The following is a 144,179-nucleotide window of genomic DNA, read 5'->3' as shown; positions in this document are numbered from 1 at the left end:
CCTCTTTAAAGGCCCCATCTCCAAATATGGTCACGTTCTGATGTACTGGGCCTTAGGGCTTCAACATAGGAAATTGCGGGGGGGGGCGGACATATTTCAACCTATAACACTAATTTCCTCCTGCATATAGGTCTGTATAATATATACTTATATTCTTATGTTTACCTATGTAGAAACCTTTATGAGTAGTCTGTGTGTCTTTAATTCTTAATGAGCATTCAAGTTACCATCTGCTATTACTGCTTCTCACCTGCAAACTTCTTTTAGTCTATCTTCTGAGGCAAGTATGCTAGTAATCAGTTCTCTAAGTCTTTACCTGTGAAGGCATTTACTTGGCCTCCTTGTTGGAAGAATAGTTTTGTTGGATATAGGGTTTTTGTTGGGTCTTTTTTCTCTCTTCCCGCACTTTGAATATGTCATCCCACTGTTTTCTAAACCCCATCACATCTGATCAAAAGTAAGCTGTTAATCATTTTGAGGTTCCTTTACTTGGTGGATCATTTTTCTCTTGCCAGTTTTAAAGACTGTCCCTTTATCTTTGGCTTTTAATAATCTTCCTATGATGTATCTAGATGTGAATGTCTTTATATTTGTTCTACTTGGACTTTCTTGAGCTTTTTGGATGTATAAGTTAGTTTTTTGTTGTTTGTTTTCCCATTGAATTTTGGACGTGTTCAGCCAATACAATTTCAAATTAAATTTGTGCTTTTTTTCTCTCTTTGCCTTCTACAACTCCCATTATATATCTTAGTAATAGTGGAATTCTATAGGTCTCTGAGACTCTGTTAATTTTCCTTATTCTTTATTCTTACTGTTCCTCAGCAAGAATAATAACTACTGACCTAGCTTCAGATTCACTGATTTATTCTTCCTTCAGGTCAAATCTATAGCCTAGTCATGCTAGTAAATTTTTCTTTTATTTTATAACTTCTAATTCCAGAGTTTCAGTTTCTTTCTTTTTTTAAAGGAAGTTTTCTCTCTTTATCAAAAGCCTTTTTTTTTTGTGGTGTTTTATTGTCATTATACTCTAATTTAAAAAATTTTTTTCTTATTTGAACGTATGTATAATAGCTGATTTTAAGTATTTTTTCACTAAGGCCAATATCTGGCCCTTTCCATTTATTTTCTTTATATTTATAGGCTATCCTTCCCTCTTTGTTTTTCTATCTAATAGATTTTTTGGTTGAAAAATTGGATGTTGTAGATCATTATAGTGTGAGAGATTTGAATTTTGATTTTTCCCTGCAGCTGTTGTTTCTGTTTTTTGTTTTATTATTATTATTAGTTTTTTGATTGAGGGGCTCAGAAAACTTTGTTTTTCATTTAGTGACTTACGGTAATAAATTTACAGAGTCTCTGTTCCCTGCAGGTGCAGCCACTAAAGCCTCTGCTCAGTTTTTGGTTTTTATTTTTTAATTCTTGTTTTCATTTTTAAGGCTGATTTCCTAAGGTTCAGCCCTGAGTCAGCATAGCTTAGTAGTCAACCACAAATTGTTCCGTTTTCTTTAAACAACTCAAGTCAACAAGACACAAACATCTTTCCCTAGGAGACCTGCGTGTGAGTTGCAATATGCATTCAAAGTGCATGCAGTTTACAATCAGCCCTGAGCAAATGGGTAACCAATGCCCTCTTCTGTCTTTCCTGGCCCTACTGCAGCCCTGCATATGCACAGCCTTCCAAATCCCCAGGAATACACCAAAGGTTTCCAGAGTTGTCTAGGACTATTTCATCTTTCCCATTTCCCTTACATTTTTGCTTCATCTCTCACCTGGTCCAGCAGTATGATCATTTTGGGTTGCTATGATGCTCTTTTTACCCCCATCATTTGCCATCAATCAATTACTATTGATTTTGAAAACATCCCTGATATGGGACTTCTATGCACAGCTGCAAATAAGTCAGCCCACTCCATCAGTGGCAAGGCTGCTGGTCTTCAGGTATGGGGCAGGACAGTAAGCAGCCCCTAGTCAGACAGCACAGACACTGTGCTTTTTTTTTAACCAACATTCAGTACTTTTTCTTGAGTAAATATTTTTCATATTTGTTGTACTCCTTTAATTAATTTCCAGAACTCTAAAATAGTTGTCTTTGATAATTTCATAGTTTCGTGAGTTTCATAGTTTTTTTGTTGGAGGAGAGAATTTTCTGAGTTCTTCATTCCATCCTTCCAGAAGTCCTATACCAACCTTTGAGTTTTTGGCAACTGAAGCTGCTCACTTAGCCCATCCCATTGGTGGATTTTTGTTTAAAAAAATGATGATCTCCTACATGCTAAGCATTTTGTTCACTTCTAGTGAATAATTGGGAATTCTGTCTACCTAAAAATAGACCCTGACTTTATGTGGGTATCCTGGTGCTATGGTCCTCTAATCATAATGGGTTCTGTGTAGTATTAGGGCTTCATGAATTACAGGTGCAAGTATTTGTCTTGCATCTTAATCAGATTCTCTTCCTATGGCTTAGCATCTTATCAGATTTCCGAGACACAGGGATAAGAAGTAAAAGAATGACTGATATGCAGAGCAATATGAAAATTCTAAAATAAATTATGAAGAATGAGAAAAAGGAATAGATACTGTGGACTCCAGTTTTATGAAGATGGAGATTAGGCAGAACTATAGAAATCTGATCAGTGATTTCCTGGGGGAGGGGAATGAGGGACCTTTCTGGGTGATGGTGTATTATATACCTGAAGGGTTGTGTGCTACATTGTACACACATGGTAATACTGATTGATTTTTACAGTGAAAATCTGCAGTCTATGACATGTAAATTATTTCTCAATAGAGCACTCTGAAATAATTAATATATTCAGGTGGTTACTACATCAAAGAAGAACCTGAATGTAATATGTCAGAAGTAGAAAAAAAATTGGGGGGGAAAATTGATGACTGAGAGACTTAGAATAGGTGTTTTGATGAATCCATTCACGTTTGACAGGAGAAGACCAGGTAGATCTCTAGAATATAATCAAGCCTTACTAAATGAGTTTCAAGGTAACACATTTATTCTAGGTGAGGGTGTCTGTCAGGTATAGGACCAGGAAGAAACATAATCACAGGACCCAAAAAGAGCAATGGTAGATAGAGTCTGCAGGTTGGAACAATGAGAGTATATCTCCACCATGGCCTTGCAGAAATGACGGAGGTGAGGGGTGTGAGATGCTCTGGATTTTGCTTATTTTTTATTTCATGTGTTTGACAACAGGAGATCACAGGGATAAAATATAGCACAGTACGTTAAAGTCATCTAAGCTCAAAAGCAAAGAGAAGTAGGTAAAAAGAAGGCAATCAGATTAAATAATCGTTGTTGGTCCTTCATGGAGTAAAGAAAGTAAGACTCCAGTTTTAGCTAGTGAAAATACAGCTAAACCCATTCAGCTAAACACATTCAGCTAAAACTTTCAGGTAAAACTTTCAGAAAGGTCAGAATTCAAACCAAGACAGGAAAGCAACCTAAATGTCCACTGACAGATGAATAGATAAAACAGATGTGGTATATATATACAATGGAATATTACTCAGCCATAAAAAGAATGAAATATTGCCATTTGCAGCAACATGAATAGACTTAGAGATTATCATCCTAAGTGAAGTCAGAAAGAGAAAGACAAATATATCACTTACATGTGGAATCTAAAGAATAATACAAATGAACTTATTTATAAAAGAGAAAGAGACACACAGACATAGCAAACAAATTTATAGTTACCAGAAGGGAAAGGGGGTGGGGGAGGGATAAGTTAGGAGTTTGGGAGTAACAGATACAAACTACTATATATAAAATAGACAACAAGGACCTACTGTATAGCACAGGGAACTCTACCCAGTATCTTGTAATAACCTATAAGGGAAAATAATCTGAAAAAGTGTGTGTGTGTGTGTGTGTGTGTGTGTGTGTGTGTGTGTGTAACTGAATCACTTTGACCAGAAACAACATTGTAAATCAACTGTACTTCAATACAAAATAAGTAAATGGATGAATGAATGAATGAATAAATAAATAAAATTACTCCAAAAAAAAAAAAGATTCCAAACTATGATGTATCCTCAAGGCAGAGACCATTGTGTGGGTACTTTGGGGAATTATATTCATCTGACTGGGAAATTTTTCATCATTGTCTCTTCCTGAGGGTAAATTTTCTTTAGGATTGATTATTGGCCAAGGGTAAATAAAATGATTTCCTGGAGGTAAATTACTGGACAAGAAATAAACACAAAGGTATTCAAATATGCCAGGAAAAGATATTATCTGGTTGTTGGACCTACTTTTTGCAAAACTGGACCTGTAGACAGAGTAAACTTCTTTGAACTTCCAAAACAGACGGCCGGATTTCTCTGCTCTTTCCACATTCTTTTTGTGCAAGAATTGATTCAATGCATAGCACCCTTATGAGTCTTAATGCCATTCACTAGGAGATCTGGTATGGCCTGAGGTTTTTTAGTGTCCAAATTGCAGGAATTACTTTTCAGGTTTGTTCAGATGATGGGGCTGTGTGCTTTCTTCTTCACGTCTACAACCTCTGACTTCAAGACCTTTGAGAACGTCTCTGGTCTGCATTGCTCCCATAGACTTCAGCATTGTTAGAGCTCATCTGTTCATGCTGCCCTCTTGTGTAAAACCAGTTTTCTCTGAACTATACAAATAAAAGGCTTCACTCTTTGCCAGTCTCTTTAAAACTCCACAAGTGGGAATTTTCAACTTTGCAGAAATACCATTAAATGATTTAAATTCCCTGCTCTAGCAATTTGTGGAAGTTAAAGCAGCTGACTTAGCACACGTGTGAACCCCATTGCCTAGCAACCTTGCACTTAGAATGTCGGCTTGTAACATTGTTTTGTTTTGAACATCTTTTCCTTTGTCTCTCAAGACTATCTTCATCATCTCTACATCTATAAATGCTACTATGACCTGTTAAATAGTTCAACACATTGTTTATGTCATTAATTAAGGAGTACCTGCCTCATACTATTATAACACATGCCAAATGTACTGCCTTTTCTCCTCATCAGAGGTTTGTTATATTTCAACTCATGTAGTCTCATCTATTCAAACTATTAATTTGGACCACCTTTTAACTCATGTAAGTTCTAGAACAGATAGACTACATTATGTACAGACCTCCCTCCCATGTATTATGTAATATGAGGAAGTTACTAAAAGGATAGTTCAAGATAATGATTTAAAAGGACAGTCATAATATTTGAGGGCAGAGAAATCAGGAATATTGTATGAGTATGGTGTTAGGTGGTGCCATTCAACAAATGCTACTGGCATAGTGAAGATCAACATAGGTCCTTTTTATTAAAATTTTACTAAATTTAAATCTAGATCTTCTGGATGGATACCATGATAAATGGACAGGGTTTTAGCGGTGTAATTCCCAAGTATGTTAGAGGGAAGCTATATTTTAACATTGTTAAATCTGAGGGAAGTACATTTATTTTTGGAAGATATATATCAAACTTCTAGGACTTTTCATATCAGCTACACATGTAAAGTTTATAAGTCATCACTCAGGTCCCTAGAAGAAAATGAACAAAATGAAAAAGATCAGCTTTTCTTAGATGCATTAGAGAAGTGAGGTCTAAGGGCAAACAGATTCATCAAATTCTGGAGGGACAGATGTGTACAGAGTCACAGAGGAGACTTGCCAAACTGAAGCACAAGCTTCTGGAGCCATCACAGGGTAGCTCAGACTAAGTAGTAATTTTGTCAAATTCTTGGAGGTGGAGTGTAGAGTTTGAGAAGGAAAACATCCTGGTAAAGTCAGGTGTCCACACATCTCATAGGTTGTGTCTCCAGGAACCTGGAGTATTTTATTGAAGTAGAGTTGATTTACGAAGTTATGTTAATTTCTGTTGTACAGCAGTGTGATTCAGATATATATTCTTTTTTTATATTCTTTTCCATTATGGTTTATCACAGGATATTGAATATTGTTCCCCGTGCTATATAGTAGAACCTTGTTGTTTATCCACCCTATATACAATAGTTTGCATCTGCTAATTCCAACCTCCCACTCCATCCCTCCCTGCTGCCCTCCCACTTGTCAACCACAAGTCTATTCTCTATGTCTGTGAGTCTGTTTCTGTTTCATAGATAGGTTCATTTGTGTCATATTTTAGATTCTACATATAAGTGATATCATATGGTATTTGTTTTTCTCTGTCTGACTTACTTCAGTTAGTTTGATAATCTCCAGGTCCATCTGTGTTGCTGCAAATGGCATTATTTCATTCTTTTTTTATGGCTGACTAGTAATTCCATTGTATACATGTACTACATCTTCTTTATCCATTCATCTCTCAGTGTACATTTATGTTGTTTCCATGTCTTGGCTATTGTGAATAGTGCTGCTGTGAACAATAGGGTCCATGTAACTTTCTGAATTATAGCTTTGTCTGGATATATGCCCAGAAGTGGGATTGCTGGGTCATATGGCAACTCTATTTTTAGTTTTATGAGGAAACTCTATACTGTTTTCCATAGTTGTTGCACAAACTTACATTCCCACCAACAGTATTAGAGGGTTCCCTTTTTTCCACACCTTCTCCAGCATTTGTTATTTGTAGGCTTTTTAATGATGGCCTTTCTAACCAGTGTGCAGTGGTACCTCATTGTAGTTTTGAAATGCATTTCTCTAATAATTAGGAATGTTGAGCATCTTTTCACATGCCTAGTGGCCATCTGTATATCTTCTTTGGAGAAATGTCTATTTAGGTCATTTCTCGATTGGGTTGTTCATTTGTTGTTGTTGTTGTTGAGTTGTATGAGCCATCTGTATATTTTGGAAATTAAGCCCTTGTAGGTTGCATTGTTTGCAAGTATTTTCTCCCATTCTGTAGATTGTCTTTTCATTTTGTTTTTGGTTTTCTTTGCTGTACGAAAACTTACAAGTTTGATTAGGTCCCATTTGTTTATTTTTATTTTCATTTCTATTGCCTTGGGAGACTGATCTAAGAAAACATTGGTACAGTTTACATCAGAGAATGTATTGCCTGTGATCTCTTCTAGGAGTTTTGTGGTGTCATGTCTTATATTTAAGTCTAAGCCATTTTGAGTTTATTTTTGTGTAAGGAGTGTTCTAACTTCATTGATTTACATGCAGCTGTCCGACTTTCCCAGCACCACTTGCTGAAGAGACAGTCTTTTTCCCATTGTATATTCTTGCCTCCTTTGTCGAAGATTAATTGACTGTAGGTGTATGGGTTTATTTGTGGACTCTATTCTGTTCCATTGGTCCATATTTCTGTTTTTGTGCCAATACCACACTGTTTTGATTAGTGTAGCTTTGTAGTATTGTCTGAAGTCTGGGAGGGTTATGCTTTCTGCTTTGTTCTTTTTCTTCAGGATTTCTTTGGCAATTCTGGGTGTTTTATGGTTCCATGTAAATTTTAGGATTACTTGTTCTAGTTCTGTGAAAAATGTCATGGATAATTGACAGGGATCACATTAAACTGTAAATTGCTTTAGGTAGTATGGCCATTTTAACAATATTAATTCTTCCAATCCAAGAGCATGGGATATTTTTCCATTTCTTTGAATCACCTTCAATTTCCTTTATTAATGTTTTATAGTTCTCAGCATATAAGTCTTTCACCTCCTTGGTCAAGTTTATTTTTAAGCATTTTATCTTTGGGGGTGTGACTTTAAAGATATTGGTTTCTTTACATTCTCTTTCTAATATTTCATTATTAGTATAAAGAAAGACAACCAATTGCCGTATGTTAATCTTGTATCCTTCTACCTTGCTGAATTTGTTGATCAGTTCTAGCAGTTTTTGTGTAGACTCTTTAGGGTTTTCTATATATAGTATCATGGCATAAGCATATAATGACAATTTTACATTTTGTTCTTCCCTTCCAATTTGGATAACTTTTATTTCTTTTTCTTGTCTGATTGCTGTGGCCAGGACTTCCAATACTCTTTTGAATTGATGTGGTGAGGGTGGGCATCCTTGTCTTGTTCCAGATTTTAGCAGGAAAGCTTTCAGCTTTTCACCACTGAGTATGTTATTGGCTGTCAGTTTGTCATAAATAGCTTTTATTACATTGAGATATGTTCCCTCTATGCCAACTTTGGTAAGAGTTTTTATCATGAATGGATATTGAATTTTATCAAATGCTTTTTCTACATCTATTGAGATGATCATGTGGTTTTTGTCTTTTATTTGTGTGACGTGTCACACTGATTGATTTGCATATGTTGAACCATCCTTGTAAACTTGGGATGAATCCTACTTAGTTGTAATGTATGATTTTTTTATGTGTTGTTGGGTTCAGTTTGCTAATATTTTGTTGAGAATTTTTGCATCTATGTTCATCAAAGATATTGGCCTGTAATTTTCTTTTTTGGTGGTGTCTTTGGTTTTGGTATCAGGGTGATGGTGGTTTCATAGAATGTCTTTGGGAGTGTTCCCTTCTCCTCAATTTTTTGGAAAAGTCTGTGAAGGATTGGTATAAGTTCTTCGTATGTTTGGTGGAATAAGTCCATCTGGTCCTGGACTTTTGTTTGTAGGGAGTTTTTAAATTACAGATTCTATTTCACTTCTAGTGATCGCTCTGTTCAAATTATCTATTTTTTCTTGATTCAAGTTTGGTGTACTGTATTTTTCTAGAAACTTTTCCGTTTCTTCTAGGTTGTTGAATTTGTTGGAATATAATTATTCATAGTATTCCCTTATGCCTTTCTGTATTTCTGCTATATCAGTTTTTTTTTTCCTTTTTTTTTTTTGCGGTACGCGGGCCTCTCACTGTTGTGGCCTCTCCCGTTGTGGAGCACAGGCTCTGGACATGCAGGCTCAGCGGCCATGGCTCATGGGCCCAGCTGCGCCACGGCATGTGGGATCTTCCCAGACCGGGGCACGAACCCGTGTCCCCTGCATCGGCAGGTGGACTCTCAACCACTGAGCCACCAGGGAAGCCCCTGCTGTATCCGTTTTTATGTCTCCTTTTTCATTTCTTATTTTATTTATTTGGGTTCTCTCTCTTTTTCTTCTTGGTGAGCCTGGCCAGAGGTTTGTCGATCTTGTTTATTCTTTCAAAGAACCAGCTCTTGGTTTTATTGATTTTTTTCTATTGTTTTTTAAATCTCTTTTATTTATTTTCCTGCTGATCTTTATTATTTCCTTCCTTCTGCTGACTTTAGGTTTTGTTTGTTCTTGCTTTTCAAAGGAAGGCTTATATTGCTATGAACTTCCCTCTGACTTTAGGTTTTGTTTGTTCTTTTTCAAATTCTTTTAAGTGGTAGGTTAGGTTGTTTATTTGAGATTTTCTTGTTTTTTGAGGCAGGCTTTTATTGCTATGAACTTCCCTCTAAGAACTGCTTTTGCTGCATCCCACAGATTTTGTATGGTTGTGTTTTCACTGTCATATGTCTCAAGGTATATTTTAATTTCCTCTTTGATGTCATTGTTGACCCATTGGTTTTTTAGTAGCATGTTAGTAGCATGGGTTAGTCTCCATGTAACCATTTTTTTCTTATTTCTTTTTTCTGTGGTTAATATCTAGTTTCATGATGTTGTGGTCAGAAAAGATGCTTGAGATGATTTCTGTATTCTTAAATTTGTTGAGGCTTGTTTTGTGCCCTAATACGTGGTCAGTCCTAGGGAATATTCCATGTACACTTGAAAAGAATGTGTATTCTGTTTTTTCGGATGTAATATCCTGAAAATATCAATTAAGTCTAAGTGTTCTATTGTATCATTTAGGATCTCTGTTGCCTTATTGATTTTCTGTCTAGAAGATCTGTCCATTGAGGTTAGTGGGGTGTTAAAGTCTCCTACTTTATTGTATTCCTGTCAATTTCTCCCTTTATATCTGTTAGTATTTGTTTTATGTATTTGGGTGCTCCTATGTTAGGTGCATATATGTTGACAAGTGTAAAATCCTCTTCTTGTATTGATCTTTTTGTCATAATATAACGCCTTCTTTATCTTTCTTTATGGCCTTCGTCTTAAAGTCTATTTTGTCTCATATGAGAATTGTGACACCCCACTCTCTTGTCATTTACGTTTGCATGAAATATCTTTTTCCATCCCCTCACTTTCAATCTATGTGTGTCCTTTGCCCTAAAGTGGGTCTCTTATAGGTAGCATATTATAGGCTCTTGCTTTTTCATCCAGTCCGCCACTCTGTGTCTTTTGATTGGAGCATTTCATCTATTGACATTTAATGTAATTATGGATAGATATGTATTTATTGCCATTTTAAACCATGTTTTCCTGTTGATTTTACATTTCTTCTTTGTCCCTTCATCTTTTTGTTTTTCCTTTTGTGGTATGATGATTTTCTTTTGTATTAAACTTATGTTTTCTTATATTTGTTTTTTATGAATCTATGTTTTTGATTTGTGTTTACCCTGTTTTTCAAGTATGTTACCCCCTTCCTTTATCTACGTGACTTAGACTGGTAGTCATATAGACTCAAACACATTCTAGAAAAACAATCTACATTTACTTACTCTCCTCCCCAACATTTTATGATTTGATGTCCTCTTTTACATCTTCCTGTTCATCCTTTTGGTGGTCATTGTGGTTATCGTCACTTTCACAGAATTTTTTTATTATTATTTTTAAATCTGTGTAATGGCTTGTTTAAGTAATTTACTTTCCAACTGTGATTTTCTCTTTCCTATAGATTCTTACTTCTTTTTTATTTAGGGAAGACCTTTCAATATTTCCTTTAAGATAGGTTTAGTATTGCTGTATTTTAGTTTTTTCTTGTCTGAGAAATTCTTTATCTCTCCTTCTATTCTAAATGATAATCTTGCTGGGTAGAATATCCTAGGTTGCAGATGTTTTTCTTTCAAGACTTGAATATATATTGCCACTCCCTTCTGGCCTGCAACGTTTCTGTAGAGAAATCAGCTGATGGCTTTATGGGGGTTTCCTTGTAGTTAACTTTGTTTTTCTGTTGCTGCCTTTATAATCCTCTCTTTAACTTTCACCATTTTTTTTTTTTTTTTTTTTGCGGTACGCGGGCCTCTCACTGTTGTGGCCTCTCCCATTGTGGAGCACAGGCTCTGGACGCGCAGGCTCAGCGGCCATGGCTCACGTGCCCAGCCGCTCCGCGGCATGTGGGATCTTCCCGGACCGGGGCATGAACTTGTGTCCCCTGCATCGGCAGGCAGACCCTCAACCACTGCGCCACCAGGGAAGCCCTGCCATTTTTATTATAATATGTATTGGTGTAGGTCTCTTGGGTTTATCTTGTTTGGGACCCTCTGTGCTTCCTGTACCTGTATATATTTCCGTCTTTAGGTTTGGGAAGTTTTCAGCTATAATGTCTTCAAATACATTTTTGACCCACTTTTCTATTTCTTCCCCTTCTGGAATTCCTAATATGCACAGATTGACATGCTTTATATTATCCCATGGGTCCCTTTTATTGCTTTCATTTTTTTTTTCATTTGGCTCTCTGTCTTCTGCCCTGATTTGGTGATTTCCATTATTCTATCTTCCAGGTCACTTATTCATTTTTCTGCATTATTCATTCTGCTATTCATTGCCTTTAGCTCAGCTTCCATCTCTGCAAATGAGTTTTCTAATTTTTCTTGGTCCCTCTTTATAGTTTCTAGCTCCTTTTTGCAGTACTCTGCATTTCTGTCGATAGCCTTTATAATTCCTTCAGTGTTTTCATTATCTCCTTTTTGAACTTGGTGTTTATTAGACTGAAGAGGTCTGTTTCATTGTTTTTTCCTTTAGTGGAATTCTGCTTCTTCATTATACTTATATTTCTTTTATTCTGTGAGTTTAGGAGAAACAATTATCTCCTGTGGTCTTGGAGGGCTATTTATATGTGGGGGCGTCCCTGTGTAGCTTGTGTGGGTTTAATATATTTGGTGTGAGGGGTTTTTTTTGTATGGATGCCTGTTGCCCACTACCAATGGGCTTTCCCCAGGGTGTGCTGTTTGTTACTCTCTTGATAGCAGGTGTGCAGATGCATCAGCTGATGACCGGTACTGGGATTCTCAGCGGCTGTGGCAGCTCAGGTGCACCCCCAGAGCACGCAGTTGGAGCGGAGGCAGCACACAACCACTCCTGGAGTCTGGGGGGGTGGCAGCAGTGGCTTGCGACCCCCCCCTGAGGCCCTTGCAGGCGGTGTCCTGCCCTCTGTGAGCACACGCACAGGGGAAAAGGCTGCAGTGGTGGGCCCTGACCCTCCCCCAAACAATGGCATCTGGCCTCTAAGGTGGCCCAGGCTTCCTCTGCGTAAACCCTCAGTTGCTGTCATGCCAGATTCTAGCACACCCCGCCCCCAAGTCTGTTTCTGCGCAGCCAACCCCAGTGTTCTCCCTGGGTCTGATCTCCAAAGCCTGAGTTCCAGCACCCAGCCCACACTGGTGATCATGTTTCTCAGGCTGGGGAATGCAGGGCGGCGGCCCTGACCGTCTGTGCAGTCCTTCCTTCACTCTGGCTGCCACACACCAGCTGCTGCATTCTCCTCTGGGGCTCTGAAGCTCCCCTTCTGTCTTGGCTGATCTCCTTGCCAGTGAGGGGGCTTCCCAGGGTGCAGGAACCTTTCCTCCCTCCCAGTGGTGCAGTTCCCATCCTGATTCCTTTCTTACTTTTTTTTTTCTTTTTCTTTTGTCTTACCCAGTTACGTGGAGATTTTCTTGCCCTTTCAGCAGTCTGAGGTCTTCTGCCAGTGTTCCGTAGATATTCTGTGAGAAACATTCCACATGTAGATGTATTTTTGATGTATTTGTGGGAGAAGGTGAGCTTCACTTCCTACAACTCCTTTATCTTTTTGTTTTTTACATCTTTATTGGAGTATAATTGCTTTACAATGGTGTGTTAGTTTCTGCTTTCTAACAAAGTGAATCAGTTATACATATACATATGTTCCCCTCTCTCTTCCCTCTTGCATCTCCCTCCCTCCCACCCTCCCTATGCCACCCCTCTAGGTGGTCACAAAGCACCGAGCTGATCGTGTGCTATGCGGCTGCTTCCCACTAGCTATTTATTTTACGTTTGGTACTGTATATATGTCCATGCCACTCTCTTGCTTTGTCACAGCTTACCCTTCCCCCTCCCCATATCCTCAGGTCCATTCTCTAGTAGGTCTGTGTCTTTATTCCTGTCTTACCCCTCAGTTATTAATGACATTTTTTTTTCTAATTCCATATATATGTGTTAGCATACGGTATTTGTCTTTCTCTTTCTGACTTACTTCACTCTGTATGACGGACTCTAGGTCCATCCACCTCATTACAAATAGCTCAATTTCATTTCTTTTTATGGCTGAGTAATAGTCCATTGTATATATGTGCCACATCTTCTTTATCCATTCATCTGATGATGGACACTTAGGTTGTTTCCAGCTCTGGGCTATTGTAAATAGAGCTGCAATGAACATTTTGGTACATGACTCTTTTTGAATTATGGTTTTCTCAGGGTATATGCCCAGTACTGGGATTGCTGGGTCATATGGTAGTTCTATTTTTAGCTTTTTAAGGAACCTCCATACTGTCCTCCATAGTGGCTGTACCAATTCACATTCCCACCAGCAGTGCAAGAGTGTTCCCTTTTCTCCACACCCTCTCCAGCATTTATTGTTTCTAGATTTTTTGATGATGGCCATTCTGACTGGTGTGAGATGATATGTCATTGTAGTTTCGATTTGCATTTCTCTAATGATTAATGATCTTGAGCATTCTTTCATGTGTTTGTTGGCAGTCTGTATATCTTCTGTGGAGAAATGTCTATTTAGGTCTTCTGCCCATTTTTGGATTGGGTTGTTTGCTTTTTTGTTATTGAGCTGCATGAGCTGCTTGTAAGTTTTGGAGATTAATCCTTTGTCAGTTGCTTCATTTGCAAATATTTTCTCCCATTCTGAGGGTTGTCTTTTCGTCTTGTTTGTGGTTTCCTTTGCTGTGCAAAAGGTTTTAAGTTTCATTAGGTCCCATGTGTTTATTTTTGTTTTTATTTCCATTACTCTAGGAGGTGGGTCAAAAAGGATCTTGCTGTGATTTCTGTCATAGAATGTTCTGCCTATGTTTTCCTCTAAGAGTTTTATAGTGTCTGGCCTTACATTTAGGTCTTTAATCCATTTTGAGCTTATTTTTGTGTATGGTGTTAGGGAGTGATCTAATCTCATACTTTACATGTACCTGTCCAGTTTTCCCAGCACCACTTATTGAAGAGGCTGTCCTTTCTCCACTGTACATTCCTGCCTCCTTTATCAAAGATAAGGCGACGATACGTGTGTGGGTTTATCTCTGGGCTTTCTATCCTGTTCCATTGATCTGTATTTCTGTTTTTGTGCTAGTACCATACTCTCTTGATTACTGTAGCTTTGTAGTATAGTCTGAAGTCAGGGAGCCTGATTCCTCCAGCTCCGTTTTTCGTTCTCAAGATTGCTTTGGCTATTCGGGGTCTTTTGTGTTTCCATACAAATTGTGAAATTTTTTGTTCTAGTTCTGTGAAAAATGCCAGTGGTAGTTTGATAGGGATTGCATTGAATCTGTAGATTGCTTTGGGTAGTAGAGTCATTTTCACAATGTTGATTCTTCCAATCCAAGAACATGGTATATCTCTCCATCCATTTGTATCATCTTTAAGTACTTTCATCAGTGTCTTATAATTTTCTGCATACAGGTCTTTTGTCTCCTTAAGGTAGGTTTATTCCTAGATATTTTATTCTTTTTGTTGCAGTGGTAAATGGGAGTGTTTTCTTGATTTCACTTTCAGATTTTTCATCATTAGTGTATAGGAATGCCAGAGATTTCTGTGCATTAATTTTGAATCCTGCTACTTTACCAAATTCATTGATTAGCTTCTAGTAGTTTTCTGGTAGCATCTTTAGGATTCTCTATGTCATCTGCAAACAGTGACAGCTTTACTTCTTTTCTGATTTGGATTCCTTTTATTTCCTTTTCTTCTTTGATTGCTGTAGCTAAAACTTCGAAAACTATTTTGAATAATAGTTGTGAGAGTGGACAGCCCTGTGTTGTTCCTGATCTTAGTGGAAATGGTTTCAGTTTTTCACCATTGAGGACGATGTTGGCTGTGGGTTTGTCATATATGGCCTTTATTACATTGAGGAAAGTTCCCTCTATTCCTACTTTCTGCAGGCTTTTTATCATAAATGAGTGTTGAATTTTGTCGAAAGCTTTCTCTGCAACTATTGAGATGACCATATGGTTTTTCTCCTTCAGTTTGTTAATGTGGTGTATCACGTTGATTGATTTGCATATATTGAAGAATCCTTGCATTCCTGGAATAAACGCCACTTGATCATGATGTGTGATCCTTTTAATGTGCTGTTGGATTCTGTTTGCTAGTGTTTTGTTGAGGATTTTTGCGTCTATGTTCATCAGTGATATTGGCCTGTAGTTTTCTTTCTTTGTGACATCCTTGTCTGGTTTTGGTATCAGGGTGATGGTGGCCTCATAGAATGAGTTTGGGAGTGTTCCCCCCTCTGCTGTATTTTGGAAGAGTTTGATAAGGATAGGTGTTAGCTCTTCTCTAAATGTTTGATAGAATTCACCTGTGAAGCCATCTGGTCCTGGGCTTTTGTTTGTTGGAAGATATTTAATCACAGTTTCAATTTCAGTGCTTGTGATTGGTCTATTCATATTTTCTATTTCTTCCTGATTCGGTCTTGGCAGGTTGTGAATTTCTAAGAATTTTTCCATTTTTTCCAGGTTGTCCATTTTATTGGCATAGAGTTGCTTGTAGTAATCTCTCATGATCTGTATTTCTGCAGTGTCAGTTGTTACTTCTCCTTTTTCATTTCTAATTCTATTGAGTTGAGACTTCTCCCTTTTTTTCTTGATGAGTCTGGCTAATGGTTTATCAATTTAGTTTATCTTGTCAAAGAACCAGCTTTTAGTTTTACTGATATTTGCTATTGTTTCCTTCATTTCTTTTTCATTTATTTCTGATCTGATCTTTATGATTTCTTTCCTTCTGCTAACTTTGGGGTTTTTTTGTTCTTCTTTCTCTAATTGCTTTAGGTTCCAGGTTAGGTTGTTAATTCGAGATGTTTCCTGTTTCTTAAGGTGGGATTGTATTGCTATAAACTTCCCCCTTAGAACTGCTTTTGCTGCATCCCATAGGTTTTGGGTCGTCGTGTCTCCATTTTCATTTGTTTCTAGGTATTTTTTGATTTCCTCTTTGATTTCTTCAGTGATCACTTCATTATTAAGTAGTGTATTGTTTGGCCTCCATGTGTTTGTATTTTTTACAGATCTTTTCCTGTAATTGATATCCAGTCTCATAGTGTTGTGGTCGGAAAAGATGCTTGATACAATTTCAATTTTCTTAAATTTACCAAGGCTTGATTTGTGACCCAAGATATGATCTATCCTGGAGAATGTTCCATGAGCACTTGAGAAAAATGTGTATTCTGTTGTTTTGGATGGAATGTCCTATAAATATCAATTAAGTCCATCTTGTTTAATGTATCATTTAAAGCTTGTGTTTCCTTATTTATTTTCATTTTGGATGATCTGTCCATTGGTGAAAGTGGGGTGTTAAAGTCCCCTACTATGAATGTGTTACTGTCGATTTCCCCTTTTATGGCTGTTAGTATTTGCCTTATGTATTGATGCATATATGCCTATGTTGGGTGCATAAATATTTACAATTGTTATATCTTTTTCTTGGATCAATCCCTTGATCATTATGTAGTGTCCTTCTTTGTCTCTTCTAGTAGTCTTTATTTTAAAGTCTATTTTGTCTGATATGAGAATTGCTACTCCAGCTTTCTTTTGGTTTCCATGTGCATGGAATATCTTTTTCCATCCCCTTACTTTCAGTCTGTATGTGTCTCTAGGTCTGAAGTGGGTCTCTTGTAGACAGCATATATATGGGTCTTGTTTTTGTATCCATTCAGCCAATCTGTGTCTTTTGGTGGGAGCATTTAGTCCATTTACATTTAAGGTAATTATCGATATGCATGTTCCTATTCCCATTTTCTTAATTGTTTTGGGTTCGTTATTGTAGGTCTTTTCCTTCTGTTGTGTTTCTTGCCTAGATAAGTTCCTTTAGCATTTGTTGTAAAGCTGGTTTGGTGGTGCTGAACTCTCTCAGCTTTTGCTTGTCTGTAAACGTTTTAATTTCTCCATCAAACCTGAATGAGATCCTTGCTGGGTAGAGTAATCTTGGTTGCAGGTTTTTCTCCTTCATCACTTTAAATATGTCCTGCCAGTCCCTTCTGGCTTGCAGAGTTTCTGCTGAAAGATCAGCTGTTAACCTGATGGGGATTCCCTTGTGTGTTATTTGTTGTTTTTCCCTTGCTGCTTTTATTATGTTTTCTTTGTATTTAATTTTTGACAGTTTGATTAATATGTGTCTTGGCGTGTTTCTCCTTGGATTTATCCTGTATGGGAGTCTCTGTGCTTCCTGGACTTGATTAACTATTTCCTTTCCCATATTAGGTAAGTTTTCAACTATAATCTCTTGAAGTATTTTCTCAGTCCCTTTCTTTTTCTCTTCTTCTTCTGGAACCCCTATAATTCGAATGTTGGTGCGTTTAATGTTGTCCCAGGGGTCTCTGAGACTGTCCTCAGTTCTTTTCCTTCTTTTTTCTTTCTTCTGCTCTGCAGTAGTTATTTTTCACTATTGTATCTTCCAGGTCACTTATCTGTTCTTCTGCCTCAGTTATTCTGCTATTGATCCCATCTAGAGTATTTTTAATTTCATTTATTGTGTTGTTCATCATTGCTTGTTTCATCCTTAGTTCTTCTAGGTCCTTGTTACATGTTTCTTGCATTTTGTCTATTCTATTTCCAAGATTTTGGATCATCTTTACTATCATTACCCTGAATTCTTTTTCAGGTAGACTGCCTATTTCCTCTTCATTTGTTAGGTCTGGTGGGTTTTTATCTTGCTCCTTCATCTGCTGTGTGTTTTTTTGTCTTCTCATTTTGCTTATCTTACTGTGTTTGGGGTCTCCTTTTTGCAGGTTGCAGGTTCGTAGTTCCCATTGTTTTTGGTGTCTGTCCCCAGTGGGTAAGGTTGGTTTAGTGGGTTGTATAGGCTTCCTGGTGGAGGGGACTAGTGCCTGTGTTCTGGTGGATGAGTCTGGATCTTGTCTTTCTGGTGGGCAGGTCCACGTCTGGTGGTGTGTTTTGGGGTGTCTGTGGACTTTTTATGATTTTAGGCAGCCTCTCTGCTAATGGGTGGGGTTGTGTTCCTGTCTTGCTCGTTGTTTGGCATAGGGTGACCAGCACTGTAGCTTGCTGGTCGTTGAGTGAAGCTGGGTGCTGGTGTTGAGATAGATATCTCTGGGAGATTTTCGCCATTTGATATTATGTGGAGCTGGGAGGTCTCTTGTGGACCAGTGTCCTGAAGTTGGCTCTCCCACCTCAGAGGCACAGCACTGACTCCTGGCTCCTTAATTTGGGATGATTCGTTGTCTATTCATGTATTCCACAGATGCAGGGTACATCAGGTTGATTGTGGGGCTTTAATCCGCTGCTTCTGAGGCTGCTGGGAGAGATTTCCCTTTCTCTTCTTTGTTCTCACAGCTCCCGGGGCTCAGCTTTGGATTTGGCCCTGCCTCTGCTTGTAGGTCGCTGGAGGGCGTCTGTTCTTTGCTCAGACAGGACAGGGTTAAAGGAGAAGCGGTTTCGGGGGCTCTGGCTCACTCTGGCCAGGGTGGGGAGGGGCACGGAGGCGGGGCGAGCCTGCGGCGGCAGAGGCCGGCGTGACGTTGCAGCAGTCTGAGGCGCACCGTACGCTCTCCCAGGGAAGCCGTCCCTGGATCCCGCGACCCTGGCAGTGACTGGCTGCACAGGCTCCCCGGAAGGGGGGTGTGGATAGTGACCTGTGTTTGCACACAGGCTTCTTGGCGGCAGCAGCAGCAGCCCCAGCGTCCCACACCCGTCTCTGGGGTCTGCGCTGTTAGCCACGGCTCGCACCCGTCTCTGGAGCTCCTTTAAGCAGCGCTCTTAATCCCCTCTCCTCGCACACCAGGAAAGAAGGAGGGAAGAAAAAGTCTCTTGCCTCTTCGGCAGCTCCAGACTTTTCCCCGGACTCCCTCCCAGCTAGCCGTGGTGCACTAACCCCCTGCAGGCTGTGTTCACGCTGCCAACCCCAGTCCTCTCCCTGTGCTGCTACCGAAGCCCGAGCCTCAGCTCCCAGCCCTGCCCACCCCGGCGAGTGAGCAGACAAGCCTCTCGGGCTGGTGAGTGCTGGTCGGCACCGATCCTCTGTGCGGGAATCTCTCCGCTTTGCCCTCCGCACCCCTGTTGCTGCGCTCTCCCCTGCGGCTCTGAAGCTTCCCCTCTCTGCCACCCGCAGTCTCCGCCCGCGAAGGGGCTTCTAGTGTGTGGGAACTTTTCCTCCTTCACAGCTCCCTCCCACTGGTGCAGGTCCCGTCCCCGTTCTTTTGTTTCTGTTTTTCCTTTTTTCTTTTGCCCTACCCAGGTACGTGGGGAGTTTCTTGCCTTTTGGGAGGTCTGAGGTCTTCTGCCAGCGTTCAGTAGGTGTTCTGTAGGAGTTGTTCCACGTGTAGATATTATTTCTGATGTATCTGTGGGGAGGAAGGGGATCTCCGTGTCTTACTCTTCCGCCATCTTCCCGATTCCCCCCCACAAGTGTCAACTCCTTTATCTTTTTTTTTTTTTTTTGCCGTACGCGGGCCTCTCACTGTTGTGGCCTCTCCCGTTGCGGAGCACAGGCTCCGGACGCGCAGGCTCAGCGGCCATGGCCCAGGGGCCCAGCCGCTCCGTGGCATGTGGGATCTTCCCGGACCGGGGCACGAACCCGTATCCCCTGCATCGGCAGGCAGACTCTCAACCACTGCGCCACCAGGGAAGCCCAACTCCTTTATCTTGATCACATTCCCTAGCTCATCGTAGTTTTTATTTGCATTTCTCTAATAATTAGCAATGTTTAGCATCTTTTCATGTGCTTTTTTGTCATCTGTATGTCTTCTTTGGAGAAATGTCTATTTAGAACTTCTGCCCATTTTTCAATTGGGTTGTTTGTTTTTTTGATATTGAGATTTATGGGCTGTTTGTGTATTTTGGAGATTAATCCCTTGTTGGTTGCAGCCTTTGCAAATATTTTCTCCCATTCTGTGGGTTGTCTTTTCATTTCATTTATGGTTTCCTTTGCTGTGCTAAAGCTTTTAAGTTTAATTAGGTCCTATTTGTTTATTTTTATTTTTATTTTCATTACTCTAGGAGGTGGATCCAAAAAGATCTTGCTGTGATTTGTGTCAAAGAATGTTCTGCCTATGTTTTCCTCTAAGAGTTTTATAGTATCTGGTCTTACATTTAGGTCTGTAATCCATCTTGAGTTTATTTTTTGTGTATGTTGTTAGAGAATGTTCTAATTTCATTCTTTTACATGTAGCTGTTCAGTTTTTCCAGCACCAATTGTGGAAAAGACTTTTTCTCCATTGTATATTCTTGCCTCCTTTGTCATAGATTAATTGACCATAGGTGCATGGGTTTATGTCTGGGCTTTCTATTCTATTCTGTTGATCTATATTTCTGTTTTTGTGCCAGTCCCATACTGTTTTTTTTAATTAGTTTCTGCTTTATAACAAAGTGAATCAGTCATACATATACATCTGTTCCGAAATCCTTTCCCTCTTGCGTCTCCCTCCCTCCCACCCTCCCTATCCCACCCCTCCAGGCGGTCATCAAGTCCCATACTGTTTTGATGACTGTAGCTTTGTAGTATACTTTGAAGTTCAGGGAGCCTGATTCCTACAGCTCTGTTTTTCTTTCTCGAGATTGCTTTGGCTATTCGGGATCTTTTGTATTTCCGTACAAATTAAAAAAATTTTTGTTCTAGTTCTCTGAGAAATGCCATTGGTAGTTTCATAGGGATTGTATTGAATCTGTAGATTGCCTTAGTAGTATAATCATTTTGACAATATTGCTTCTTCGAACCCAAGGACATGGTATATCTTTACATCTGTTTGTGTCATCTTTGATTTCTTTCATCAGTATCTTATAGTTTTCAGAGTACAGGTCTTTTCCTTCCTTAGGTAGGTTTACTCCTAGGAATTTTATTCTTTTCAATGTGATGGTAAATGGGATTGTTTCCTTAATTTCTCTTTCTGATCGTTTGTTGTTAGTGTGTAGGAATGCAAGAGATTTCTGTGTATTAATTTTGTATCCTGCAACTTTACCAAATTCATTGATGAACTCTAGAAATTTTCAAGTAGCGTCTTTAGGATTTTCTATGTGTAGTATCATGTCATCTGAAAACAGTAACAGTTTTACTTGTTCTTTTCCAATTTGGATTCCTTTTATTTCTTTTTCTTCTGATTGCCATGGCTAGGTCTTCCGAGACTGTTGAATAAAAGTGGCAAGAGTGGACATCCTTGTCTTGTTCCTAATCTTAGAGTAAATGCTTTCAGTTTTTCACCATTGAGTATGATGTTAGCTGTGGGTTTGTCATATATGGCCTTTATTATGTTGAGGTAGGTTCCCTCTATGCCCACTTTCTGGAGAGTTTTTATCATAAACGGGTGTTGAATTTTGTCAAAAGCTTTTTCTGCATCTATTGAGAGGATCGTATGGTTATTATTCTTAAACTTGTTAATGTGGTGTATGATACTGATTGATTTGTGGATAATGAAAAATACTTCCATCCATAGGATAAATCCCACTTGATCATGGTGTATGATCCTTTTAATGTATTGTTGAATTTGGTTTGCTAGTATTTTATTAAGGACTTTTGCATTTATGTTCATCAATGATAATTGGCCTGTAACTTTCTTTTTTTGTGATATCTCTGTCTGGTTGTGGTATCAGGGTGATGGTGGCCTCATAGAATGAGTTTGGGAGTGTTCCTACCTCTGCAATTTTTTGGAATAATTTCAGAAGGATAGGTGTTAACTCTTGTCTAAATGTTTGATAGAATTCACCTGTGAAGCCATCTGGTCCTGGACTTTTGTTTGTTGGAAGTTTTTTAATCATAGTTTCAACTTCAGTACTTGTGATCAGTCTGTTCATATGTTCTATTTATTCTTGGTTCAATCTTGGAGTATTGTAACTTTATAAGAATTTATCCATTTTCTCTAGGTTGTCCATTTTATTAGTATAGAATTGTTTGTAGTAGTTTCTTTGGATCCTTTGTGTTTCTGTGGTGTTAGTTCTAGCTTCTTTTTCATTGCTAATTTTACTGATTTGAGCCCTCTCCTTTTCTTTCTTTATGAGTCTGCCTAAAGGTTTATCAATTTTGTTTATCTTTTCAAAGAACCAGCTTTTAGTTTCATTGATCTTTTCCATTGTTTTCTTCATCTCTCTTGCGTTTATTTCTGCTCTGATCTTTATGATTTCTTTTCTTATACTAACTTTGAATTTTGTTTGTTGTTCTTTCTCTAGTTGCTTTAGGTGTAAGGTTAGGTTTGAGATTTTTCTTGTTTCCTGAGATAAGATTGTATCTTGTAAACTTCCATCTTAGAACTGCTTTTGTTGCATCCAATAGGTTTTGGATCATCAAGTTTTCATTTTCATTTGTTTCTAGGTAATTTTTTATTTCCTCTTTGATTTTTTCATTGATCCATTGGTTGTTCAGTAACATATTGTTTAGGCTCCAAGTGTTTGTGTTACTTACAGTTTTTTTCCTTGCAGTTAATTTCTAATGTTATAGTGTTGTGGTTGAAAAAGATGCTTGATAAGATTTCAATTTTCTTAACATTTACTGATTTTTGCTTTGTGGCCCAGCATGTGATCTATCCTGGAGAATGTTCCATATGCACTTGAGAAGAATGTCTCTTCTAATGCTTTTGCATGGAATATACTATAGATATCAACTAACTTCATCTGGTCTAATGTGTCATTTAAGGACTGTTTTTCCTTATTTTCTGTCTGGATGATCTGTCCATTGATGTAAGTGGGGTGTTAAAGACCCGCCCCCCCTATTATTGTGTTACTGTCAGTGTCTCCTTTTATGGCTGTTAGTGTTTGCCTTATATATTAAGATGCTCCTATGTTGGTTGCATATATATTTCAATTGTTATACCTTCTTCTTGGATTGATCCCTTGATCAGCACGTAGTGTCCTTTGTCACGTGTAACAGTCTTTATTTCAAAGTCTGTTTCTTCTGATACGAGAATTGCTACTCCAGCTTTCTTTTGATTTCCATTTGCATGGAATACCTTTTTCCATTTCCTCACTTTCAGTCTGTATGTGTCCCTAGATCTGAAGTGGGTCTCTTGTAGACAGCATATATATGGGTTTTGTTTTTGTATCTATTCAGCCAGTCTATGTCTTTTGGTTTGAACATTAAATTCGTTTATGTTTAAGGTAATTATCTATATGTATGTTCTTATGCCATTTTGTTAATTGTTTTGGATTTGTTTTTCTAGGTCTTTGTTCTTCCCTTCCTCTTTTGTTCTCTTCTCTTGTGATTTGATGACTAACTTTAGTGTTGTGTTGGGATTGCTTTTTCTTTTGTGTGTGTGTGTATCTATTGTAGATTTTCAGTTTGCAGTTACCTGAGGTTTGGATATAGGCATATATATATATATATATATATATATATATATATATATATATATATATATCTCACACACAAGATTGTTTCAAGTTGCTAGTCTCTTAATTTCAAATGCATTTCCAATATATCCTGCATTTGTACTCTCCTCGTGATTGCTGGTTTTGATATCATATTTGTATGTGGATGACTTCTTACCTTTACGTTTGCCTTTATCAGTGAGCTTTCCCATTCGTAACTTTCTCATTTCTAGTTGTGGCCTTTTCTTTTCTGCCTAGAGAAGTTCCTTTAGCATGTGTCATAAAGCTGGTTTGGTGGTGCTGAATTCTCTTAGCTTTTGCTTGTCTGTAAAGCTTTTGATTTCTCCCTTGAATCTGAACGAGAGCCTTGCTGGGTAGAGTATTCTTGGTTGTAGGTTTTTCCCTTTCATCACTTTAAATATATCATGCCACTCCCTTCTGGCCTGCAGAGTTTCTGCTGAAAAACCAGCTGATAACCTTATGGGGATTCCCTTGTATGTTACATGTTGCTTTTCCCTTGTTGCTTTTAGTATTTTCTCCTTGCATTTAATTTTTGTCAATTTGATTAATGTGTGTCTTATTGTGTTCTTCCTTGGGTTTATCCTATGCGGGACTCTCTGTGCTTCCTGGACTTGGGTGACTGTTTCCTTTCCCATGTTTTTGGCTATTATCTCTTCAAATAGTTTCTCAGGCCCTTTCTCTCTCTCTCCTCCTTCTGGGACCCCTATAATGTGAATGTTGGTGTGTTTAATGTTGTTCCAGAGGTCTCTGAGAGTGTCCTTCTTTCTATTCCTTCTTTGTTCTTTAATATGTTCCATGACAGTGATCTCCACCAATCTGTCTTCCAGCTCACTTGTTCTTCTGCCTCATTTATTCTGCTAATTGATTCCTTCTGGAGTATTTTTCATTTCAGTTATTGTATTGTTCACCTCTGTTTGATTTTTGTTTGAATCTTCTGGCTCTTTTTTAAACATTTCTTGTATCTTCTCAGTCTGTGCCTCCATTCTTTCTGTGAGATCTTGGATCATCTTTACTATCATTACTCTTCTTTTTCAGGAAGATTGTCTATCTCCACTTCACTTAGTTGTTCTTCTGGGGTTTTACCTCATTCCTTTGTCTGGAACATATTTACTTGCCGTTTCATTTGATCTAACTTCCTGTGTTTGCAGTCTCTGTTTCTGAGGCTGCCGGTTTGTAGTTCCTCTACCTTCTGGTGTCTGCACCCTGGTGGGCGAGGTTGGTCCAGGTGACTGTGCAGGTTTCCTGGTGGGAGGGACTGGTGCCTGCCCACTGATGGGTGGAGCTGGGTCTTTTCCCTCTGGTGGGCAAGGCCATGTCAAGGGGTGTGTTTAGAGGTGGCTGTGAGCTCAGGACGACTTTAGGCAGCCTGTCTGCTGATGGGTGGTGTTGTGTTCTCACCCTGTTGGTTGTTTGTCCTGCGGCATCCCAGCACTGGAGCCTGCAGGTTGTTGGGTGGGGCCAGGTCTCAGTGCCAAAATGGCGACCTCCAGGAGGGCTCACGCTGATGAATATTCCCCGGGGCCTCCACCAGCATCGTCCTTGTCCCCACAGTGAGCCACAGTCAACCCCGCCTCCCCAGGAGACCCTCCAAGACCCACAGGTAGGTGTGGCCCAGGCTGCTGTGGAGTCATTGCTTTGCCCTGCATCCCAGTGTACATGAAACCTTGTGTGGACCCTCCAGGAGTGGAGTCTCTGTTTCCCCCAATCCTGTGGAGCTCCTGCACTCAAGCCCCGCTGGCCTTCAAAGCCAAATTCTCTGGGGACTCCTCCTCCTGATGCCGTACCCTCAGACTGGGGAGCCTGACATGGGGCTCAGAATTCTCACTCCTGTGGGAAAACCTCTGTGATATAATTGTTTTCCAGTTTGTGGGTTACCCACTCGCTGGTTATTGGATTTGATTATATTGTGAAAGTGCCCCTCCTACCATCCTGTTGTGATTTCTTGTCTTTGAATATAGAATTATCTCTTTTGGTTGGTTCCATTCTTTTTTATTGATGGTTGTTCAGAAGTTAGTTGTGATATTGGTGTTTTCATGAGATGAGGTGAGCTCAAGTCCTTCTGCTACACCATTTTGTCTCGAACATGTTTTGTTTTGCTGTTAAAATAAGGAAACCAACTCCTGTTGAGCCCCGAGCTCACTGTTTTTTGCTGCATCTGGAGTGGCAGGTGAATCCTGCCACTTGACTCCTGGATCCTTGTGCCATGGCTTTCCCCCCCCTGCCCCTGAGCTTTCAGAATTATTTGAAGCATTTCCTGGGAGTAAAGTTTCTGAATCTTGTATAGGCAACATCCTTCCCAGTCTCTTTTGGGAATGCCTCTTGCGTCTTATTGATTTGAGTAGATATTAAGAGATCTCATTAATGGCTGAATGATGAATCCTTTACATTAGAGAAACTTCTAAATTGGTAAATTTTTAGAGAGTCCTCATTATTAACAACTGTTTCATTGGTAACTATAAAAAAACAAATTAGAAGGTGGAAAAAATATTTAGTGGTTAACCTAAGAGCTCCCTTAATTTAAAACAAACAAACAGAAAAACGGTTTTGGAAGCCTTATTTGTGGTCTCCACTTCCCGTCAATGAGTCTCACAGTTGCTAATAGAAACAGTAGGATTATTAATAGGTTGATTAACAGAGAATAAGAAAAAACTGAAAGTCTAGAGACTTCCTCCCAACGAGGTGGAAATTTTAAAAGTACTTGTCCCAAATGGATAAAGAAGTCTTTAGATGGTTATTAAGAATTGGGATAATTAAATGGACATCAGTGGTATTAAAACAAAGATTTGATACAACAATACCTAAGGTTGGATGACCCAAAGAGACCCTCTTTTTGGTTCCCAACTAAAGCACTCCAAACGAGTTTGCTCTATTTCTCCCAGATTATGCATATACTTAAAAATGTTGGAAGAAAATTACTCTGAGATACTTGACAAACAATTACTTGCAGCAACAGTTAGGCCTAGTTAAAATCAAGTTAAAAGACTGATAAAAGGGCCTGAGTCCCTTGGCTCAACCGCTCACTGGGGACCCCAGAGCCTTGTATACAAAAATAGATAAATGGTCAGGAATAAAAAGAAAGGAAAGCTTCTAGGACTCCTTGAAACAGCAAGGCTTTTTTATTGTGTCCTAATTGAAACTAAAAGCTAAATGTTTAAGAGTTGATAGAATTGAGATGAAAGTTTATAAAAATTGGTATATTTAAATATGCTTTATTGAAGATGGTTACATCTCTTTTGCCTAATTGTATTGTGGGATAAACTGTATCTCACTGGGGAATGCTTCCCCTGCTTGGTATTATAAGACAGGGCATATGAATCTGTCTCTCAGGAAACATTAATTAAACATACTAAGGAAACCAATGGGGTTACCTGAGACTGTACAATGTAAAGTAAAAACTGCAAGGTAATATTCAGGGGCTAACAAAAGAAAAAAAAAAACAGAAACTTTGCTCTGGGTCTAGCCTGTGCACTCAGAAAGAGGGACTTAGTTGAATGCTTTGTGCAAGCTTTTGAAGGCTTGATAAACGAAACTAAAATTCTAGAACATAGAATTCTTGAATTTCAGTTTAGTTGGAAATCTCACTTATATGAAAAAAGCAAATGAAAGAAAATATAGTTGGGCAAATCAATCTTTTAATATCATTTAGGAGGCAGACCAGTTCTTTGGAGAATTAAAAGCAGCTATCTTTGTCTTGTAAATCTCTACAAATCAGAAATTTAGATATAACCCACAATGACCTGAGACTGAGCCTAATCAGTTCAATCAGAAAGAACCTGAAGCCAAGGAGAGAAAAAGGGAAAAAGTGGCCTTTTAAAACTCGAACAACTGGAAAGTCTCCCTCACCTAGAATCTAAATCATAGCCTCCTTAAGTGTTTATCAAAGACAAATAAAAATCTTACGTCTTTTCCACAAAGAGTAAAGCCCTAGTCATCTGAGCAAATAAATTTAATTTATTTCAACTATTATTTATAAAGGAAGTTTATATTGTTTATAAACTTACTTTATGTTGTAAGTTTATATCTAAGTAAATTTATATTGTAACACCTGATTCATAACTAAGTGTTAAAGTGAAGCTATGAGATTTCTAATTGTCTTTTTATGTCTGTGTATATTATACATATAACATATCTCTACCTCCAGAAAATATCAAAATTAAATTTATAAAAGAGCTTTGTTTGACTTGAAAGTAAGCACTTACAAATAAAATATTTCTAAATGTAAAAGAAACTGGTCAGAATGAATTTGAGGTTTACATGATCTAAGAAATATCCAATATTAAATTAATATCTGGTATTAAAGCTAGCTTAGGCTTGTTGGTTTATCAATATAGACATGTCTTACTTTTATTGTACCTAGGTTAACTGAAGGTCAGTAAGGTCATGTTATTTCTGTTGGAGAGTTTGTCAGCAAGAAGAAAAAATTAACTTGGTATATTTTCATAACTTGTAAAACAAAAGTAAATGAGGAGTTTTCAGGTGAACTCCTTAGGAATTATATTTGGGGTATGTCTGGCTAAAATAGTTTCTCCAGATTTCTGGTAACTTGAGTTTTGCTAAGTTAAATGATGGGAAATCATTGAATATCAAAGTCATTTCAAATAAGATAAAATACTGGAACATTAAATGCTAAGCATATCTAAAATTACCTACCTTTGTATCCTTATGAGAGGGAAAGAGGAAGGAAATTATGCTATGAGAAGATGTGTGTTTCTGGAGGTTATGGATTATTCCAATCAGGAATGCTGGTATGACAGAGTTCACAGTTACTTGCTGCTTGTCAGTTTTTGCTAGAGATTAAGGTTTTTAAGGGTTAAAATTGTAATACGTAGTTAAATCTACAAAAAATGAGGGAAACATTACAGTATGCAAGGAAAATAGAATGTGTGTCTTCAGTAAAAGAAGGTATGAGGAATGGAAATACTTTTGTTAAGTGAAAAGAGTGATTTTTGTTCTAGAGCTGGTTCTTGATGGAAAAATATGGGACAAACTCATATGGATTCAGAAAGTCATGAAAGGTTTATGGAAAGGGAGCCCTGAAAAGTAGTTTTGTGCATGGTTAGGCTGAGATTAAATTTAATTAGGTAAATGGATTTTGTTAAAAGTGGGCTGGTGCAGGACTGGATTTGGTTCCTCTCTTCATTGAGAGAACAAATTTTTCTTGGAATACTGCTTTTGATTGTGTTCCTTTACCTTTAAGTGATTTGTACTTGCTTTTGAAATATTTTGTCACTTACATTAAATAAGTATTGTTTCACAGTGACCTATGATCCTGTTTGACCAAGTGTCTTGAAACCTTTTTGATATTTTTGACAGACTTCTCAAATATCAAATTTAATTGAAGTTCTTTTGACCTCCAGCTAACTCTGGGATGCCTCAGAGGAACCCTGAGGCACCTTAGAGAAATGTTAAACTAATTAAGCTTATTCAGTATGTTAAATTACTTGAAGCATTGTTAAATGATTGGAGACAAACTTTAGGTTATATTGTATGGGTAAATGTGATTAATATAGATATTCCAAAATTTATATGACATTCCTAAAAGTCTGATACGTCCTGTTATGTTATCAGTCATAATTCTATTTATTATCTCAAAATGTTGTATGTTACAAAAATATCCCAAGTTTCTTGTCAATTGCATTGTAATCAGATCTTTAACAATACCATTTTAAGTCTTTGTCCTTTAAAAACAATCATTGTTTTACTCTGATTTTATAAAATGAGGATCTTCAGGAAGATTTATGAAAAGGACTTTTTGACAAATTAAGTTTCTGATAACTTTTATATCATACAACTGAACTGGGTAGGAAATTTTAAAACTCTAATGAAAAAACCTGATGACTTCATCCGGATCAACAGGAATTAGTTACATGGGTCTGAATGAACTGATACATAAGACAATTTTATGACTCTTTTCTGAAATATACTGCCTTTTAATCTTTTCCAGAAAATCTTTCCTCTTATGCTGTGACCTGCAACAAGTTGATAAAGTATACTTTTGTAAATGATTATGAAACATTTAGCTTTTTCTCTTTACCTGATTCTTCCAGAATTTGGCTTCTCCAGGTGGCTCCCCTGTGGACTTGATGGCTTATTGCAACCAGATTATAACTAGTTATACTAATCATTGTTTTAATTTGCTCTCTCTTGTTGTTTTTAAATTATTTATACCTTGTGTCTCTCTCTGCTGTACTATGACCTTATTAATGTTACTAGCTCTATTATTCTGTCTATTTTATAGGATTGTTATCTCTTGCACTACCCAATATGTAACCAGGCCTCTGACAAAATTAATGATGGCTAAAAGTCTTGAGGTAGTTGATCATATATAACTCTACATAGAATAATTGTAATAGTGCCACTCTAGATATGGGAAGAAGCAACAAAGGAAAATATTACCTGGATCATAATAGTCTAGTAAGACAGCTGATCCAGAGAATTTTAGAAGATCAATAGCCCTAATCCAAAAAATGAGCAGATTGAATAGCCTATCACACAATCTTTGCCTGATCTAGGAATGAGCCTTCCTAGCACTGTGGGACAAAATTGGTCATTAAATGCCTCCCAAACGTTGGTTGAATTTGTGACCAAGAGGGAACATTGTGGACATAGAATGTTACCAGCATTTCAGTAAACAAAGAATGCTGCAGCCGCTGCAGCCACCAACTGTGCACCCGGAGGGGAATTCAGGATGGAGAAAAACAGGATACTGGCCCTAGATAGTTAAGGTGCATATCAGAGGAATAATTTCAATAAGCCCAGACTCTTGCATCTTCCCATACATGGAAAAGTGCTAAAATTCATTAACTTGAGATGTCTGGTTTTTCTCTAACAGTAATCTTTTTTTTGTTTTGTTTTGTTTTGTTTTTTACATCTTTATTGGAGTATAATTGCTTTACAATGGTGTGTTAGTTTCTGCTTTATAACAAAGTGAATCAGTTATACATATACATATGTTCCCATATCTCTTCCCTCTTGCATCTCCCTCCCTCCCACCCTCCCTATCCCACCCCTCTAGGTGGTCACAAAGCACCGGGCTGATCTCCCTGTGCTATGTGGCTGCTTCCCACTAGCTATCTATTTTACGTTTGGTAGTGTATATATGTCCATGCCACTCTCTCACTTTGTCACAGCATACCCTTCCCCCTCCCCATATCCTCAAGTCCATTCTCTACTAGGTCTGTGTCTTTATTCCCATCTTACCCCTAGGTTCTTCATGACATTTTTTGTCTTAAATTCTATATATATGTGTTAGCATATGGTATTTGTCTTTCTCTTTCTGACTTACTTCACTCTGTATGACAGACTCTAGGTCCATCCACCTCATTACAAATACCTCAATTTCGTTTCTTTTTATGGCTGAGTAATATTCCATTGTATATATGTGCCACATCTTCTTTATCCATTCATCTGATGATGGACACTTAGGTTGTTTCCATCTCCTGGCTGTTGTAAATAGAGCTGCAGTGAACATTTTGGTACATGACTCTTTTTGAATTATGGTTTTCTCAGGGTATATGCCCAGTAGTGGGATTGCTGGGTCATATGGTAGTTCTATTTGTAGTTTTTTAAGGAACCTCCATACTGTTCTCCATAGTGGCTGTACCAATTCACATTCCCACCAGCAGTAACAGTAATCTTTTGATGTTCTGACTACCTGTTTTTGTTTGTTTTGTTTCATTTGTTTGTATTGTTTTGTTTGCAGAACTCCTTTATATCCTGGCTCCTGTCTTAACCTCTTTGGAAATAATCCCTCAGAGCTATCTGAGAAGCTGTATCTTGGGCTTAAGTCCTCAGTAAGCCCACTGAATAAAACATAATTCTCAACTTTTAGGTTGAGCATTTTGTTTGGACACCTATCTGTTGAGCTTCTCCTATGAACGAGGTACTGTGGTAGATGGGGAATATAAAGATGACACCGCTTGGTTTTTGAGAAGGTCAGTTCACAGTGGAAGAGGCAGGACTGTAACTGTGTTGCAACCTATGTTGTACCAGAGCTATATACCAGAGGGAGTGAGTGGAGGGTTACTATTCTGTATAGGTGGGTTAGGAAGAGCACCTCTGAAGAGGCAGAATGTGAGCAGGGCTGGAATGTAACGAGGGATTCCTGGGGACAGAACTCCAGGCAGAGGAAATGGCAAGTACAGATGCCCTTGGGGGGAACAATTTTGCTTCTACAAAGGGAAGCAGAGAGGCCACTGCTGCCAGAGGGCAGTGAGTAAGGGTGACCCCCAAGGGGGAGGGGAGGTCTAAGGTGAAGAGGTTAGGAGCACATCACTCCTGTCGAGTCTTGGGCTTTTACTCTAAGATGGGAAGTCCTGAAGGGTTTGGAGCTGAAGAGCCACATGTTTGAACTCGGGCTTTTCTTTCTTTTTTTTTTTTTTTTTTTGCGGTACGCGGGCCTCTCACTGTTGTGGCCTCTCCCATTGCGGAGCACAAGCTCCGGACGCACAGGCTCAGCAGCCATGGCTCACGGGCCCAGCCGCTCCGTGGCATGTGGGATCTTCCCGGACTGGGACACGAACCAGCGTCCCCTGCATCGGCAGGCGGACTCTCAACCACTGCGCCACCAGGGAAGCCCCCCTTTTTTTTTTTAACACCTTTATTAGAGTATAATTGCTTTACAATGGTGTGTTAGTTTCTGCTTTATAACAAAGTGGACCAGCTATACGTGTACATATATCCCTATATCTCCTCCCTCTTGCATCTCCCTCCCACCCTCCCTATCCCACCCCTCTAGGTGGTCACAAAGCACTGAGCTGATCTCCCTGTGCTATGCGGCTGCTTCCCACTAGCTATCTAGTTTACCCTTGGTAGTGTATATATGTCCATGCCACTCTCTCACTTCGTCCCAGCTTACCCTTCCCCCTCCCCATGTCCTCAAGTCAATTCTCTACATCTGTGTCTTTATTCCTGTCCTGCCCCTGGGTTCTTCAGAACCATTTTGTATTTTTAGATTCCATATATATATATATATATATATGTTAGCATATGTTATTTTTCTCTTTACTTCACTCTGTATGACAGACTTTAGGTCCATCCACCTCACTACAAGTGACTCAATTTCGTTTCTTTTTATGGCTGAGTAATATTCCATTGTATATATGTGCCACATCTTCTTTATCCATTCATCTGTCGATGGACACTTAGGTTGCTTCCATGTCCTGCTATTGTAAAATAGAGCTGCAGTGAACATTGTGGTATGTGACTCTTTTTGAATTATGGTTTTCTCAGGGTATATGCCCACTAGTGGGATTGCTGGGTCGTATGGTATGAACTCAGGCATTTCAAGAACCACTGTGGCCTGCTGTGCAACAGTGACAGTGGGAGACAGTTAAGAGGCACTGCAGACATCCAGGTAAGAGATGATGATGGCCTGGGTTTTGGTGGCTGATGGAGGTGTGAGAAATGATCAGGTGTTTCATGTGTTCTCATGAGATTTGCTGAAGGAATGGGAGTGGAGAGTGAGACCAAGGATTCAAGGATAACTCTGAGGTCTTCAGCCTGAGCGACTTGAAGGAGAGTTGCCATTTATGGAGGTGGGAAGATGAGGGGAGGAGCTGGCTGTGGGTGGGGGTGAGGCGCAGCAGTTTGGCTTTGGACATATTCAGAGACTGCTTGCCATGTCGTCCAAGTGGAGATGTTGATCATGCAGTGTACATGCAGCTAGGACAGCTGAGAGGCTGGCATCTGACGAAAAGAAGCCTCAAAAGCATAAAAGAGGAGTGGGGGGGGCTTATAAAATAACCCTCCTGAAAAAGTGTCAAGGCTTTTAAACTTACATCATCACTGTTTTTATATCACTTATAAAGTTCTATGACTGTAAAAGGTGTGGCAATACCATGTTGCAGGAAGTGGCTGTAGCTGGTCAGTGGTTTCTAAAGTGTGGGCCTGAGGCCAACAGCATTAAATCTCCTGTGAGCTTGTTAGAGATGCAGATTATTGGGCCTCACCAGACCAGACCTAGTGAATCATAAACCTGGGGCAAAGGGCCGGAACTGTTTTGACAACTTCTCCGGGAGATTGTTATGAAGGTTAAAGTTGAGTGAGCTAGATAAGAAGTTTAGCATTTCTAGATTTTAATCATTTAAAAAGAAACAACTTTTTTAAAGGTAAAATGTCTTTATTGTTTGAAGCATTAAAAAAGTAGACAAAAATTGGTATGACATTTCATTTCTTAGTCTTCTCAATGAGGTTATAAAAATAGTGCCACTTAGTCTTATAAACTCTTGAAACTGTCTAGAAGTTCACACTTAGTGTTATCTAAAAAGTCACTTAAAACACACGAGGTGATAAAACAAAATCACCTCATAAATACAATCAAAATTGCTTTGAGAAATTTCTAAATATAGACTCCTAGATAAATAGGACTTTTTTCTTTTCCAAAGCATAGACAGTGTTTTCCCCATGTTATGCCTACAGGCGTCATAAATGTGGACTGCCTTCTCCTACCTTCTGTTCTAGATATAGGTTAACAAATGCAAACTAAATTCAGTTTTTTTTCAATTTAATCTCTTATTTTGTTTAAGATAAAATTCTTAATTTAAAACCAAGATCTTTTAGAATGCCGGGCTCACTTTCATTTTGTTTCAAATCACAATTCATTAAAAAAAAATAGGAAGATGATGCAAATGTTCTTTTAAAGTACTTATATTCAGCGACAAAATCACCCTTCACATTTCTGAAGCATGTGAACATACATGTGTGTATATTTTTAAATATTGCTGTTGCATCGTTCTGTGTTTTGAGGATTCTGCACTAACTTAATCTTCGTAAACTGAGATCACAGGTTTGGATACAACCCAAATCATTCAGTGCATTCATCTACGGAAGCAGATTCGTGCACTTTACATATTTCTAACTCTTCATTTTCCTTCAGGTTGGTCAAAGGATAAACAAACAATGTATACCATAAATTAAATCGAAACCCTCCTGCCTTATGTCCTGTATGTGCTGTTGCTAATTAAAATAAGTGTATTCTTTCTTGCTGTGGAAATTCTGCAGTTTGGGAGTTGTATGAGATCATCTTTTCAAGGCATAGGTAAAGAATACATTTTTTTTTTAACAGAAAGAAATACAGATCAGATCATTAATTCATTCTCTGCATACAAAATGCTATTTTAGAGGTAAGTGAATTATTTCACCCCAAGGGTATTGTTTACACTAAAGAAGTACACCAGTTGTTTAAGGAATTGCCTGAACATGTTCAGTTTGAAATAACAATGAAATACAGAGATTTGATTACTTTACTGGTAGGATTTGGACTATTAATGAAAACTGACATTTAAAATAATATGGGGGAAAATAGAGCCACTTGAATGCTTATCACCTTACTACTGCAATCATAACTGGTAATGATTAGAATGAGTCCTCGGCATTGATCTGTGTGTCTAAATTAGTCCTTAATTATGCCTCTTCTGCCTTTTGTTTGATTGCTCACCCTTTTAAGAAATGCCATGATAATTAGCACATGGTTGTGTTGCATAAAGCATCTTGTACCACCTTCCTGAGTACGTGTACATGTGTTCATTTCTTGTGCCTCAGCTCCTATTTTTCTATTCAATGGCATTGAAAAGCCTTTGCTGATTTTCAAGGCAGTCTTTCAGCTTATCCTCTGTCAAAGTCAGTCGCTGCTCCAAGATTGAAACAGTCTGCAAGAAAGGAGGACAAAAGAATCAATGCCTGGTGACCTGGTGGTGAGGAGGAGGATGATGATCTCGGCACTATCTTTTTCAGAACTGGAATGCAACCCTTTCGCCAGGAGGTTGGCTCAGAAATGAGCCCCAGAACTTGCCCCGCTTCTGTGCCCTAACACAAGGCAAAGCACTGTCAAGCAGTTTGAGGAAAAGAAGAAAAAGGAACCATTTGAGGAAAACGGAGTAAATGATCAAGGCTCTGTAGGCAATTCTGAAGTCTGATCTTCTAAAGCATTGATGCCAGAGAAGAGGCCACATGAGGCATGTTAGGTAGTGTCACAGGTGACATGGAATGTGGGAGGTGGGGATGGAATGCCACATAACCCCACTGCTACTTAAACGGCATCACTGGTCATTATGTCACAATCAATCCGTGACGGACCATACCTATATTACTCTAGACGGCTGGATGCCTAGCTTACTTTACCCCTTTCTGCACCCAGAAGATGACAGCAACTCATAGGGTTGTTAGGAAGACTGACTAAATGAAATACGGCACGTAAAATGCTTAAGCTAGTGCCTGGCACACAGGACTTCATGAATCTTAGCTATTCTGACTCCTTCAGCTCATAAGTGAGTATATAACTACGCACACACGTGCGACTACTTTTAAATCTAATTGTGATAGACTACTTCATCTTCAGTCTTTTATCTTTTAAAAAACCTATACGATAAAACAGATTCAGGGAGTTGCACAAAAAAAACACGTGGCACTTAATGAACTCTCATGAGAAAAGCACCCTTATGACCAACACCCAGGTCAAGAACTAGAACTCTGCCAGCCACCCCAGAGTGCCTTGCATGCACCTTCCCCCGTAACAGCCCCTATCCTGACCATTATACTAATCACTTTTCTGAGTGTCTTTATGGTTTTATCTTTCAAGTGTACATCCCTAGACACTATGATGTCATTTAAAGTCTTTTAATCTACAGATACCCACTCTCTCCATTTATTTTCTTGATAATTTGTCTTTGGACAGGTTCAGGCCATTTGACCTGCAGCGCCTCTACCAGTCTGGATTTTAGGGACTGCATACTCTGGGTACAGTTTAATCTGTTCTTCTACCCTCTGTATTTTATGTAAATTGGAAGCTGGATTCAAAGGCTTGGTAAGACTCAGGTTAGATCCCTCGGTAAGACTATTCTTTCTTTTGAGGGCACGATAATAACATTTGCTTCTTTTTCTGTGTTGTTAGTAGCTACTTAATACCTAGATCTATCGATTCTTAGAGATTGCCAGTGATATTCTAATTCCATCACTTAAAAAATTTATTAGTTGGGATAATTTATACAAGACACTTCTCTCATATATTATTTGGTTACCTGGTAGTACAGTTCATATAGGAAAAGCAGCATAAATGCTCGGTTACTTTAGTTGACAAGTTTCAAAATAATGAATTGATTCCCTGCCAGCCTCTGAAGGTAATCAGTTTAAAAAAAACATTATCATCTCATAGTTTTTGCTCTCATATTCCGTACTATAGATCATGATTCTTTGAAATTAACGGCAATGCTAATAGCTTCTACTATTTCTTGAGTGCCTACTATGTGCCAAGCATTTTGCCTGATACTTTACATATATTATCACAATGTAAGATGCAAAAGCTTTTGATATGTGTATTATCAACACCTTTAACACTGGTTAACTCCACTTACCTACCAACCATCTTAAAAGTTATAATGAGAAAGTGATACTACAATCTGTACTGAATTATAAGCACTGCCACTGGGTTAGGAGATGATCAGTCATCTGTAATTAAAGTGAATCTGAGTGTGTTTATTTTACTTGTTATTTGCCCATAGATTCACACTGTTCCCATTTTGCAAGTGTGCTGTGCCTGCTTTTAACTTTTCATATTTGAAGGAAAGTCAGTCCTTAAAAATTGAAAGTAAAAAAATTACAGACTTTCAATAAAAGAAGGCAAAATGAGTCACGAAGCTGACAGAGTAGAAGATGGAAAGACCCTAAAGAGGACCTGCCACCCAATGTGACAGTGCAGGTGAGGAAGCCAGGGCCCTGGGAAACAGGCCAACCAAAACTAAAGCTGTCATGAAGCTGAGAGAAAAACTGCCTTTTAAAGGAAATGAAAGTCCGATAAACACAGTCACCTCTAGCACAATACTGCAAAGCAAAAATTGATGATTTTCCTATGATTTACATTGAACAGATCTTATGACTCCAAGGTCTCACAAGGCTCATTCCCACAATTTGTCATGACCCACATCCACATCCCTTAACTCCAAGGCCCTGAGATGTTATCTAAAGGGTAAAAATTTTAATTACTGGCTCTTAACCCAAAATGGAACCTTAAAAGTCCGATGCCAGGGCCTTGAATTCTCTGGAGATGAGGACTGGACATCTGGATGATTCTTAACTGCCCTGGTGATTATAACATACAGCCAGGGTTGAGAATAAGAATTAGATGATTTCTATGCATGAGCAATTTCAACTTGAAATATTTATTCTGCAAAAGTAATTGACGTCTTCTCTAGTTCACATTATAGCCTCTTTCTGTATAATTTAGGACGGTGTCTGCTCTGACAAATATTAGTATCCTCATTCTATTTATCAAAGAGGAACAATAAGAATTCTTCAAAGGAAACACTGAGCAGAGCTGGAAGGGCAACCTCGGATGTATCCATCTTAATACACCACTTCCATTAAATGACATCTGTATTTCCTGACCAAGAGTTGGAAGACCTTTGATATATTAAGATCCATGGTATCCCTTCTTTTTTTTTTTTTTTTTTGCGGTACACGGGCCTCTCACTGTTGTGGCCTCTCCCGTTGCGGAGCACAGGCTCCGGACGCGCAGGCTCAGCGGCCATGGCTCACGGGCCCAGCCGCTCCGCGGCATATGGGATCCTCCTGGACCGGGGCACGAACCCGTATCCCCTGCATCGGCAGGCGGACTCTCAACCACTGCGCCACCAGGGAGGCCCCATGGTATCCCTTCTTGCAAAAATATATTGGCATCAAATGACTGGGTAATATTCTAAAAGGGGAATGTGGAAACCTCACCTCTAGAAGAACAGAGCATCAACATAAGGAGCTTTGGAATGAGGGAAGTTATACAGAGAGACATCTCTCTCTCTCTCTCTCGGACAGAGAGAACTTCTTCAGAGTGAAAAACTAAAGCACTGCCGATATTTCATTCTAACCGAAATGATTAATCCCAATACATTTTTCTTATTGCCCTAAATATTTCTTTGATAATGTCGAAATCTGAATACACGGCATCAAAAATTCTTAGGGCAAAACATTACTGTCCAAAATCAAATAATACATTTGTAGCACGAAGTACATGGTCTCCCCTATTCACTTGTGGTCCTCAGATGCCAGATAGAGTACAGTGTGTGTGTGCACACATGCATATGTGTATATGTGTGCATGGGCTCTGACTTTGCCTCCATAAGGTTTAGAGCAGCTCAGCACAGCAGGCGCTGCTATATTAACTACCACCTTTGAGCTTGCCTTGCTAAGAAAATTTTCTCCCTACTCTGCTAGTTCCACAACCCTCTGTAACTAGGATTTCGTACCTCTTACCACCAAGTGAAAAGCGCGCCAACCCACCTGTGTCAAAACATTGAGCTGTTCCATAATATGCTCTAGCGCGTCGGTCACAGTGAGCGGTATGCTTCGTTGACTCTCAGAAGGGAGGTCACTCATTTCCTCTGTTTTCTTTTTCAAGGTTGTAGGTGAACGTTCTGATGACATTAAAGAAGGGTTCAAGAAATATCCGCAGATCTCTTCACCCTTGTCTGGTAGAGTACGAACAGTGGTTTCCATTGTCTTTGACACCATAGAAAAGATAGGAAGAGTTATATTTTCCAAACTTTAAAAAGATATATATTAAAGTTTTCAACATTCCTCTTTTAAAAGCCCAGCTTTCATTTAATTGTTCATCTTCAACTACAGCAAATTATGGAAATTACAATTATAAGAAGGAAAAAAACGCTAAAAAAGGATGGACGAAATTCACAATTTTCCTTGTACTTTGTATGTATCTGTCTGAAAGGTGAGTTCTACCATTAAAAAGGTGGTTACATGCTAATTCTTGATTTTTAAAAAGTCACATCCATTAAATGACTATTATTTGATTTCTATGGGGAGGGGACAAGATGGCAGAGTAGAAGGACTTGAGCTTACCTCCCCTCTTGAAAACACCAAAGTCACAGCTAACTGCTGAACAACAATCGAAAAAAAGATGAGAACCTACCAAAAAGTTACTCTACATCCAAAGACAAAGAGGAGGCCACACAAGACAGTAGGAGGGGTGCATTCACAGTATAATCAAATCCCATAACCACCAGGTGGTGACCCACAAACTGGAAAATAATTATATCACAGAGGTTTTCCCACAGGAGGGAGAGTTCTGAGCCCCATGTCAGGCCCCACCCCCAGCCAGGGGACTGGCATCAGGAAGAAGAGGAGCCCCCAGAGCATTTGGCTTTGAAGGCCAGCAGGGCTTGCTTGAGTGCAGGAGCTCCACAGGACTGGGGGAAATGGAGACTCCACTCCTGGAGGGCCCACACAAGGTTTCATGTGCACTGATGCAGGAGCCTGGGCCACACCGACCTGTGGGTCTTGGAGGGTCTCCTGGGGAGGTGGGGGTTGACTGTGGCTCACTGTGGGGACAAGGATGACGGTGGTGGAGGCCCCGGGGAATATTCATCAGCGTGAGCTCTCCTGGAGGTCGCCATTTTGGCACTGAGACCTGGCCCCACCCAACAACCTGCAGGCTCCAGTGCTGGGATGCCGCAGGACAAACAACCAACAGGGTGAGAACACAACACCACCCATCAGCAGACAGGCTGCCTAAAGTCGTCCTGAGCCCACAGCCACCTCTAAACACACCCCTTGACATGGCCTTGCCCACCAGAGGGAAAAGACCCAGCTCCACCCATCAGTGGGCAGGCACCAGTCCCTCCCACCAGGAAACCTGCACAGTCACCTGGACCAACCTCACCCACCAGGGTGCAGACACCAGAAGGTAGAGGAACTACAAACCTGCAGCCTCAGAAACAGAGACTGCAAACACAGGAAGTTAGATCAAACGAAACGGCCAGTAAATATGTTCCAGACAAAGGAACGAGGTAAAACCCCAGAAGAACAACTAAGTGAAGTGGAGATAGACAATCTTCCTGAAAAAGAAGAGTAATGATAGTAAAGACGATCCAAGATCTCACAGAAAGAATGGAGGCACAGACTGAGAAGATACAAGAAATGTTTAAAAAAGAGCCAGAAGATTCACACAAAAATCAAACAGAGGTGAACAATACAATAACTGATATGAAAAATACTCCAGAAGGAATCAATTAGCAGAATAAATGAGGCAGAAGAACAAGTGAGCTGGAAGACAGATTGGTGGAGATCACTGTCATGGAACATATTAAAGAACACAGAAGGAATAGCAAGAAGGACACTCTCAGAGACCTCTGGAACAACATTAAACACACCAACATTCACATTACAGGGGTCCCAGAAGGAGAAGAGAGAGAGAAAGGGCCTGAGAAACTATTTAAAGAGATAATAGCTAAAAACTTACCTAACATGGGAAAAGAAACAGTCACCCAAGTCCAGGAAGTGCAGAGAGTCCCATATAGGATAAACCCAAGGAAGAACACAATAAGACACACATTAATCAAATTGACGAAAATTAAATGCAAGGAGAAAATACTAAAAGCAACAAGGGAAAAGCAACATGTAACATACAAGGGAATCCCCATAAGGTTATCAGCTGGTTTTTCAGCAGAAACTCTGCAGGCCAGAAGGGAGTGGCATGATATATTTAAAGTGATGAAACGGAAAAACCTACAACCAAGAATACTCTACCCAGCAAGGCTCTCGTTCAGATTCAAGGGAGAAATCAAAAGCTTTACAGACAAGCAAAAGCTAAGAGAATTCAGCACCACCAAACCAGCTTTATGACACATGCTAAAGGAACTTCTCTAGGCAGAAAAGAAAAGGCCACAACTAGAAATGAGAAAGTTACGAATGGGAAAGCTCACTGATAAAGGCAAACGTAAAGGTAAGAAGTCATCCACATACAAATATGATATCAAAACCAGCAATCACGAGGAGAGTACAAATGCAGGATATATTGGAAATGCATTTGAAATTAAGAGACTAGCAACTTGAAACAATCTTGTGTGTGAGATATACATACATATATATATATATATATATATATATATATATATATATATATATATATGCCTATATCCAAACCTCATGGTAACTGCAAACTGAAAATCTACAATAGATACACAAAAGAAAAAGCAATCCCAACACAACACTAAAGTTAGTCATCAAATCACAAGAGAAGAGAACAAAAGAGGAAGGGAAGAACAAAGACCTAGAAAAACAAATCCAAAACAATTAACAAAATGGCATAAGAACATACATATAGATAATTACCTTAAACATAAACGAATTTAATGTTCAAACCAAAAGACATAGACTGGCTGAATAGATACAAAAACAAAACCCATATATATGCTGTCTACAAGAGACCCACTTCAGATCTAGGGACACATACAGACTGAAAGTGAGGAAATGGAAAAAGGTATTCTATGCAAATGGAAATCAAAAGAAAGCTGGAGTAGCAATTCTCGTATCAGAAGAAACAGACTTTGAAATAAAGACTGTTACACGTGACAAAGGACACTACATGCTGATCAAGGGATCAATCCAAGAAGAAGGTATAACAATTGAAATATATATGCACCCAACATAGGAGCCTCTCAATATATAAGGCAAACACTAACAGCCATAAAAAGAGAAACTGACAGTAACACAATAATAGGGGGGGACAGGTCTTTAACACCCCACTTAACATCAATGGACAGATCATCCAGACAGAAAATCAATAAGGAAACACAGGCCTTAAATGACATATTAGACCAGATAGACTTAATTGATATTTATAGTGCATTCCATTCAAAAGCAGCAGAATAGACATTCTTCTCAAGTGCACATGGAACATTCTCCAGGATATATTACATGCTGGGCCACAAAGCAAACCTTGGTATATTTAAGAAAATGGAAGTCATATCAAGGATCTATTTTGACCACAACGCTATGAGATTAGAAATCAACTACAAGGAAAAAAACTGTAAAAAACACAAACACGTGGAGGCTAAACAATATGCTACTAAACAACCAATGGATCACTGAGGAAGTCAATAAATACCTAGAGACAAATGAAAACGAAAGCACGATGTTCCAAAACCTATGGGATGCAGCAAAAGCAGTTCTAAGAGAGAAATTTATAGTGATACAGTCTTACCTCAGGAAACAAGAAAAATCTCAAACCTAACCTTACACCTAAAGCAACTAGAGAAAGAACAACAGACAAAACCCAAAGTTAGTACAAGGAAAGAGATCATAAAGATCAGAGGAGAAATAAAAAATAGAGACAAAGAAAACAACAGAAAATATCAATGAAACTAAAAGCTGGCTCTTTGAAAAGATAAATAAAATTGATAAACCTTTAGCCAGACTCATAAGGAAAAAAGAGAGGGCTCAAATCAATAAAATTTGAAATGAAAAGTTACAACAGACACCACAGAAATACAAAGGATCATAAGAGACTACTACAAGCAACTCTATGCCAATAAAATGGGCAACCTAGAAGAAATGGAAAAATTCTTAGGTATAATATTCTAAGACTGAACCAGAAAGAAATAGAAAATATAAACAGACCAATCACAAGTACTGAAATTGAAACTGTGACTAAAAATCTTCCAACAAACAGAAGTCCAGAACCAGATGGCTTCACAGGTGAATTCTATCAGACATTTAGAGAAGAGTTAATACCTGTCTTTCTGAAACTATTCTAAAAAATTGAACAGTACAGAGGTTCCTTAAAAAACTAAAAACAGAACTGCCATATGATCCAGCAATCCAACTCCTGGGCATATATCTGGAGAAAACCATAATTCGAAAAGATACATGCACCCCATTGTTCATTGCAGCACTATTTACAATAGCCAGGACACGGAAGCAACCTAAATGTTCATTGACAGATGAATGGATAAAGAAGATGTGGTACATATATACAATGAGATATTACTCAGATGTAAAAAAGAATGAAATAATGCTATTTGCAGCAACATGGATGTACCTAAAGATTATCATACTAAGTGAAGTAAGTCAGAGAAGGATAAATATATGATAGCACTTATATGTGGAATCTAAAAGGATGATAAAAAAGAACTTATTTACAAAAGAGAAACAGACTCACAGACTTTGAAGACAAACTTATGGTTACCAAAGGGGAAAGGTCAGGGGGAGGGATAAATTAGGAGTTTTGGATTAACATCTACCCACTACTATATATAAAATAGATAATCAACCAGGACCTACTTATAGCACAGGGAATTCTACTCAATATTCTGTAAAAACATATATGGGAAAAGAATCTGAAAAAGAATGGATATATATATATATATATATATATATATATATATATATATCTGAATCACTTTGCTGTACACCTGAAACTAACACAACATTGTAAATCAATTATGCCCCAATATAAAATAAAAAATAAAAAACTATTACTTTTAAAAATGAAAATAATAAGCGTTGGTGGAGAAATTGGAACCCTCATGCATTGCTGTCAGAATATAAAATGGTCACCTGATGTGGAAAACAGTTTGGCTATTCCTCAAAAGGTTACAATACAGAATTAGCATACAATCTAGCAATTCCACTCCTGAGTATATATACAGTATATATACACAAGAACTGAAAGCAAGGACTTGAACAGATACCTGTACACCAATATTCATAGTGGCATTATTCACAATAGTCAAAAGATAAAAACAACCCAGTACCAATCAACAGATAAACGTATAAACAAAATGTGGTACACACATACAATTGAATATTATTTAACCATAAAAATAAATAGAATTCTACTACATGCTACAACATGAATGAACCTTGAAAACATACTAAGTGAAAACAAACAAGACACAAAAGAAAATACCATATGATTCCACTAATATGAGGTACCTGGAATAGGCAAATTCAGAGAGAGTATAGGTTACCACGAGCTGGAGGGGAGAAGAAACATGGGGCTTATGTACCCATTGCTTAATGAGGACAGAGTTTCTGTTTGAAATGATGACAAAGATCTCAAAATAGTGGTGATGGGTACATAACATTGTGAATACTTAATGCCAGGGAACTGTACACTTAAAAATGTTTAAAATGGTCAATTTTATGATACATATATTTTACCACAATAAAACAAATAAGCCCTCCAAACGTATAGCAATAAAAATCTAAAAGTAAAATTAAGAAAACAACTCAGTCTACATGAGCATCAAAAAGAATAAAATGTTTAGGAATAAATTTAACAAAAACAGTGCAAGGCTTATATACCAAAAACTACAAATAAACCATCAGTGAAAGAAATTAAAGACCTAAATAAATGAAAAGACATTCCATACCCCATGTTCATGGAACATAAGACTTAATATTGTTAAGATGGCAATATTCCCCAAATTGATATATACAGGTTCAATACAATCCCCATCAAAATCCCAGCTGCCTGTTTAAAAGAAATTGACATGCTGGTCTTAAAAGGCATATAGAAATGCAAGGAACCCAGAATAGCCAAAATAATATTAAAGGATACAGTTCAAGACTCACATTTCCCAGTTTCAAAATTCACTACAAAGCTACAGTAATCAAGACAGGATGGGACTGGCATAAGGACAGACATACAGATCAATGGAATAGATGGACCTTTCCATATACGGTCAATTGATTTTTGACAAGGTTGCCAAGATAATTTAATGGAAAATAATAGTCTTTTTCAAGAAACTGTGCTGGGAAAACTGTGTTTTTAAATTCAAAAGAATGGATTTGGGCCCCTAGCTCACACCACGTACAGGATTAACTCAAAATGGATCATAAAGTTAACTACAGGAGCTAATACAAATCTTAGAAGACAACATAGGAGTAAATTTTCCTCACCTTGGATTAGACTGAAGCTTCTTAGATACAATACCAAACTACAAATGACAAAATAAATAACAAATTGGACTTTATCAAAACATAAGACTTTCGTGCTTCAAAAGACAACAAGAGGGACTTCCCAGTGGTCCAGTGGCTAAGACTCCATGCTCCCAATGCAGGGGGCCTGGGTTTGATCCCTGGTCAGGCGGCTATATACCACGTGCCGTAACTAAGAGTTTGCATGCCACAATGAAGATCCTGCACACAGCAAAGATCTTGCATGTCTCAACTAAGACCCGGCGCAGCCAAATAAATATTTTTTAAAAGTAGGTAACAAGAAAGTGGGAACAAATCTCACAGAATTGGGGAAAATATTTGCAAATCGTGTATTTGATGAGACTTGTACGAGAACATATAAAGAACTCTTACAACTCAACAATAAAAAGACAACCCACTTAAAAATGATCAAAGGATTTGAATAGACATTTCTCTAAAGAAGATGATACACAAATGGCCAATATGCACATAAAAAGGCACTCAATATCGTTATCAGGGAAATGCAAATCAAAACCACAATGAGATACCAATTCATACCCATTAGGATGACTAAAATAAAAAAGAAAGAATATAACAAGTGTTGGTGAAGATGTAGAGAAACTCGAATCCTCACACATTGCTGGTGGGATTGTAAAATGATGCAGTCACTTTGGAAAACAGTTTGGAAAAATTCCTCAAAACATTAAACATTGAATTACTATGACCCAGTGATTCCACTCCTTGGTATATACCCAAGAGAAATGACATCCTTTACATAGATACACATAAAACTTGTACATGAATACACAGCAGCATTATTTAGAATAGCCAATAAAATGGAAACAACCTGTATACATCAGAATGTTGTGATAATTAATGGAAAAACAAAATGTGGTATTATCCTTACAATGGATATCAGTTACCCACAAAAAAAGAAAGAAGTACTGATACATGCTGCAACAACACGATGAACCTTGGAAACAGCAGGCTGAGTTAAAGAAGCCGTACACAAAGGCCACATACTATGTTATTCCATGTGCATGAAATAGTTGGAATAGACAAATACAGGAAGACAGACTGAGATTAGTGGTTGATGAAAATACTCTAAAATTATTTTTGGAGTGATTAAATATTTTAAAATTAGACAGCGGTGATGGTTGCACAACTTTGTGAATATTCTAAAAATCATTAAATTGTACACTTTAAAATGGTGAGTTTTCTAGTATGTGAATTATCTCATTAAAGCTATTTTAAAAACAGAGTCCAAATATATGCATCACAGAAATCACAGAATTTTTAAAAATTTTAATCAATTTTTCATTCCTGGTTGTCACTGGCATATGAGAGTTCCAGACAGAAGGTACCTCAAACATGGCAAGTGTAGTTCTAATGATGATGGTGGTGGTGACAATCAGCATGTACAGAGCTTACTGGGTACTTGGCATTGTTTCAAGTGCTTTACACACGTTAACTGGTTTAATCTTCACAATAACCCTATCAGGTATGTTCTGTTCCACTATTATTCTCATTTTTCAAACTAAGAAACAGAGATACAGAGAGACTAAATAACTTGCCCAAGCTCACACAGGTAGGAAAGGTGTATGAAACATAACCAATCATAGATCTAAGAGATGCCAAAGCACTCTGGGTATTGTAACCTTGGGATCAAAGCCACTGTTTTCCATGATCTTCCCAACCATTTTTAGGAAAATGAAAACTTTCAAATTTCCCTCTGTCATAATCTTACTAATTCATCATTTGTTGAAAATAATAAAAACAAACTCAAAATCCACCATCCCCAGTTCAAGCTTATTTTAAAATATGCATAAAACACATCTTAGTACTCCTACCCAGCTGAGTGGATCTGCTCAGGTTCTTTTTGTTTGTTCACTTAAATACTTCTGGAGCCTCGCTCTGTGTGAGGCACAGTTCTCAATGGTGAGAACCCAGCAGTGGGTGGCAGGACCCAAGACTCTGCTCTCCTGAAGCTTATGTTCTGGTACCTTCAGTCATTTGGTACTTTATCTTTTCTACTTTTCTTTTGTTGCATACCAGCCTATGTTTATCTCCAAAACCATCCTGGTCTCTGAGCAGTTATGCTCTGTACCCCCAGTTTTCCACCTTTGTGATACACCTGACAATATTAGGGTCTGAACCTAAAATACCAGAATGAAAATGACTTTTTTGGGCAGAAAGCACTCATTAAAATCCACCCCCCCCAAAGAATCCTATTACTAATGCTTTGAATTACTTAACTCTGTGTGATGAAGAAAATCTAAAACTGTCCTTGAAATGTTCAGAAGCAAAACTCCTAGCAATCATAGATCACAGAACAAGTTCACATAAAGGATTTTTAATGCCACTCATTAGCTGGGCCCAGAAGCACCTATGACCTACTTATTCATGTCCTGAGCTAAGGGAACTTAGAAAACAATCTACAGCACTTATCTACCTGGGTCCCCAGCTATTGGCTGGTGGCAAACACTGAAATAAAAGCAGTGTAAAAGCGAGTATGGAATATCTGAAGAATTCACCAAGAAGTCCTGTCTCACAATCACAGTCTGCATTCCTGGTCCTAGGCAGCCACCTCATTGACTGGGGACATTGTATGGATGGCCGTGCAAAGCCATCCTCACCCTAAAATAAATAATTCCTGCTCAAAAGACAGACTTTTTTTTTTTTTTTTTTAACATTGCTTCTGCTGTGCTTTCTCTGCTCTCCTAGCATGACTGAATCTTTTTTGATCTCCAAATATCAGCTTAATTGTCACATCTTCAGAAAAGTAGTCCCTGACCACCTTAATGAAGGTGGGCTGTCTACTGGCTACCATGGCATCCTGATGTCTTCTTCCATAACTGATCAGAGTTGTCTTTTCCTTCTCTATTGTCTCTCTCCCTCACTAGACTGTGCTATGCCTACTCTTCTGACCACTGTACCCCCTGGATTTAGCAGAAACGTAAATATTTTTGAATATGTTAACCACTTACATGCAGAGTTTATCACCGTTCTCACAGATGGAAACCAAACTCTCTATGGCCAGGACAGTCTGTTTTACACGATCACAACATACCTAAGTATGTACACACATGGTTGCAAATATAACTAATTGTAGTAGCAGCTCCGGCCCTTCGTGGGAAAAGGCCTCAAATCTAATTAACAAATTGGTCATCGAACCCTGGGGGACTGCAGTCAGGGTGGTTAGTGAAGAAAGGGCAATAGGAAATGGGCCAAGAAAGATTTAAGGCCGTAGACAGTCTAGGCAGGAAAAGATCCCGATAACCTTAACAATAGTTTTCTTGTTTGGGACCAAAAAAAAAAATATATATATATATACTATCATATGACACATAAAGATGAATAGAGAAGGGAAAAGGGTGTGGGCAGAGAGAAAAGAAGTACGAGATCTCCATCCCACATTAGCCGACTGACAGATCTGTTCTCTGGTCTCTCAAAGCTATTTGGACCTAGATATTAGCAGATTCTTTCCCACCGACCAAGCCTGCCTTTGCTTCCTGTTTGTACAGGAAAAGAGCAAGATGCACAGCTTGGGGAAGTTTCAACGCTCTCATTCATTTAAAAAATAAAAATGAAAAGGGAAAAAAATATGTTTAAGATTCAGGGTTATTAAAAGTCTAGCAAATGAGGCTTGCTCCCAATACACTGAGGTCCTCTCCTACGTCAGAGTTGCTAATATTCATTGTTTGGGTGAATGCTTACTGAACACTTGACATTATACTAAGCATTTACCAATGTTAAATGTGAGCACAATGTGATACCAGCAATCAAGGAGGAGTCTCTGTTATGGGGAGAGAATTAAGACAGAGCAAGCCTGGGATCCCCTGCAGGGCCTGGCACATACTGGCAGTGAATAAACAAACACAAGCAAATGATTGTAAGAAAAGAACAAATGCTTTGGAAGTCCATAAAAGGAAGAAATCACACATGTTCCCTTACCTCTTACTTTTTTTGCAGACACTTGAAGTACAGCAGGGTAACAATAACATTCATTGATTGATCCAGCAAACGAAGGCCTCCTATATGTAGGCATTAAAGCTACAGCAAAGAACAAATCAGATACGGTACCTTCCTTCAAGGAGCTTACAGTTCTCCAAGGAACCAGTTCCTTCAAATGGATGGCAGGGCAGTTACCACGCTTAAGTTCTCCTTGGATGAACTCATGGTTGCCATCTCAAAGATGGGAAATACAGCCTCACCAAGTGCACAGAATGAATGTGTGTGGCTAAGAAATCCTTATCCCTACAGGTTAAAAGGCTCCACTTTCCCTCTGAACATATATAATAGAGTAAAAAATACAGTTGACTGATGCAAACTACTTTGATAGTCCTGAGAGCTATATATAAAACCTGTCACATTCTGGGGACAAATGACTCTTAACAGGTTGTTTAAATGCCATGATTAATTTTAATGCATAAAGTTTCATTTGTCACATTAGAGAATGAATTCTTTTAATGCATTAACAGAAAGTGAAAATTGTGGCATTTGCAAGTAAATTTTTATTGGGAAATTAACCATTCAACAATGTAATCAAGGTCTACATATTTAAACTACTATTTATATCATTAACAATGAAACATTCAAGATACTGTGGTGCCCAATTACATATGGAAGTTCATGCATTATATTTATTCTCTTTCTTCCTCTCCTCTTCTCTCCCCCGTCTACTACCCTTCCTACTTACCGACTCACTGTCTGGGCTGGCAAGTCAGAACTAATCACTGACACCACTTCACTCTCAAGGAAGCAAAAGACCTGTACTCTGAAAACTATAAGATGCTGATGAAAGAAATCAAAGATGACACAAACAGATGGAAAGATATACCGTGTTCTTGGACTGGAAGAATCAATATTGTCAAAATGACTATACTACCCAAGGTAACCTATAGAGTCAGTGCAATCCCTATCAAATTACCAATGGCATTATTCACAGAACTAGAACGAATAATTTTTAAATTTGTGTGCAACACAAAAGGCCCAGAATAGACAAAACAATCTTGAGAAAGAAAAACAGAACTGGAGGAATCATGCTCCCTGACTTCAGTCTATACACCAAGCTACAGTCATCAAAACACTATGGTACCGGCACAAAAACAGAAATATAGATCAATGGAACAGGACAGAAAGCCCAGAAATAAACCCACGCACTTATGGTCAATTAACCTACAACAAAGGCACGAATATACGATGAAGAAAAGACAGTCTCTTCAATAAGTGGTGCTGAGAAAACTGGACAGCTACATGTAAAGGAGTGAAATTAGAACACTCCCTAACACCATACACTCTCATAAGTCTTTGTTCATGCCATTAGTAGAGCATTCATCACTTCTCGTTATATTTGTGCTTTCATGTCTATATTCCCTACCAGGTCATGGGTAGGAGGGTAGGAGCCATAACTTGGTCATCTTTCTTCCTCAGGTGCCTAGCATAGTGCATGAGACACATACAGGGCTCAACATTTGTTGAACGGAATTCAGCTGACCGTCCTGCATCTGCTGAGCCATCCTCAAAATGTAAATATTAATAATTTGACAGTATTTGGAGAGAAGTATTGATATAAACTCAAAAGTCAAGCCAGTACAATTCTCTACTAAAAATTACTATCTTAAAGGCCTCCTCAAAGGCACAGTGAGGGAGCAATGGAAGCATTTATCACTTAACTGCAAATCACTTCTTGATTGTTATCCCCCCAAAGTGTATTTGATGGTTTCTGGTGAAATAGCATAAGTGTGAACATGCAAAAGGAGGTACTTCACGTGTAAAGATAAGCAGTGACCTGAACTGCAGATACATATTTAATAAATGGGTTAAAATAAGTCAGTTTGGGCTTATACTTAACATTTCTAGTTTTGGTTTAATTCTGTAAGTAGAGAACAAAACACACCAAAGTCAGCACAGTCTATCCCAAAGTGGTCTTGATCCCTCTAGCTAAAGTGAGTTTCCCATCACTGAAGGTTCTCAAATAGACTAGGGGTGATCACTTATCAGGGATATTGTGAGAAGTAAACAAACATCAGATCAGGAAATTCAAACTGAATGCCCTTTAAAAGTCTGTTCCATTCCTGACATTCTGAGATTTTTTAAATCAACACACACACACACACACACACACACACACACACACACACACACACACACACACACACACACACACACACACACACACACACACACACACACACACACACACACACACACACACACACACACACACACCTCTGCCTGCCTGAAATAGACTAGGATAACAAAAAAGACCTTTGCCTGGACAAAAATAAAAGCAAATACTGCTTTTCACAGAAAGAATGGATCATTTAGCTTCAACAGTAACATGTAGAATAGGGATTAGAAACTCCAATAATCTTTATATGGGATATCAAACAATGAAGACATACCAGTTATTCAAACAAAATTGTTTTTATTTAGCACCTACGTGCCAGGAAAATTCTAGGTGCCAGAGATATAGGTGTATATTAGTTTCCTACCACTGCTGTAACAAATTACCACAAGTTTAGTGGCTTAAACCAACACAAATTTACTTACTATCTTGAAGTTCTGAAGGTCCAGATAGATCTTATGGGGCTAGAATCAAGGTGTCAGCAGAGCTGTGCTCCCTCTGGAGGCTCCAGGGGAGAATCTGTCCTGCCTTTTCCAGCTCCTTGAGGCTGCCTACATTGGTGGCTCTAGGCTGCATCACTCCAACCTCTACTTCTCTGATTCCTATGCCTCCCTCCTTCCCCTGTAAGGACCACTGTGATTGTGTTGGACCATAATCTAGGATAATCTCCCCATCTCAAGATCCTTAACTTAATCACATTTGCAAAGCCCCTCTGCCATGTAAAGAAACATATTCACAGATTCTGGGGATGAGGACTTGGACATCTTTATGGACCATTACTCTGCCTAATAACAAGAAATGGTTAAACAAAAGAGACCCTGTTGACATGGGGTTATAGTCCAGTGAATAAATAGATAGATATGTGATGTCATGTCAGGTAGTAACAATGGTTATGAAGAAAAATAAAGCTGGGCAAGGTGTTACATTATGATTTAGCTCCACTGATGGTGCATTTTTTAATTGGGGTAGAGAATAAATTGGGGGCATGTTAAGTTTGAGATGCCTATGAGCCTTCCAAGGGGAAGAATCATGAATATAATTGGAAATACATGATTCTAGATTTCTGTGGTGAGGTTGGGGCTAAAGATATAAATTTGGGAGTTATCAGAATACATATACATATATTTACCAGTTTTTATAAAGGATACAGATGAACAGCCAGGTGAAGAGGTACATAAGGCAAGGTCTGGAAGGGTACCAGTTGCGGAAGCTTCTGTTCCCTTGTGGTTGGGATATTCAGCATGTAACTATTTACAGCCATGGCTCTATGATCAAACCAGAGGGAGAAGCCAAACAAGAGAACAGTTGCCAAGACTTTAGAAGGCAGGAAGAGAAGGAGCAGGAAAGGTGACTAGCGACCCATGAGGTAGGAGGGGTACTGGACCCAAAGGTAGGTAAGGAAAAAGTTTCAAGGGGGAGGGAGTGATCACTAAGACCAAGTCCTATAGAAAGGCTGACTTGGATGAATCCCTGGGACCTTGACATGAGTGGAATGGTGGGGACAAAAGCTTAACTGAGGTGGATTCAGAAGAGTAGAAAGTGAAGACATGAAGACTGAATATAAGCCTTTCTTTGGAGGAGTTTTGCTATAAAGGGGGGCAGCGCAATGAGACAGCGCTTGGAAAGGGACGAGGGGTCACATGACGTTTTCCTGTGTAAAGACGGGAAATACATTACACACGTGGGCTGATGGAAAAGATCAGACAGAAAGAGAGCACCGATGTCACAGGACGGTGAGGAGATAACTACTTGGTAAATGGATTGCTAGGCGGTACTGAGTGCCCCTGGAGCTCTGTATAAATAAATTTAAAGGGAGATCAGTCAGCATGGCTGTCTAGTCGAATTCAGTTGCTTGGGTGTAGGTACAGAGTCGGCAGAAAAAAATAGATTTAACCAGGCTGAAGTTTTTTGGGGTGAGTACAATGGAGAGAGAAAGGGGAAAGGGTATGGCTACGATGATGGACTATAGAATCTAAGCCCATAGAGGCGAGACACACAGACACAGAAGGTGGGCAATGAAAAGGAAGAGGCTCAGTGAATTGGAGGTTCTTCTGAGGTTGAGGAATTATCAAAACTGAAGGACTAGAGGAAGTGGTGGCCAGTGCGTGGGAGGCTTTACACTGAGTTTACCATTAACACAAAGGATTCAGACAGTCACTGAGTTCATCTGAGAATCCTGACCAAGAGAGGATGGCTGTCTTTCAGAAGTGACTCAGAGTGTTGCTCTGTCTTTGGTTCTTTCCTTGAGATCAAAAGCCAGTGTTAACCAAGAAGTGGATGGATTAATCAGAAAAACAGAAGAGCTATGGAGTCACCCATGTGGGGCTGTCACAGGACCACAACACAGGCAGGATTCATTCCCAATTTCTAAAACTCTTAAGAAGAAAAGGCTGTTGATCCTGAAGAAGAAAACCGCATCTCTTCTATGTTATATCTGCACAGTGTATTGTATATCCTTGTAGGAACATACCCACCTGATCCAGTCTGATTGATTTAAAAATACTTCTAGGATAAAATCAGAGAATGTCATGTGAAATTTGTGTCTCCCAGACTAAAGTCGCTGAGCTGAGAAAGCCTTCTGTTTATCCTTTGGGAAAAATCATACATCTTTTTCTCAAAGAGAGAGAAAGAGGCTTTGGGGATAAGGTTTTACTGAGGGCTTTGATTTTTCTTCTTCAAACCAAATTGGAAATTTCATGTTTGTCAGAAGACTTGAAAAACACCCCCGCCCCTATGCAACTATCAACTAGAATATCTGAGTGATTAATTCAGTGCCCTTGAAAATGACAGCCGAGGCCAAAAGTCTGTCTATCTTTGTCTTTAATCTTTACTGTCATCTCCAGAGAAGCTTATTAATTTTGAAGCCATGAATAGGTAGGATACAGCTAGGACAAATAAAATCTGTACAAAAATTTCCTTGCATGTTTCACTATTTACATGATTAGGCAAACATAAACTATGAATCCCTTAAAGGAATATTTGTCTTCTAATGCCCTATGCTGAGTCTAGAACTGTGCACTGCACCAGATAAAGTTTAATTAATGATAAAGTACTTACCACAATTATCTGGGGGAGGTGGAGGGAGACAGCGGGTAGTCAGTGAACTAGAATTAGTACTCTCTCTTCTGAGTTAATATAAAACTAAACATTCTAATCCCAGTATTCTAGACAAATAGAATGCCAATAAAACTTTCTGTAAATTCCAAAGGGAAAACAAGTAGTCATTACATCTTTTGTGAATCCTGCTGTTATACCCCCAAAGGCCTACAGAATAAGGGATTCATTCTTATTATCTCTTCCATATAGAATCAACAAGAATATTTTATGCAAGTTGCCGAAAGGACAAGGGCAGAAATCAACCACTCTTTATAGCGATACCTTACTGTGTTCAAAAACGGTGTGTGCATGTGTTAATCTAAATTCTGAGGCAGGTAATAACTTATATTGTACAAGGATGTACTTTTTTAAAAGATATTTTACATTCAAGTAAGGATTACATCTTGGAGAAAACTGAAGTTTGACTTGGAAAACCACATTTGGTTTAGTTTCACCCACATCATGTCTCAAAAAAGCCATCTGTTCACCTTTCAGAAAGCTGCCCCTTCTTTGCATGCAGAACAGCAATCAAGTGAAATTAATACAGGCATGAATAAGCAACGCAACCGCACTGCAACACTAACATTTCTGAATGAATCTGTAATCCCTCTTTTTATCTCATAATAACTGATTTTTTAAGTGCCAATTTTGCTTTCAAAAATTTGTTAGAATAAAACTAAGTAAGTCAGAAAGAGAAAAATATCACATGATAGTATTTATATGTCGAATCTAAAATATGACACAAATGAACCTATCTATGAAACAGAAACAGACTCACAGACATAGAGAACAGACTTTTGGTTACCAAGAGGGTGGGGGAGGAATGGATTGGGAATTTGGGATTAGCAGATGTAAACTATTATATGTAGAATGGATAAACCACAAGGTCCTACGGTATAGCACAGGGAACTATATTCAATACCTGTGATAAACCATAATGGAAAAGAATATGAAAAAGAATGTATATATAACTGAATTACTTTCCTGTATGGCAGAAATTCACACATTGTAAATCAACTACAATAAAGTAAAAAATTTTTTTAAATTCAATGAAAAGATATAAGAATAATAAAGGAACCCTCTCCCCTACGGTAAGAAACAAAGTATACCCTTTTATGATCTATCTCCCTACCCGTCCCTCTTAAAGGATACCACCATCTTGAATATTGTGTCTATCATCCCAACCTATGTCCCTTTACTTTTATCACATAGGTAGACATCCCTAAACAGCAGTATTGCTTTTGTGTGTATTCGAGCTTCACATAAAATAGCATTAGATCTCTTTAGTATTTTCTGTTAACCAACATTGTTGGATTTGTCTGTGGTGTTGCAGGTAGGTCTACTTCACTTATTTTCCCTGCCAAATAGTATTCCATTGATTGGGTATTCCACAATTTATGTGTCCTTTGTACTGTTAACTAGCATTGAATTCCACAGTAAGCATTCTTATAAATGTCTCCTGTACACAGGTAGGTGAGTTCCTCTAACGTGTCATAGTTCAGTTATAGTTTTACCAGATACTTTCCCAAATGGTAGAATCAACTTACTCTTCCATGAGCAGAAGAAAATCCCCCCTTTTTCTACAAAGTCAAAAATATTTGATTGTCAGGCATTTTAAATTTTAACAAAATTATGGGCAGGAAATGGTATCCCATGGTTTTAATTTCATTGTTTCCGTGATTACTGGTAACTTGAGCATATTTTTTGTGTATATTGATCATTCTTCTGCAAATTACCTATTTAAGTCCTCTGTCCACTGTTTAGTTGGTCTACTTCTTTTTTCTAATTTATATTTAAGAGTTCCTTCTATAGAGAGAAATGCAAATCAAAACAACAATGAGGTACCACCTCACGCCAATTAGAATGGCCATCATTTAAAACTCTACAAATAACAAATGCTGGAGAGGATGTGGAGAAAAGGAAACCCTGTTACACTGTTGCTGGGAAGGTAAGTTGGTGTAACCACTGTAGAAAACAGTATGAAGGTTCCTCAGAAAACTAAAGTAGAACTACATATGATCCAGCAATCCCACTCCTGGGCATATATCCAGACAAAACTGTAATTCAAAAAGACACATACATCCCTATGTTCTTAACAGCACTATTCACAACAGCCAAGACATGGAAGCAACCTACACGTCCTTCAACAGATGAATGGATAAATAAGATGTGGTACATATATACAATGGAATACTACTAATCCATAAAAGAGAATGCCATGTGCGGCAACATGGATGCAACCAGAGATTATCATACTAAATAAGTCAAAGAGAAATACCATATGATATCACATATATGTGGAATCTAAAATATGACACAAATGAACCTATCCATGAAACAGAAACAGAATCAGGGATATAGAGAATAGACTGGTGGTTGCCAAGGGGGGAGGGAGGTGGGGGAGGGATGGAGTGGGAGTTTGGGATTAGCAGATGCAAACTGTTATATAGAGAATGGATAAGCAACAAGGTCCTACTGTAGAGCACAGAGAACTATATTCAATGTCCTGTGATAAACCATAATGGAAAAGAATATGAAAAAGAATGTGTGTGTATGTGCGTGTGTGTGTATGTGTGTGTATATATATATATATATATATATATATATATGTATAACTGAATCACTTTGCTATATGGCAGAAATTAACACAACATTGTAATTCAACTATACTTCAATAAAAATTTTTAAAGTTCCTTATATATTATGGATACCAATACTTTGTTTATATGTGTAATACATCCCCTACTCTGTGGATTGTGTTCACTTTTATGGGATTTTTTACAGAAGTTTTTTGTTTTAAATGTAGTCAAATTTATTAAACTTTTTCTTTTATGATTTGTACATTTTATATTTTGCTTAAGCAATCCTTGCCTACCCAGAATACATAAATATATTCTTCTGTTTTCCTTTAGAAGTTTTGAAGTATGGGGTTTCACACTTAAGCCTTTAACCCATCTGGTATTGATTTCATTTGTCGTTAAAAGTAAGAACACAATTTTTTTTTTCATATAGCTAGCTGTCCCAGCAATATTTATTGAATAGTTGACTTAGTGACAAACCCATCTTCATATGTCTACAAAATCAGGCCTTTCATAGACCAACCATCTGCACTTGTGTGGGTCTGCTTATGTGCTCTCCATTGTGGACTCTTTGTCTCTCTGTGTAACAATATCACACTTAGAGCTTAACGAGTCCCCAACCTTCAAATTTCTTCAAAATTGTCCTGCCTATTTTGGGCCCTTTGCTCTTCCATGTATGCCATAAAATCAACTTTTTAGGTTTCATGAAAAATCTTAATAGGATGTTTATTGGAATTGCCTTGAATTTGTAGATTTATTCAGGGAGAACTAATGTCTTTATGACACTGAGCCTCCCTAACTACAAACATAATATTCCAAAACACATGGAACATTTAATAAATTTCAACTTATTCTCTCGTGGAGGCCACTCTAATATTTTCTGCATCTTTTCAATTTTAGTATACGTGCTGCAAAAGCAAATACACCACCACCATTTTAGTATCATGATAATGTACATGGAGAGCCAACCAAACCAACAAGCCAAATGTTGTCCTCAAATAACTACCCTCATTATTTTTATGAAACACAAAATTATCACAGAGTCAGGATTATTTAGAATAAATTTCTGAAAAATTATTTCCTGGGCTTGCTGACTCTCTTAAGATAAATAACGCCATTCTTTGACCTCTTTTATAGGCCTATTTTCTGTTCCTCAAAACTCTTCAAGTGCCAAGTTCAGGAGAAGTGAGCTGTGTGTTAAAAGTCATGGGATAATTTTTTTTTTAATAGCACATACACAGTAACTCATGCTTTGCTCATTTCAATAAGACTAGCTTCTTTACTGTGTTTTAATACTATGAAGAGGCAATTTTAAGGCAGAAATTTATCCAATCATTTAACAAAGCTACATCCAGAAAACTGGCAAGATTTTCCGAACATATTTTAGAGGGCAAATATTATATTTATTTATGTTCTATTCACCATCTAGCATAATGTGAACATTCTAGTACGATTAATGATAAAACTGTGATTATAACAGTAATGTATATTCACAGCTGGGTATTGAGAACCACTCTTCTATTTATTGTTCATTATAGCATTCAAAAGACAGAGAGTGAAAGCTTTCTATGAGATCTCAGTATACACAGTGCACTTTATGTAAGTTTACTTCAATTTGCATTTGCAAAATAATGAAGTCTTTCCTCATCTTCCCCAAATAGATGCAATTTGCCTGTTCTAGATCTCTAGAAAAATTCAATTTTGTTTCTTAAAAGTAATTATCAATTTTCTCTGCATTTCTGCTGTTTGTGATACTGTATAATTATCCATGCTATCATATAATATGGCACTATATTAATGGGGCATCAAGTCACATAGACTTGGGTTTAATCTTGTCTCTTCTGTGTACTGACTGTATGACCTTGGACAAATTACTTGGCTTCTCTAAGTGTTAGTTTCCTCGCCTGTAAAATGAAGAAAATAACCCTGGGCTACATTATAAGGTTGCTGTGAGAATACAGGTAAAGAGTTTAATCTATAGTTTGTGATCAATTACCTATCATTATCAGTATTATCAAATTGTGTCCTCCCCCCAACTCCACTAAAATCTAAATTGCACCTTTCTAGAAGGCAGAAGCCATAGCTCACCTTCTTTCGGATAGTTGACAATATGGTGAGTGCCTCCTATGTGTAAGGCATACATAAAGTAATTAATAAAATTTGTTGAATTAAAGATATTTTTCTATCCATTATATTCAAATTAAAAAAAATTCTTCTATGTCTGGTTTCTCAAATTAGTTAATAGGCTACTTAAGGGCAGGTGGAAGTTCAAAAAATAAATGAACAAGCCATACTAAATAAAGTAGTAAATGGATAAGCATACGCTGAATATACATTTAAAATGAAAATCACTGTTCAGCAAATCCAAAACAAAATATTAAGACATTTTCAGATATAGTTAAAAAAAAAAAGTTTCCATTTTCAGGCAGCTGCCTGAGAAATGTACATAATACCTTTTTAAAACACTTAGTAGACAAAGATCCAACATCTTTTTAAAAATTCTGGTCCCATCATTTAATGGGTGAAAAATGATTTTCTAATAACACAGGAAGCCAATCTAATATCAAGCATTTAAATCTATGAATCTCATCTGAAATATTTAACCCCTTGATAAAGATTATATAACTGGACATAGTTGAAAAATTATGCCATAAAATCTTCAGGACAAAGAGCTTATGAGTAGAAAATCGGTAACAAAGTACTTCATTATAAATAAGAGGCCATGATAACAATATTACTGTTTGATAGACATACTATATTTTTCTTTCCTACATTTTTGTGTATAGAAAGGTATGGGTGTTTTGCTCCTTTCTAATTTTGCTGGTGGAAGAAACTCAGAAACCAAAGGATAACAACAATGACTGATAACTAAAAAGGACCTACTGTATAGCACAGAGAACTATACTCAATATTTTTTAAATAACCTGTAAGGGAAAAGAATCTGAAAAAAAAGCCTATATATATACATATATATATAACTGAAACTAACACAGCATTATAAATCAACTATACTTCAATTAAAAAATTAATTTTAAAATGACTGTCTTTATAAAGAAAGATTTTCCTTTCTTTTTTTTTTTTTAAACCAATTATCATGGGGAAAAATGGTCCAGGAGAATTAATATTCAAATGTTACCATAAAGTTCAAAAATATTTTTCACAGATATCATGAGTCAAAGAGAATATGAACTACATTCTATAACTTTATTAAAAGTGTGGTTAAGAATCATGAAAATTTATCTACACTAAACACATACCCAGAGGAGTAAGCAGGAAGTTCTTAAAAAAGGAAGCTGTGACACCACTAATGCACGTCTGCTACTTACAGCCATTAAATGCAACCAGTTTTATCTGCTTTATATTTCAGTCACAGTATTTACCAAATAACCTGCATTATTCAAGCAAACAGTCTTCTAATTACCACTCCTGATGAATGAGATGAGATTACTGGTGATCATCTATTTGTCATAATCATTACCGTATTTAGCATGAAGCTGCAGTTCAGGGATCATCCTGTGGGACCTCACGGCTTGATCAATCAATTAAAGATTCCCAGATCTATATTTCTGCCTGGATGCTCCATACCCAAGACCTGTCTGTCCTATCTTGGTAAACAGTGCCATTATCTACTCAGGAGCTTCAAATTTGGGAGCTATTCTAGAGTCTTCCCTCTCCTATGTCTAATCAGTAAACAGAACTTTCAACTCTTTCTCTTCAAGATCTCACGGCTCAGCCTCCTCTTCTTCATTTCCCCCTATGTTACTGCTCAAGATCAAGCACCCCCCACTCCGTATCTAGATTATGACTGCACTTGCCTCCTAATTTTCATGCCTCCCAGCCTCACCTCCTTCTAACCCCTCCTTTATCACATCTCTAGAGTAACTGTCCTAAAACTCAAATTTGCTCTTGTCATGGTTCCCTGAATTCACCATCCCCTCTTAAGCCTTGTCGCCTATACAAATGCTGAACTCTGTCCGTGTTCTCCATAATGGTAGGCAAATTCTTAAAGAAACACCTCAAGTTTCAACCATTTCCAGGAAGTTATCTCTGATTAAGTTTTCTGTCCCCCACCCAAATTTTCTAGCACTCACACACATGCTCATGTGTACACACACACACACACACACACACACTCCTTATTTAACCACTCCACTGATGTACTCCCATAGCAACTTAGGCATTTATCATTATTATTGGACTCTTTAATCTGTGCATTCTCATTGCTTGGTATATAATAGACGCACAGCAAATGTATTCAATAAAAGAAAGAATAATCTATTCTAGCTGTCTCTTTGCTCACCCTGCCCCCTCCACTCACTGTTCAACTCACTTCCTACTGGCTCGCACCTGTATTAGTCCATTGAAAAAGCTCTCCAAAAGGTAACCAAAAATGTCTGCTAAATTGATTATTATAAAAATCCTTCTCTTGGCTTTCAGCAATGTTGACACTCCCATCTTCTTTAAACACTCCTCTCTTGGCTGTCCTGATACCACATTCTCCTGCCCATCCCTGGGCTCCAGCCCTCTTTTCAGTCCCTAGAGCATACCAAGGTCCCTGCAAGCCAGTCTTTGCATACACAGTTTGCTCTGCCTACAACCCTCCAGTACTCCTAATCGTCTCACACCAACTCTTCCTGAAGCTGTAGATCAGCACTTCTCAAACTTTAATGAACACAGATCACCTGGGGATCTTATTAAAATGCAGAGTCTGATGCAGTAGGTCTGGGGTGGGACCCAAGACTCTGCATTTCTAAGAAGCTCCCAGGTGATGCTCAAACAAACCATGGACCACAGTTTGAATAGCAAGGTTTTATATCTCAGCTTAAAACAACTTTTTCAGGGAAACTTTCTCTGATTTCGCCTCACCTATACTCCTGACTTAGTCAAATGCCCACAATTCATACTGTCACTCTACTATGTAACTTTCCATGATAGCTTTTGCTTATCATTATAACCCACATTCATCCTCCTCCCTCTCAACCCCCTACTCCTATCTAGTGCCTGGCATGTTCATTTTTGAGAAATGAATGAACAATGTCTATTGAGTCAGCCCCTAACTTAGGCTGAGTCACTTCCCTTCATGATGCTGCACACCAAAGGTTCACTGCCCTGAGCTCGGCTCCTGCAAAAATACAGCTCATCTGTGGTTAGTACTCTGAAAGATTTTCTATTCCTGCCAAGATTCACTCATTTGGGGTCTGCAGGGCTATGGCAGGAGAGTAATTAATTCCATATGTACTCGTTTTGCTACTCTAACAAGCTGGTTGGCCACAGTCTCCACATACAGTCTACTAGTACTCCAGATTTTCTTGTGCCAGGTATATAAGCAGCAGAGGAAAAAAAGCAAATCCTAGTTAATGTGGTCAGATCCAAATCTCCCACCCTGGTGTGAGGACTGGCACCAGGAAGGGTAGAGGCAGGAGGAAAAGACAAAAAGTTTCAGTACATTCTGATTTTTTTCCATTCAAAATTCATTGTTTAGCTTCTCATAAAATTCATTTTCCCCTTACATTTAGGAAAATAATTTTGACTAAAAATACTGTAGGAAAAATTATATAAGTTAATGGCCAGATACAACAGCTAGAACATTTGCATGAAATAAGTTGTGATGGGGAATATACTGGAAGAGCTTAATTGCATAAAACACGACAAGCAGAAGCATTGCCACTGTTGCCAAGAGAACTGCCTGGAAAAAGTGCCAAAGCAAAACTAAAAATAAACAAATAAAACATAATTTGAGATAAACCCCAGGAATGTCATTTTGCTTGACTAATAAATACATAAAAATAATCATAGTACATAGTAATAGAAATAACAAGATCCTAATGCTTGATTAAAATATTAATCATATAATACCTTAGGGAAAACTATTGCTCTCTAAATAAAAAGTTTCAAACACATTTCAGGGAAGGGAGAATTTATTTTTAAATAGAAAAATTTTTTTCTCAATTCTGTGTCATAAACCTATCAGTTTGCTCAATTTAAAAAATGGTGATATTTTAAAAAACATATTATTTGTTTAAAATTTTTCATGTCATTTAATTGCATATCAGAAAGAGGTTGTTTTCCCTGAGTTGGGAGGAAGAGGGTGTGACTCTCTGATAGATTAGTGCCCAAAATGTAAAACAGCCATAGTTTTATGGCATTTATAATTCATAGGACATATATAAACGATTTCTTGAAAAAGAACAAAGTTTTTAAATAGTGTTAACAGCTTGAATTTCTTTCAGTAATTTTACTGTGTACTGAATTGTACAGAAAGTACACCGAATTTTCTAAAAGGACAAATCTGGGAGAGTGTATTTCTTAGTCAAATTCTTCAAAATTTCAACTGATTTTCCAAAGCACACAACTGTCTTCACTTTATCTTAAAATAATGCATTTCCAGTTCTGTTTAAAACAAGTAATTATTTATCAACAAATAATTAAAAATTCATTAGATGATTAATTATTATCCCTAAAATGCATTGTTTCTGAATTTAGAATAACATTTACTCTGGTACTTTGCCTGATGCTAAATGTCATTTAAAATGAATTTAGTTTACACAATATCAACCTTAGAGAATGGACAAAATGGGACACAGATTCATTCTACTGAACCTGTAGCTTCAAACAGAAGAACTTTCCAAGTGAATTACAAAATGTCTTTTAAAGTTTCACCTATGGGAACAAGGTGTACTATTACTGTAACACTGTAATTATGGATTTGGGCATGCTTTCAAGCCTAGCCCATAAGATTTCCAGCCCAATAAACAGAATATTACCAAGAAAACATAGCTCTGCTTAAAAATAAAAGTTAATGGAAAATAGGATTCACTTCATAAAATTCACACTGTAAACAAGTCTGATGGAAACTATCACCTATTCCACAAAGGAAATAATATCTGCACACACCAGAATGAATAGCAATAACACCACCAAAGAAACCTTAGGCACACACAATTCTTGCCACAAAGAATACCCTTCCTTAAAAAAAAAAAAAAAAAAAAAAAAAAAAGAAAATAAGTGATGGGTGAGGTTGGGGACCTGGGAAGAGCAGTAAAAGAAAAGTAACTACAAAGCCCTACCAAGGAGGTAAAGCCCATCCTCAATTTTTGTCAACTGTCATAGTGATGTTCTATATAGCAATTCTTCTACTGACCCAGAATCAAATTCAGAATCATACACATGCATTTAGTTGCTGTTAAACACGGCATGGCTATATAATATTCCATCACTTGATATGCTATTCCATCACTTGATATACTATAGTTTTATTTAACTAATCCTCTCTTAAAGGATATTTGACTTGTGTCCATTTGTTGTTATAAGTAATGCTGAAATAAACACCCTTGAATACAAGTCTTTTTCTGTACTTCTATTTCTTTAGGATGGTTTAGGATCTTTAGGATGATCATTCAGGATCCAGCAGGAAAACAGAAACCACAACAGTTATTTTAGCAGAGAGAATTTGATATAGGGAACTGGTTAAAAAGGTTTGGAAGTCTGCAAAAGGCTAAAAGGGATCACAGAGGTGAGAAGAAATAGTAAATGCATAAAGCAACTAACTCTCTAGGGCTGAAGGAACAAAGGAAAGAAGTTGGTTTGTTAGAAACTTAGACACTTAGAGGCCCCTCACTGAGTTGAGATGGTTTGTTCATAGGAGGGAAGAGGAATGTTCATTAAAAAGACATTCTGAAAGGAAGAGGAAATGCCTGACATTCCTTTTCTCCATCTCCCCTTCAACTTAAAACAAACAACATGTAACTCTTATGTGCTTCAGTAAAATAATCCAAACAAATACATGAAAAGTAAAGGAATTTTGCCACCATAAATGCTGAAACCCACCAAAATTCTGTAGTGATCTGGAAAGCAATTTAAAAAGAACATATGATATAAAAACTGGGCTTTACAGCGGCCATCATTATCTCAAGTAAAGGAAAAAGAAAATACGTAGGAATTAGGGGAAAAAAATTATACCAGAACATTCTTCAGTTGTAAAAGTCATTCCAAGTCAGTCTCAATTTTTAAATTATAGGGGTTGGTGGATTGGCCGGTTTGAAGCAGCAGAGTTTTCTGTGTGCTCGAGGATGTATGATTGTGCACACAGTATGATATCTTCTACTGATGCCTGACTTTCAGAAAGTAAAAGCAAGGAGACTGAAAGACATAGATGGAACTAGTCAAGAACCAGCACTGGGCATCAGCAGCCAGTTCACTCAGATTATGAGGATTTTAATCTCTCTCTGAAGTCCTAATAGAGTTTACATAACCTGACTTCATAAAGCACAAAGAACTGACTGAAAAATTCATTTCAGCAGACTTGTTGACTACTTCCACCAAACAATTAGCTGTCAGGTGGCTAAATAAAGGAGCAAAGCCAACTAGCTTCACTGTATAAGCAGCACCAAATTGCTCAAAACCAGATGGGTGTAATGTACAGAACAGCTGAAAGGGAAGCTCGCTATCTTCCAGGCAACTCTGACAGACCTGCCAACGGCATTTAGCTCCATAGTAAACCATCCTCCAGGTCAGCAGGAAGCTCATTATGGGCTGACAGTCCAGGAGACAAGCACTTTGCAGAATGCTCCCCTAGTAATTTCCTGTGTGAAAAGCTCACTGCTGTTCCTGCATGCCTCAGGGTGCATTTCTTCTCATCTTTGAGGATGTTGCTCTTCCACAGGAAGAGGAAGGAACCAGTTGTTACTGGATGTGTGGGCTGAGGCTGTCGGGCATTTTCGGCACGCCTCAGTCTCAACTGTGGGAACTGGGGATGCGGCTTAGATTCCCAGGCCTGCAACAGTCCGGATGACTGCAGCAGTTTAGAAATACAGTAGCTCAGGAAGTTGGAAGGTAGAAATAATACCTGGAACATCAAAACCTCCAGTTCCCAGAAATGTGCTAGTTTTCTAAAGGAAATTAAAAAACGGATTTACTCTGTTGGGCTCCCAAATAGCATGTTTTATAAAATCCTTTTGTAGAGTTCTCTCTCTCTTTACATTTCATAAAGAAAAGTTTAAGTCCTAAATCACTTTTGTCAACAGGTTATAAGGACCAGTTTCACTGCATAAATTTTTAACTAGGACTATGCTTAAAAATTTACTTAGTATAAAATTTTTGGTAAAAGGAAACACTCATTAATGTAAGCTTTCTTTCTCGGTGACCTTGAAACTTAAAGGGAATGAAGCTCAAATTAGTAAGTCGTTAAGGATAAACATTTGGGACTTATGATTATTAAGATTTTTATCAAAAAGTATATTTTATTTGGAGGAAAAAAGAAACCCTCTGACCACACTATTACTCTCTTTTTACAGTGGTACTATCTTAGTAAATCAGCTATAAAAAAAAAAGCCACGTTCCTTTAACAGACTAAAAGTTTTAGTTGCTTGTTTTTTTTTCTATAATCCCCAAAACACATTTTTTTTAAAGGTCAGCTATCACATTCACAACTGTTCGTAGTTCTTATAACATATAGGTCATGATGTACTTCTAAAGCAAGGATGCAACTAATTTGGAAATCGTCTCTTCCTCTCTAATGTTTTCTCTATCTCTATCTCTAAAATAACTTGTATCTGAAAAAACCATAAATGTGTTTTCTATTCTAAAGAGTGAGAGATTTGTGGAAGTGTATTTTTTCTTATTTACTTCTGTTAGTTTTATCATGTATGTCTTATTTTTTAAATGCTTTGACAATTTAATTACTTTATTTCTTTCAATTTCAAAGGGTGATGTTTTAAAATTATTTCTCAGCCCTGATAAGAATTCATCTTTTACTCCTACTACGCATCTTAACTTTTTGAGACACTGGATTAAAAAAAAAAAATCACTGTATCTCACTTGACATATTCACTATCATTTGAAATTAAGACTAAATGTCTTTTAATAAAATGAGGATAAACTGTGGAAAGCACCTCTGTGTACAGTCCATAGGCGGATTTTACGAATGCCTGTGTTCATTTTCTTTCAAACACTTCGAGTGGGAGTAGGAGAAAAGTCCCGAGGGCCACTGAACTGATGCCTAGAGATATCATGAATATGTCTGTTTCCTAAAGCTTAGCAAGCAACAACAAAGTTACAAACATACCTAGTTTCAGAAATCATATGCCCCGAATTTACAAATCAAATGCTACCTTATAAACTGTTGCAAAGTTTAAACACTTAAAAAAGAACTTCACCTACCTCCAAATTTAGAAGCTGTTTATATGTAAATGCAGGAATGTTAGCATACAGAAAAGCAGTGTAAGCAGGAGGTTTGTGCAACATGATTTTTAGTGATTTTCCTGGAAAGGTAAATGAGGTATCTGGGGACAATACATCACATATTGCCATTTTATACTTTCAAGTTACAAATTTTAGTTTTGAACATTTAGGTTTGCATACACTGTGTTCTTTCAAGTAAGTCTTTCCAAATCTTTGCTTACATAAGCAGTTAGGAACTGGAATAGCTCTGAACTGGTTACGCAATGTTGTCTAGTAACCAGGACGAACTGTTGCCACAACAACCATGGAGATATCCTCTCTGCAGCTGTAAGTTTACTCTTTGTATGTCCTCTTATTTTATCAATATATCAATATTTTTCAGAGGGCATATATCATATGACAATCTCCATGAAAGTGGATAACTTTTTTCTTCCTAAAAACAGGCTGATGCAACACCCTTTCCAAAAGGGAAACCAATAAACTTTGCTGAAAAATGCAAACCTAAAGGACACCTAGGAAGGAGGACTATGTTTTACCACTGTGCTTCCCAAAGTCACAGAAACAGCACAGCATCTCTTGCTTTGATTCAGCTGATCACTTTCCTAACCCCAGAAAAGAAGATAGGAAAATCACAAATCTTTTTTTCTCTCAGCAACCCCTCTGGCAAAATGATGCTGAGCCAGGAGATAAGCTTGGCCACCCTGAGATTACTCAGGGCTGCGCCTTACTACCCCTAGGGAAAGGAGATAGGGAATCCCACAGCGGACATCCAGTCCATCGGCTCCACCTTCAAAATACACCCAGAATCAGATCGCTTAACACCACCTCCTCTGCTACGGCCCTGGATCAAGCCACTCCTGCCTTCTGTCTGAGGATTTCATTAGCTTCGGAGCGGGTCTCTTTGCTCCCCTCCACCATCACCCCCAGCTGATTCTCAACACAGTAGCCAGAGTGACCCTGTTAAAACACTCATGAGATTATGCCCCTTTCTCTGCAGGAAACCCTCCAGTGGCTCCTCCTCACTCCCAATCTGGCCTTCCAGCACTGCTCCCATGGCCTGGAGTACCTCCCCAGATAGTCATCTAACTTGTTCACATCATTCCTTCAGTTCCTTCCACAAATGTCACCTTTCAAATGACTCTTGTCCTGGCCATACTATCTAAATGCACCCTTCTTCCTACCTAACTTCGGTGCTAGTTACACCTTTGCATTGTTTCCATCTACTATACTATATGGTCTACTTTTTTAAAATCTGTGAATTGCTTGTCTCCTCCTCTAGAATATACAATGTAGGCTTCTCTGGGGCAGGTAGTTTTTGTTACTCAAGAAGTATTGATTGAGAGCTAAAAATGTGTGTGAGTAGGTATGCTCCCAGCATCCTACCACATCTGCTATCCATTGAGTTAGGCAACGCAGAGACTCCAGATTAGACGGCTGCACTTTTATTACCATGGTACATACTGTATTTTCAATTACTTCTAAGGCATCTACTTATACCTTGCCTTCCCCACCTGGAATGTCTCTATCAAAATCCTACCCATCTTCGGTCAGGTCAAGAACTGGTCAAATGTTTCCTTCTAGAGAAGTCTTCTAGTTTCCTCTAGCCCATTCATGACCTTTTCTGAATCCTTCTGTTAACAACCTTTCCTTTGACAATCATATACCCTTGGCATCTAGTATATTGAAACTGCCACTTACTTCTTACACTGTTATTTCTCTCTGGCTCGGCTGTAAGTTTCTTGAGGTGAGGCAGCCAGCTTGACATCCTGTCTTCAGTATATCATATGATGCCTCCATGCAGTGTGGCTTTAAATATTTGACTGATGGAGCAAGAAAAGACTGTAGGCCTTGATTTTCTTCTATGATATAACTGCAGATTCTCAGTTTATTGTACATAATTAATTTAACCTGAAAACTCTCCCTAATTCTAAAGAAAGGCATAAATATTACATTCATACTCTACACAGTTGCCAGAGTGAAGGCAAGGACACTCTGAGTTCTCTGAGTCCAGTGTTTTGAGTCAATCAGAGTAATACTAGCAAGATCATCAGTTTCATTGTGTTCATTTGTTGGACAAATAGTAATAAAATACATCAAAACCTAGGAATATAGTTTACCTAAAAATAACAATTTTAATAATCCTAGAGTATTTTAAACAAATTCTGTTTAGTTAGTATTTTAAAAAAACAAACACCACTTTATATTAGGACACAGAAGAGAAATTACTGTCTTATTCGCCTTTGGGGGGAGAGGAGCTGAGGATGTAGCCACACCACATGTGCTACTGCTAAATGCCTTGTACAATTTTGATGACAAAACTTTGGCCTATTTCTAATAGAGTAAATGAAAACATTAAAAGACTCAATGGAATCTTGAACTAAATAATCTTTAGATCAGCAAATAACAAGAGACAACGTAATTGGAATAAGATTCAGAAATTTGAGATCAACATTTTTAAACTATGTCTATGCGACAGCCAGTATATCCCTTTACAGAAACTTTTTTTTTTTTTTTTTACAACAAAGCTTTAAAAATGCAGATTGGGAACAGCTTATTTTGATCCTGAAATATTGTATCAAATTTCCTGCCTGGCATTAGAGACACAAGTGCAAGCCACAAAGATACCAACTGTTACACTGTATGCCATAATTTCTTCTCTGTTGTAAGAAGGCATCCGAGCATAGATATCAATACACTTAGATCTAGAAATCATCCTGAATGTAATATTAAATCAAGTCAAAACAGGAACAGAAGCCAACTATTTCTTACACCATAAAAACCTGCTTTTATCCTACTAAGAAATTTCACAAATTAAGGTTTAAAGAGTAACCTTTTTACATCTCATCTTGATGGAAATGAATTTCTAAAGAAACTTTCTTCCAGTCTGCAAAAACCAAACCAACAAATCCCCCAAATAAACAGTAACCACAATAACAAAACCCAAAACCACCTGTAAATACTGCCTTTTTTTTTTTTTTGCTTCCAATACTTCTCTGTGTTTTTTCATTATAATTACATGCAAAGTTCACACCACAATAGTGCTTCATGCCAGAATAGAAACAAATCTCCTTTACATTTATGTTTGATTTGTTGTGCAGAAGCAAAAGAAAAGCAGCCAATACAGAGGAGATGACAGATTAAGAATTACCACTAGGTTAATGGAAAGGCAGACAATTACAGTGATTGCGCTCTAGTTTTCTAACCACTTATCTATCAATGAGCTAAAAGAAAGACACATACATTGAAAATTTAAAGGAAAGCTCTTTAAAGATACTCTTTATAAAAATCTAAATGCTTCATGAATATCTGTCTTCAGAAAAGGTGTCAGTAAAGTAAATACAATCAGGAGTCCTTATGTCTTGCCAGGAGGCAAGCAGCTATCTTCCAGATTGCAAAAACATCTATCTAAGTGGGACATCATTAGCCTAATTCCAAACCAATTTATAGCAAACAAGTTTTTGTTTTCTTGTTTGTTTTATTTTTATGTAGCATCAAGCACACAACTCAAAGTAACAGTGGAGTCTTCCTTATAATGCTTATGTGTGGGGCTGAGCCATGGGAAATCACTGATATGTATTAGATCATTTTTGCCTACAAAATGGCAATATCATATAATTCAGCCTAATAGTATCCCTTATGTGGGTAATAACTGTACTCTTCAGTCTTATTATTCTGCTTTGTAACACAACTGCAAACGTGTCACATGTTTATTATAAAAATTGTCTTCCCTGTAGAGAACAGACTTGTGGTTGCCAAGGCGGGGGGGAATGGACTGAGAGTTTGGGGTTAGCAGATGCAAACTATTACATATAGAATGGATACACAACAAGGTCCTACTATATAGCACAGGGAACTATATTCAATATCCTGAGATAAATCATAGTGGAAAAGAATATGAAAAAGAATTGTATATATGTATAACTGAATTACTTTGCTGTACAGCAGACATTAACACAACATTGTAAATCAACTATACTTCAATTAAAAAAAAAAAAGAATTGTCCTTTTGAAGTCCCACGTACCCTGTATTCCTGAGTTAGGGTTCTATAACATAGACACTTGACTTTGGCACTTCTGCATTACCATCCAGGGACAGACACCCTGCTATTGCTTGCTAGGTGGCACTTATGCCCACCTCCATAGCACACTGTTGAGAACACATGGATTCCTCAGGTCATGAGGTTTTGCACATTTCGAAGGGTACTGGCAGGGAGAGTGAGTCTCAAAGCTCCGATCAAAGATTTTTGATGATTTCTGGTATCTTTTAGGCCAGAAACACCCAATTTTAGTCTACCAACTACCTCATAAGAAGGCAGCACATCTCAAAAACCACCTATCTTTTGCTCCTCTCACTAGTGGGGCAAAAACCCAACTCACCAGCATTTGTAAATTTCAACAGTGAGACTTTTGAGTAATTCATTGAACATAAGTATTGAGCACCTACTATAAGCTAAGCACTGTGGCAAGAATTCGAAGTCTAGTTAATTTTTAAAGTCATAAGTAAGTTATTAATGCAGCAATGTTTGTAGTGTTACTTTATAAACATGAACATTGTAAGAGACCAGACCACAGATCCACTTAAGGTCCTAGTTGTCACCAACAGTTCTTGGACCTCTCTTTGACAGTCAGCCCTTGGGTTGACCCTCCAGCTGATTTCCTGTCTCTGGAACTTCTCATGAGTGATCTAGGAGTCTTCTCTGCATGGAATTAACACTGAAAAGACCCTGTAATAAGCAGACTACTTTCTGACACAGCATAGACTCAAGATAGACTAGTTCTCTGCAGAATTCCTCTACAATAAATACAATTCTTGAGATCTACTGGAGAGTTTGTAATGCTGTAATGTCAAGTGTTCTTCTTGTTTGTTTTCTTTTCTGGCCATGTATTAATAAGTTACCCAAAATATTTAACTATACTGACATTATCACAGTACTGTTGTCAAAGATCATGCCATTCCTCCCATTCGTTTTTTTTTTTTTTAATTAATAAATTAATTAATTTGGCTGTGTTGGGTCTTCGTTGCTGCATGAGGGCTTTCTCTAGTTGTGGTGAGCGGGGGCTGCTCTTCATTGCAGTGCGTGGGCTTCTCGTTGTGGTGGCTTCTCTTGTTGCGGAACACGGGCTCTAGGCATGCAGGCTTCAGTAGTTGTGACATGCAGGCTCAGTAGTTGTGGCTCACAGGCTCTAGAGTGCAGGCTCAGTAGTTGTGGTGCACAGGCTTCAGTAGTTGTGACACGCAGGCTCAGTAGTTGTGGCTCGCAGGCTCTAGAGTGCAGGCTCAGTAGTTGTGGTGCACAGGCTTAGTTGCTCCATGGCATGTGGGATCTTCCCGGACTAGGGCTCGAACCCGTGTCCCTTGCTTTGGCAGGCGAATTCTTAACCATTGCACCACCAGGGAAGTCCCTCCATTCATTCTTATAACTAGTTTTGCCCTGACTAGCAGAATTGATGGCAGAAATAATCTGCTTTGCAAAGATTAAGCAGACTCAAATTGAAATGCTAAAACTCTCAATTTTTGAAGTCTTTGGATACACTTAGTAAATAAATTGTATGTATGAAATTTTTTAAAACAAAATTGCAAGTGTTAGAAATACTTCTTAATTTCTGGATTATCCATCAAGAGAGACGAACAAAGGGAAATGATTGCTTTTCTTACACCTTCTAAGGAGACTAGACGTAAGTTTAGCACCTCTGAAAGGCAATTACCAAAGAAGGAAATCTGTTCTGTGACAGCAAGTGAAATGTCACATGGGTGGCACCTTAACAGGAGATGAGACGATATGGATTCTACTGAGCTCAAGGTCCTCAAATTGAAGCTTTTCTAGAAATCGGTACTGCTCCCCCTTGTGGCTATTTAGACACATTGTAAATATGACTTTTGTACAAGGTTTTTTCTATGCTAAGATGTTAGGCTATTTAGCCCATTTTTTATCTTCTCTCCCACACACTTTTTAAGGAAAATGGATTGTGCCAAACAATTAAATACCATTTAAATGCCAAAGAAAACTTACTGTGGTAGAATCAAAAGAAAGGATGTCCACAACAGGGGGAGTAGAGGTCTGCAAATCGATTACATCAAGCTTTGGATTAATCTGTATATATACATTAAAAAAAGCTAATATTAGATTTTTATACCATAGGAAAGTGGATGCCATTTCTAATAATCTAGAGGGTACTTCCTAATATAGTCTAAAATGAAAATATCCATATATTAGCATGGATACAAAAATTTTAAATAAAATATTAGCCTATCAAATCTAACAATATATAAGAAAAGATCACTGTGAGCAAGTTGAATTTATCCCAGGAATAAAAAGTTGCTTTTACATTAGAAAATCAATGGGATTCACCTATAAAGGGATGTTAAAAATAAAATAAAATGACCCACCTCAAAAAATGCAGAAAAAAATCCTAGCCAGTTCAGTAAGACAAGAAAAGGAAATAAAAGCATTAAGATGTAAGAATTGGAACAGAAGAAATAAACATTGTCATTCATATATAATTATCTATAAAGAAATCCCAAAAGAATCTACCGCTGAATCATTAAAACTAAGAGAGTTTACTAGATCCAAAATTGATATACAAAATCAATTACCTGTCTGTACTTCAGCGCACAGAAAATGTAAATTTTTAAAAATCATAATTTACCGTACCATAGAAATTTTAAAATACATCAGGAAGAAAACCCAAAAATGCATATGACCTTTACAGAAAAAAATAAAATAGAACTCATGTAAAGACATTAAAGAAGTCTTTAAAAAATAGGAAGCAATACCATAAAGGGTTCAGAAGCAAAGCCCTGTATATATGGAAAACAAATACGAAGGAAAAATGGTGCCACAAATCAATACAGGAAGGATGACTTGGACCTGAGAAAACGGGCTCACTAAATACTACATACAGAGATGGACAGCAGATAAATTATAAACCTAAATGGTAGGTTAAAACTATAAAGTTGGGCTTCACTGGTGGCGCAGTGGTTGAGAGTCCGCCTGCCGATGCAGGGGACACGGGTTCGTGCCCTGGTCCGGGAAGATCCCACATGCCGCGGAGCGGCTGGGCCCATGAGCCATGGCCGCTGAGGCTGCGCGTCCGGAGCCTGTGCTCCGCAACGGGAGAGGCCACAACAGTGAGAGACCCGCGTACCGCAAAAAACAAACAAACAAACAAAAACTATAAAGTTAGTAGAAGTAAATGTGTAAGAATATCTTTCTGGGTCTTCCCTGGTGGCGCAGTGGTTGAGAGTCCGCCTGCCGATGCAGGGGAAACGGGTTCGTGCCCTGGTCTGGGAAGATCCCACATGCCACGGAGCGGCTGGGCCCGTGAGCCATGGCCGCTGAGCCTGTACGTCCGGAGCCTGTGCTCCGCAACGGGAGAGGCCACAACAGTGAGAGGCCCACATACCGCAAAAAAAAAAAAAAAAAAGAATATCTTTCTGACCCAGTGTAGAGAAGAACATCTTAAAAGCTGCAAAAGTAAAACCGTAAGGCAAAAACTAAATAACTTAAAAAAAAATGGATCCACCTGTTTACCCCAAGATTAAGGATTTCTGTTTAACAATGTTTACCACAAAGTTAACAATCAGATAACGGAATAGGAGGAGATATTATATCTGAAACTGAAAAAGGACAAATATCTAAAATATATAAGAAAAACCTACAAATCAATGTGAAAAGAAGAGCAATCCTAAGGAAAAAATTATAGAAAACATAACAGTTATCTAGAATATGAAGAGATTTTCAGAAACAGTAGTAGTAATTAGAAAAGGGACGATTAAAGCAAAATACTGCTTAACACCTACAAGAATGCAAAGCTAGAAAGCTCAATGATGCTGACATTGTTTAGAGCAACACTGTAATGGCAAAAACAAAAAGAAACCACAGTCTTGCAGAAACTAACACAACACTGTAAATCAACTATATGTCAATAAACAGTAAATTAATTAGAAAAACAAACCACAATCAGAAATCCCCACCTGTTTATCAACAGTAGAATAAATGTATAATCATGGGAATTAATACTGTAGTAAATTCACTGAAATCCTATACAGCTGTGAAAATGAATGAAATACAACTATATGCAACAACATACGAATGTATGAATTCAGAATCCATGCACATGAATCTCAGGATTTTAATGCTAAATAAAGAAGGAGGCTATAGTAAAATATATGCAGTATGATTCCATTTATATAAAGTTTAAAACTATCCAAAATGAAAAAATATCTAATTACTGATTCAATCATAAATAGTAAAATTTAAAAGAAAAGCAAGGGAATAATTAGAGTGGTGACTACTTCTGAGGAAGATTATTTCAGAATTCAGAAAAACAAAAAGGGAAAGAAACCACATGATCACCATTTATTTACTAAACATTATGAATACAAAGAAGTAAACACAGGGCAACAGAGATAGCAAACTTGGTATCAAATAAATGCTACCAGCAAAAAGCATACTGGCGAACCTCAAAGGAGAAACTGTTGACTGAGCACTTAGTGAGAAAGGCTTCCCGTGGAGGAAACAGAGCTTACGATGGCTCCTCTAGAAAAGGTTTATAAAACAAAAGCAAAAAGAGAGAGACAGAGATGAGGTTACAAGCCTCCCTGAGCACAGAGGCAGAATGCTGACACGATACTGCTGCAGAGGGCAGCGACAAGAGAGGGCGGCAAGGGTCAAATTGTGAGGGGTGAGGGAATTTGGGAAGGCACAGAAAAACTGGAGGCTAAAATGTGCTTTAGAAAGATCAATCTGACAGGAACATGTAGAGTATCAAGAATAAAGTAGGGGTAACAGTGAGGACAACACTGCAACAGTCAGGGACTGGGGTAAGAGGAGTGGAATGACTTTAACAGCACTTATCAAGTTTGATGGGTACAGCTGTAGTTTTGGAAATATTAATAAGCATTTACATCTATCCAGCCACTTGTGTCAGAAGTAGAGGTGTACACTCCCAATAATCCCCACACTGCAGTAAAGAAGGAATTAGAACCATGCAGGACTATCTGCTTGGCCCGCCAACACCTATGTTTCTTTCTGGCCATTCCACAGAGCAGAACACACAACCTTCTTCCTATCAGCTCTGAGTCCAGAGTTGAGGCAAAGATAAGAAACCTGAGGCTGACTCACTTTCCTTTTAAGCTTGGGCTAGCTGTCCAGAAGGAGTGCTTGCAAACACAGTAATCTCATTTATCTACTGCCACCTAGTGTAGATATGAAATTGTTTACCAATGAAAAATACAATCTGGTTTTGCCATCTGAAACTGGAATGGCTCAAAAAACCACTAAATCACATGGAAATGGTCAGCATTTCTCATAGAGAAATCCTTGAGCTTCTACGAGCTGGGAAACTTTTGATGTAACAGTATTTTGCTGTACTGTACCACAGTTGCTGCCATATACATTAAATGGAGAAGGAAATTCTTACTAAGGAAAAGTTTACAGTCTTCTCTGCAAAGAAAATATGCTGAGGCAGTGACACTTACAGTTAAGTTCTTTGCAAGCTAACCTCCATGAATATTAACAGTACTGTCTATCTCTCCATTTTTATTAAAGGAAAGAACACTTCAATAACTACAGGTGCCTTGAAATGGAGTTGGCTGCCTTATGAGAGGCTGAGTTCTCCATCACCAAACAAGGGATTCATGCATGGGGGAGGGTTAGTATACGTGACCTCACCAATACCATCCCACTCTGAGGTTCTGGTGTATCCATCATACTGAGGAGTCCATGAGCACAAACCCTGCTTCTAACAAATTCTGGAGGGCAAGAAATATGCCCATCTTGTTCACTGTTGCACACTCTAAAGCTAGTACGATGTCCAATATCTGTTAACAGGATGAAATTAAATTTTTATTCTATTGAAGCACTGCATCAAAATAGTTAAAGGTATAGAATGGAACCAGAGTGACTGGGTTGAAATTCTCATGTTGTTAAAATAGTTAAAGGTACAGAATGGAACCAGAGTGACTGGGTTGAAATTCTCATGTTGTTACTTACTAGCTTTAAGATTTAATTCACAGACTAGGAAACAAGACGGCAGAGTAGAAGGACGTGCTCTCACTGCCTCTTGCGAGAACACCAGAATCACAACTAGCTGCTGGACAATCGACAGGAAGACACTGGAGCTCACCAAAAAAGATACGCCACATCCAAAGACAAAGGAGAAGCCACAATGAGACGGTAGGGGGGGTGCAATCACAGTAAAATCAAGTCCCATAACTGGTGGGTGGGTGACTCACAGACTGGAGAACACTTATACCACAGAAGTCCACCCACTGGAGTGAAAGTTCTGAGCCCCATGTCAGACTTCCCGACCTGGGTGAGAGCAACAGGAGGAGGAATTCCTAGAGAATCAGACTTTGAAGCCTAGTGGGATTTGATTGCAGGACTTCAACAGGACTGGGGGAAACAGAGACTCCACTCTTGGAGGGCACACACAAAGTAGTGTGTGCATCAGGACCCAGGGGAAGGAGCAGTGACCCCAGGGGAGACTGAACCAGACCTACCTGCTAGTGTTGGAGGGTCTCCTGCAGAGGTGGGGGATGGCTGTGGCTCACCGTGGGGACAAGGACACTGGCAGCAGAAGTTCTGGGAAGTGCTGCTTGGCACGAGCACTCCCAGAATCTGTCATTAGCACCACCAAAGAGCCCACGTAGGATCCAGTGTTGGGTTGCCTCAGGCCAAACAACCAACAGGGAGGGACCCCAACCCCACCCATCAGCAGTCAAGCAGATTAAAGTTTTACTGAGCTCTGCCCACCATAGCAACAGTCAGCTCTACCCACCACCACTCCCTCCCATCAGGAAACTTAAACAAGCCTCTTAGATAGCCTCATCCACCAGAGGGCAGACAGTAGGAGCAAGAAGAACTACAGTCCTACAGCCTGTGGAACAAAAACCACATTCACAGAAAGATAGACAAGATGAAAAGGCAGAGGGTTATGTACCAGACGAAGGAACAAGATAAAACCCCAGATGAACAACTAAATGAAGTGGAGATAGGCAACCTTCCAGAAAAAGAATTCAGAATAATGATAGTGAAGATGATCCAGGACCTCGGAAAAAGAATGGAGGCAAAGATCGAGAAGATGCAAGAAATGTTTAACAAAGACCTAGAAGAATTAAAGAACAAACAAACAGAGACGAACAATACAATAAGTGAAATGAAAACTACACTACAAGGAATCAATAGCAGAATAACTGAGGCAGAAGAACAGATGAGTGACCTGGAAGACAGAATGGTGGAATTCACTGCTGTGGAACAGAATAAAGAAAAAAGAATGAAAAGAAATGAAGACAGCCTGAGACCTCTGGGACTACATTAAACGCAACAACATTCGCATTATAGGGGTCCCAGAAGGAGAAGAGAGAGAGAAAGGACCCAAAAAAATATTTGAAGAGATTACAGTCGAAAACTTCCTTAACATGGGTAAGGAAATAGCCACCCAAGTCCAGGAACCACAGAGAGTCCCATACAGGATAAACCCAAGGAGAAACACACTGAGATACATAATAATCAAATTGGCAATAATTAAAGACAAAGAAAAACTATTGAAAGCAGCAAGGGAAAAATGACAAATACCACAGAAGGGAACTCCTATAAGGTTAAAGCTGATGTCAGCAGAAACTACAAGCCACAGGGGAGTGGCATGATATACTTAAAGTGATGAAAGGGAAGAACCTACAACCAAGTTTACTCTACCCAGTAAGGACCTCATTCAGATTAGATGGAGAAATCAAAAGCTATACAGAGAAGCAAAAGCTAAGAGAATTCAGCACCACCAATCCAGCTCTACAACAAATGCTAAAGGAACTTCTCTAAGTGGGAAACACAAGAGAACAAAAGGACCTACAAAAACAAACCCAAAACAATTAAGAAAATGGTCATAGGAACATACATATCGATAATTACCTTAAACGTGAATGGACTAAATGCTCCAACCAAAAGACACAGGCTTGCTGAATGGATAGAAAAACAAGACCCATCTATATGCTGTCTACAAGAGACCCACTTCAGACCTAGGGACACGTACAGACTGAAAGTGAGGGGATGGAAAAAGATATTCCATGCAAATGGAAATCAAAAGAAAGCTGGAGTAGCAATACTCATATCAGATAAAATAGATTTTAAAATAAAGAATGTTACAAGAGACAAGGAAGGACACTACATAACAATCAAGGGATCAATCCAAGAAGAAGATATAACAATTATAAATATACATGCACTCAACATAGGAGCACCTCAATACATAAGGCAACTGCTAACAGCTATAAAAGAGGAAATCGACAGTAACACAATAATTGTGGGGGACTTTAACATATCACACCAATGGACAGATCATCGAAAATGAAAAAAAATAAGGAAACAGAAGCTTTAAATGACACAATAGACCAGATATATTTAATTGATATTTATAGGACATTCCATCCAAAAACCGCAGGTTACACTTTCTTCTCAAGTGCGCACGGAACATTCTCCAGGATAGATCACATCTTGGGTCACAAATCAAGCCTCAGTAGATTTAAGAAAACTAAAATCATATCAAGCATCTTTTCTGACCACAACGCTATGAGATTAGAAATCAATTACAGGGGAAAAAAACGTAAAAAACACATACACATGGAGGCTAAACAATACGTTACTAAATAACCAAGAGATCACTGAAGAAATCAAAGAGGAAATCAAAAAATACCTAGAGACAAATGACAATGAAAACACGATGATCCAAAACCTATGGGATGCAGCAAAAGCAGTTCTAAGAGGGAAGCAGCTTTATAGCTATACAAGCCTACCTCAAAAAACAAGAAAATCGGGGCTTCCCTGGTGGCGCAGTGGTTGGGAGTCCGCCTGCCAATGCAGGGGACATGGGTTCGTGCCCCGGTCTGGGAGAATCCCACATGCCGTGGAGCGGCTGGCCCCGTGAGCTATGGCCGCTGAGCCTGCGCGTCCGGAGCCTGCGCTCCGCAACGGGAGAGGCCACAACAGTGAGAGGCCCATTACAGCAAAAAAAAAAAAAAGAAAAAGAAAATCCTCAAATAAACAATCTAACGTTACACCTAAAGGAACTAGAGAAAGAAGAACAAACAAAACCCAAAGTTAGCAGAAGGAAAAAAATCATAAAGATCAGAGCAGAAATAAATGAAATAGAAATGAAGAAAACAATAGCAAATTTCAATAAAACTAAAAGCTGGTTCTTTGAGGAGATAAACAAAACTGATAAACCATTAGCCAGACTCATCAAGAAAAAGAGGGAGAGGACTCAAATCAATAAAATTAGAAATGAAAAAGGAGAAGTTATAACAGACACCACAGAAATACAAAGCATCCTAAGAGACTAACAGACTACTACAAGCAACTCTATGCCAATAAAAGGGACAACCTGGAAGAAATGAACAAATTCTTAGAAAGGTATAACTTTCCAAGACTGAACCAGGAAGAAATAGAAAATAGGAACAGAACAATCACAAGTAATGAAATTGAAACTGTGATTAAAAATCTTCCAACAAACACAAGTCCAGGACCAGATGGCTTCACAGGTGAATTCTATCAAACATTTAGAGAAGAGCTAACACCTATCCTTCTCAAACTCTTCCAACAAATTGCAGAGGAAGGAGCATTCCCTAATTCATTCTATGAGGCCACCATAACCCTGATACCAAAACCAGACAAAGATACTACAAAAAAAGAAAATTACAGACCAATATCACTGATGAATATAGATGCAAAAATCCTCAACAAAATACTAGCAAACAGAATCCAACAACACATTAAAAGGATCATACACCATGATCAAGTCGGATTTATCCCAGGGATGCAAGGATTCTTCAATATATGCAAATCAATCAACGTGATACACCATATTAACAAATTGAAGAATAAAAACCATATGATCGTCTCAATAGATGCAGAAAAAGTTTTTGACAAAATTCAACACCCATTTATGATAAAAACTCCTCAGAAAGTGGGCATAGAGGGAACCTACCTCAACACAGTAAAGGCCATATACGACAAACCCACAGCAAACATCATTCTCAATGGTGAAAAACTGAAAGTATTTCCTGTAAGATCAGGAACATGACAAGGATGTCCACTCTCGCCACTATTTTTTTTTTTTTTTTTGCGGTACGCGGGCCTCTCACTGTTGGGGCCTCTCCTGTTGCGGAGCACAGGCTCCGGATGCGCAGGCTCAGCGGCCATGGCTCACGGGCCCAGCCGCTCCGCGGCATATGGGATCCTCCCGGACCAGGGCACGAATCTGTATCCCCTGCATCAGCAGGCAGACTCTCAACCACTGCGCCACCAGGGAGGCCCCACTCTCACCACTATTATTCAACATAGTTTTCGAAGTCGTAGCCACGGCAATCAGAGAAGAAAAAGAAATAAAAGGAATACAAATTGGAAAAGAAGAAGTGAAACTGTCACTGTTTGCAGATGACATGATACTATACATAGAGAATCCTAAAGATCCCACCAGAAAACTACTAGAGCTAATCAATGACTTTGGTAAAGTTGCAGGATACAAAATTAATGCACAGAAATCTCTTGCATCCTTTACACTAATGATGAAAAATCTGAAAGAGAAATTAAGGAAACACTCCCATTTACCACTGGAACAAAAAGAATAAAATACCTAGGAATAAACCTACCTAGCAAGACAAAAGACCTGTATGCAGAAAACTATAAGACACTGATGAAAGAAATTAAAGATGATACCCACAGATGGAGAGATATACCATGTTCTTGGATTGGAAGAATCAATATTGTGAAAATGACTTCACTACCCAAAGCAATCTACAGATTGAATGCAATCCCTATCAAATTACCAATAGCATTTTTTAGGGAACTAGAACAAAAAATCTTAAAATTTGTATGGAGACACAAAAGACCCAAAATAGTGAAAGCAGTCTTGAGGGAAAAAAACGGAGCTGGAGGAATCAGACTATGCTACAAAGCTACAGTAATCAAGACGATATGGTACTGGCACAAAAACAGAAACAGAGATCAACGGAACAAGATAGAAAGCCCAGAGATAAACCCACACACCTATGGTCAACGAATCTACTACAAAGGAGGCAAGGATATACAATGGAGAAAAGACAGTCTCTTCAATAAATGGTGCTGGGAAAACTGGACAGCTACATGTAAAAGAATGAAATTGGAACACTCCCTAACACCTACACAAAAATAAACTCAAAATGGATTAGAGACCTAAATGTAAGACCGGACACTATAAAACTCTTAGAGGAAAATATAGGAAGAACACTCTTTAACATAAATCACAGCAAGATCTTTTGTGATCCACCTCCTAGAGTAATGGAAATAAAAACAAAAATAAACAAATGGGACCTAATGAAACTTCAAAGCTTTTGCACAGCAAAGGAAACCATAAACAAGATGAAAAGACAACCCTCAGAATGGGAGAAAATATTTGCAAACAAAGCAACAAAGGATTAATCTCCAAAATATACAAACAGCTCATGCAGCTCGATATTAAAAAAACAACCCAATCCAAAAATGGGCAGAAGACCTAAGTAGTCAGTTCTCCAAAGAAGACATACAGATGGCCAAGAAACACATGAAAAGCTGCTCAACATCACTAATTAGAGAAATGCAAATCAAAACTACAATGAGGTTATCACCTCACACCAGTTAGAATGGGCATCATCAGAAAATCTACAAACAACAAAGGCTGGAGAGGGTGTGGAGAAAAGGGAACCCTCTTGCACTGTTGGTGGGAATGTAAACTGATACAGCCACTATGGAGAACAGTATGGAGGTTCCTTAAAAAACTAAAAATAGAATTACCATATGATCCAGCAATCCCACTACTGGGCATATACCGAGAGAAAACCATAATTAAAAAAGACATATGCGGGCTTCCCTGGTGGCGCAGTGGTTGGGGGTCCGCCTGCTGATGCAGGGGACACGGGTTCGTGCCCTGGTCCGGGAGGATCCTACATGCCGCAGAGCAGCTGGGCCTGTGGGCCATGGCCGCTGAGCCTGCGCATCCTGAGCCTGTGCCCCGTGGCGGGAGAGGCCACAGCGGTGAGAGGCCCACGTACCGCAAAAAACAAAAAAGAAAACAAAACAAAGAAAAGACACATGCACCCCAATATTCATTGCAGCACTATTTACAGTAGCCAGGTCATGGAAGCAACGTAAATGCCCATCGACAGATGAATGGATAAAGAAGATGTGGTACATATATACAGTGGAATATTACTCAGCCATAAAAAGGAACGAAATTGGGTCATTTGTTGAGACATGGATGGATCTAGAGACTGTCATACAGAGTGAAGTAAGTCAGAAAGAGAAAAACAAATATCGTATACTAACGCATGTATGTGGAACCTAGAAAAATGGTACAGATGAACCAGTTTGCAGGGCAGAAACTGAGACACAGACGTAGAGAACAAACAAACGCATGGAAACCAAGGGGCGAAAGCTGTGTGTGTGTGGGGGGGGTGGTGGTGTGATGAATTGGGAGATTGGGATTGACATGTATACACTGATGTGTATAAAATGATGACTAATAAGAACCTGCTGGGCTTCCCTGGTGGCGCAGTGGTGAGAGTCCGCCTGCCGATGGAGGGGACACAGGTTTGTGCCCCGGTCCGGGAAGATCCCACATGCCGCGGAGCAGCTGGGCCCATGAGCCATGGCCGCTGAGCCTGCGCGTCCGGAGCCTGTGCTCCACAACGGGAGAGGCCACAACAGTGAGAGGCCCACATACTGCAAAAAAAAAAAAAAAAAGAAAAAAGAAAAAGAAAAAGAAAAAGAACCTGCTGTATAAAAAATAAATAAAATAAAATTTAAAAATTAAAAAAGATTTAATTCACATGTGCCTCAAGTTCTCATGGGATAAAAATGGTGCTCACTTTATAGAGTTTTAAGGAAGATTTAATGACAATTTGTGTAAGGCTATTAGAAAAATGTTGCATGTGTTAGATATAAGTATTATTACTGCTATTATTATTATGTAATCTCTGAAGAACAGTTTTTGAGGTCCAAAACAGTGTAGACATATAGTACAGCTAGAAGTAAAATACAAAACTGATAGAGGAGTGGTCACTTTTTTAATCATAAATTATAATGTTTCAACCTTAATAGAAGGTTGAGATAAAACCCAATCTCAGACTCCAAGACTCAAATTGATCACTTGTAGTTTTCAACTATGAATCGTGGCCGGACTACCATAAAATATCATTATATAAATATTTGGTTAAGTTAAAGGAAGTCTTCCTTCCTGATCAATGTACAGAATTTCCTATGCAATGTGTAGATTAAGGTAATCTCAAGTGGCCATTACAAAATTAGAAGCCATCAAAACAATTACTTTATTTTTATTTATTTTATTTATTTTATTTATTATTATTATTTTTTTGCGGTACACGGGCCTCTCACTGCTGTGGCCTCCCCTGCTGCGGAGCACAGGCCCCGGACGCGCAGGCCCAGCGGCCATGGCCCACGGGCCCAGCTGCTCTGCGGCATGTGGGATCCTCCCGGACTGGGGCACGAACCCGCGTCCCCCGCATCGGCAGGTGGACTCCCAACCACTGCTCCACCAGGGAAGCCCAAAACAATTATTTTATTAACAAATTCTTTTTAACAAACGAACCATTACCCCTTCCTACAATATTCAGCAACTCTCCTAAAATAGTTATTTTGATGCCTTTCTGTCACCAAGACCTACCACCATCCCTTAGAATGGCTCTATGTCTTCCCATTAAAATATGCAAAAGGGTAGGGAACTGCTTGGGAGAAAAGTGTCAGGCACACGCATTAAGTTAGTTCCTCCTTCAAGAAGGAAAGTTTGGTTTTGTCTGGGCGGCTGGACTATGCAGTCCAGCTCGTGACGGTCTGAAGAAGACAAAGTCAGCACAAATTAGTGATGTGCCATTGCGCAATGCAGGCAGGGTTAAGATACCTTGTTTTAAAAGTGGGCTTCTTTCCCACCAAAAAAAGAAAGAAGTTGGTCTTATGTTTTAATTAAGACAGAGTGCCCAGGCCAGGAGCGTTACAAAGGCTCCGCAGTTAGATGAGCAGAAAGGACAGGGGAGGGGTGTGACACAGCAAGGGAAAGGAATTCATGCTTCCTGCCTTCTTTCATGTGGCCTTCATCTCTCATTTATTGTAAAAGCAATCTGGCTATCACCCTCTCTATCTGTGTAGGAATTAGTAATTTATATCTGTAGTCAGCTGGTACCCAAGGTCTAAGACTCCACAGGATTCCCCACCTTCAAACAAGTGACAACTTTAAGGCTGGCAAATGGATGGCTTTTGCAAAAGGCCAAATAATTTCACCCAGAAGACTAAGATTATATGTGATTCAAATGAGCCTCACAGAAAACACAATAAAATACAAATCATAGGAAAGCTATGTTACTTCAAACTCAGAAATGAAACACTCGTGGTTACTGTAAAAAGAGAAAGCTGGGGAAATTAGATCATTTAGATGCCATTTATTTCACATCTTCTAATAATACATTTTTATTCCTTTAATCAGGAATTCTGACCTCAAAAAAAAAAAAGTTTACTAGTTTCCAAATATTTCCAAAGTAACATATGTAAGCTGACCTTGCCTAAAGCTTTGAAAAAAAAATCTAATCCATCAAATTTAGTATTTCAAAAATTTGCTAATCTTAAATGAGCACAGTACAAGTTCTGATTCATACTATTCTATTCTAAATGATATTTAAAAATGTATAGTCTTTTGACTCTATGAGGGATTCACAGACATTACTTTAAAGTCTTTAAAAAATAATTTGATATTTAATAACTATTTATTCATAATATTAAAGATGTTCTCTGTCCAGAAAACTTTACACCCTTGTTTTATTATAAGAGATTTTAAGGGGAAAAAAAATGAACAGTTGGTTGTTCATTTGTAGAATCCTATATCATAAAATCTCTGGCATTTCAGGTCACAAAATCTGAAGTTTGACAAATATTAAGTCATACTGTATACTTAATTTAAGCAGATAATAAATGTAACGTGCCCAGGTAGTAACTGATATTTAATAAATGTTCAATACTCTCTATTATGTACTGGCATCTAGTAAGAACCAAGCCTTTTGGTAAATATGAATAATAAAAATAGTAAGTAGGGTTGTAGAGAATATCTATGTGCACAATCTGTATACTCTCTCAGGACATTTCTCTCATCACTGTCCTGTATACAAGCCATATTTAGAGTGGTAAATCATGATTACTTGTTTATGCTTAGGAAGACAGAGCATTGGTTCCCCCAATCATCTTCTGTAACTAAGAAAAGGGAAAGAAATGGATCACGACTCTTTATGAATTGGTCTCTGATCCCCTAGGATTAGAAACCGACATTCACTTTCTCAGAAGTGCCATTTTCTAAAATGTTTGTGGTAGATAAATGATAGATACTACAGTTGCTACTATAAGTTTATTTCAGTCCCCATTCAGTGAGTATGTATGAGTGCGTACAGATAATTTAAACTGTACACAGAGGCTGACTTTCTTAAGGCAACAAACGTAATTCAGTCACAGCGTTCAAGATTCTGTATAGTGTAACTGAGGTGTAACTCCAAGATGAAAAGCCAGTTTTTAATAGATTTTTTAAGGGTATATGTGAAAAATATGGGTTGAGGGTGGCTCTGCATGGCCTGGGTCATCTTGACCTAGCCATAGAAAGCAACCCAGCTGGTTTTACTGCTTTCTGGCTGCACTGTCAGAGAAGAGCTACTCAGAGAACTTGTTGACACTTTAAAGAAAGTCTAGCACTCTTAAGTGAGCTGGGGCTGAGAGTACATCACAGAGAAAACGGCTTGAGTCCCCGGCGCTGAGGCAGTGTGATGCCATGGATGTATCACTGACTTAGGAGTAAGGAGACCTGGGCTCAGCCTGCAGCTGTCACCGACCACACTGGACAGGTCGGTGGCTAAGCGGATGAGAGGGCAGCAGCAATGGTGCTGATCAGGCCCAGCTAAGCTACAGAAATACTAGAACAAAAAACACCAGGAGTCAATAAAACCGGCTTAGGTAAAACAAGAGAAGAAAACTCAAGTTAAAATATCTTTCACATATATTTGATGTGAATGCATGGGATCACAGGGGATCAACAAATGCATCCATAATTGCAGAAACTGGAACAAAAACGTGGTGAACCACAAATTACATTACATTCTTTCTTTCAAAGAAATGAAAGAGGGGGAAATGATAATACAATAAGTGGCATGAAGATGTAGTAAAGCACAATGGTAAACACTTTATTTGGAAGGTCTGGAAAGATGGTCGGAAGTTGGAGAGGACACAAATTAGAGCAAAGAACTGAAAATAAACGCTACCATTGAAAAACAAGGAAAGAAATCCCCAAAATGTGGCTAGATTAAACAAAATCTAAAAAACAGTCTAAAAGAATTAAAAGTTTTAAAAACTTAAATTTATGTGTGCGTGCACATGCACACACACATACACAAAACCTGAGACTAAAAGAAATACGTGAGGTAAGAGAAAAGGCTAAGACCAAGGAAACCAAAATTAAAGAACTGACATGGGGTAAGGGACCCAGAGACCACAGAAGGGGGTCTGGAACCACAGCATGAAAAACAAGCAGGAGGTGGCTGTGAACTGCCACTCAGGAATAATATCTTAAGAATTTTAAAACATCTACTTGAAAAGCAAAGAGACTCTGCCAGTGATTGGAAAAAAAATTCAGATGAACAGATAATAGTGATTCCTGATATCTGCTCTTTCTGAGAGAAAAAAGAACTTAAGAAGAATCATGCAATGGGAATTCCCCGGCAGTGGTTAGGATTCGGCGCTTTCACTGCTGTGGACCCGGGTTCAATCCCTGGTTGGGGAACGAAGATCCCACAAGCCAGCAAAAGGAAGAAAAAAAAAGAATCATGCAAAATGGAAAGAAATAGACTAATACCAGCAAAGTACCCCGCAAAGACAGAACTTTTTTCTTTGAAGACAGTAGAAGAACATTTCAATCTATAGGACCTAAGGGAACTTGCCAACAAAAAAGTACAGCTAAACAGATTATATACTTGAAAATATATGTTGGCAAACAGTAAACTGGTCGTAACTATTAGGTTTAATGCTTAAGTCTCTTTTTTTACTGTTCATAAGACCTTTTATTTTATTTTTTTGTTGTAAAAGGGCTTCAAGATACTAATTTCAGTAACTGCTCTAAAAATTCTTGCCCTTCAGCCCTGTTCTCATGACAGCCATCACATGAGCTCCCTAAACATGTCTAGAATACGAAGCCAGCTCAGACTTTACAGTCATCAGAGGTCTTAGATTTGATTGCTCATTTCCATTATTATTAACACAATTTTTAAGTTTTATTTCTAAATCTTCAAGAAGCAAATATGAGAGGCTTTAGTACTATTACACACTGCCTTATTTATAGTTTTATTTTATTAGTGAAAATAATTGTTTCTTGAAGTGCTGCTGTTTTAAAGCAGGACTAGGTTTCATCTAATTAAGTATAATTTCAAGCATCTAGTTGACCAATAGCCCCAAAGTGTACACTTAACAAATGGTAGGACAAATATGCACAAAGTACTCACTTCAACAGTTTCAATTTTTCCCTCCTGGGGATGTGGTGTCCTTGGGTAGATATCGAGAAGATGTGGTGGTGAATCAAAGTGTAATCTTTTGAGGTTTCTTTTAATAACATCTTTACAATTCAGTTCATCAAAGTTAGTCCTCCATAATAAGACCTATAAAAATTAATCAGGTTGGCAGTTATTGACTTGCATGTACAAGCAGTCGAAGTAAAATTTTTTTTAAATGAATATATAGAATGGTCTCTCAAAATAGGAAGGCTAGATATATATTCTGACAATGTTACATCTCAACACTTTTTTTTTTTAAAGGGTGATAAGGAGAGATTTAGCATTTCAAATTGCCTTTATGTCCAGTTTAAAATTCATATTAAGAAAATAACTTATTACCTTAAAATCCTCTTTTATTTCTCCCAAAGCCCCAAATCATGTTTTTGGCTTTACTGTCCACCTTATTCAATAAATCTGGCTCTGAATGACTTTTGGTCATTTCAAATAAATGCAGATTTGCTATACAAACAATTTAATTTTACTATCCTCAAGGAGCTTAATCAACATTTGAAAAACAAGGCATACAGACCATAGATGAGGCAATAATTCAAGTGAAAGGGCCACACCAATATTAGGTATTCAGTAAGTGTCAGTTTTATGTATTATAATTAAGTGTAAAGATGAGCAAAAGAAAATAACTACTATTTGAGTTCCAAAAACTATCAGAACTGGCAGTATTTCAGCTACGAGATAGCAGACTTCCTGGCACTAAATTAAAATATAAACTCATTGATAATCATCCTAACATCTACAAACTAGCTGGTTGTAAAAATCTTAGCTGAGGTCTCAGATTCCATTCCCCTAACCAAATCAAAGAGGGAGCCGAGAGATTTACAAACCTGTGCATCGGCACCTCCTGATGTAAACAGCTCTCCACCTTTTGAAAATGTAACAGTGAAGACAGGTCCCTAAGAAATAAAGGGAGATAAAAGAAAAACTTGCTTGGTAATGTGTTCTCATGGCCAAGAGGGCCGTGAGTATTAATTTTTCATCCTAACTTGTGCAGACTATTTATGCAATGTCTTGAGAACATATCCAGCTGTTAGCAACTTATGCAGGCAAAGAGAATCAAAGAATCAACCCAATTACATTAAAACATCTATAAATGACACTAAGTGAAAAAAGAGATACTAATAAAAATGAGAAAATACACTTTTCGCCCCTTTAAAGAAAAGCTTGGGCATAGGTAAGTTAGGAAGAATTTCTGTTAAGGTTTTCTGGCTTTGGATTCTTTATTCAACAAATCACTAGCAGAAACTGAATGATAATTCTGTAGGTGATGGGAATGAGGCTGTACGAACAAAGCTCATTTCCTGACCACAGCAGGCTTTGCCGAGTTCTCCCTTCATGTGGGCAACATTGAGCCACTCAAAGTTTTAAGAGCAGGACATGGATAGAAGAGCTGTGATTGACGAAAATTGGTATCACGATTGTGAGAATGATGCGTTGGAGTCAGAACAAACGGTTGCAGGGCAGTTAGGAAGTTACTGCAATGATCTGGGTGAGAGGTAACAGGAACAGGAAATGGAGCCATGGCTGTGGAGCTGGACAAGACTATACCCGGCACAGTCACAACATGACCTCTAGGTCAATGTTCAGTCAAGATAAGAGTAAATATTCCTTATTTCAAAAATAGTCGTATACTGTTTGTTTTTAATATGTCCTTAATCTATAAAAGAAAATCTTGGGGGGAAAACATCTTATATTTTTCAAGTAGACCATCCCACAGACTCAGGTTATTATAGCCTCATAAACACCTTCACCTCCAGACTGAAAAATACCATCTTCGTGTGTAGTGCTTTTCTCCTAAATTATTTTATTTCTCTTTTTTCTATTACTCAGTCCTTCTTCCATGGATATTTTAATCCTTGGCCACTTTTATTTGTTGTTCATCCAGCCTAAATCCATGGGTACACATACATCTGAGCTGGTTAGTGTCTTTTCTGCTTCACTCTAACACAGCTGCAGAACAAATGATAAAGCAAGCAGGAAGTCCGGCAGGATACATGAAGGCAGAAAAAAAAAACTCCCTTAGACCACAAAACCCATTCTATTTCTGGATATAAATAACTTATACTTGGTTAGAAGGAAGTACCTAGTACATCTTATTTAAAAAAAAAAGAGGATGCATTCTAAAAAATTTAGAGAAGTTTGAATATTTACCCAGAAAGGAAAGATAGTTTCTACACTTAAAACGTTTTTCTTTGGTACATTATATACTAGTGTATATGTGTGTTTGTGTGTGTGTGTGTGTGTGTGTGATTGAATAGGCTCAATAAATAGCACCCCACTTCCCCACTGGGTTCCTAAAACAATTGAAAAATAAGACAAAAGAAATATTATTTTTCTTACTGATGAAGGCTTATAAAGAGAAAATGTGGCTTTATCTGTGGGCAACTGGGCTTTCTAGAACTGAATCCCAGAATGAGTCAGATTTGAGTACCCAGTCACAGGCAAGGCTGGACAAGGGCAGGCCTCCCCACAAGAAATATCAGAGGAAAACCATATGGACAGGCACAGGCTCCCAAGAGTAGAGGGCATTGGGCTCGACTTGTCAAATTTCTCCTTCTAAACTTGCCAATCAGATTAGTGAAAGGAGAGAGTGAGGGGGTGTGGAGGCTAAGAGGGTCAAAGCTAGTGGGACAGCCTCCACATGAGGGGAAAGATCAGAAGTAAGAAAAACAGGTATCCATCACCATTTAACCAGTCAAACCTATATAATATACTGAGGAAGACAGCAGTAGAGGATTAAGTTAATGTCCACTGAAAGATACACATTGATTTTGACATGACTTACAATAAATAATATTTATTTAAAGATAAAAAATATTTATTTAAAAATAAAAAACATAGCCTTGGAAGCAAAAAAAAAAACAACATTGTGATAGCAGCAGTGTGTGCTACACTTGGAAAAATAATAAAGCCATATAATAAAATGGATCAAAACTTTTAAAGAGATATTATTTTTTTTTTTTTTTTTTTTTTATTTTTTTTGCGGTATGCAGGCCTCTCACTGTTGTGGCCTCCCCCATTGCGGAGCACAGGCTCCGGATGCGCAGGCTCAGCGGCCATGGCTCACGGGCCCAGCCACTCCGCGGCATGTGGGATCTTCCCGGACCGGGGCACGAACCTGTGTCCCCTGCATTGGCAGGCGGACTCTCAACCACTGCGCCACCAGGGAAGCCCAAGAGATATTATTGAAGAAGCAAAAATCTTAGTGTTCATACCGTATGTCCTTGAAGTGTATATATGAGCCTTCCTTCTAAGAGGTCCAGAATCTTAAGCATACCATCTGAAGAAGCAGTGATGAGATAGTTACCCGAAGGATGGAATGACACACAATTAACTCCACCGCTGTGAACTGATTTGTAGAAAATTAAAGCAAAAAGTTCAGAGAATAATTCTTAATTCTAGAGATGCCCCTTTACCCTATTAGCAATACTAGGCTGAAAGCAAGAATCAGTTAGGGGCAATGTCTCCACAGCAACCAAAATTCCACATAGCTCACGAGACAGAATAGCTTTACAAATGAGAGTGTGTCATGGAAGAATGATCTTAATAAACAAACACATAACTATAAAATCTTCAGATATATTACCAATATAAGCAACCATTGATCACCACCAGCTCACATAAGGTATACATCTTAGCCTTAAACTAAATTTAATAACCAGATAGCTGCTTGGGACAAGGAGTGAAGAGTATGGAGATATATTTGGAAAGGGCAGTCTTGCCAGCTTGAGAATTCATTTCTGGACAACCTCCTTCCAATAGGAGGCAGTATAACACAGCGATCAAAAGTTTGTTCATCACTGTATTTTATAAAAATGTACTTTATAAACAGAAAGTCCCATGTCAGTTCTATTCCTATTTTAGCAAGTAACTTAGCCCCTTTAAGCCTCAGCTTCCTTATCTTTAAAGCGGATGTAATAGTAATACCTCTTAGGGCTGTTGTGAGGATTTAGCACAGTGTCTCCTACATTATAGTTATTAAGAAAGGGAAATGTGGATTTAATATAAATCTAATATACACTAAGAAATCAATTCATTTCTCTTTTAACTTCAATATATGGGCACAGTAGGATGTTGTTTTCTACCAGTTATAACACCTATCTGTGCTCAGGTATCTCCTTCTGAGTCAATTTCTATCCTGGATTCTTTCTTTTTTGCGGTACGCGAGCCTCTTACTGTTGTGGCCTCTCCCGTTGTGGAGCACAGGCTCTGGACACGCATGCTCAGCGGCCATGGCTCACGGGCCCAGCCGCTCCGTGGTATGTGGGATCTTCCTGGACCGGGGCACGAACCCACGTCCCCTGCATCGGCAGGCGGACTCTCAAGCACTGTGCCACCAGGGAAGCCTTATCCTGGATTCTTATACAAAGCAGATAACCAAAGTTTGAAAATCTTACAGTAACCTGTTTTCTTTTCTTTTCTTTTTTTTTTTTTACAGCCCTGGCATCATTTTTAGGGTCCCTCCGCCCCCTTCTGCACGCTGGCCTCTACTCCAGCTCCTTGAACCATGCTGCTGAGAGGGGCTAACTCTTCTCTAGTCAGTTCAAAGTCAGCCCATCTTTCTCATTAAGAGGGCCAAGCCACACTGAGAAGGATAGTCTGTCAGCATAAGAACTTCCTAGAGGAGCCCATTTTACAACTGAATTTTGTTATGGAAATTGTTACCTTGATAATGCTGGAGTAACTTGTTCACTCTTATATCCCAGATTTTCACGGTATGATCAGAACCTGCTGAAGCTATGCATGTACCATTAGGGTTAAAATCCACAAAATTTGCAAACCTAGGAGGAAAGAATAAGATGGTCTAATATTTTTATTTCTCTTTACTCTCATTTCTTTTTTTGAATTGTAATAATTAAATGTCTCCGTAGCAAACTAACCCATATAAATGCAAAAAGAGAATGGACTTACCCAACAAAATCTGAGATGTTATTAACACATTGCTTATTTGTGGTATCCCAGATTTTAATAGTTTTATCCTCACTACATGATACAATTAGTCTTCCATCAGGTGAAAACCTGGAAAGCATAAGAAAGATAATTTTTGTGGAAGGCTCCTGACAAACACCCCCACCCCCACCATGACATACACAACATACATGTACATACTAAATACCCTAGTGCCAGTGTTAGCACACCACGCAGCAAACTCCTATTCTGCTACCAACATCTTTTCCAACTAAAAATAAGAACAACGAATGACACTGATAGACCATTAAAAAGATGAAAATATACTATACAGACTAACCGAGAGTCTTTTAACCTTTTATTCTTTTATATTTAAATAATTTAGTTTCAAGGTAGTTTCTGTCTGAGGTCTGCACTGCTTCCAAGCCAAGTAGCTTGTTTTTTGTTTTTTGGGTTTTTTTGCAGTATGCAGGCCTCTCACTGTTGTGGCCTCTCCCTTTGTGGAGCACAGGCTCTGGACGCGCAGGCTCAGCAGCCATGGCTCATGGGCCCAGCTGCTCTGCAGCACGTGGGATCCTCCCAGACTGGGGCACGAACCCATGTCCCCTGCATCGGCAGGTGGACTCTCAACCACTGCGCCACCAGGGAAGCCCCAAGTACCTTGTTTTTTAAAAGTATTCTCTATTTCTTTCTACTGTCATTTTCTGGTGTTATCCATATGACCCAAGAGAGCATCTATTACTCATCCTACCAACTCTACAGTGAGGCTTTTTGTAAGAAAAGAACTGGTGTGTTGAGAATTAAAATTGAATGCTATCATCAACAAAAGAACCAACTCCCCAAACCTGTAACTCCCTGGATTTGGGGAGGCCAGAGAGCTCCAACAGACTGAAAATAGGACAACTCATTTTTACAAAACTGAAGTTCCTTCACGGACATACCTATTATCCATATGCCCCATTAAAAAACAAATGAGAAAATTCTCAGACATCTTGTCTACTGCTTTTATACTCTCTCTCCCTTTAAAATCCTTTCCAAGGTTCTTTTTCTCTCTTAAATGCCTTTTTAGAATGGAGATAGAAGAGCAGAAGGCTGAAAAGAAAATGAAAAATTTTAGACTATTAAGAAACTATGGAGCAGGAGCAAGAAGAACTACAGTCCTGCAGCCTGTGGAACAAAAACCACATTCACAGAAAGACAGACAAGATAAAAGGTAGAGGGCTATGTACCAGAGGAAGGAACAAGATAAAACCCCAGAAAAACAACTAAATGAAGTAGAGATAGGCAACCTTCCAGAAAAAGAATTCAGAATAATGATAGTGAAGATGATCCAGGACCTCGGAAAAAGAATGGAGGTAAAGATCGAGAAGATGCAAGAAATGTTTAACAAAGACCTAGAAGAATTAAAGAACAAACAAACAGAGATGAACAATACAATAGCTGAAATGAAAACTACACTAGAAGAAATCAATAGCAGAATAACTGAGGCAGAAGAATGGATACATGACCTGGAAGACAGAAAGGTGGAATTCACTGCTGCAGAACAGAATAAAGAAAAAAGAATGAAAAGAAATGAAGACAGCCTAAGAGACCTCTGGGACAACATTAAACACAACAACATTCCCATCATAGGGGTCCCAGAAGGAGAAGAGAGAGAGAAAGGACCCAAGAAAATATTTGAAGAGATTACAGTCGAAAACTTCCTTAACATGGGTAAGGAAATAGCCACCCAAGTCCAGGAACCACAGAGAGTCCCATACAGGATAAACCCAAGGAGAAACACATCGAGACACACAGTAATCAAACTGGCAAAAATTAAAGACAAAGAAAAATTACTGAAAGCAGCAAGGGAAAAATGACAAATACCATAGAAGGGAACTCCCATAAGGTTAACAGCTGATTTCTCAGCAGAAACTCTACGAGCCAGAAAGGAGTGGCATGATATACTTAAAGTGATGAAAGGAAAGAACCTACAACCAAGATTACTCTGCCCTGCAAGGATCTCATTCAGATTCGATGGAGAAATCAAAAGCTTTACACACAAGCAAAAGCTAAGAGAATTCAACACCACCAAACCAGCTCTACAACAAATGCTAAAGGAACTTCTCTAAGTGGGAAACACAAGAGAACAAAAGGACCTACAAAAGCAAACCCAAAACAATTAAGAAAATGGTCATAGCAACATACATATAGATAATTACCTTAAACGTGAATGGATTAAATGCTCCAACCAAAAGACACAGGCTTGCCGAATGGATAGAAAAACAAGACCCATCTATATGCTGTCTACAAGAGACCCACTTCAGACCTAGGGACACATATAGACTGAAAGTGAGGGGATGGAAAAAGATATTCCACGCAAATGGAAATCAAAAGAAAGCTGGAGTAGCAATACTCATATCGGATAAAATAGACTTTAAAACAAAGAATGTTACAAGAGACAAGGAAGGACACTACATAATGATCAAGGGATCAATCCAAGAAGAAGATATAACAATTATAAATATATATACACTCAACATAGGAGCACCTCAATACATAAGGCAACTGCTAACAGCTATAAAAGAGGAAATCGACAGTCACACAATAATTGTGGGGGACTTGAACATCTCACTTACACCAATGGACAGATCATCCAAAATGAAAAAAAATAAGGAAACAGAAGCTTTAAATGACACAATAGCAGATAGATTTAATTGATATTTATAGGACATTCCATCCAAAAACAGCAGATTACACTTTCTTCTCAAGTGCGCACAGAACATTCTCCAGGATAGATCACATCTTGGGTCACAAATCAAGCCTCAGTATATTTAAGAAAATTGAAATCATATCAAGCATCTTTTCTGACCACAACGCTCTGAGATCAGAAATCAATTACAGGGAAAAAAATGTAAAAAACACATACACATGGAGGCTAAACAATATGTTACTAAATAACCAAGAGATCACTGAAGAAATGAAAGAGGAAATCAAAAAACACCTAGAGACAAATGACAATGAAAACATGATGATCCAAAACCTATGGGATGCAGCAAAAGCACTTCTAAGAGGGAAGCAACTTTATAGCTATACAAGCCTACCTCAAGAAACAAGAAAAATCTCAAATAAATGATCTAATGTTACACCTAAAGGAACTAGAGAAAGAAGAACAAACAAAACCCAAAGTTAGCAGAAGGAAAGAAATCATAAAGATCAGAGCAGAAATAAATGAAATAGAAACAAATAAAACAATAGCAAAGATCAATAAAACTAAAAGCTGGTTCCTTGAGAAGATAAACAAAATTGATAAACCGTTAGCCAGACTCATCAAGAAAATGAGGGAGAGAACTCAAATCAATAAAATTAGAAATAAAAAAGGAGAAGTTACAACAGACACCACAGAAATACAAAGCACCCTAATAGACTACTACAAGCAACTCTATGCCAATAAAAGGGACAACCTGGAAGAAATGGACAAATTCTTAGAAAGGTATATCCTTCCAAGACTGAACCAGGAAGAAATAGAAAATAGGAACAGAACAATCACAAGTAATGAAATTGAAACTGTGATTAAAAATCTTCCAACAAACACAAGTCCAGGACCAGATGGCTTCACAGGTGAATTCTATCAAACATTTAGAGAAGAGCTAACACCCATCCTTCTCAAGCTCTTCCAAAAAAATGCGGAGGAAGGAACACTCACAAACTCATTCTTTGAGGCCACCATCACCTTGATACCAAAACCAGACAAAGATACTACAAAAAAAGGAAATTACAGACCAATATCACTGATGAATATAGATGCAAAAATCCTCAACAAAGTACTAGCAAACAGAATCCAACAACACATTAAAAGGATCATACACCACGATCAGGTGGGATTTATCCCAGGGATGCAAGGATTCTTCAATATATGCAAATCAGTCAACGTGATACACCATATTAACAAACTGAAGTATAAAAACCATGTGATCATCTCAATAGATGCAGAAAAAGGTTTTGACAAAATTCAACACCTATTTATGACAAAAATTCTCCAGAAAGTGGGCATAGAGGGAACCTACTTCAACATAATAAAGGCCATATATGACAAACCCACAGCAAGCATCATTCTCAATGGTAAAAAACTGAAAGCCTTTCCTCTAAGATCAGGAACATGACAAAGATGTTCACTCTCACCACTATTATTCAACATAGTTTTGGAGGTCCTAGCCACAGCAATCAAAGAAGAAAAAGAAATAAAAGGAATACAAATTGGAAAAGAAGAAGTAAAACTGTCACTGTTTGCAGATGACATGATACTATACATAGAGAATCCTAAAGATCCCACCAGAAAACTACTAGAGCTAATCAATGACTTTGGTAAAGTTGCAGGATACAAAATTAATGCACAGAAATCTCCTGCATTCCTATACACTAATGATGAAAAATCTGAAAGAGAAATTAAGGAAACACTCCCATTTACCACGGGAACAAAAAGAATAAAATACCTAGGAATAAACCTACCTAGGGAGACAAAAGACCTGTATGCAGAAAACTATAAGACACTGATGAAAGAAATTAAAGATGATACCCACAGATGGAGAGATATACCATGTTCTTGGATTGGAAGAATCAATATTGTGAAAATGACTCCACTACCCAAAGCAATTTACAGATTGAATGCAATCCCTATCAAATTACCAATAGCATTTTTTAGGGAACTAGAACAAAAAATCTTAAAATTTGTATGGAGACACAAAAGACCCCAAAGAGCGAAAGCAGTCTTGAGGGAAAAAAATGGAGCTGGAGGAATCAGACTCCCTGACTTCAGACTATGCTACAAAGCTACAGTAATCAAGACAATATGGTACTGGCACAAAAACAGAAACAGAGATCAATGGAACAAGATAGAAAGCCCAGAGATAATCCCATACACCTATGGTCAACGAATCTACTACAAAGGAGGCAAGGATATACAATGGAGAAAAGACAGTCTCTTCAGTAAGTGGTGCTGGGAAAACTGGACAGCTACATGTAAAAGAATGAAATTGGAACACTCCCTAACACCATACACAAAAATAAACTCAACATGGATTAGAGACCTAAATGTAAGACTGGACACTATTAAACTCTTAGAGGAAAACATAGGAGGAACACTCTGACATAAATCACAGCAAGATCTTTTGTGATCCACCTCCTTGAGTAATGGAAATAAAAACAAAAATAAACAAATGGGACCTAACGAAACTTCAAAGTTTTTGCACAGCAAAAGAAACCATAAACAAGATGAAAAGACAACCCTCAGAATGGGAGAAAATATTTGCAAACGAAGCAAGGGACAAAGGATTAACCTCCAAAATATATAAACAGCTCATGCAGCTCAATATTACAAAAACAAACAACCCAATCCAAAAATGGGCAGAAGACCTAAATAGACATTTCTCCAAAGAAGACATACAGATGGCCAAGAAACACATGAAAAGCTGCTCAACATCACTAATTATTAGAGAAATGCAAATCATAACTACAATGAGGTGTCACCTCACACCAGTTAGAATGGGCATCATCAGAAAATCTACAAACAGCAAATGCTGGAGAGGGTGTGGAGAAAAGGGAACCCTCTTGCACTGTTGGTGGGAATGTAAATTGATACAGCCACTATAGAGAACAGTATGGAGGTTCCTTAAAAAACTAAAAATAGAATTACCATATGATCCAGCAATCCCACTACTGGGCATATACCCAGAGAAAACCATAATTCAAAAAGACACATGCACCCCAATGTTCATCGCAGCACTCTTTACAGTAGCCAGGTCATGGAAGCAACCTAAATGCCCATCAACAGACGAATGGATAAAGAAGATGTGGTACATATACACAATGGAATATTACTCAGCCATAAAAAGGAATGAAATTGGGTCATTTGTAGAGATGTGGATGGATCTAGAGACTGTCATACAGAGTGAAATAAGTCAGAAAGAGAAACACGAATATCGTATATTAACGCATATATGTGGAACCTAGAAAAATGGTACAGATGAACCGGTTTGCAGGGCAGAAATTGCGACACAGACGTAGAGAACAAACATATGGATACCAAGGGGGGAAAGCAGCGGGCAGTGAAGGGGTGGTCATGACGGTGTGATGAATTGGGCGATTGAGATTGACATGTATACAGTGTTGTGTATAAAATTGATGACTAATAAGGACCTGCTGTATAAAAATAAATAAATAAAATTCAAAAATTAAAAAAAACAAAGAAACTATGAACAGTAATTTTGCTATTAATATTTTAGCAATAACAAAACCCAAAAAAATTTAGGTCATAGACCGATTATATTTCAATTTTATTTGTAGTTTCCCTCTCTGCCCAGATTACTATAAAAGTCATTAACTAAGGGTGTGGATTATAAGTGAAGGTTTTTCTTTTTGCTTTTTCACTGTCCCCTCCCCTACCCCTCCCATTCTTAAGGTTGGTTGACAAATAATCGTTCCTAACAGAAACTTTCAATCTGGAATTTATGAATTCACCATATTTTAAAAGCAACATAGATGCATAATTAAATTCTATGTGAAATTGTTTTTAAACATTCAAGAAAATAAACTTGCAAGGAAATATCTTCCACTGGGCAGTTCAGCTTGATTTTATCATAATATTTTATTAATTTTTTCCTTTAGGAAAATATGTGAGGAAGATTCAAATATGAAAGACAGTTTTACAGAAATGCTCCAAACAGATGTAACTTATTTTGTATAGATACTGGGGAAGAAAAACCTATTCAGTATCCCCATGAAAATAAACTTTGCATAGTAATTGTAAACAACTAATGTAAGAAATCAAATTGTGTTTATTAATAAGCTCTCTTTTAAAAAATTATTTAATGTGAGCATTCTAAATGATAAGAATATTTCTAGATGAGTTGATTCTGACATTTTAGGAAAGCAATGATGAAAAAAATGTAATAGAATGGAAGGATTAGGTTAAAAACAAAGTACAAATATACTCATTCTATGATATTATTGGCCAAATACCACCACCACCACCATCATCATCATTATCCTGTAAACATTTACTGAGCATCTGTGTCCTAGAATGGTTCTTAACACTTTACCTGTAGCAACTCATTTAATCCTCAGAATAACCTTACAAAACAATTGCTATTGCCGGCCTCAATTTACAGATGAATAAACCAAGGCACACAAAGGGTCAGTAACTGCCAGTCACACAGCCAGGAAGATGTGAACTAGGCAGTCTGGCTCCAGAGCCAGATCTCTCGGCCACTCTGTTTAAGTCTCTGACAGAAAGGAAAGTTTCTTTTACCGGCCAAAGTAGAGCACAGGAAGTTCTGTGTGGCTTGTGTAACCACAGAAAGTTCTAAAGTGGAGAAAAACCACAGGCAATACTCTTAGGAGGCTATATCACTGGGCTCTGCCTGATAGGCTAACCACTAGACAATCCTTTAATAAAAATCTGTGTGTCTGCTGCCATACCCGATCAGCGTCCTTGAGGAGTTTATGGGGAAGATAGTCATTCATTGGCTCATTCGAATATTTACTGAGCACCTGCCAGAACCAGGCACTGGTCACTGGCCTAGGTAATAGGAATACCACAGTGAAGGAGACTGCTAAGACCCCTACTCTCATGAGGCTTTCATACTAGGAAGGAGGGAGGGCACACAAATAATATAATTTTAGATAATGGTAAGAACAGAGTTGGTAACAAAAAGGTGCCAATTAGTTACCAGAAGAAACAGGATTTTAAAGAAACTTGTGAATTAAGGAAAAGAAGGTATCTTGACCAGCCAGAAATTCATCCTAAGCAGGAGTGGCCATAGCCTGGGAGAGATTTCCCCAGCACTAGAGAAATGAAGGGAATGTGAACCTCAGATAAGTGGGGAGTGGAGAAGCCAACTGGGATGAAAGAAGGCGGTGCCTGAGGGGGGGCATTTCTACCTCCCCCCTCTGCACGACCAAAGCGGGGCTCAGGGTTAGGGCCTCTCACTTGCTCTGGACACTGTGTATAATCCCCGCATAAACTCTCTGTCGGCTCTTTTCGCCTTTGGAGGGGTTGAAAGTGAGGACGGCGGTTTGTATCTTCTCCTCCCTTTTATTTTTAATTAGATACATCAGAAATAGGTTCGTGCCAATAAAACAGGCTTCTCTTTGCCCTGACTTTGATCAGGAAAGCATAGTCCTTTTTTTGTCAGGGCTCAAACAACATCTGATGGGGTTATTAATTTGAAGCATGTTAAGAGGATATAAAATTTCTATCAAGACATAAAAAAAATTTCTAACACTCTAATTCAGTACCACCTAACCACCTTTTAAAACTTCCAGCAAGTGTGTCAAGAAGATGGATGTCACATTAGTCAACAGTGACTAATGGATCAGCAGACGTGAACTGTCTGTAAGGCATCTGCAAAGTTAACTACTTCCTATTCAAGCCTTTAAAATGTACTGGTACCCTCTGGAGAAAATGAGGGAATTCTTGAACGTTTTTGTAGAAAAATTGGTTCACATGTCCTTGAGAGTAGCCCAAGTTATGTAACAGGAGTTCTTTAGCTTTGAATCTATGGAGTTCCTGAAACTACATATAAAATTATATGTCCATAAGCACAGTCACTGAGTTATTCGCTCACTAACGAGCCAAACATGTCCATGAACCCTGAGAAGTTTTAAAGTGCTTTCATAAGAAATCAAAATTTTCATTTGGCTATCTCTTATCATTAGACTAAATAGTCTATAAAAACACAATATATACGTGCATGTATCAAATCACCACATTGTACACCTTACGCTTATACACGGTTATATGTCAATTATATCTTAATAAAGCTGGTGGGGGAGGGACAAGGAGGGCACACAGCCCCCATCCCTGCCAGACACTCAGCTGCATGGAGGAAGGGCTCAGCCTTCTGAGATGAGAGCCTGTGACTCAACCGTCAGCCCTCCAAACAGGAGGAGGACACAGAAGACTAATTTGGGAGTTAGATACGCCACATTTAGGAACTAGATATCGTCCCTGAGGACCAACCTGGACTCCAGGGGCTGAAGGATATCTATTTAGCATCCAATGTCAGCCACACTCACCAGCTCCACCTCTGGTCGGGGGGGAAGGGGGGCAGGGTAAAAAAAAGAAAAGAAATTAAAAATAAGGGAGGATAGAAAGGGAATCGTGGGAGAGAAGGAAAGAATGAAGGAAATACAGAAAGAAAAATACTCTCAAAAAAAAAAAAAAACCCTACATTTCTGGCCCTCAGGGCTCTGAGACCAGGGTAGGCACTGTTCCATGTCCCTTAAGAAACAAATCATTAGTAAGTGGTACTCTGAAGCCAGCAGCTATTCAATAGGAGGGGAAAGCAGTAAAAAGCAGTGGAAATAAGACTACCCAGTCGGTACAGAGTCCTGAATTCTAAAGCCAATTTTGCAACTGCCCAGCTATGTAACCTTGTGAAACTCATAACCACCCTGGCCACCATTTTCTATTTGGATAATGAGAAATTCTGGATTGCATTCAGGCCTAAAACTTTCATAGACTCATTAAAAAACAAAAAAAATTGGCAGTCTCAGAGTTTGCTTTGATGGGATTTTGGGTTTACATAGTGAAGGTGAAATTCAAGGCAATAAGCAAAACGGTTATGCTTTTTAAGTGGTGGTCAGCATTACAGGAGAAACCGTCTGTTGATCGCAGTAACCGGATTCATCCCTGTAACTGCTGAGAGACAAAAAGCAGATGAAAGAGACATAAGAAGATTTAAGTATGCCATGAAACATGCTAATTATTGCTGGGTCATTTACCATTTACACGCCCAGACTCCTCTCCCGGGATTTCCACCCACAAGTACAACTGCCTACTAAGCGTTTCCTCTTGGATATCCTGCAGGCACCTCTGACTCTGAACTTGTCCAAATCTGAACTCATTATCTTCCATCCCGAACTGCTCCTCCAGCGTTCCTTTTCTCAGTAGATGGTTTCTCAAGACAGAAACCTAGGAGCCAAGCTTGATTCCTTTCTCTTCCACTTGCTGCCACGTTCCAATCCATTATCAGGCCCTTTCTCTTCCAACCATAACAGGCCCTGCTGACATTCCATTCTCCACAATCAATAAAAGTGATCTTTAGATCTTAAATAAATTTTTTCTGATTAAAACCTTTCGGTGGTTTCACATTTCCCTTGGGAAAAAGCGACACCCTTCCCACTGCTTCCCGGGTCCTCCAGGACCTGCCCTCCTGTCTCTTCATCTCCATCACCTTACTCTTCCTGGCACCACACCCCTCTTCTCTCGGGTCTTTCTCTTGCCTCAGGTGTTCCCTCACATGCTGTTCCCTTTGCTTCAAACACCGCTCCCTACTCTTTATCTAGTTTTTTTTTTAATTTATTTTATTTACTTATTTTTGGCTGCATTGGGTCTTCGTTGCTGTGTGCAGGCTTTCTCCAGTTGTGGCGAGCAGGGACTACTCTTCGTTGCAGTGCGTGGCCTTCTCATTGTGGTGGCTTCTCTTGTTGTGGAGCGTGGGCTCTAGGGTGCATGGGCTTCAGTAGTTGCAGCATGTGGGCTCAGTAGTTGTGGCTCACAGACTCTAGAGTACAGGCTCAGTAGTTGTGGCACACGAGCTTAGTTGCTCCGTGGCATGTGGGATCTTCCGGGACCAGGGCTCGAACCCGTGTCCCCTGCATTGGCAGGCAGATTCTTAACCACTGCGCCACCAGGGAAGCCCTCTTTATCTAGTTTTAAATACCTAAGGGGATTTTACTCATCCTTCAAGTCTCTGCTCAGGGTCACTTCCTCAGGAAAAGCTTTCCTGAACTCCTCCCCCCCGTAGGTCTGCTCTCCAGTATGCATCTTAGAGTAGCTCACAGTCACACTTACAACCAATTATTCTGTTTGCTTCCCTAAGAGAAGGTAAACTCCAAGAAGAGAGAAAAAACATCTGTCTTATTCACTCACTGCTGTATCCCCAGGCACAGTATATGGTACTGAGTAGGTCCTCAGTAAATATGTAGGGCATTAAAAAACTTTTCAAGGGGATTCTCATCAGCCAATGAACGCTGATGTTTAAAATCTTTGCAATTATTTGCACAACATATACGTACTTAATGCTATTGAACTGTATACTTGAAAGTGGTTAAATGGTAAATTTTATATTACGTATAGTTTACTGCAATAAAGAAAAATCTTTGCAATTCAGATGATCAAAGATCACTTGTAACACTACCAAACACTGAAAACCAAGGTCAGATTTCCCCCCTAAAATTAATGCTAGAAAAACAAAGTTGGAAAAGTCGTTCATTAGCCGCTACTTTTTTTTGCCTGAGGACACCTAAAGAAACATAAGTTATCCCACAACACACATTATTTTTTAAAATACAGGATTATAACAATTTGAACTTTCAGAAAAATTCATCTGCCATTAAAAATAAATATTTCTCAACCTGCATATGTAGATATTTCAAATGATGCATGTTTTCTTCATTACTCGTTAAAGACAAATTGCTTGTTTAAAAAAACTGGGAAATATAGTAAGTAAAAAAAGTCCACAGTGCCAGCACCCAAACAAAATCATGTAATATTTGATGTATGTAGGTACTTTATCTTTGTCCATGTACAGATCTTTTATATTAGAATCATGAGCTCTGAATTTTGCCCTTCTTACCCCACACATAAACACGTTTTTATGTCACTACTTACATATATTCTCTTTTAAATGGCTAAATAATAATCTAAATTTTTTAAACCAGCTTTCTTTATTTGGAAAACTTGGTTATTTCCAGTTTCTCATCATTACAAATTACACTGAAAGCAATATCTTTAAATACAAAGCTTTTTCCTTTAAATACAAAAGAGTATTTATTTACGATAGATTTACAGTTGTGGACTCACTGCCACAAAGACTCCTGATATATTTTTCAAATTGATTTCTAAAAAGACTAGAGTAATTTATATTTTTAAAGTATGAATATATCTCCCAATAGATGACATACCTTAAAAATATGAAATATTTCTGTGAATCAAGATGTATGATCATAAACGATAGTTAGTCCAGAAAACATAGCTACTCATCCCTTCTTACACTAATGGGCACCATCTCTGTGCCACATGGAGTAGGTCTGGACTCCAGGGACAAACTCATAATAAGTACTAGGCTCAGAGAGAGACACAGAATTTTAATTACTCAAGTCCATGGCACATTTAAAATTCAAATACTTAAGGGAGAAATAATTGCTCTGTTGACCCTCTACATTCATTTAAATATGCTGTCCATGCATTGGAAGGAAAAGCAGTATCACTTAGACTATTTTTAATGTTTAGTTGTTTAATTCATCTACAATTTTTGTAAATGTGTGGTGTGCAATATAGATCCGGCTTTAAATTTTTCCAAATAGAAACATAATTATCTTAACTACATCTAAAACAACTATTTTAATATATTAAGTAATTATTTAATATTATCTCTTTTTTTAACATCTTTATTGAAGTATAATTGCTTTACATTGTTGTGCTAGTTTCTGCTGTATAACAAAGTGAATCAGCTATACATATACCTATATCCCCATATCTCCTCCCTCCTGTGTCTCCCTCCCACCCTCCCTATCCCACCACTCTAGGTGGTCACAAAGCACCGAGATGATCTCCCTGTGCTATGTGGCTGCTTCCCATTAGCTACCTGTTTTACAGCTGGTAGTGTATATATGTCCATGCCACTCTCTCACTTTATCCCAGCTTCCCCTTCCCCCTCCCCGTGTCCTCAAGTCCATTCTCTTCGTCTGTGTCTTTATTCCTGTCCTGCCCCTAGGTTCTTGAGAACCATTTTTCTTAGATTCCATATATATATGTGTTAGCATACAGTATTTGTTTTTCTCTTTCTGACTTACTTCACTCTGTATGACAGACTCTTGGTCCATCCACATCTCTACAAATAACTCAATTTCGTTTCTTTTTATGGCTAAGTAATATTCCATTGTATATATGTGCCACATCTACTTTATCCATTCATCTGTCTATGGACACTTAGGTTGCTTCCATGTCCTGGCTATTGTAAATAAAGCTTAATAACTCTTTAATATTATCTTAACATTTTAAATAACTATTCATCCATTTCCCCACTGATTGGAAATGCCATCTTTATCAAAAAACATATATGGATCTGCATCTGAGCTTTCTATAACCTATTTTCCTAACACGGTACCGTGATCACCACACTTTAATTTCTATAGCTTTATACTGTGTTCTGAGAGCTGGTTAAACAAATTTCTTCCAATTTTTTCTGGTCATTTTTTTCGTGGCTATTCTCACACATTTAACTCATCTGTACAAACTTTGAAACTGGCTTGGCAGTTTCCACTAAATTCCTTCGGCAAAACTTCACGTTCTGGATAGGAGCAGTAATGATTATCAGACTTACTTCCCTACCACAAACAATCATACAACTCAGCAAAATACATGAAGCAACTGTTTTTAGGCACTGGACAAGAGACAGCACAGGGCTGTGAAACTTGGGAGATAGAAAACAAATGAGATAAACACAAAATCCATCCCAGATTTCTACCCAGGAGCATTTTCAGGCATGGCATAAGGACGCAGAGTCCAAGGAAACAGCTGCAGTCTCACTGGGCAGAGGAAATAGCAATTAGAATTCAGAACTGCTAAAGGGCTGGAATTTTGAGGGCAGGGTAGGTGAGAGGACCTGTGAAGAGCAGAAATCCCCCAAAATCTGCCTAGAAGTATCACTAAGTCTTTGGTCAAATACAAACCTGATAATGCACAGGACAAGAAGACTTGGCAGAGAACAACGGAGACTGTGAGCCAAAGAAAGATTCCTGAGGTTACACAGTACTGAGAGATGTTTAAGTTCTGAACCGATTTGGCTGAACACTCCAGGCCTTCAGCTGAGGCCCTAGAAAGTCCACTAGTACTATAGCCCAAGAGTAAAGGCCACTCTGGATCCACCCTAAAAAGTCTAAATCCAACACAATCTAGCCAGGCTAGATTAAGTTAATTGTTTAACAAAACAAAACTCAACACTTTTCAGAAGATGATAGAGTAACTCATACTCTCAAACACTGAGCAATGTTTGTGCATACAACAAAACCTTAAAAAATACAAAGCAGCAAAAAATTTTGATCAAGATATGACATAGGGTTTCCCTGGTGGCGCAGTGGTTGGGAGTCCGCCTGCCAATGCAGGGGACATGGGTTCGTGCCCCGGTCCGGGAGGATCCCACATGCCACGGAGCGGCTGGGCCCGTGAGCCATGGCCGCTGAGCCTGCGCGTCCAGAGCCTGTGCTCTGTGGCGAGAGGGGCCACGGCAGTGAGAGGCCCGCGTACCGCAAAAAAAAAAAAAAAAAAAAAAAAAAAGATATGACATAAATGTTAGAATTAACAGACAAGGACTCTAAAATTGTTATTATAAATATGTTCAAGGATTTAAAAGAAAAGATGGGCATAATGAGCAAACAAATGGAAAATCTCATCAGAGAAATGGATAAGCTTACAATAGATTGGACAGTGCAGGGAAAAAAATACCACTGAACTTGAAAACAGGCCAATAGAAACTATGCAAACTGAAGCACAAAGAGAACAGAAGTTTGAGAAAATGAACAAAGCCTCAATAAATGATGGGACAATATCAAGTGGTCAAACGTGAATTTGGAGTTCCAGAAAAAATGAGAAAAAAATTAGGGCAGAGAAATAATATATGAAGAAAAGAGAAAAACTTTCTAAATATGATGAAAAAAGATCAGTCCACAGATCCACACAGTTCAATGAACCACAAGAAAAATATACAAAACCATACCCAGGTTCATCATGGTCAAATCGCTAAAAACAAACGATTAAGCAAAAAAATCTTAGAGCAGCAGAGAAGAAAAAGACACATTACATGCAGGGGAATAACGATAAAAATGACTGTTGCTTTCACTTTAAAAAAAATGCAAACCAGAAGACAATGGAATGATATCTTTAAAGTGCTGAAAGAAAAATTATCCACTGAAATAAAATTCTACATCTCAGCAAAAATATCCTTTAAAAAGGAAAAACAAAAAGCTGAGAGAATTCATCACCAGGAGTCCTGGGATACAAGAAAGAGTAAATGAAGTTTTTTAGGGCGAAAGGAAACGATATTAGATGGAAACTTGGATCTACACAAAGGAAAAGAGTGCAGGAAAAGGTAAATATAAAAGCCTTTTTTGTTTCTTTAGAAGAAAATGGTTGCTTAGCGTATTATGGGTATATATGATATGTAGAAGTAAAACTGTCAGAGGTGGGTGAATGGAGATGTATTTTTTTAAGTTCTAACATTAGAACTTTTATAAGTTCTAACATTATATATAGAACAGCATAAAATTAATTCTAGACTATGATATGCTAAGGTTACCGCTAAACAAAAATATAAGACCAAAAGTAAAGCTAAAAAGACAATAGGGCTTCTCTGGTGGCGCAGTGGTTGGGAGTCCGCCTGCTGATGCAGGGGACACGGGTTCGTGCCCCGGTCCGGGAAGATCCCACATGCCGTGGAGCGGCTGGGCCTGTGAGCCATGGCCGCTGGGCCTGCGCGTCCAGAGCCTGTGCTCTGTGGCGAGAGGGGCCACGGCAGTGAGAGGCCCGCGTACCGCAAAAAAACAAAACAAAAAACAAAAAACAAACAAACAAACAAAAAAGACAATAGAGGGACTTCCCTGATGGCACAGTGGATAAGACTCCATGCTCCCAATGCAGGGGGCCCAGGTTTGGTCCCTGGTGAGGGAACTAGAGCCCACATGCATGCCACAACTAAGGAGCCCACGAGCCGCAACTAAGGAGCCCGCCTGCCACAACTAAGACCCCAGGCAGCCAAATAAATAAATATTTTAAATAAATAAATAAAAAGACCATAGAGGAGATAAAACGGGATACTAAGAAATACTTGATTGATCCAAAAGAAAAGGAGTAAAAAGAAATAAACAAATGAGACAAATAGAAAACAAAGAGCAAGATGGTAGTGTTAAAATAAATCTAATCATAGGACTAGTTACATAAATTTAAGTGGACTAAGCACTCCAATTAAAAGGTAGAGATTTTCAGACACAAGCAGTTAAAAATAAAGTTACCCTCTCTAGTTAAGTACATAAAATGCATTCAAAGGTTAATAGTAGTTACCCATAGTAGCAACCCCAAACACTATGTGCAAATGTGTGAAATGACTTTGGAACACAACCTAAAGGTGACTCCAGTAGAATTCCAAGGAGAAAAGGCTGGAATGTGAGGGTAGTTAATAGCTGACATTATTTACATTCATTAACTTGTTCCATTTTCAGGATGACTCTCTGAGGAAGGTACCCCTTTGTATCCATTTTATAAGGGAGCAGACTAAGGCCCAGAGGAGTTATGTCATGTTTGCAGGATCACATGCTAGTGAAACCAATCAGCTCTACTGCACCACCTAAAAGACACTATGTCAACAGAGAGGAGGTGCCCAGGAACCACCCAAGGCAAGAGCAATCATCCTTCAGGGTGTCTCCAGCCTGGCCCAGGGAAGAGAGTACCTGACCAGCAGAACTGATCGTGCAGTTTCCTTGGCAGGTACGTATATGTGGAGGAGATAAGCCCACCTCACTACCCTAACCTGAAAAAACTATCCATCAAGATTTTTTTCAACAAACTTTCTTGCCTTAGTTCCAGGGCCCACTGAGCCCTTATTCTGACTTTGCTGACCGGGGAGGAAGGCCCTGACCGAGGCATGCAAACGCCCTAACCCCTCTGAAGGCTAGCGTTGTCACTGTCAATAAACTGTAAATTTGGCTTCTGTTTCAGACTCTCATACATTTATTAAGCCTGACTTAGCTCCCCCCTGAGCCTTCTCACCTCGGGCCAAAACACAATTTCTGGTCCCTCAGACATTTAGAAGAAAGTCCTAGACTGGAAGGACCCCATCAAGGCGAAGCTCTCACAGGAAGCTGCACAAGCACTGAGAGGCCGGGCCTGAGTGGTCAGTTAGGCCCTCCCAACTCTCTTGGACTCCATCTGCATTAAGAGGAGTCAAGAAAAAAGATGGTAATAAATGTGTGAGAAAGAACCCACGGTGTCGAGCACATCTATGGAGAGCCGGCCAAAAGAGGAAATCCTTATTCATTAAATTTAGCCAAATTTGTTATCAAAGAACATTCCTCCAGAGAGGCCTCTGCAGAATCCCACAGGAATCACTCTCTCCAAACAGTAAGAAAACAACTGATGGAAAAATCAATCCATCAATCAATCAATCCCTCAGATCCACAAGGTACCAGCAAAATAAAGGCATTCCATTAAGACCAGGTGTGCAGAGTATAAAAATTATCAATCTGATCAAAAATCACACAAAATGAAAAAGTAGTGAAGCCACATAAATATTCCTCATGCATAACATGCATGTATAGTACTCCTGAATTTGGTATAAAAAAAGCCACAAAAATGACTCTTCCCTGAAGAAGCCCATGAAAACTCCCACCAAAGCCACCTGCACATTAGCGGTGAACCTTTCGCGGATTCATTCAACCCCCATTTTTACACAACTCCTCTGAGCCTTCCTCACCCTGTAACTAACACTCTGCAGTGTCTCTCACACTGTATCTGACTCTAAATTGAACACTCTCCCCCGACACCCACCTTATCAGTTCCCCCACTTCAGTCAGTGTCACCTTAATAGAGCTGCCTTCCCTGGCCACCATATGTAGAAAAGCACCGCCCATCCCCGTCACTCTCCGCCCTGTCACCCTACAGCACTTTTCTGCGGAGCACATATCACTAGTATATTTGGTTATTGTCTGTCCCTTTTGATAGAAGGAGTTCCATGACAGTAGGAATTTTGTCTGTTTTACTTTCTGCGGTATTTACAGCATTTAGAATGGTCCCTGGCATGAGAACACACAATGAATAAAATACTTGTCATTCAAAGTCTAATAGGGAAGTGAGGCCTAAACTGGCAAAGAGACCTCATTAACAGGGTAATGTGGTGGCAGAAAGGCATCATAACAGGCTCCGCCTGGGAGAATCGGAAACACTTCTTAGAGGAAGAGATGCAGAGCAGGCTGGTGAAGGGAGGGTGGAACTGGGGGCATTCCAGGTATGGCGGGCAGCATGAGAAGGGGCACAGAACATAACAGAGCACCGCACACTTGGGGAAGCTCGTGTAGCTGCAAGAAGGTGAATGGTGAGAAGGAAAGACAGGCGAGCTTGTAACAGGAAGGCAGGGCAGATATGGCAGGACACGTGTGCCTGGACAGGAGTCACCGGGTGGCTTTAAGCTGAGGAAGGGCACGGCCAGATTTGCACTTCACAGAAGTCTCTCTGGAGGCGGTAGGGGAAGGAGGGAATGAATGCCCATCTGTAGTCATGGAAAACATTCAGGAGTTTAGTGCACAAGTCTCCACAAGTGATAGTGATGCTGAAAACCAAGGCCGTGTTGGGGATGGAGATAAAACAGGAATCACGAGTGCACACGACTGGATGCAGGGATCAATCCCACTTTTCCGAAACCCTGCTTCACTATCACTTCCTATGGGAAGTGCCTTTGAAAAAAAGAGTGAAAAGAAATATTTTAAGGCTCATGTCTCTGTCTCCCTCTCCGGCCCCTCCCCACCCCCACTAATAATTCCAGGCATGGCTGTACCCGGAAACCACACCATGTAATCAGACAACAATTTCTGTCTTCCTCTCACAGCTCCGCTCTCCTCTGAAAGAACGAGCATCATTCTTAGGTCAGTATCTTGTGCACGGTGTCCCTCAGCAGTTCAGGTTTAAATAAGCCTCAAGATAGCAATCCCACAACAAAGGCCTACAGTTCTAACAAGGCTCACTCTCTCCTGTAGGAAGCGGGATGCTCTTTCCCGAATGGCAAACCTGAGCTGAGCCTCCTGCTGGACCGGAGACAGGGCCACCACAGCACACAGAGGGACCGTCGGGGAGGGCTGGTTCCTCAGGGAAAATGTGGGCGCTACTACCAGGAAACGGGGAATGATGCTAGGCAAAGTGCAACGTCCCACCATGGTTTTCTTCTTGATTTAAGGAAAAACAACATTTTCAAAGGCTCCCCCCACTTCCCGAGTTTCACCCTAGCTGATGGTGCTCAGCTGGAGGCATGGCAGTCCTGCGGCATCACTCGGTCCCAAGCGCTGTAAACTTATATTTCTCAATCTCGCAACAGTCCACTTTGAGGAGCCTCATCACCCTCACTTGCCACAGAGGCAGAGAGCCGTGAACCGAAACATGCCCGAGGGTAACAGGTGCTACACGTGGGCATGTGAATCTTGGACTATCTCATGCCGACCCTCTAAACGCAAAGTCATGCCAGTAGAATAGACCAGTTAACAAAGAAGAGCTCAGATCATGCTTCTTCCAGATTCCAAGCTCTCTGGTGTCACCTGTAGGATGAAGTCCAAAGTCTTTTCACGTCATCCAGGACCCTGAGCCTTCCCGTCTCCTCCTGCACCTCAGCCCACCTTACCTCCTGAGCACGGCCACAGCTGAAGAGTTGACAGGGCTCCACACGCTCTCAGCCGCGGTGCTCACTCCACTGACTCCCTCTGGAAGGCCTGCCGCCCGCCTCCCGTCTGATGACGGGCCCCTCCCTCCTCGTCTCCTCTCCCCGCCCCCCTCAGTTAGGGGCTCACAATGTCTCTTTTCACTTTTCCTCACACAAGCCTAGTTCAGTGCTCCACTCGCACACTCCCTCATCATGTATATCATTTTCCCACAGGACACACCCTTTTATAATTATTTATATCTTTTTTTTCCCCTTGAATTATAAAAGCTCCTTGAGGCTAAGATGGGGTCTTTCATCTCTCCATACTTAACACCCAGCACAGACGTGTGGCTCGTATGGGGGGCTATGCTTATTAAAGGAATGTTTTGATGACGAAAATTTCACATTATTGGCGATCTTTCAACCTTTCGTAAGTTCTATCTTACACTAGCGTTACCTTTTTTCCTTTTTTAACATTTATATTATACATAGATAATTCAATACAAGGGCAAGGAATAAAGTATTTCCTAGAATCTACTCCAGGAAAAATTTTCTCTTATCTGAACAACTTGACAGGATTCCTTCCTGTTATTAGAAAATGAAAATGTCAGCCTCCATCATTCCATTAATACCTGGACTGCAGGAAGCTCAGGCTACACCTCATGCCAAAACTGCACTAGCCCGGGTTACATGGTTCTAGACAGAACTGTCTCTCCATTCCCTCCAGTGACTGAGGTATACAAAGGTATGTCAGCTATTATAAACCACTTTAAATTCTTTATGAAAGGAAACAGAGATACATAGGTCACAGTGGATAAATAACAGCTCTTACTATTAGTCAGAATATAGAGGACACATTCTGTCTTGATTAGTTAAATCAACATTCAGTGCTTTTGCTTATGTTGAGCTCCCTGATGAAAGTAACAGAAATCAGTCTCTTTACCAAACATATCCAGAGTTGGCACATAGTGGGAGCTGAATGACCCTTCCTAGTCCCCGGCCCTGCCACCTATACCTCTGCTCTCCAGGCCCCAACCACTAGATAATAGACCTCTGCCTCCTCTTATTTATAGCCTCATTTCATAAATAAATACAAATCGTGCCACCTCCTTAGGTGGGGAAAAATGATCAATTCAAGTTACATAATACATGTAAAAATTAAATAAGAATGAGATGTCCAGTGATGGGGATGACGGCTAAGATTTATATACTGATTAGTCTGTGGGCTTTTAAATCTACTCATTTAAATACCATGACAACCTAGGTGGCAGGTTACTAGTATCATCCTAATTTTACAGATAAGAAAACTGAGGTATGAGAAATCAGATAATTTCCCCAAAGGTCATACAGCTAGTAAGTGGTGGGGCTGGGATTTGAATCTATATATTTGTAACCACACAAATATATGGCATATATAGAAACTAATACTAAGATGGCCAGAGCCAAAAGTAGCTAAGCCCTTCAGAAGGAAAAAAAAAAAAAAAAAACTATTGACTAAAAGTATGATCTTCTATCCTTTTTTAGTCTGCTTAGACTCATCACCATAAATTATAATCAACACCTCCTGGGCAATAATGCCCCCCAGAGAGCATAACAAGGGTTAAGAGTTTGGACTGTAAGGCAAGACAGAGAGAGCTGGGCTCATATGCTCACTCCACCACATCCTAGCTGCGGACACCTGGCACGTTACGTCATATGGTGGGCACAAATCCAGGTGACCACAGGGTTCACGGTTTCCCCCACTGATTACCTCTGTACCAGCCCCCTTCTTGTGAGAACTCTCCTCTCTCTGCATCACCAGAAAACATGGTTGGTATGACCCCTCCTCCCCAGCCAGGGTAGCTTGTCTCAGTTGGCTGCCTGGATAAATTTGAACAATCACAGTGTCTCACAGCCTGGTGAAGGGATGGGTCCAGGGTCCTAGCTGGGCCAGAGTCACCCCCGGGTACTTTTCTAACTGGAGCTGGGAGAAGCTTTTCCTCTCAAAGCTTAGGGTTTCTCAGAGAGAAAAACTGGCATGTTAGAGAGGCCTAGAGAGAGCTAACAGCATTGGAGTCCCTCGTTCTGGTCTCTGCTTCCAACTCCAAGGTTACCAAACAGCCAACAAAACCACCTTGAGAAGTGGAAAAGAATGGGTTTCTGTCACTTTCAGCTAGATGAGCTCTAACTCTAACTCTGAAACTTAGTTTCCTCATCTGTAAAATGGCGAATTTAGAACAACAGCCCTTCCCTCCCTGGCCAGTTCCGATGGGGAACGGAGATATGTAGTTTAACTACTGGAGCATCGTGTCTTAGGAATAGAGAGCTCCGTGGCCATTAGCAGACCTTAATAACACAGTAGCACTTGTCCCAACAGACTGTTGCCAAAGATTATGGAGTCATTCTTGGTTTCTCTCTTTCTTGTCACATCCAACACGACAGCAAGTACTTTTGGTTGTAACTTCAAACTACAGTTGACCCTTGAGCACCACGGGGGTTAGGGGCACCAACACCCCACAGAGTCAAAAATCCACGTGTGACTTAGTTTGCCCTTGGAATCCAAGGTTCCTCCGTATTCACAGTTCCACATCTGTGGATTCAACCAGCCTCGGTTTGTGAAGTACACTAGTATTTATCGACACTATTGAAAAAAATGCACGTGTAAGTGGACCCCTGCAGCTCAAACCTGTGTTGTTCAAGGGTCAACTGTATAGATTATCTAAAATCCAACCGCTTCTTGAAATCTCCACGGCCACTACCCTGGACCAAACCAGGATGAGAACCACTGCCACTGCCACAGCCTGCACCTCTGGGCTCTGCCCTGACTTCTGACAGTCTACTCTCCACACAGTGGTCAGAGGGGTCCCATTAAACTGTAGGTCAGAGAGATGAACATGCTCCAGTGGCGCATCTACTCGGCGTGCCCATCAGGGCTGTTCCCCGGCTTCCCTGCACTCTTGGCCACCCCTGCCTTCTTGTCCTCACACAGCCACCCAGCTCCCGCCTGAGGGCCTTCACTCCTGCTTCCTCCACGCGGACTTTCCTTTCCCAAACACCTTCAGCCCTCACTCCCTGCCCTCCCTCTGCTCAAAGGCCACCCTCTCTGGGAGCAGTCGCTGAACACCCTGTTGAAACTGGCAGCCCCCCCGTCCCATCTAGCTCTGTTTCTCTCCGTAGCACTTACCACCATCTGACCTACCATATCCAGTTCCCCATTTGTTTATTGTCTGTCTCCCCTCCCCAGAATATAAGCTTCATGAGAGCAGCGGTTTTTGACCGTTTTGTTTACTATTGTTTCTGGCACATAGCAAGCCCACAATAAATATTTGCTGAATGAATGAACAAATGAATGAATGAGTGAATGAATTTGCCCTCAATCTCCTTTTCTGGGAGTTGGGGGGGGGGTAAAACATGGACTATAGCAAGAAAAAAAATGTGAAAACCTTACTGTGAAACTTTGCACTTACTTGGCACAGCGAACCCAGTGTGTGTGTCGGTACAGAGAATATAAGAAGCGCTGGTGATACATGTTCCATACTTTGATAGATTTGTCTTCAGAAGCTGTAGCAAGAAACTGGCCATCGGCTGAAAAGTCCACACTTCTAACTGGAGCTGTGTGAGCTTTAAATTCAGAGGATTTCCCTCTCCTGGAGACAAACAGTTTAATATTTATAACATTTGATTTAATTATCAGTATACAGACTTTGAAACATATAAAATAGTTGTTGTAAAAACTGACAGAAGTGTGAAAAGGCTGTGTTGTAGTGTACTCTTCATCGACACTGTTCCAAGCTGGTTTTGCTAGTTAAAGTCACAGCTGACACTAAACAAGTGAGAACCCAGTGGTCCCCACCCTGAAATGCTTTTGCTGACTTTGCTTTAATTGGAAGCTACGGAATAATATTTTGAACAAATCTGTACCATGCATTTTAACTTCCTGTTGTTCCTCTAGAGAGAGCAACATACAGTTTAAATAAACTGCAACCTAGAAAACCTAAGATTCATTAAGTGAAGAGCTCTAAGGTAGGGTTTTCAAACTGGGCTCACGTGGAAATTGTGTGGACTGGCAGTCTGGCTTGGGAAGGAGGAGATGTCCCCTATGTCACCTGCCTCTATACAGAATGTCCCTGGGTGATCTGACTTTCCTGCTTTCACCCACCAGCCATGCGCACTGAGACCCTGAGGTACACCTAAGGCCTTGCTCTCCCCTGAGCCCAATCTTACATTCATAAGCAAAACAAAAGATAAATGGTAATAACATATTGATCCTTCAGTTCTCAACACCCTGAAATCTCAGATACTTTTTTTTTTCTTGGCTAGGGTGGGAAAAAGAGAATAGGAAAACAAAGTTGGAGAAACTAATGTTTGGCATTTAAGGAGAAGCAGCAGGAAAAATGTTGACATAATTAGGGGTAGGCTAGTAGACAGCGCTGGAGCTAAATGGTGACATTTGGGAAATGCTACTTTGTGTCAGCGTTTCCAAGTTCCCAAGGTACTTTCACTTTATACTACATTTAGACTTAGCAATTTTTCCATTCAGAAAGTCGTATTTATACAGGTGATGCCTTATGGGAAAAATCAGCACAAGTGTTTGAAGAAGCAGAATTTGCAGAAGCCTGGAAGTTACACTCAGCTTGTCCCCAACATCCGACAGGTCAGCAAACCTATTTAATGTGACAGTGAGACTGCTCTCACCGCCTAAATAGCGTTTGAATCCCTCCTCGTCTTTCCATCCCAGCTCTGCTTGCACTAAGGTAGATATTCGTACCCTCAGTATCCTTCACCTAGATTACTGCAAAAGCCTCTTAACTGGCCTCCCTGCTCTAATCTTTTATCTCCCTCCAGTCACCTACGTCCTGTGCGTACAGCCTTGCTAAATGTATAATTCTAAGCGTGGAAATCCCAGTGTAAACGTGTCATGGGCTGCTCTCCAAGAAAAAGTACAACGCCCAAGCTCTTTGGCCACTGCCTGCCACTGCACTGACCTTTGTACTCTTACAACAGTCTCGCTGCTTCAAACACACCTCTGGCTTTGTACTTACAGCTTTCTTAGCCTGACTACTTTCCCCTACCAGCAAAGCCCCCTTGGCCAACCCAGACAGGCTTAATTGTTCCCTTTCTATTATAGCTATTTAGCTTATTACATTATACAGTAAATTTTGTTTTAAAATAGTCCTGTTTCTCTCCTATTAGGCAGTACTTTTTTGAGGACAGGAAAGTTGACTTATTCATCTCTAAAAGACCAGCATCTAGCACAATGTCAGGCGTGGAAAAAGAACTCAGTACATTTTGCTGAATTCTGCTGGGAAGAGTCAATACTTAATGGTTCTTAGATCCATCCTGGCTTTCCCTTCCAGTGGCCTGTAGAAGGCAGAGGTGACTTTGTCATAAGTCTCCATCACCTGATATATGACACACCAAGAACAATTAAAATCAATATTTAAAAAAAAGTAGGAGGGAGCATTCAGGGACTACTAGTTCAGTGAGGTTTCAAGAGAAAGTACTTTGAGTGGAAGTCAGGAGTCCAGTATGGCCTGATTTTAAGAATAAAGCCTAGAGAAAGCAAAGACTTGGCAACTGCTGTGGCCAGGAAGCCAGGAGACAGTGGGTATCATCAAAGTCTGCCCTGACCTTTCTTCTGCACTCCATACTGCAGGAACCTTTCCTGCTTGCATTCTTTCTAAAAGCCGCTCCTCTCGGCTATAGCCTGGCCCAACTGCCAGATCCAGATCCGGTCTCAACAGGAAGCATACAGGAAACCGAGATAAGAGGGCCTAGTGTTTGTTGTGCTGGTGCTTAACTGGTTTCTAGTTCCTCACATCGCCTTAACACAGACTTTCCACCTCCCACACATTTACCTGCCCTTTCCGCCCAAATTCTCTTGATTGCCGACTGTGATGAACGCCAGGCCAGACCTGCCTCTGAACTCGCTCCTACTATGCTTTCTTAGCCTTCCGGTCACCAGCTCTGGTGTTTGCTCATCTGGCTGCCCACAATTCCCCTCAGCCCTGTGCACACACGTCACTCCTCCCCATGGGAGGTGGAATCCACCAATTTCTCCTCCCTTTGAATCTCGGCTGGGGCTGTGACTTACTTTGACCAACAGAATGTGGCAGAAGGGATACATACTGTGCAAGTTTCAGGACCAGCCTTTAAAGAGTCTAGCAGCTTCGGCGTTTACCATCCTAGAACCCAGCTGCCATGCTGGAAGGAAATCCTTATAGAGCCGGGGTAAGGGCATATGGAGGACCAAGGTGCCCCAGACAATAGCCAGCACTAAGGCCACAGGTGTATGAGGGAGACACTGGACCGGCCAGCCCAGCTGCCAGCTTAGTGAAGCTGTGTGAGTGAGAGCCAACATCAGTGCGGCAGACGAGTCGTCCAGACAACCCATAACGTTGTGAGAAATGATAGTGATTGTATTAAGCTACTAAGTTTTGAGGACTGTTATGCAGCAATAGGTAACTGGTTAATCAGTTTCCTTCTCATGGCCATGACGCACTATTGCCCTGGCCCCACTATGATCTGATTTAGGAAGAGGAACTAGACGTGTCTACAGAAGCCTAACTGCTGTACTTAGATTAGCCAGTACAAGTTAATGATTCAGTGTGCTTTTAGTTCATCTACCCTTGTGCAGTTTACTGAGATTTCCCTGAATTAGCGATGGGAGACTGAGGCTGTGCTGAAAATAACAAACCACTAGTCCTGAAATTGAAGGATTTTAAAAAATGCTTTCACTTTTGGACCCCAAATCAGCCTCTTGTCCTTACAATTCCCTCTACATTGCCATCTGCAGTATCATAATATGCCACTTCTCCTCAGTAGTGTTTGCTACCTCAGGATACTGTTCAGATTTCTCAGTATGGAGATCATTTGGGTAGTGGCAGGAAAAAAGTGCCCACTGGCAGGGAAATGCCCCTGGAACTTTCATTCATTTGCGAGTGCCTGAGCCTGTTCAGTCACGTACCACAAATCAAATCTTGCCACAACAGAGTGAAGGAAAACACTCGTTTCTTATTATCCGAAGTATTTATGGAGGAAATGATATGATGTGTGGGATTTGTTCTAAAAATACGTATTCCAGAAAAGAAAGAAAAAAGGTGTGTGGCAACAGGGGAACAGGTGAAACAAGATTGACAGAACACTGATAACTGCTGGATATAGGGGACGGTTATGTGGGGAGGGAGTTGTCACGTTACCCATTCTATTTTCATGTATGCTTGAAATTCTTTATAATTAAGAGTTTAAAAACTTTTAAAATAATCAAGACTCAATAATTGTTTAAAATAGATGGGCTATCAGCTAGGATTTAAAAAAACCTCTTATAGAGAGGTTTGCTATGACAGGATAGGACTGTGCACAAATGCAATGAGGTTTATACATTTGTCAGAAATTCTCTTTAACAAGAAAATTCTGGAGCCCAAATGAATGATATGCATCAAAGAATAGCTAGCCCCGGGGTTTTTAATAGAGATTCAAAGTCCCCTCAAGGATCCACGATGGGTGGTGGTAGGTTAATAAACTGTAAAATCTTGGTTAGACGGGCTGATGTATATCTCTCTGGGGAGACGATCTAAAGCTTACATCAGATTTATAAAGGGATTGATAACCATCACCTTTCCTAACCGCCCCCCAAGAAAACCTTAGGACACATTAAGCATATTTCCACGGTTAGAAATAGTTTTCAAACAGAAGACAGAATTATGAGTTAAAGATGAGGAAAAACTGGTACGAAATAGTTTGAATTTAAGACAAGGGCAGTACACCTTGTTTGTGACTCAGACTAAAGATGTGCAGGTAACTGGGGGTGTGGGCATTCCAAGAACGGCACAAGGAACAGCCCGCCTCCAGTTTTCTTTCACATTTCTAAACCCAGAGCATAACAGGTGTTTGTTTCTCTTACTTGTCAGGAATCCAGAGTCTAACAGTCCTGTCTCGTGAAGCAGATGCCAGTAAGTTTCCAAGTGGAGAAAACTGCACGCTGGTTATAACGTCCTTGTGACCCACATATCTGAAAGCTCTAGCTTGCGGCTTGAAACTCCACAGCATGAGAAACGTATCCCAAGAACCAGTAGCTATTAAGAAATAGAAGAACAAAACCACTGTGTGTTAAAACACAAACGTAGCATGTCTCATTACAATGGGCAGCATATCTAGGAACAAGACGTCCAGGTAACAGAGGGGCCTGGAGGTTGTAAGACAGACCAAGTAATGGCAAAAACATTAGTAAAAGAAACCCCAAGCCACATCACTAATATGCAAGCTTGGCTGTGTCCCGTGTAGCCACAGAGCAGGATTATTGGCCCCTGTATTTGGTTAGAACTCAATGACTATTTACTAGAAGAAGGCAGCACAATACAACAGAGACACAGGAGTAGGAGTCAGTTCTGCCTCTCTCAGGTTGACTGAGAAAGTAACTTAATCTTTGTGTCATAAGGACTGAATGCTTTCCCTGAGAGGGCTGGATGAGAATGATTTTTTTTTTTTTTTGCGGTACGCGAGCCTCTCACTGTTGTGGCCTCTCCCGTTGCGGAGCACAGGCTCCGGACGCGCAGTCTCAGCGGCCGTGGCCCACGGGCCCAGCCGCTCCGCGGCATATGGGATCCTCCCGGACCGGGGCACGAACCCGTGTCCCCTGCATCAGCAGGCGGACTCTCAACCACCACGCCACCAGGGAAGCCCGAGAATGATTTTTTTAAACTGTTTATGCAGAGATAACTTCACAGATACAGAACAGTCATAATAATAGTTTAAAGAACATTAATATACCCTTTACCAGATCCACCTGTTGTTACTATTTTGCCCCATTTGGTTTATAATTTGCTCCTGTGCTCACTCTTTTTCTGTACACAAGCATGTATGTGTGGGCACACATACACACAATTTTTTCTTCCTAAGTGATTTTGGGGTAAGTAAATTCATCATCATGGCACCTTTATTCCTAAATACTTAAGCATATTTTTCTAAGAATAAAGATATTCTCTTACATACCAATAGCACTGTAATCAACTTCAGAAAATTACCAGTGACAGTACTTTAATCTACCGTTTTCCAGTTTTGTTAATTGACCAGTAATGTCTTTTATAGCTAGATAAGGTAATCTTAAAACACACTTTTTGCTCTGTTATGACATTCTACAACTAATAAAAGAGTCATGTGTTTCAGACATTAACTTTAAGGCTTTAAGAAAAGGAAAACAAATGAAATCAACAGTGGAAATAAATGCCTTAAACAAGGAATGAAGAAATAAACAAATGAAAGATAGATCTAACTCTTGCCCTAAAACCAAATTTTATATATTCATGTAGCCCCAAAATAGCCCCAGTGAGAGGAACCAGTTCAATGAGAATCACTAAGTCTAGACTGTAGAATGTTTAGAAAAAATACAACTTTATAAACTTGAAATACAATTAGTATTACTGTTAGAAGAGAAATATAAAGTCACTGAAAACCTTCTAAGTTCCTTAGCCATAGATAAAATTCATTTGGACTTGGCCTATGCAATGTTTCCATGTAAAATAGTTAAGTGAGTTTATAAGCTGTATACTACCCCCTTTTTTTAAAAGTACAAAAAGTTGATATTCCATTACAGCTCATCAAATTATTAAATAAATCAGGGTTTGAATTATCTGGGGCTAATGTGGACAAAATAGGGAAAACAATGAATTATCATGTACATTATATTGGGGACTCTATTTGAGTTCTAAGGTATTATGCTACAAACAAGAGCTACAAGAGGGAGCAAGACACAATCTCTCGCCCTCAGGGAATCACAACAGAGCAGGAGATGGTTCATTAGATTATAATATCATACATGTTCAGAGGACTTTTATATATTATTTATTCTTTTTTCTCTTCCAGGTTTGAGATATACATCATGAAATGATTACCACTATAGGTTTAGTGAACATTCATCATTTCATATTTCTCATTAAAGAAAAAGGAAAAAAAATTTTTTTCCTTGAGATGAGAACTCTTAGGATTTACTCCCTTAACTTTCACATATAACAGACAGCAGTGTGAATTATATTAATCATGTTGTACATTACATCCCTAGTACTTATAAGTGGAAGCTTAAACCTTTTGACCATATTCTTAATGTTATACAGGGTAGTTAGTGGTCCTTTCCAAGGAAGAGACATTCGAGCAGAGAACTTGAGTGAAATGAGGAGTGATCCAGGCTAAGACGTGAAGAAAGAGCATTCTGGGCAGGAGGGCTCCACATGCGAGGGCCTGAGACAGCCATGCACTTGTCAACCTGAGGAACAGCAAGGAGACCAGCGTGTCCACAGGGGAGGGCAGAAAAAGAGAACAAGGGATGGAAGCCCAGAGAGAAGCTGATGGCAGCAAGGAGCCATGGTGAGAGATGTGTATTTAGTTCTCAGCCACTGAAGGACTGTAAGCAGGAGGACCTTGTGATCTGATTTAAGAAAACTGCTGCTCTGACAGTGAGAAAAGGATGATCTTTGCAAAACTGATGCTGGGTCAACTGGATATTCACAAGGAAAAAACAATGTGCCTTGACTTCTACACTTTATACTGTACACAAAGTAATTCCGCATGGATTGCAGATCTAAATGTGATCGGTAAAACAATAAGCTTTTAGGAGAGAACGTAGGGGAATATCTTCATGGCCATTGGGGTAGGCAACGATTGCTTAGATAATACCTGAAAATGACTAAATTACTAAAATTACTAAAAGAAAAGAATGATAATTTGTACTAAAGTAAAATTAAGAAATTTTGTTCATTGAAAGATACCGCCAAGCAAGTGAAAACGCAAGCCACAGAGACAAAAAAGATATTTACAATACGTTTATCCAACATATAATAAAGAATATATAAAGAATCCTAGAAATCAATAAGGAAAGGCAGTAAAATACGACAGGCAAATACATAGGCAAAGGGCTTAAACAGGCACTTCATAAAGGAGGCTATGCAAATGGCCGATAAACATATGAAAAGGTGCTCAAATCCATTAGTCACTAGGAAAGTGCAAATTAAAACCACAATAAGCTATCACTACACTCTCATTAGAATGGCTACAATAAAAGAGATAAATAGTACCAAATCTTGGTGAGTACGTGTAACAAGTGGAGCTCTCAAATAATGCTGGTCGTTTTAAGCACCTTTGGAAAATTGTTTTGAAATCTGTTGAAGCTGAATGTACACTTACCATCTGACTCAGAATTTGACTCCTAGGTATATACCTACAGAAATTCTTATGCATGTTTAGCAGAAGACATGTACAATAATGTTTGTGGAAGTACTATTCAAAGAAGACCAAAACTAGAAACCCAACGGTCCATCAAAGTAAAACGCACACATAAATTGTGGTATATTCATACTGTGTACCTAACGTGTAATTAAATTTCATTTATACGAAGTTCAAGAAGAAGCAAAACTAATCTATGGAGTTAGAAGTCAGCATAGAGATCATGTGGGTGGTAGGGAGGGAGGAGAGTGGCTAGAAGGGAGCACAAGAGGGCTTCGTACTCTGGATGTTGGCAAAATGGGCATGTCACAGTTGTGGAAATTCAGCAAGCTGTCCAATTTTGGTAGATATCTTACACTTTAATAAAATGTTTAGACGAAACGAACAAAAAATCTCACTCTGGCTGTTGTGTGGAGTATACACAGCGGGAAGAAGGAAATCAATCAGGAGGCTATTGTAGTAATCCGGCCAGAAGGTGGTGGTCTGGACTAGGCTGAAGGCTGTGGAAATGGTAGAAGCAGTCAAAACCAAGATATATCCTAAAGACGGAGTCCACAAGGCTTGCAAACACATTAGATGTGAAGGGGAAAGAAAGAAAAGAAACAAAGGTGCCCAGCTTTTGGCGTGCGCACCCAGGTAAATCTTAGAGAGATTTAATGAGATTAAGGCATTTAAAGTATTCAGTGAAATAATACTCAGAAGACGTGCCTGGCACATAGAAAACGCTCAAATGTAGCTATTATTACTGTCGTTTTAATTTTTGTTACTGTCAGCAGCAACAGTGTAGATAATACATTAGAGACTGGAAACTGGATGGGATCACTCAGGCAGTGAGTCTAGATAAAGAAGAGGGTGCAGACACTTAACCTGGAGAGAAGGGAGAGACAGGAAGGAGCCATAAATGGAGGAGGAGGGGGCAAGGAGACTGTGGTGTCCAGGAATTCAGGACGTGTTCCAAGAGGCTGACGGGCTGTGTGAAGTGCTTTGAAGAGACCTGGTTAAGATCAGGCCTGAACACGACCAGCCACATAATTTGGGGGGGTCCAGTGTAAATGTGGAGGCCCTTGTAGGAAATCATTAAGAATTTCAAGACCATGATAGCAGGGCATTAAACCAAGTATGAGACCTGCGCAACGATACAGGTCATTTGCCCAAGAAGCCAGCCCTAGGCCCGAGGATCAAACGTTGGCTTGGCAACAAGGATTGTTTCAGTGAAGTGGTGGGATCAAAGCTGGAATGGTGTGGGTTGAGGAGAAAACGGGAGGGAGGCAGTGGAGAGAGTTAATATACACAATTGATCCATGAACTCATTGAAGGTTTACAGGGTCACTAATGTTCAATATGACAAGGACCAGAAAAAATGTTATTGTAGGATCATGGTGAAGCAACAATTGATTGGGGGTGGCATGGGCTGGCGGGGGGGAGGGCAGAACCAGAGGAATAAGAACATGACACTTAACTGAGAAGGTGCCACAGGACTTGAGCCTTTACACATTTTGTCAGAAAAGGAAAAGGACGTCTTAAGCAGAGCGGATGCTCAAAAATCATAAATTTAGAGTTGATGGCTACATACCCACATTAAAGCAACACTTGGCTATTATCAGCCTGAGGCCCGCTAAAGAGAAGTGATGAGAGGGCCGGATGAACGCATGGTGTAAAGGATAGCAAAACCTTACAGCAAGGTGGCATTTGCAAGCCCTAATAATTAGGAATCACTAGAAGCAGGGAGGTCCCAATTACAGCTGTGTGGCTCAGGGAACATGCTACATTTTCTTCCAAATTTCAAGAAAACAGAAAAAAAGACTAACAATCTACAAAAAGCCCATGAATGCATTCTTATTGGAAACGATGAAAACCAACATTGAATTTCCCTCCTTACTTCCTTAACCCTGCCCCACCAAACCCTAATACCACAATAATAAAAGGTATTTGATTATTGGTGTCAATGCTGTACAGTGTCAACCTGGAATTTGCTTTCATACATTTCTAGTGAACCACACCCTCTATAAACATTACCACATCATTTAAAATGTCAAAGCTTGTACCCAATCATCATCTGACTCATCTATTTTAAGATAAACTATCAAAGGGAGGAAGTTAAAAATTTAACTAGTAAATCTACCCATTAAAAAAAAGTATTTATATTGTATAACAATAATCTATTGTTTCAAGAAATCCTCATTAGGACAAAAGAAAGAACAAAGTCCACAGTCACCTAGGCCAGTGCCAGGTCTCTGGAGGTGACAACAAAGAGCATACTAATGGTTTGCTCTCCATCATGTCCAAAAGGCCAACAGTTACTGTATCACCTTAAGTAGCAATAACTTCCTTTCCTCAACCCGAGCTCTCTCACTGATTTAACCAAAATCAACTGCAGTTAACTGGAGGCTTGCTTTGCGAAGAAGACCTTTTTCTGGAAAGAGGTGGTACTGCCTCCCAATTATTGCATTTGTTGTTAAATTATCTTATCTTTTCTAACGGTGATAAATGTATATGACGCAGAATTCTAGTATTACAAGGGTATTTACCAAATTTCCTTCCAGCCCTTGGCCACCTGGTTTCCCTTCCTAGAGGCACAGTTAACATATTTGTTTAAGCACATAGGAGAGAGGATACTCATTTTCTTGAGTATCCTCCCATGTGCTTAAGCAAATATGTGTGTCAAATCACTTTTTTTTCCTGGATTATTTTAATGTTTTCTTCCATTTTTATTGAGATATAACTGACATACAGGACTGTATAAGTTTAAGGTGTACAGCATAATGATTTGACTGACACACATCAAATGCTGACCACAATAAGTTTAGTGAACATCCACCATCTCATATAGATCCAGTAAATAGGGAAAAAAAAATTTTTCCTCATGATGAGAACTCTTAAGAGTTTACTCTCTTAACAGCTTTTCTATACAACGTACAGCAGTGTCAATTACAGTTATACACCCCTAGTACTTCTTTACCTTACATCTGGAGGCTTGTACCTTCTGACCACCTCCGTCCAAATACCCCTTCCCCCACCACTGCCTCTGGTAATCACAAATCTGATCTCTTTTTTAATGAGTTTGTTTTTTCCTGTTGTTTCCTTGCCATTAGATTCAGGATATACACTTTTGACAAGAACACCACAAAAATTATGTTGCGCCCTTATCAGTGCATCATATCAGGGTACGCTTGATATCTGTCCCAGTACTGGTGAGATTAACTTTGATCACTTGGCTTAGGTAGTTTTTGCCTTGTAAAGTTAGTATTTTTCCCCTTTGTAATTAATTAGTATTTTGTCGGGAGATACTGTAAACTATATAAATATCCTCTTCCTCAATAAACTGTCACCCACTAATTTTTTTTTTTAACTAATTAATTTATTTATTTTTGGCTGCGTAGGGTCTTTGTTGCTGTGAGAGGGCTTTCTCTAGTCGCAGAGACCGGGGGCTACTCTTCGTTGCAGTACGCGGGCTTCTCATTGCGGTGGCTTCTCTTGTGTGTTGCAGAGCATGGGCTCTAGGCACGTGGGCTTCAGCAGTTGTGGCGCACAGGCTTAGTTGCTCTGCGGCATGTGGGATCTTCCTGGACCAGGGCTTGAACCTGTGTCTCCTGCATTGGTGGGTGGATTCCCAACCACTGTGCCACCAGGGAAGTCCATCACCCACTAATTTTAGCATCCTTCAATGATTTTCCAACCCATTATTCTTTCTATGATTTACTAATTAATGTTTAATTAATGAACTAATGTTTGTTATTTTAAGGAAGAATCTTCTCTTTTTCTCCACTTATTCAAATACTTGTTTATATCAGTGTGAACTCAGATTATTTTACTCAGTGGGTTATAATCCAAAGCTATCATTATTTATTTTGCCTCATATTGTTCCAGGTTTGGCTAGTAAGAGTCCCTTAAAGCTGACCTCTGTGTCCTCCTGATATGCGTCCATCATTTTGAATACTTCCTTACTTCTAGAACTACAAGATGTTCCAAGATGCACTTTCCCTGCTCCAGCCCTGGAATAGGTCTTTTCTCCCCAAGAAGCTCTGATTCCTCTTAATAGAGAGTGGTATTTAGAAACCAAGATCTGGAAACTATGTTTGCTCACTGCTACTGTTGTGACAGCTAAAAGAACTAAGAAAGAAGGTATAAACAGAAATCTCAGCAGGCAGAACTAAGAAATTAGATATAAATAGAAAGCTGTATCTATCAATATGTAGAAATGGAGATAAAGATATTAAAAACCATGAGTTCATATTGATAACTCTAATTCAATCTAACAGCACCGAATACATTCCAGCCCTCCCTCTTCTTACATTTATAACTCTCTTCCCCCACAGTAAAAAATCTGGCTCACATTACACTCAATGTATTTCTGTTCAAGTCTAGAGCATGCAAACGGTTTCAGAATCACTAACCCACACCCCTGCAAAAAGCGGTACTACTAACTAGAGCTCAGGGTGCAGTTTTACTCCTTTTGATCTTGCCAGGCTTGGTTTTATTCTTTGTTAGTGCGAATCTACTTCAGTTTTAAATTTAGTTTTCGGGCATGCCCTTTATTTCAGATGTGGTCCTGATGCCTAAGGCCTGGCCTCCCTGGTGTCTCGGCTGAGGTGCTGGGCAAGATCTCCCCTTTGTCTGAGCTACAGCTGGAGCGCTCTAGCCCGGCATGGTCACTGGGCTCCCCATTCCTCTTCCAGCCCAGCAGGAAGGGGTCTCCGCTAGACCTCACATTCTCTCAACTTGCACCTCAGCCGGAACTGCAGCAGGCCCCACAGACATCTGAGGCCACGTACCCCACTCGGCAGCAGCTTCTCAGGAACCCTGCCACACGCATTCAGCCCGGACACAGCCAGAAGAACTAAGACCTCTGCTCTGCTTTGGTCTACCTCTGCTGTGCAGCAGGAAGGCCGCCCCCGGGGAGAAAGCCAAGTAGGGAGGAGCTCACCTTCCTTGCAAGAAGGTGTTTCCTTCTTGCAAGGATCACCGGTTTACATTCCCTGTTTGCTCAATGCCCGAAAACAGTTGCCTCATATATTCTGTCTCGTCTTACAGTTGTTTTCAGCTGGAGGGCAAGTTTGGTTACCAGTTACTATCGTGTCTGGAGGCAGAAGTTGGCCTTAGTCTTTTTAATAGCTGCATAGTATTCTATGGTGTAGCTATACCTTAATTTATTTAACCTGTCTACCCTGTTTAGGTTGTTTACAAATGATGCTGCAATGTACATGTGTCGTTTCTGACATATGCAAAATAACACTGTGATAAATGCCCAAAAGAATTATGGATGGGTCAAAGAGTACATATTTTAGAATTTACTAAAAAGGTCCATGTTCATGATATAGTATCTTTCACAACTTTATAAATTTGGATTATATTCCTCTTAGGCCTTTTCATTCCATAATCAAGAGAGTCCTAATAACTCAATCACCTCCGTATAGAAATTCTTGAATTTTTCAATTACTTCGGAAGCCCCTCAATATATTTCCTACCCTCACTATGTTCTGCTTTAAAACCCACTACCAGAATGAAACTCAGCTCTCTAGTTTGAGGGCACCATGATTTTGTACTTTCTCTTGCATTTCCAGGTTCATGCTGGTCTTTGGTTCACAACAGAAACACTGGACCACCTTCTTCAGGAAAATATAAACAAGGAAATCTAAGGAAATCAAAGAGAAGGAGTTCACTATAAATATTTTTAAGAAAAGAAAAATAAAATGTAATCCCCAGGCATCCACATCCATAAACCCAGACAGAAGGGAGATGGTTGCACAATAAAAAAACAATATTCTAACCGTAACTAGATAAAGTTTAATACCCCATCTAATACTTTCAGAATAGTCTGTACAACCCAAGCACTATGTAATAGTATAATTAAGGGATGGCACTGACTTAAAATTCCTGTCTGAATGAGGGGATAATTTTCCTGCTAGCTGACACTAAGTAGTTAGCTTGCTGGTGTAAGCAGAGTCTCAAAGGAGCTGTGACTGCTTTAAGAATAATCTTTAGTCATGACAATGTAGAGAAATTTAACGTATTCAAATTCTGTATCTCGATGAGGGGTGACGATCTTAACAACACAAACCCTTCTCGAGTTGTCACTGTGGGCCAAGTACTTTTAAGAACTTGGTAAACATCCTTTTACATAATCCTCACAATGAGGTAGGTGACTATCATTATCCCTTTTTTTTACAGACGAGGAAATGAGGCTTGGTGAGGTGAAGTAACTTGCCCAGAGTCACGCAGATGGAAAGGAGGAGAGCTCCGTATTTAACCGGGTCTATCAGACTCCACAGCCTGGGCATTTCACCAAGAACCCAGTGCTTGGAGAAGCTCTGGGGATTAACTGATTATCCCCACTGGAATTACTTGGGGACCTTGTTAAAAACGTGTATTTCTAGTACGTTACGTTCTCTGGGGTGAGACCCAGGAATGTGAACTTTTGATCACTTTCTCAGTCAATTCTGATATACGTGGAAATCTGAGAAATACTGCACTCTGCTACTGCTGCTCAGTGCATACCCGAGCTCACTTTAGCGCTTGGGAGCAATTTTTAAAACTATAACAGTAGGAGGAACTCAAGTAAATCTGCTACACACGTTGCCATCAAGAACCAGAATAGAAAAAGAATTTCTGGCAAACTTTAATTATAGTTTCACTGTGAGGAAAATAACTTAAAAATTCACAATTTCATTCTGCCTCTATTCAGAAAGAAAAAGGAGATATAAACTTGTCCTATACTGTCATTTACTCTACAAACATCCCACAGATTAAATAGGGAATGACTCAATGACAGGGTAACCTCGGACACAAAAAGAGGAAAAGGTGACATCAATGTTAAAATATATCATTTTAAGTGGAAACTTCTAAAGTGCAGCTCAGACTGTCCACGTCACATGAAAATGCTCTTAAACTCTTCTAACATTTGTATAAACTTCAGTGTGGCCCTCTGGGAAACTGCCCTAATGGAAAAGAGTGTGGCTCCAGAGGCCGACTGGAAGTCAGGCTCAGCCAGGCTCTGCTGCTTACCAGCGATACCGCCTCAGCAAAGTTACTCAACTTGCAGTTTCTGTCTGCCTAAAGAGGGATGGTATTTCACAGGTGGTCATTTTTTCCCATCCTCCCCTCTCTGACCACCTTCCAACTCATCCTGTGAAACCCAAGAGCCCACCATCTTCCAAGAGGCTATTGAGTATAAATCCACTATGCTTCATGCTCTGTTTCCTCCAGTCATGACCAGGAATGTAAGCCTTCAGCCTCTCTGGTCATCAATTACCCTGCACTCTCTCCCATAATGCTCCAGATAGCCCCTGAGCTGACCCTGGTACCCATGCCTGCTCTCCTTCCCCAAAGCTACCACGGGCCAGAGAAACACCCACTACATGACCCCTCTTGTAGACACATTCTCCCCTCTGAAAGCCCCTCCTCCTACTAACCTACTTACACTTTGACTCTGCTCGGGGACAGCAAGTTCCCTGCAACCCTTTCAAGCAACAATCATTTTCTCTTTCACACTTCATCTACCTCAGGTCACAGTCTTTCTCTCCGTTCTAACTCCTGGTATTATTAGTTCATTCAACAGATATCTCACCCTTACCACATGTAAGCCATGGTGGGCGGGGCAGGGAGAGTCCTAAGTAACGATATAGGCAAAAATATCTGAATAGGGAGCTTAATTTTTTTTTTTAATTTAAGTTTGTGTGAAGCTTTATTTCACTTAAGTAACTTCTTTGGGTTTCAGTAGACGCATTGTTTTCATGAACATTTCAATAAACGCAAAATCAAACATACTGGCGGGTCACGAACTTGTCTGAAAATTGCAGGCGAGCTCTTGACTCGGGCAGCATTTTCAAGTGCTAAAATCTATAGTGCATTTCAGACACAGGATCTTAATGGAAGAAAATATCGTCTTTCTCCAAAGCCATGTGAACAGTACACCTATCACCGTTCTCCCAGCAAAATCTGCTTTAGCCGTGATAACACCCAAAGCAAAGACCAACGATTATCTTGCCGGCACTTTTCCACGTGCCTCTTTGTGCCCAGCTACTTGATTTGTAAAACAGGGAGCCCTGGTATAGGCTTAAATTTAAGCAGAGAAGAGGGAAACAAGTCAATTAGCAGGCAAACATATCACTTTAAATTGTGCTAAGAGACATGAAAGATAAAGCAGGATGTCACATGAGAATTTTTCATGGGCACAGAATACTTTATTCAGATGGAGGAATCAGTGGCATTTTAAGTGGAGGCGTGAAGCACAGGGAGCCAGCCAACCAGAGTGAGGTGGTGAAGGATATTTCAGACTAAAGGGACAACCAGGCCTCTCCAAAGACCTTTTCTTCCATGCTTCCTCAGCAGCCCATTCCACGGTCAAACCCTGGATCTTGTCGCCAGCAGAACCAACACTTCCCTGACTGCTACATGAAACCCACTACCCTTTGACAACATGCTTTTCTTATAGCTTCTTTTCTGGATGAGCTTCTAACTCATCCAGAACTCCAATCCACTGACCTATGTCCTCCACTGAGGCCCTCTTTCACTATCTTCATTTCACTATCTGATTTAGAATCCTCACTTCTCTCCTTATCCAAATTATAAAGCCCTTCTTACACATATATTCAATCCTTTGACTTTTCCTCCTTCCTTTAAATTCCCCTGGCAAAATCCCAGTCACTCTGCCTTTTCTGAGACTGTATCTGTGCCAGTGAGAATTGCTAGACACACTCCCAGGAAGACTGGAAATACTATAAATTCATGATCGCTAATTGCACACGGATCTTCCACACTGCCCAGTGGTGCTCAATTCTATAATGGTTCCCTTCCCCACTCTTTCTAATGACTATTTAATATCTTCTTCTCTCTCTTCTACATTTTTACTACACTCTATCTACACCTTGGCTTTCATAATACCTTACTACAATGGGTTTCCCTCCTATTTTTCCAACTATTCCTTCTTTGATTCTTTTGTCATTTCCTCTTCTGATCCAAAGGTTGGAGAGCCTTAGGACTCAGAAAGGGACCATTTGCCCTCATGGTTCTATGTTTTTCCCAGGTGACCTCATCTATTCCCACGACTTTAGGTACCATTTGTATGCTAGTTACTCCCAAATTTCTCTCTTTCCCAGGCTATCACCTATTTTGAAGACCACCATCCTAGTCTGAACCACCATCATCTCCTGCTGATATTAGTAGAATAGCTCCTAATTGATTTCTCTACTCACAGTGGTTCAATCTCCACGTAGTAACCAGAGTGATCTTTTTGAGGTATAAATCAGATTGTATCATTCCCTCATTTAAAATCCTTCAACAAATCTCCATGACTCTCAGCACAAAAGCCTAAAGCATGCCCTCTTAGTTTCCTGTGGCTGCCATAACAAATTACCAAAAACTTGGAGGCTTAAAGCAACAGAAATTTATTCTCTCACAGTTCTGGAGGCCAGAAGTCCAAAATCAAGGTGTTGGCAGGATCACACTCCCTCTAAAGGCTCTAGAGATTTCATTCCTTGCCTTTTCCAGCTTCTGGTGCCTCCATGAGCTCCTTGGCCAGTGGCTCTATCATTCCAATCTCTGCCTCTGACTTCATGTGGCCTTCTCATCTTATCTCCTCTGTATGTCTCATTTTAGGGTCCACCCAGATAGTTCAGGAGGATCTCTGCTCAAGATCCTTGATTACATCTGCAAAGACCTTTTCTTTCAAATAAAGTCACATTTACAAGTTCCAGGGATTAGGACATGGACATATCATTTGGAGGGTCGCCGTTTAACCCACTATAGCCTCCAAAGACAACTCAAGCTGCCTCCGCCTCCCCCTGCAATCTCACCTCCCGAAGCTCTCTTTCTTCCTTTGTTTACAGGCTCTACCCATCCTGGCCTTCTTTTATCTCCTTGATCAAGGACAAGCTCTTTCCCACCCTTGATGTTTGCTTATTCTATTCTGTCTCTAGTCTTTGCCTAGCTAGCTCCTCCTTCAGGTCTTGAGTTAAATCTAACTTCCACGGAGAAGTGTTCTTTGACCCCATAAACTTAAGTACGTCACCCCAGTTTTCATCCCTCAAAGAACCCTGTTCCTTTTCTTCACAGCATTTGATTGTTTTCCAGTTTCAAGTTGTATCTGCACATGATTTGTATGTTTACTTGTTAATATCTGTCTCTATCACTGGACTGTGAATTCTTCATACCATCATAAGAAGCACACCTGTTTTGTACATCTCTGTATGTACACCCAAGCATTGGACAGCACCTGACACATAGCAGAATTAACTTAAAAAAAAAAAAAAAAAGAGTACTAAGTAAATAGAGTACCTCCTATTCCTTTTATGAAGAGGATTAGATAAGTGTAAATAAATGGGTTAGAATGATGATCAGACAGCTGAGGACACTGCTGGCCTGCAGTAGACATCCCTCCCCAGCCAGCCTGGGATATGATCAAGTTGGGCACAAAAGGAAAAGCAGTATCCGACTACTAGCAAGTTAGACGGAGTTCTCTAGTCTTCAGTTCTGCCACGGACAATTATATACTCTGGGAACTCGTTTCACCTTTTATAATAATCTCTACCTCCTGTTCAAAAGGATTGAGGTTTTTTTGAAATTTTAAGAGAAAACTCCAATACAAACTGGTTTCCACCTGCACCCTCATACGAAGCTGGGAGATTCACATATTTATCTAACTTCCTTAATTCTGAATTACAGCATGACTCAAGTATCAACAATAAATACTGCTGGCCTGTTTTAAAGTCTAGTATGCACAGAGGGACAGAGAAAAGAGCAATCTTTTCTGAGACACATGAAATTCTCCAGCCTCTTTTTCTACCCTGAAGTTTCTTTTTTAAATTGAGATACAATTCACATACCACAAATTCACCCTTTTAAAGTGTACAATTCAGTGTTTTGCCCAAAGTTGTACAACCATTGTCACTATCTAATTCCAGAACATTCTCATCACCACCACCACAGCCTCCAAAAAAACCCATCCTCATTAGCAATCATTCTCTATTCCTGCCTCCCCCAGGCCCTGGCAGCCACTAATATTGTCTCTACGGATTTTCCACGTTTTTCTAACGTTCATGAAACTGAAACACAGAGAGATGAAATGATTTGCATAGGGTTGCAGTCACTTAGAAACTTACTAGCAAGATGATATTACTCATTATTAGGAAGATCATAACATATATTTATAGTAACGTTTTAAACTGTACATAAAAAAAAAAAGATCAGTGAAAATATGTTTAGCTTGACTACACATATCCTAAATGTGGCTATAAGACATCTGATATATAAAGCGGAGTCCTTAGGCTGGTGATGCTCAGACAGTGTTTCAGGCCAGGGAGAGGCAGGGGTGGAGGGTGTTTGGCAGGAATCACTAAAAGAGGAACAGAGATGCTACTGGTGGACAGGAATTGCACTTAGGGACAGGGTGATGCAGAGAGAAGGTTGAGGGAAATGCGAAGCCATGCAGTTTACAGGACAGACATATTTCTTTTCGGCCCAGGGTTCTGAAATTTGTGCTAAGGTGCCCACGTATCCACTTGCCTCCTTTTATAGTGCCCCCAATTTGTCCCAGAGATCTCCGATCATTTCCAGTTTGTTTATGAGTAGTTAATGCATGAGTAGTGTTAACACCACTTCAGAATACTTGCTGGTTAATGACACTTTGCAAAATAATACATGAAATTCAACTTTTTAAAATGTTCTACCGCCTGCATTGTCAAATAAGTAAAATAATTACAAGCTAACTTACTTCTATTACCATCAATAAATGTGTACACAGGAAGAGTGACCCCAGAGACTAAAATCATCAGAATCCATTTGCAAAAAGAATTAGGCACACTTTTTATTTTATATGTCTTGTCTTTTTTTTTTTTTTTTTTTTTTTTTGCGGTATGCGGGCCTCTCACTGTTGTGGCTTATCCCGTTGCGGAGCACAGGCTCCGGACGCGCAGGCTCAGCAGCCGTGGCTCACGGGCCCAGCCACTCCAGGGCATGCGGGATCTTCCCGGACCGGGGCACGAACCTGTATCCCCTGCATCGGCAGGCGGACTCTCAACCACTGCGCCACCAGGGAAGCCCTTTATTTTATATGTCTTAATCAATATTGCAAATACCATTAACAAAAGGAAAAAAGGATGGAAACTGCTCATCACACACACAAAAATTCATCGTTCAAAAGAGGTTAACCTGAACCTCAACGTTCCTTGTGCTCATTTTAAAACATTATTAAAATATCAATAGAAAAGGACAAACAAGTCAAAACTAAGTATTTTATTAATTAAAATTGAGACCCTAAGCCAACTAAAATTACACAACTGAAAAATAACCTCCTATCATCAACCTAGAAAAGTTAGATTTGCCAACATATAATGAATACCCAGGAGCCTACTACTGGGTGCATAGACAAATTTTCTTTTACAAACAAGTTATTTTGAGTTATAGAGATCCTGTAGATGACCAGATTATCATTTTTTTAAATGGCTGCTAAAAATGACTATTTAGTCAACATATTCATAGAACTGAACACTAAATAACATAGTGACCATTTAAAGTTGAAACTTCGTGTCTACCAAATTTCTTATAAAACTGCTTTTAAGCATGTAAATTAACTTAAAAGATCAACTCTTAATTATCTACCGCAAAAGAGAGCTTTGGTACCAATAAATTAGACGTAGGCAATCAACATATACTTTGTAGTTTTACAGTGTATTTTAGGAATTAAATTGGAAATGCCTATATATGAAAATTGGGTCTCATTCTCCTGTTACCTACATTACTGTGAGGAATGAACAGCCCACTGATTCCAAATTACTGATATAAATAAAACACTAGCCTAAAATTTCTTCCAAAAAGATGAATAGGTCACACCCTGCAACTTAGGCAAAAGGTAAATAAAGAATTAAGCGCTTTACTTTTCAATGCTCCCTTTTTCTTTCGATGGGAGCAGCAAGATTCTAGAATAAAAATAATTCCAGTAAGTACATTTAGAATATGTCAATCTTAGTGTCCCATTTGACAGGGCGCTAAGAAGAACAACAAAAATAAATAAAAAGAGAAAGGGTGACTTTAAAGACGAAAAGGCAAACTGAGCAAGGGGGGAGGGTGGGTTTAGGAGCATATCTGCTGCCAATTAACCAAGTCAGAGCAGATTACAAACCCTCCTAAACTGTACCCAGGGCCATGCACACTGCACATGGAATCTGGACAATTCTCTGCTACATAACTTACAGAAAGTTATTAACACATTTTTATTTTAAGAAACAAAAGAGAATCAAAATATTCAAAACACATAGCAATTTTACTTTTTGAAATGGTTATCCTACAAACTTTTCTTAAATTTAGATTTTGCAAAGTTCCTACTCTCCAAGTCATCAAGTAGACACCGAAAACAACTTCCGAGTACTGTGGACTGATGCTTTATGGAGCGTGCATTTTTCACAAATCTAGACCACAATGAACTAATTAAAATTTAATTCTGAATTCAGCCTGTGATTGAATTCTGGATACAACATTGGAATAAAACCAGTAAAAATAATTTTTTTAAGTATGTCTACTTCTTGCATAATTTAGTTTGGAAAATATTAATATTCTTAACCCAAAAGATTACTTTTAGAGTTTGAAAGATTAAAGATAAAAAACAAAAATTGGTTCAGCAATTGTCAAAATAAAATGAATACAAACACTGACCACAACTTTCCATTCAATCCAAAATAAACCACTTCAGTTGAGCTCAGCTCACTTTATTTTTAAAACCATTTCTTTTTTCCAGCTTCATAACTGGACTGAACGTTGCTCAACAACATTACCTACGTTAGCAGGGAGGAAATCAAGGTGTTGTAAAGATTGCACAGTGACTGAATGTACAAGCATAACATTTCAGAGCTGGAGGGATCTTCAAGACCTGCTCCAGCACCCACATTTTACAGAGGAGAAACTGAGGCCCAAACTAAGTCAATCAAATGACTTGACCAAAGTCACAATCATCGGCTGAGCCATTCATTCATTCAGTCAGTCAGTCATTCACCCACACTACTGACAGCTGCCTGAGCACCAGGCTCAGGGTTAGCTGCAGAAAACAACCTGGAAGGCAGCATCCACCATTGCCAAGGCTATCTTTTCCCCTTGTTTTCTTAAAATTGATCCTTAAAAGTCCTAATCAGCAAGAACTCTGTAGGAGAGTTCCACAGCCTTTGTAGATGTGGGCCCACTTTCAGTTTCACACATTTCAGTAAATGCAGCTGTCCTCTATTGTGTTAAGTGATTAAGCATTTACTTTAAGTGATTAAGCATTAACAAAGAGAAGCACAGTATTTTGAATGAGTCCCTCTCCAATACATTCATAACTTAAGGAAGTGCAATCAGAAAATGCCCTACACACACAAACAAGTTCACAGAGAGGACAGCTTACAAAATCAGAGTGATGTGAGGTATCAATATAGATCAGTTAAGTCCAATAGCTCAAGTTTGCAGTGTGGAATGTAAATATCTCTCATTTCATTCAGATATGGGTATATTTTTCTGAGATGTCTGTATGTTAAAAAAGACCTCTAAACTCACATTCAAATTCACATCTAATGACACATATGTCTAAACCAGGTCTTTCTCCTTAAGATTAACTTTCCTTGATTTCTATTTGAGTAAAGGAAAATTAGAATTAAAAAAATAAACAAAACCTAAAATTTAATGTGCTGGCTAAAGGAAATTCAAATTCTATGTACAATAAAAATAGCAATAGCTCAAACTGCACATTTCTGAGTTGTTTTTTTGTTTTTGTTTTTGTTTTTTTTTGATGGGATGTGCAGTGAACTTACCCATCAACATAAATCATCCCTCGTTTTGCATAGACTTTTACGTTCTTTAACATTAAGTCTGGCACTTAAATGTTTTGTGTATCTCAAGTCAAATTCTTTAAGAAGAGACCATATTGACAAAACTCTTAAATAAAACAACCCATAAGTAAGGCACTTTGAAATATTCAACAGCAGCTCTCTGTGTACCCAGTTTCAGTGTTTTTACCAAAATGATCCACAGCTTTTACAGAGCTCTCGCAGATGACCATTGGGTGAATGCTGATAAACTTAATCTTCACTGAGGCTCTCTGAAGGCTCTTTGACTTTCCTCAAGCTATTGTCAGCTCAGGACCAAAGTGCTGTTATGCTCTTCTATTTCTCAAACTTCCAGATTTGATTTTTATCTAGAGCATCACAAGTTCTCATTTGAACATCAGGTCGGCCCTCAGGTGTCCGGTAAGCACTAAGACACAGTCCTGAGTGGGGATGAAAAATGGTTCCATCTTCTTTAAAATACCAAATAATGTTTGCTGGAACAGGAAACCCATCTCTGGGACAATTTTGCATTCCCACGTGACTTTTTTGCTCAGGAACCTCTGCACATAACTCTGTCACTGAATTAAACCTTATTTCTTTGTTTGAAGTATATTCAAAGAATTGATTGCCTCCTTGACCGTGGCATCCAAACAGTGAAAGGTTAGCACCTGTGGGGTTGTTGTCAGGAGAATTATAATCTAAACATTCGGAAGAGATCCCAATACTGCGAATAGCTCCGTGCCAGCCTGGCCTATCCTCTGGAACATGTAAATTAGAAAACACATTTTTCAAATACCAGTCAAAACTCTTGCACCTCAGCCGTTCTCGTAGTAATTTTCTTTCAGAAATATCGCCATAAGCTTCTTTCCTTGCTGGAGGGTTTCGATTGTAGAAATGCTCTTTGTACCCGTCCATCCACACTTCCGCTGCCCGAGCAGTATTCTGCAGGAAATTGGGCCGAGCATATGGCGCCCGCTTGGGGAATACGTGGCCCACATGAGAACAGGGGTGGATCTCCAGTTTACCTCCACACTGCCACACCCTAAAAGACAGCTCCAGATTTTCACCTCCCCACACTTCCATCCCAGTGTCATAAGTTCCAAGGTACTGAAAATATTTTTTGCTGACAGCAAACAGTCCTCCAGCCATGGTGGGTGATCTGATTGGGTCAATTCTCGATTTCCTCCTCTCCCTTTCATGTTTGGGGACAGAATGCCACTGGAACGTTAGACGCCAGTCAAACCCACCAATCATGGGCTCCCCAGTCTGCATATAGAATTCAAAAGTATTCCAATCAATGGTGTCTATAACAGGACAAACAATTGCTGTTTCATCTTTAGCAATCCTTTCCAAAAGTGGCTCCAGCCAACCAGTATTACACTCACAGTGACAATCCAGGAAAGTGAGGACATCCCCAGTGGCAAAAGTGGCCCCAATCAGACGGGCCCTAACCAGCCCCTCCCGCTTATTTGTTCTAATCAAGCGAACTCTATCGAGATTGCTGATATAAGTTTCAAGTTGTGTCTTCAAATAAACTCTGTCGCTCAAGTCATCGACTAAGATGATCTCCTTCAGAAGGACTGCAGGAGAAGTTTCTAAAACACTGTGGATGGTGCGGAGCAAAGTCGACCAGGCTTCGTTATAGAAAGCAATGATAACAGAAGTGGTGGGAAGTCTCCTATAGTTAAATTTCTTGGATTTACACTCATACATTCTTTTATCCTCTATGTGGCGGTGCAGGGAAATCCTGTCACTGAGGTAAATGTTAATGGCATATCTCTCAATGAGTTCTTCTTGCTGCTTCACTTCACCCTCCTTGAGCTGGAGTATGCTGGCTTTCCCCCACTCCCCAAGTGCATGGGAATCTGCAGGGGGCTTCTCATAAAGCGGTCGAGACAAATCCACTGCTTTCTTCCCGGAGTCTGAGAGCTGTCTTGGGCCCCGCTCCCTGGTAAGGCCGGCTCCTGGGGAGGCATGGAAAGTGGAGACGGAGAGTTCCACCAGGAGATAGGCCACTGTTAAAAGCGCCAGCAGCAGGCAGCTTTTGCCTGCCCACGTCCACCTCACGGCCATCCGGATCCTCATGGCTGGGGCGCGGACGCGGCCACCAGAGCCACCACGCAGGGGAAGGGCTGCGGGACCCGACGCTGGAATTCCGGGCTCAGGTAGAAGCGAACTTCCCAGCAGGTCCCTCCTTTCATGAAGGCGCTCGGCTCCTTTCCAGCCGCGGGGGCCCCCCGGGGGTCACCTAAGACCACCCCGTGCTCGGCCTCCGGAACAGCCCCAACGCCTCTCTCCCCACTTCCTCCTGCTGGTCTCACAACTTTTCACAAACTCTCCAGCCAACACCCCTCCCTCCCGGGGCCGAGGACAAACTCCGCCCCTTCCCACTTACTCCTCCTGGTGGTTAGTTCGCGAAAGTCGTCGGCCAGGCCCAGGCCTATAGGCGACTCTGCGGGGCCGGGCTGACCAAGGTGGCCCCGGCTCGGGCCCACTCTGGCTCCGAATGCATCTCGGCCGCTTTCAACACCACCTCCACCCATAGGTCCTCAGTGGTTCTCGCGGGGGCCCGGCGTGGACAGGAGGCAAGGTTCCGACCGGTTGAGCGTCTCATCACAAAAAGAAAAAAAGAAAACTTACCAAGTTGTTTGCCGTCGGGACTAAAGTCCACGGAGGTGATCGCCGCTTTGTGGCCCTTAAAATAACGCTGCAGAACGGGGTCCTCCTGGGAAGGAAAGTTGTCAAGTTTTGAAAGCAGATGCTGACCTCGAATTTGGGGGGTCGGGGATCAACGCTGTCCCCTCCTCCGGGGGCCGGCCCGGGAACGGCCGCATCGAAGGTGGGTGTGCAGAGCAGGAGCGCCCCGCGCGAGCACACGCGGCCACCGCTACAGGGGGACGCCGAACGCCAACTTCCCCAGCAGAGCCGGCCGAATCCTCCACTCGCGCTTCCCAGAACCGAGCGCACGCGAGGGACCACCTGGGCCGCTCCATTGAAATGCACGTTCCGGGCCCCGCCCACTGGCACGCAGTCACAGGTGCGAGGCGGGGCCCCGGCTTCGGTACTTTTCAAAAACCTCCCAGGTGATTCTGACAAAGGCGCTCCACGGAAACGCTCAGAGAATTCTGGGGTCCATGGGGCTGCCGGGGCTGTCGGAGCTCCGGGACTCGGGGAGGAGTGCCCGGGAGCTCGGCCAGGGCTCTGCGCTCCCGGTGTCCCAGTGGCAGAGGACGAGTCACCGGCGCCCCGGGGCGAGGGGCGAGGAGCTAGCGGCTCGGGACCCAGCTGAGGACGTCTGCCTCCATCTCCCGCCAGGTGCGGGCGCGGCCCCGACCTGGCTCCCCAGCCGGCGGGACCGGCTCCAGGGAGGCGCACCCCAGCCCGTCCTTACCGGGGCGGAGGCCATGGGGGGAGCGGTTGGCTCCTGGCTTCTGCCCGTGTGGGGAATCGGGGGAAGGGAGGGGGCGAGGTAAGAAGGGGGACCGTGCGGCGCCCGGAACCGTCTGCCCGGAGCGGCAGCGCCTCGCGGTCACTACAACAACGGCCCACTCAAACCCCGCGCTCCAGGCATGGCCAGCCGAGCCCCGAGGCTCCGCCCGCGCCGTAGAGAGCCTGGCCTCCGCCACCTGGCAAGCGGGAAGCCCCGGGGTCAGGTGCCGGCACACATCAAAGCCAACGTTTACTAACACCTACGCTCCCCACGACTTGACACAAGTAGGAGGGTAGTAACCGGGATAGAAAAGAGACTGATGGGTGGGAGAGGGTAATGAGCCTGTGATCGATGCAATCAGAGTTCTATTACACGTTAAAGAGACAGCCCGCGAGAATTTCAAGCTGGTCCCAGACAGCTTATGACGCACAAGAGAGTTTGATGCGAAATGGGGCTTGCTATTTATTAATATACCCAAAGGAACTAAACCTCTGGAGGAGAGGCTTGAATTTATTTAATCACTAGTTTTCACACAATGCCTGGCTTGTTATAAATGTAGATGCTGTATAAACGTGATGAATGAATTAATGTTGTGAATCCACTTCATGTTTTTCTGCTGTGCGTTTTCTATTCCAATCTCATTTGCATATGCTTTAGAGCAGCAAATTGATACAGCAGCATATTTAAACTTTTTAGGAAGACGTAGAAAGGAACATATTGTTTTGTTTAAATTATTGGGCAACATAATAACAATAGCCTTTGCTACAGTAGGCTTTCTTGCACAGAATATCATTGAGCTTCAGCAACGCTATGAAGTTAATAGTTACAAAATGTTACCAACCTTTACAAATTATAAACTTGATTCTTAGATATTTTAATTTAATTATCAAAGATCACACAAACACAGCTCTTCCAGTTCCAAGTCCACACCCTTTTTACCCTGCCTCAAAGCTTGAAGGACTCAGCTGAAAATTACATACAGAATAAAGATTTTTGGCAGCATAAGATGGCATAATAGACCACAGCTGGTAAGATACACATTCTATGCAAATGAAAGATAAACTATACACCAAAATTACAGATTAACTAGTTGTCTAGTGACAGAATTTAGTTTTAATGAATACTATACATAGCAATCAAGCAAATAGGAAATAGCTTTAGACTGCAACATTAGTTCAAATATATGTTTGTTGAATATCTCCTATATATTTGGCTCTGAGGAGTACAAAGGTGACTGAGATATCTTCCCTGCCTTTAAGAACTCAACAATCCAGGTTTCTGCGTCTCATATTTTAACATGCATAATGATGATTTAGGGCAGGGGTCCCCAACTTCCGGGCCGCGGACCGCTGCAGGTCCGTGGCCTGTTAGGAACCCGACCATACAGCAGGAGGTGAGCGGCGGGCGAGCCAGCGAAGTTTCATCTGCCGCCCCCCATCGCTCCCTCGCTCGCATTACCGCCCGGACCTTCACCCCACCTCCCCCTTCACACATACACACACTCGCCCCCCGTGGAAAAACTGTCTTCCACAAAACCGGTCCCTGGTGCCAAAAAGGTTGGGGACAGCTGATTTAGGGGATCTCATTCCCCAAAATACTGAATCAGCATATAGGGGGTGGGATCGAGGACCCTATAGATGTAATAAGCCCCTTAGGTGATTGCCATGGGAGTCTC

At 39.6% G+C, this 144,179-nt stretch overlaps 2 protein-coding genes across 4 annotated transcripts; both read right to left on the bottom strand.

The window, feature by feature from the left end:
* Window positions 1-33,568: 33,568 nt before the first annotated feature.
* POC1B (POC1 centriolar protein B) lies at window positions 33,569-142,746 on the bottom strand. Of its 3 annotated transcripts, XM_081248396.1 has the most exons (12): window positions 142,466-142,559; window positions 141,715-141,799; window positions 120,981-121,152; window positions 116,545-116,724; window positions 93,666-93,773; window positions 93,420-93,535; window positions 91,970-92,103; window positions 89,582-89,650; window positions 88,695-88,847; window positions 73,159-73,239; window positions 38,726-38,944; window positions 33,569-35,106 (listed from the first exon to the last, which is right to left on the bottom strand). In XM_081248396.1, the coding sequence occupies exons 1-12, from the start codon at window positions 142,478-142,480 to the stop codon at window positions 35,011-35,013; spliced, it is 1,428 nt and encodes a 475-aa protein (XP_081104522.1). In that variant the 5' UTR covers window positions 142,481-142,559; the 3' UTR covers window positions 33,569-35,010. The 3 variants fall into 3 exon arrangements, with proteins under 3 accessions (XP_081104522.1, XP_081104524.1, XP_081104523.1); XM_081248398.1 differs by lacking the exon at window positions 141,715-141,799 and having other exon boundaries at window positions 142,466-142,746; XM_081248397.1 differs by lacking the exon at window positions 73,159-73,239.
* On the bottom strand, window positions 137,447-141,414 carry LOC308624767 (polypeptide N-acetylgalactosaminyltransferase 4). Its single transcript, XM_081248395.1, has one exon. The coding sequence runs from the start codon at window positions 141,157-141,159 to the stop codon at window positions 139,411-139,413; it is 1,749 nt and encodes a 582-aa protein (XP_081104521.1). The 5' UTR covers window positions 141,160-141,414; the 3' UTR covers window positions 137,447-139,410.
* Window positions 142,747-144,179: the final 1,433 nt, after the last annotated feature.

Source organism: Mesoplodon bidens (assembly GCF_964165515.1).
Source record: "Mesoplodon bidens genome assembly, chromosome: 11".
Lineage (NCBI taxonomy): Eukaryota > Metazoa > Chordata > Mammalia > Artiodactyla > Ziphiidae > Mesoplodon > Mesoplodon bidens.
Note: the sequence above shows the minus strand (reverse complement) of the source record. Positions and strands in the feature narration are given on the sequence as shown.

What these genes read in the sequence shown, in the direction of transcription:
- POC1B (XM_081248396.1), bottom strand. An exon ending in CACTGGGTTCGCTGTGCCAA is followed by an intron (nt 93,774 to 116,544) that starts GTAAGTGCAAAG and finishes TATGCTTTCCAG; the next exon opens with GTTTTCACCTGATGGAAGAC. An exon ending in CAGGAGGTGCCGATGCACAG is followed by an intron (nt 88,848 to 89,581) that starts GTTTGTAAATCT and finishes TAATTTTTATAG; the next exon opens with GTCTTATTATGGAGGACTAA.
- LOC308624767 (XM_081248395.1), bottom strand. Translation starts at nt 141,159, where the DNA reads ATGAGGATCCGGATGGCCGTGAGGTGGACGTGGGCAGGCAAAAGCTGC.